General features: G+C 50.4%; 2 protein-coding genes, 9 non-coding genes and 1 pseudogene across 11 annotated transcripts; 7 read left to right on the top strand and 5 right to left on the bottom strand.

The window, feature by feature from the left end:
* The first annotated feature begins 3,431 nt into the window (after positions 1 to 3,431).
* TRNAR-UCG (transfer RNA arginine (anticodon UCG)) lies at positions 3,432 to 3,504 on the top strand. Its single transcript has one exon. It is a non-coding gene; the product is annotated as a tRNA-Arg (tRNA).
* Positions 3,505 to 10,282: 6,778 nt separating this feature from the next.
* Positions 10,283 to 10,355, top strand: TRNAR-UCG (transfer RNA arginine (anticodon UCG)). Its single transcript has one exon. It is a non-coding gene; the product is annotated as a tRNA-Arg (tRNA).
* Positions 10,356 to 17,142: 6,787 nt separating this feature from the next.
* Positions 17,143 to 17,215, top strand: TRNAR-UCG (transfer RNA arginine (anticodon UCG)). The gene has a single exon. It is a non-coding gene; the product is annotated as a tRNA-Arg (tRNA).
* Positions 17,216 to 24,004: 6,789 nt separating this feature from the next.
* TRNAR-UCG (transfer RNA arginine (anticodon UCG)) lies at positions 24,005 to 24,077 on the top strand. Its single transcript has one exon. It is a non-coding gene; the product is annotated as a tRNA-Arg (tRNA).
* Positions 24,078 to 30,848: 6,771 nt separating this feature from the next.
* On the top strand, positions 30,849 to 30,921 carry TRNAR-UCG (transfer RNA arginine (anticodon UCG)). The gene has a single exon. It is a non-coding gene; the product is annotated as a tRNA-Arg (tRNA).
* Positions 30,922 to 47,381: 16,460 nt separating this feature from the next.
* Positions 47,382 to 47,454, bottom strand: TRNAR-UCG (transfer RNA arginine (anticodon UCG)). The gene has a single exon. It is a non-coding gene; the product is annotated as a tRNA-Arg (tRNA).
* A 12,118-nt stretch (positions 47,455 to 59,572) lies between these two features.
* Positions 59,573 to 62,518, bottom strand: LOC149357575 (uncharacterized). The gene is made up of 4 exons (XM_089576622.1): positions 62,071 to 62,518; positions 61,019 to 62,009; positions 60,649 to 60,781; positions 59,573 to 60,502 (listed from the first exon to the last, which is right to left on the bottom strand). The coding sequence occupies exons 1-4, from the start codon at positions 62,516 to 62,518 to the stop codon at positions 59,573 to 59,575; spliced, it is 2,502 nt and encodes an 833-aa protein (XP_089432748.1).
* Positions 62,519 to 67,717: 5,199 nt separating this feature from the next.
* Positions 67,718 to 70,665, top strand: LOC149357576 (uncharacterized). The gene is made up of 3 exons (XM_089576623.1): positions 67,718 to 69,219; positions 69,457 to 69,589; positions 69,736 to 70,665. Exons 1-3 carry the CDS (start codon positions 67,718 to 67,720, stop codon positions 70,663 to 70,665), a joined length of 2,565 nt encoding a protein of 854 aa, XP_089432749.1.
* Positions 70,666 to 77,267: 6,602 nt separating this feature from the next.
* LOC149357577 (uncharacterized) lies at positions 77,268 to 79,094 on the bottom strand (annotated as a pseudogene).
* Positions 79,095 to 109,311: 30,217 nt separating this feature from the next.
* Positions 109,312 to 109,384, top strand: TRNAR-UCG (transfer RNA arginine (anticodon UCG)). Its single transcript has one exon. It is a non-coding gene; the product is annotated as a tRNA-Arg (tRNA).
* A 22,285-nt stretch (positions 109,385 to 131,669) lies between these two features.
* Positions 131,670 to 131,742, bottom strand: TRNAR-UCG (transfer RNA arginine (anticodon UCG)). Its single transcript has one exon. It is a non-coding gene; the product is annotated as a tRNA-Arg (tRNA).
* A 9,584-nt stretch (positions 131,743 to 141,326) lies between these two features.
* On the bottom strand, positions 141,327 to 141,399 carry TRNAR-UCG (transfer RNA arginine (anticodon UCG)). The gene has a single exon. It is a non-coding gene; the product is annotated as a tRNA-Arg (tRNA).
* Between the last annotated feature and the right edge of the window lie 2,250 nt (positions 141,400 to 143,649).

Raw genomic sequence — 143,649 nt, forward strand, 5'->3', positions numbered from 1 at the left:
TCATGATTGGTTAATGACTAACTAGCCATGACTAATTGGTTGATGACTAACTAGTCATGATCGGTTAATGACTAATTAGTCATGGCTATTTAAGTCATGACTAATTAGTTGATAACTAGTCATGATTGGTTAATGACTAATTAGACATGGCTAGTTAATTGATGACTGGTTTATGACTAGCTAGTTTGACTTATTAGTTGATGACTAACTACTCATGATTGGTTAATGACGAACTAGACATGTCTGGTTAATGACTAACTAGTCATGATTAGTTAATGACCAGCTAGCCATGATTGGTTAATGACTAACTAGACATCACTACTTAATTGATGACTGGTTAATGACTAGCTAATTTGACTTATTAGTTAATGACTAACTAGTCATGATTGGTTAATGACTAACTAGCAATGACTAATTGGTTGATGACTAACTAGTCATGATCGGTTAATGACTAATAAGTCATGGCTATTTAAGTCATGACTAACTAGTTGATGACTAACTAGTCATGACTGGTTAATGACTAACTAGACATGGCTAGTTAACTGATGACTGGTTAATGACTAGCTAGTTTGACTTATTAGTTGATGACTAACTAGTCATGATCGGTTAATGACGAACTTGACATGTCTGGTTAATGACTTGCTAGTCACGACTAACCAATCATGACTAACTACTGATGAGTGATTAATGACTAACGAATGACTAACCAGTCATGACTGGTTAGTCATCACTAGTTAGTCATTAAACAATCATGACTAACTAGTCATGAGTTAATGACTAGTTCAAATGCCAAATGTGTAGTTAATGACTTCAAATCCCAAAGGCCCTGGTTCGATGCTCAGCCTCGACACAGTTTTTTTAAGTAGTGACGCCGAAACACGGACACATCTGCCGACACGGCTGCAAACGACAGTATGAGGCATTAAAGGCTTTCGCCTTAAAATTAACTGAGAAGCGGACAACACAAAGCGGCTGTCGCGAGCGCACCTTAACAAGGGCGCAGCGGGGCAGCGAGCCGCACAGAGCGGCGACGAGGGTACGAGGGAGCAAGACTCGATCGCAGCGCCACTAGTTCGCGCGACCGCCAGTTGGGACAGCTCTCTGTGCACCGCTGTGAAACTGAGTTGGTTCTAGTAACGGGTCACACACACACATACGCCGCCGCGGTGGCTCAGTGGTTATGGTGCTCGGCTGCTGACCGGAAAGACGCGGGTTCGATCCCTGCCGCGGCGGTTGAATTTCTTCGGAGGAGAAATTCGAGATGCCCGTGCACTGTGCGATATCATTGCACGTTAAAGAACCCCAGGTGGTCGAAATTTCCGGAGCCCTTCACTACGGCGTCCCTCATAGCCTGAGTTGCTTAGGGACGGTAAACACACACACTCGAGCGCACACACGATCACGCACACACACACACGCAGGTGGAACCAATAGTTAAAACAACCTGGTTTTGCTGCTGCTGGCCGAGAGACCAGTTTGCGATAGCCGCCATAGAAGCAGCAGCCACAGTAGCGACGCGGAGCGTAAGTAAGAGAGAAATAGGTAGAAATTAATTTAATAAAAATAACCACGCCTTTCCATGAGGGCATAAATATTTAGTTTCTATTTTCACTTCTGGGGAGCACATTCCAGTGTGCCAGTAAGAGTCAAATCCCCAGCAGCTTGAAAGTGAAGTATTTCCTGGTAATATGGGAATATCACCATCAAATACTTCTGAACACAAGCTTCTGGTCATGAAATAAAAGCTGACAAAGTGAACATTTTGCTTTGTTAGTGTTTCGCAGATGAGCCACCGTCCTATGCAGCTGCACGGAGCTGTTTTTTAATATCAGCCTAACAATAGGTTTCAACTTCACCTACACGCACTCGGCGAAACCACACTGTATTGAGAAAAATGCCTCTTTTCCCCTCTTTCATTGAGAGCACGGTGTTAAGTGCTATTGTCCCAGCAAAAGTGACAGTCACTGAGACAAACCAGCGCTAAACAGCTCTGCACCCGGGTAGTCTATGAGCGCATTTTCGAATCCATGCATACTGCTTCCAACTAAAAACAGCTCCGAATGCGCATCATGCGTTGAATATACTTCAAAATTTTTACAAAAAAAAATTATTGTGGCAAAAGAAGCAATATTACGTTTATTTCAAAAATAGCATATTGTTGCCAGACTCTCGTGAAAAACACTGTGGCCAGTTTTCGAAAGTAAATTAGTAATTTATTTCAGAACAATATTCTTTAAGAACCAAATATTTCTTCACGGCAATAAAAATGATGACTTAAAATTGGCAACGCGTACGTTATAATTTTGAGTTTATGTAATACGCACATTGTGTCTAGATTTTCGAGCTTTAAAAGTGCATAGTGGCCAGACTTCTATGCTGAATGACTTTTTTTAACACCTTTTAGGAGTCCATTATTACTTAACGTCCTTTAAAATGATGACGCAAATTTGGCGACGCGTAGATTATGATTCTATGTGTGTGTGTGTGAAGCACATTGTGTGCAGATTTTCGAAGTTAGAAGAGTGGTGGCCAGAGTTATATGCTGACAAAGAAAAACAACTTTTTCTTTTTTGAAACAAGGTTTGCGTTATAGTATACGACGTGTTTTTATATGTGTGGTAAAAAGTTATGATTTCCTTGAAAGGTTCAATTTGCTTTACAGTCTCCAAAATCGACTGCAGTCGACATCGATGGCTGGGCAGGTCAAGCTTCGAATAAAACTAATGTTAGTATAATGTAAAACCATAGCGATAAAGGAACGTTGCATTATTTCTAAGGTTTGACGTATCTCGGAATATTTCTGTGTTTGGCACGTAGTGAGGTTTTCCTATTAGCAGAACTTTTCTGTTTCATGAGACGGTATTCAAGTAGAACTTTTTGCTGGGATAGATGGTCCATTCTGACGTAAGTTCGGCAGCGCGAATGAAGGTGCCCGAAGGCGTCCCTTCTTCGTTTCTACTTCGAGCTTCTTCATTCGCCCTGCTTTACTTATGCCTTAGAGATTGTGATTGCCATAGAGCGCATGTACAGTCCCGAATTGTCACGAGAAAACTGACTGTAAATGTCACCCATCCGCCGTGATCAATTATGGCACCCTTCACGGTAGGCTGTTTAATCTTGGAGTCGATGCTGTCCGTTTCAAGGGGAATTTTTAAGTAGCACGTATTAATTGTGCTCTGTTGTATTTCGTGTCGCTTTGTAGCCCCAGGCTGCAACGTCTTATTAACTGCGTGGTTAAACGTTTCAAAGTTTAAATGTTTACTGAAGGTCAGGAAAAGTTATTCCAGCGTTTATTTCCAACGTTTATAAAACAACAACAAACGAACATATAGAACAACACACTGACAAAAAAAAGGAACGTGGTAGTTAATCTTTGGTTACACTCTTCCCCTGTATTAATAAATAAAATAGATGAACCCGGACGTCTCTGTGGGCCTGTGGCGCAACGGATAACGCGTCTGACTTCGGATCAGAAGATTCCAGGTTCGAGTCCTGGCAGGCTCTTTTTTAATTTTTCCCTTCTTGGCCACCATATTGCGAACGGTTTAACATACAAGATATATCGTTCCTGCGACAACCAAAATGTAACCTAGATGGCCAGGTGGTCGAAGTTATTCCGGAACCCTCCACAACGGCGCCTCTTTTACGGCGTGGTTGGGGTGTCCAACGAGAAGTGAGACAATTCCTGCGCCATTTCCTTTCCTCAAAAACCAATCTTTCCACTGTGTGCAACGCGACAGCGGCCAACATACCATCTTATTTGTGTGGGCACGTGAACCATCATTGCTGCTTTGGAAGTATTGCTGTCTTAGAGTATTTCTGTCGGACACGAATCCTTGACGGTGAATACCCGGCCTTCCCCGTGGCTATACCATACTGCAGACTCATCCTGGAGAGAGAGAGAGATAACTTTTATTTTTCAGCTGAAGTCCGAGCCTTCCTCATCCTGGAGTCCAAGCAGGATTGGGAAAGGAAACACAAACCAAAACAGAAATGAAAGGCAAATAATGAAATTTATGCAGTCACACTTTTCAAAGAGGCAATAAAATCCGCTGCATCTTTACAGACAACGACACTCTGTGGCGTTCAAAACGCTACGGCTTCCAGTTACTTCACGGTCACGCGGTAGCCACTGTTGCATTGCAGGTCACACTGGACGCGACTGTGTTGCGCATCAAAGCGGCACGCGCGAGCAGGCAACGCGTCAGAACACTGAAGAGCATAGAGGTACTTGACGTACTTGAGTGACGTACTTGAGTGTAAACATTCACGCTTTTAAACCCAAAAACCCTACTGAGGGGCATGATGTGGGCAGCCTTCGTGGAGAATGCAGCAGCACTGAGAACGCCCGGGGCACCGTCAGAAATCGTCGGCTGAGCGTGCCTCCATACACACACACACACACACACACACACACACACACACACACACACACACACACACACACACACACACACACACACACACAAACACACACACACACAAACACACGCACACGCACACGCACTCGCGCGCGCACGCACACACACACACACACACACACACACACACACACACACACACACACACACACACACACACACACACACACACACACAGTTACTAGAACCAACTGTTTTACAGCTCCCCATACCGCCCAGCGGAGGAGAGTGTCCCAAGCGGCGGTCACGAGAACTAACGGCGGTGTAGTCGAGTCTTGCTCCCTGCCGGGCGCGTCGTCTGCTACAGGCAGCGCAGAAGCGAGAAGCGGCCGGCACATATGAGGTTTTGGCGAGCTGCGTTTGCGCTCTACATGGCTGCAGTGAAATAATACTTCAATTGCGCCAGCTTTTCCTTCGAAGCTGCGTGTTATCTTGGAGAACACGTTTGTGTGATGCGAAATTAGGCTTTTAATATTGTGAAAAAAGTCCAAAAATGCTGGCAACACGCTCGCGAGCATTGTTTCTTGCTTTGCTCAATGGCTTGTGTTTTCTAGCGCGTACCCCAGTGCATAGTTCCTATAATGTAAAGAGGTCAGACAAAGTTTCAGTGCGTGGGTGCACTCTACTTTAGGAGGGAACGTAGTGAATATTCGAATATCCACTGCGTTGTCGGTAATGCTGCGGACTCCAGTCTGTCACTTTGTGCAGCGCAGCTGTCAATATCGGAATGCACTTTTGCGCTCTCGGAATCCTCTAAGTTACCTCGTGGCACTGCTGTCCCGACACACTGGGCACCGCGATCCATTGGAGGCTTTCTATAGGGCGTAGTGCATTTTGGCTTTGAAATATGCGCCGGGAGTGAAGGAAACAGCCTCGAAAGAGCGCCTGGTGCCAGCATCCATTTCCCTGTCTCCAAAAGAACTTCCGTACCTTGCACTACATGGGGATAGTGCTTTAGAAGGTCTTCTTCGAAATGCAGATCACAAACTTTGCATTTCGAAGTCAGTTTGCGATCCTTTCTGTGAAGTGTACGCTCCCATCTTTTAAACTCGATGTGGTCTTTTGGCGGCCCGAAGCAATGACGGTCCGTTGAGTCATCGTTGCGATACCCGCTATTGCAGCCCGGTGAAAAGCAGGTCGGCTTGAACAGGTCCGATGTCACAAAATACCAACAAAAATTAACGAAGAAGCAGACGACACAAAACGGCTGTCGCGAGCGCGCTTTACAAAGGGCGCAGCAGGGCCAGCAACCAACGTCTCCGCTTCAGCGGACGCGGTTACTGCGAAGCGCGTCTTTTCTATCTCTGTTGATGTTACGTTAATATGTAAATAGTTTTATTACCATTGTACCTCTCCCCCTGTCCTTTCTACAATCCTCTTACCTCTTTCATTTCACTCCTACACACTGCCTGCTATCCTTTGTTTCTGCTGAACCAGCTGAAGTGCTTTCAGCAGCGATGGCAGATGCCGGAGCTAGCAACAATCTTTTTCCTTTCATTTACCATGTATTGCTTTCAACTCTCTTCTGTCTGCACGTGGCAGCGGTGGTGGCTCAGCTGTATATCGGTGGCCCGAAGAAATGGCTGTCTGTCGAGTCATCGTTGCGATACCCGCTATTGCACACCGGTGCAAAGCAGGTCAGCATGAAGAGGCCCGATGTTACAACATACAAAGAAAAAATTCAGGCGCCACTTTGACGATCTAAAGTGCGCGAGACGAAAGCCTTTCCACGCAACTTTGGCCGCACGGCTGTTGGCACACACGAGGCGGGAGAACCAACGTTATTTTGCGAGGAGGCAATGGGGTGACTTGGTTTGGCTACCCATGACTAATTGGGTCATGACCCATGCCTTACTAGTCATGATTGGTTACTAACTAGTAATGATTGCTTAATGACTAACTAGCCATGACTAGTTAATTTATGGCTGGTTAATGACTAGCTAGTCGTGACTAACCAGCAATGAGAAACCAGTCATGACTAGTCATGACTAACCAGTCATTAAGCAATAATAACTAGTCATGACTGCTTAATGACTAACTACTCATGACTAACCATTCATTGACCAATCATAACTAGTCATGACTACTTAATGACTAACTTATCATGACTGCTTAATGACTAACCAGTCATGACTAATCAGTAATTATTCATGGTTAGTAATGACTAACCAGTCATGACTAACCATGAGTGGTTAGTGGCTAGCTAGTCATGACTTACTAGTGATGACTGGTTATTGACTTACTAGTCATGACTGGTTATTGACTAACTTGTCATGATTAGTTAATGACTAACTAGTCATGATTGGTTAATGACCAGCTAGCCATGATTGGTTAATGACTAACTAGCCATCACTAGTTAATTGATGACTGGTTAATGACTAGCTAATTTGACTTATTAGTTAATGACTAACTAGTCATGATTGGTTAATGACTAACTAGTCATGATTGGTTAATGACTAACTAGTCATGACTAATTGGTTGATGACTAACTAGTCATGATCGGTTAATGATTAATTAGTCATGGCTTTTTAGGTCATGATTAATTAGTTGTAGACTAACTAGTCATGATTGGTTAATGACTAAATAGACATGGCTAGTTAATTGGTGACTGGTTAATGACTAGCTAGTTTGACTTATTAGTTGATGACTAACTAATCATGATTGGTTAATGACGAACTAGACATGTCTGGTTAATGACTAACTAGTCATGATTAGTTAATGACCAGCTAGCCATGATTGGTTAATGACTAACTAGCCATCACTACTTAATTGATGACTGGTTAATGACTAGCTAATTTGACTTATTAATGACTAATTAGTCATGATTGGTTAATGACTAACTAGCCATGACTAATTGGTTGATGACTAACTAGTCATGATCGGTTAATGACTAATAAGTCATGGCTATTTAAGTCATGACTAGTTAGTTGATGACTAACTAGTCATGACTGGTTAATGACTAACTAGACATGGCTAGTTAATTAATGACTGGTTAATGACTAGCTAGTTTGACTTATTAGTTGATGACTAACTAGTCATGATCGGTTAATGACGAACTTGACATGTCTGGTTAATGACTTGCTAGTCACGACTAACCAATCATGACTAACTACTGATGAGTGATTAATGACTAACGAATGACTAACCAGTCATGACTGGTTAGTCATCACTAGTTAGTCATTAAACAATCATGACTAACTAGTCATGAGTTAATGACTAGTTCAAATGCCAAATGAGTAGTTAATGACTTCAAATCCCAAAGGCCCTGGTTCGATGCTTAGCCTCGACACAGTTTTTTTAAGTAGTGACGCCGAAACACGGACACATCTGCCGACACGGCTGCAAACGACAGTATGAGGCATTAAAGGCTTTCGCCTTACAATTAAGTGAGAAGCGGACAACACAAAACGGCTGTCGCGAGCGCACCTTAACAAGGGCGCAGCGGGGCAGCGAGCCGCACAGAGCGGCGACGAGGGTACGAGGGAGCAAGACTCGATCGCAGCGCCACTAGTTCGCGCCACCGCCAGTTGGGACAGCTCTCTGTGCACCGCTGTGAAACTGAGTTGGTTCTAGTAACGTTGCACACACACACATACGCCGCCGCGGTGGCTCAGTGGTTATGGTGCTCGGCTGCTGACCGGAAAGACGCGGGTTCGATCCCTGCCGCGGCGGTTGAATTTCTTCGGAGGAGAAATTCGAGATGCCCGTGCACTGTGCGATATCATTGCACGTTAAAGAACCCCAGGTGGTCGAAATTTCCGGAGCCCTTGACTACGGCGTCCCTCATAGCCTGAGTTGCTTAGGGACGGTAAACACACACACTCGAGCGCACACACGATCACGCACACACACACACACGCAGGTGGAACCAATAGTTAAAACAACCTGGTTTTGCTGCTGCTGGCCGCAAGACCAGTTTGCGATAGCCGCCATAGAAGGAGGAGTCACAGTAGCGACGCGGAGCGTAAGTAAGAGAGAAATAGGCAGAAATTAATTTAATAAAAATAAACACGTCTTTCCATGAGGGCATAAATATTTAGTTTCTATTTTCACTTCAGGGGAGCACATTCCAGTGTGCCAGTAAGAGTCAAATCCCCAGCAGCTTGAAAGTGAAGTATTTCCTGGTAATATGGGAATATCACCATCAAATACTTCTGAACACAAGCTTCTGGTCATGAAATAAAAGCTGACAAAGTGAACATTTTGCTTTGTTAGTGTTTCGCAGAAGAGCCACCGTCCTATGCAGCTGCACGGAGCTGTTTTTTAATATCAGCCTAACAATAGGTTTCAACTTCATCTACACGCACTCGGCGAAACCACACTGTATTGAGAAAAATGCCTCTTTTCCCCTCTTTCATTGAGATCACGGTGTTAGGTGCTATTGTCCCAGCAAAAGTGACAGTCACTGAGACAAACCAGCGCTAAACAGCTCTGCACCCGGGTAGTCTATGAGCGCATTTTCGAATCCATGCATACTGCTTCCAACTAAAAACAGCTCCGAATGCGGATCATGCGTTGAATATACTTCAAAAATTTTACAAAAAAAATTATTGTGGCAAAAGAAGCAATATTACGTTTATTTGAAAAATAGCATATTGTTGCCAGACTCTCGTGAAAAACACTGTGGCCAGATTTCGAAAGTAAATTAGTAATTTATATCAAAACAATACTCTTTAAGAACCAAATATTACTTCACGGCAATAAAAATGATGACGCAAATTGGCAACGGGTACGTTATTATTTTGAGTTTATGTAATACGCACATTGTGTCTAGATTTTCGAGCTTTAAAAGTGCATAGTGGCCAGACTTCTATGCTAAATTACTTTTTTAACACCTTTTAGGAGTCCATTACTACTTAACGTCCTTTAAAATGATGACGCAGATTTGGCGACGCGTAGATTATGATTCTATGTGTGTGTGTGAGGCACATTGTGTGCAGATTTTCGAAGTTAGAAGAGTGGTGGCCAGAGTTATATGCTGACAAAGAAAAACAACTTTTTCTTTTTTGAAACAAGGTTTGCGTTATAGTATACGACGTGTTTTTATATGTGTGGTAAAAAGTTATGATTTCCTTGAAAGGTTCAATTTGCTTTACAGTCTCCAAAATCGACTGCAGTCGACATCGATGGCTGGGCAGGTAAAGCTTCGAATAAAACTAATGTTAGTATAATGTAAAACCATAGCGATAAAGGAACGTTGCATTATTTCTAAGGTTTGACGTATCTCGGAATATTTCTGTTTGGCACGTAGTGAGGTTTTCCTATTAGCAGAACTTTTCTGTTTCATGAGACGGTATTCAAGTAGAACTTTTTGCTGGGATAGATGGTCCATTCTGACGTAAGTTCGGCAGCGCGAATGAAGGTGCCCGAAGGCGTCCCTTCTTCGTTTCTACTTCGAGCTTCTTCATTCGCCCTGCTTTACTTATGCCTTAGAGATTGTGATTGCCATAGAGCGCATGTACAGTCCCGAATTGTCACGAGAAAACTCTAAATGTCACCCATCCGCCATGATCAATTATGGCACCCTTCACGGTAGGCTGTTTAATCTTGGAGTCGATGCTGTCCGTTTCAAGGGGAATTTTTAAGTAGCACGTATTAATTGTGCTCTGTTGTATTTCGTGTCGCTTTGTAGCCCCAGGCTGCAACGTCTTATTAACTGCGTGGTTAAACGTTTCAAAGTTTAAATGTTTACTGAAGGTCAGGAAAAGTTATTCCAGCGTTTATTTCCAACGTTTATAAAACAACAACAAACGAACATATAGAACAACACACTGACAAAAAAAAGGAACGTGGTAGTTAATCTTTGGTTACACTCTTCCCCTGTATTAATAAATAAAATAGATGAACCCGGACGTCTCTGTGGGCCTGTGGCGCAACGGATAACGCGTCTGACTTCGGATCAGAAGATTCCAGGTTCGAGTCCTGGCAGGCTCTTTTTTAATTTTTCCCTTCTTGGCCACCATATTGCGAACGGTTTAACATACAAGATATATCGTTCCTGCGACAACCAAAATGTAACCTAGATGGCCAGGTGGTCGAAGTTATTCCGGAACCCTCCACAACGGCACCTCTTTTACGGCGTGGTTGGGGTGTCCAACGAGAAGTGAGACAATTCCTGCGCCATTTCCTTTCCTCAAAAACCAATCTTTCCACTGTGTGCAACGCGACAGCGGCCAACATACCATCTTATTTGTGTGGGCACGTGAACCATCATTGCTGCTTTGGAAGTATTGCTGTCTTAGAGTATTTCTGTCGGACACGAATCCTTGACGGTGAATACCCGGCCTTCCCCGTGGCTATACCATACTGCAGACTCATCCTGGAGAGAGAGAGAGATAACTTTTATTTTTCAGCTGAAGTCCGAGCCTTCCTCATCCTGGAGTCCAAGCAGGATTGGGAAAGGAAACACAAACCAAAACAGAAATGAAAGGCAAATAATGAAATTTATGCAGTCACACTTTTCAAAGAGGCAATAAAATCCGCTGCATCTTTACAGACAACGACACTCTGTGGCGTTCAAAACGCTACGGCTTCCAGTTACTTCACGGTCACGCGGTAGCCACTGTTGCATTGCAGGTCACACTGGACGCGACTGTGTTGCGCATCAAAGCGGCACGCGCGAGCAGGCAACGCGTCAGAACACTGAAGAGCATAGAGGTACTTGACGTACTTGAGTGACGTACTTGAGTGTAAACATTCACGCTTTTAAACCCAAAAACCCTACTGAGGGGCATGATGTGGGCAGCCTTCGTGGAGAATGCAGCAGCACTGAGAACGCCCGGGGCACCGTCAGAAATCGTCGGCTGAGCGTGCCTCCATACACACACACACACACACACACACACACACACACACACACACACACACACACACACACACACACACACACACACACACACACACACACACACACACAAACACACACACACACAAACACACGCACACGCACACGCACTCGCGCGCGCACGCACACACACACACACACACACACACACACACACACACACACACACACACACACACACACACACACACACAGTTACTAGAACCAACTGTTTTACAGCTCCCCATACCGCCCAGCGGAGGAGAGTGTCCCAAGCGGCGGTCACGAGAACTAACGGCGGTGTAGTCGAGTCTTGCTCCCTGCCGGGCGCGTCGTCTGCTACAGGCAGCGCAGAAGCGAGAAGCGGCCGGCACATATGAGGTTTTGGCGAGCTGCGTTTGCGCTCTACATGGCTGCAGTGAAATAATACTTCAATTGCGCCAGCTTTTCCTTCGAAGCTGCGTGTTATCTTGGAGAACACGTTTGTGTGATGCGAAATTAGGCTTTTAATATTGTGAAAAAAGTCCAAAAATGCTGGCAACACGCTCGCGAGCATTGTTTCTTGCTTTGCTCAATGGCTTGTGTTTTCTAGCGCGTACCCCAGTGCATAGTTCCTATAATGTAAAGAGGTCAGACAAAGTTTCAGTGCGTGGGTGCACTCTACTTTAGGAGGGAACGTAGTGAATATTCGAATATCCACTGCGTTATCGGTAATGCTGCGGACTCCAGACTGTCACTTTGTGCAGCGCAGCTGTCAATATCGGAATGCACTTTTGCGCTCTCGGAATCCTCTAAGTTACCTCGTGGCACTGCTGTCCCGACACACTGGGCACCGCGATCCATTGGAGGCTTTCTATAGGGCGTAGTGCATTTTGGCTTTGAAATATGCGCCGGGAGTGAAGGAAACAGCCTCGAAAGAGCGCCTGGTGCCAGCATCCATTTCCCTGTCTCCAAAAGAACTTCCGTACCTTGCACTACATGGGGATAGTGCTTTAGAAGGTCTTCTTCGAAATGCAGATCACAAACTTTGCATTTCGAAGTCAGTTTGCGATCCTTTCTGTGAAGTGTACGCTCCCATCTTTTAAACTCGATGTGGTCTTTTGGCGGCCCGAAGCAATGACGGTCCGTTGAGTCATCGTTGCGATACCCGCTATTGCAGCCCGGTGAAAAGCAGGTCGGCTTGAACAGGTCCGATGTCACAAAATACCAACAAAAATTAACGAAGAAGCAGACGACACAAAACGGCTGTCGCGAGCGCGCTTTACAAAGGGCGCAGCAGGGCCAGCAACCAACGTCTCCGCTTCAGCGGACGCGGTTACTGCGAAGCGCGTCTTTTCTATCTCTGTTGATGTTACGTTAATATGTAAATAGTTTTATTACCATTGTACCTCTCCCCCTGTCCTTTCTACAATCCTCTTACCTCTTTCATTTCACTCCTACACACTGCCTGCTATCCTTTGTTTCTGCTGAACCAGCTGAAGTGCTTTCAGCAGCGATGGCAGATGCCGGAGCTAGCAACAATCTTTTTCCTTTCATTTACCATGTATTGCTTTCAACTCTCTTCTGTCTGCACGTGGCAGCGGTGGTGGCTCAGCTGTATATCGGTGGCCCGAAGAAATGGCTGTCCGTCGAGTCATCGTTGCGATACCCGCTATTGCACACCGGTGCAAAGCAGGTCAGCATGAAGAGGCCCGATGTTACAACATACAAAGAAAAAATTCAGGTGCCACTTTGACGATCTAAAGTGCGCGAGACGAAAGCCTTTCCACGCAACTTTGGCCGCACGGCTGTTGGCACACACGAGGCGGGAGAACCAACGTTATTTTGCGAGGAGGCAATGGGGTGACTTGGTTTGGCTACCCATGACTAATTGGGTCATGACCCATGCCTTACTAGTCATGATTGGTTACTAACTAGTAATGATTGCTTAATGACTAACTAGCCATGACTAGTTAATTTATGGCTGGTTAATGACTACCTAGTCGTGACTAACCAGCAATGAGAAACCAGTCATGACTAGTCATGACTAACCAGTCATTAAGCAATAATAACTAGTCATGACTGCTTAATGACTAACTACTCATGACTAACCATTCATTGACCAATCATAACTAGTCATGACTACTGAATGACTAACTTATCATGACTGCTTAATGACTAACCAGTCATGACTAATCAGTAATTATTCATGGTTAGTAATGACTAACCAGTCATGACTAACCATGAGTGGTTAGTGGCTAGCTAGTCATGACTTACTAGTCATGACTGGTTATTGACTTACTAGTCATGACTGGTTATTGACTAACTTGTCATGATTAGTTAATGACTAACTAGTCATGATTGGTTAATGACCAGCTAGCCATGATTGGTTAATGACTAACTAGCCATCACTAGTTAATTGATGACTGGTTAATGACTAGCTAATTTGACTTATTAGTTAATGACTAACTAGTCATGATTGGTTAATGACTAACTAGTCATGATTGGTTAATGACTAACTAGTCATGACTAATTGGTTGATGACTAACTAGTCATGATCGGTTAATGATTAATTAGTCATGGCTTTTTAGGTCATGATTAATTAGTTGTAGACTAACTAGTCATGATTGGTTAATGACTAAATAGACATGGCTAGTTAATTGGTGACTGGTTAATGACTAGCTAGTTTGACTTATTAGTTGATGACTAACTAATCATGATTGGTTAATGACGAACTAGACATGTCTGGTTAATGACTAACTAGTCATGATTAGTTAATGACCAGCTAGCCATGATTGGTTAATGACTAACTAGCCATCACTACTTAATTGATGACTGGTTAATGACTAGCTAATTTGACTTATTAATGACTAATTAGTCATGATTGGTTAATGACTAACTAGCCATGACTAATTGGTTGATGACTAACTAGTCATGATCGGTTAATGACTAATAAGTCATGGCTATTTAAGTCATGACTAGTTAGTTGATGACTAACTAGTCATGACTGGTTAATGACTAACTAGACATGGCTAGTTAATTAATGACTGGTTAATGACTAGCTAGTTTGACTTATTAGTTGATGACTAACTAGTCATGATCGGTTAATGACGAACTTGACATGTCTGGTTAATGACTTGCTAGTCACGACTAACCAATCATGACTAACTACTGATGAGTGATTAATGACTAACGAATGACTAACCAGTCATGACTGGTTAGTCATCACTAGTTAGTCATTAAACAATCATGACTAACTAGTCATGAGTTAATGACTAGTTCAAATGCCAAATGAGTAGTTAATGACTTCAAATCCCAAAGGCCCTGGTTCGATGCTTAGCCTCGACACAGTTTTTTTAAGTAGTGACGCCGAAACACGGACACATCTGCCGACACGGCTGCAAACGACAGTATGAGGCATTAAAGGCTTTCGCCTTACAATTAAGTGAGAAGCGGACAACACAAAACGGCTGTCGCGAGCGCACCTTAACAAGGGCGCAGCGGGGCAGCGAGCCGCACAGAGCGGCGACGAGGGTACGAGGGAGCAAGACTCGATCGCAGCGCCACTAGTTCGCGCGACCGCCAGTTGGGACAGCTCTCTGGGCACCGCTGTGAAACTGAGTTGGTTCTAGTAACGTTGCACACACACACATACGCCGCCGCGGTGGCTCAGTGGTTATGGTGCTCGGCTGCTGACCGGAAAGACGCGGGTTCGATCCCTGCCGCGGCGGTTGAATTTCTTCGGAGGAGAAATTCGAGATGCCCGTGCACTGTGCGATATCATTGCACGTTAAAGAACCCCAGGTGGTCGAAATTTCCGGAGCCCTTGACTACGGCGTCCCTCATAGCCTGAGTTGCTTAGGGACGGTAAACACACACACTCGAGCGCACACACGATCACGCACACACACACACACGCAGGTGGAACCAATAGTTAAAACAACCTGGTTTTGCTGCTGCTGGCCGCAAGACCAGTTTGCGATAGCCGCCATAGAAGGAGGAGTCACAGTAGCGACGCGGAGCGTAAGTAAGAGAGAAATAGGCAGAAATTAATTTAATAAAAATAAACACGTCTTTCCATGAGGGCATAAATATTTAGTTTCTATTTTCACTTCAGGGGAGCACATTCCAGTGTGCCAGTAAGAGTCAAATCCCCAGCAGCTTGAAAGTGAAGTATTTCCTGGTAATATGGGAATATCACCATCAAATACTTCTGAACACAAGCTTCTGGTCATGAAATAAAAGCTGACAAAGTGAACATTTTGCTTTGTTAGTGTTTCGCAGAAGAGCCACCGTCCTATGCAGCTGCACGGAGCTGTTTTTTAATATCAGCCTAACAATAGGTTTCAACTTCATCTACACGCACTCGGCGAAACCACACTGTATTGAGAAAAATGCCTCTTTTCCCCTCTTTCATTGAGAGCACGGTGTTAGGTGCTATTGTCCCAGCAAAAGTGACAGTCACTGAGACAAACCAGCGCTAAACAGCTCTGCACCCGGGTAGTCTATGAGCGCATTTTCGAATCCATGCATACTGCTTCCAACTAAAAACAGCTCCGAATGCGGATCATGCGTTGAATATACTTCAAAAATTTTACAAAAAAAATTATTGTGGCAAAAGAAGCAATATTACGTTTATTTGAAAAATAGCATATTGTTGCCAGACTCTCGTGAAAAACACTGTGGCCAGATTTCGAAAGTAAATTAGTAATTTATATCAAAACAATATTCTTTAAGAACCAAATATTACTTCACGGCAATAAAAATGATGACGCAAATTGGCAACGGGTACGTTATTATTTTGAGTTTATGTAATACGCACATTGTGTCTAGATTTTCGAGCTTTAAAAGTGCATAGTGGCCAGACTTCTATGCTAAATTACTTTTTTAACACCTTTTAGGAGTCCATTACTACTTAACGTCCTTTAAAATGATGACGCAGATTTGGCGACGCGTAGATTATGATTCTATGTGTGTGTGTGAGGCACATTGTGTGCAGATTTTCGAAGTTAGAAGAGTGGTGGCCAGAGTTATATGCTGACAAAGAAAAAAACTTTTTCTTTTTTGAAACAAGGTTTGCGTTATAGTATACGACGTGTTTTTATATGTGTGGTAAAAAGTTATGATTTCCTTGAAAGGTTCAATTTGCTTTACAGTCTCCAAAATCGACTGCAGTCGACATCGATGGCTGGGCAGGTAAAGCTTCGAATAAAACTAATGTTAGTATAATGTAAAACCATAGCGATAAAGGAACGTTGCATTATTTCTAAGGTTTGACGTATCTCGGAATATTTCTGTTTGGCACGTAGTGAGGTTTTCCTATTAGCAGAACTTTTCTGTTTCATGAGACGGTATTCAAGTAGAACTTTTTGCTGGGATAGATGGTCCATTCTGACGTAAGTTCGGCAGCGCGAATGAAGGTGCCCGAAGGCGTCCCTTCTTCGTTTCTACTTCGAGCTTCTTCATTCGCCCTGCTTTACTTATGCCTTAGAGATTGTGATTGCCATAGAGCGCATGTACAGTCCCGAATTGTCACGAGAAAACTCTAAATGTCACCCATCCGCCATGATCAATTATGGCACCCTTCACGGTAGGCTGTTTAATCTTGGAGTCGATGCTGTCCGTTTCAAGGGGAATTTTTAAGTAGCACGTATTAATTGTGCTCTGTTGTATTTCGTGTCGCTTTGTAGCCCCAGGCTGCAACGTCTTATTAACTGCGTGGTTAAACGTTTCAAAGTTTAAATGTTTACTGAAGGTCAGGAAAAGTTATTCCAGCGTTTATTTCCAACGTTTATAAAACAACAACAAACGAACATATAGAACAACACACTGACAAAAAAAAGGAACGTGGTAGTTAATCTTTGGTTACACTCTTCCCCTGTATTAATAAATAAAATAGATGAACCCGGACGTCTCTGTGGGCCTGTGGCGCAACGGATAACGCGTCTGACTTCGGATCAGAAGATTCCAGGTTCGAGTCCTGGCAGGCTCTTTTTTAATTTTTCCCTTCTTGGCCACCATATTGCGAACGGTTTAACATACAAGATATATCGTTCCTGCGACAACCAAAATGTAACCTAGATGGCCAGGTGGTCGAAGTTATTCCGGAACCCTCCACAACGGCACCTCTTTTACGGCGTGGTTGGGGTGTCCAACGAGAAGTGAGACAATTCCTGCGCCATTTCCTTTCCTCAAAAACCAATCTTTCCACTGTGTGCAACGCGACAGCGGCCAACATACCATCTTATTTGTGTGGGCACGTGAACCATCATTGCTGCTTTGGAAGTATTGCTGTCTTAGAGTATTTCTGTCGGACACGAATCCTTGACGGTGAATACCCGGCCTTCCCCGTGGCTATACCATACTGCAGACTCATCCTGGAGAGAGAGAGAGATAACTTTTATTTTTCAGCTGAAGTCCGAGCCTTCCTCATCCTGGAGTCCAAGCAGGATTGGGAAAGGAAACACAAACCAAAACAGAAATGAAAGGCAAATAATGAAATTTATGCAGTCACACTTTTCAAAGAGGCAATAAAATCCGCTGCATCTTTACAGACAACGACACTCTGTGGCGTTCAAAACGCTACGGCTTCCAGTTACTTCACGGTCACGCGGTAGCCACTGTTGCATTGCAGGTCACACTGGACGCGACTGTGTTGCGCATCAAAGCGGCACGCGCGAGCAGGCAACGCGTCAGAACACTGAAGAGCATAGAGGTACTTGACGTACTTGAGTGACGTACTTGAGTGTAAACATTCACGCTTTTAAACCCAAAAACCCTACTGAGGGGCATGATGTGGGCAGCCTTCGTGGAGAATGCAGCAGCACTGAGAACGCCCGGGGCACCGTCAGAAATCGTCGGCTGAGCGTGCCTCCATACACACACACACACACACACACACACACACACACACACACACACACACACACACACACACACACACACACACACACACACACACACACACACACAAACACACACACACACAAACACACGCACACGCACACGCACTCGCGCGCGCACGCACACACACACACACACACACACACACACACACACACACACACACACACACACACACACACACACACACAGTTACTAGAACCAACTGTTTTACAGCTCCCCATACCGCCCAGCGGAGGAGAGTGTCCCAAGCGGCGGTCACGAGAACTAACGGCGGTGTAGTCGAGTCTTGCTCCCTGCCGGGCGCGTCGTCTGCTACAGGCAGCGCAGAAGCGAGAAGCGGCCGGCACATATGAGGTTTTGGCGAGCTGCGTTTGCGCTCTACATGGCTGCAGTGAAATAATACTTCAATTGCGCCAGCTTTTCCTTCGAAGCTGCGTGTTATCTTGGAGAACACGTTTGTGTGATGCGAAATTAGGCTTTTAATATTGTGAAAAAAGTCCAAAAATGCTGGCAACACGCTCGCGAGCATTGTTTCTTGCTTTGCTCAATGGCTTGTGTTTTCTAGCGCGTACCCCAGTGCATAGTTCCTATAATGTAAAGAGGTCAGACAAAGTTTCAGTGCGTGGGTGCACTCTACTTTAGGAGGGAACGTAGTGAATATTCGAATATCCACTGCGTTATCGGTAATGCTGCGGACTCCAGACTGTCACTTTGTGCAGCGCAGCTGTCAATATCGGAATGCACTTTTGCGCTCTCGGAATCCTCTAAGTTACCTCGTGGCACTGCTGTCCCGACACACTGGGCACCGCGATCCATTGGAGGCTTTCTATAGGGCGTAGTGCATTTTGGCTTTGAAATATGCGCCGGGAGTGAAGGAAACAGCCTCGAAAGAGCGCCTGGTGCCAGCATCCATTTCCCTGTCTCCAAAAGAACTTCCGTACCTTGCACTACATGGGGATAGTGCTTTAGAAGGTCTTCTTCGAAATGCAGATCACAAACTTTGCATTTCGAAGTCAGTTTGCGATCCTTTCTGTGAAGTGTACGCTCCCATCTTTTAAACTCGATGTGGTCTTTTGGCGGCCCGAAGCAATGACGGTCCGTTGAGTCATCGTTGCGATACCCGCTATTGCAGCCCGGTGAAAAGCAGGTCGGCTTGAACAGGTCCGATGTCACAAAATACCAACAAAAATTAACGAAGAAGCAGACGACACAAAACGGCTGTCGCGAGCGCGCTTTACAAAGGGCGCAGCAGGGCCAGCAACCAACGTCTCCGCTTCAGCGGACGCGGTTACTGCGAAGCGCGTCTTTTCTATCTCTGTTGATGTTACGTTAATATGTAAATAGTTTTATTACCATTGTACCTCTCCCCCTGTCCTTTCTACAATCCTCTTACCTCTTTCATTTCACTCCTACACACTGCCTGCTATCCTTTGTTTCTGCTGAACCAGCTGAAGTGCTTTCAGCAGCGATGGCAGATGCCGGAGCTAGCAACAATCTTTTTCCTTTCATTTACCATGTATTGCTTTCAACTCTCTTCTGTCTGCACGTGGCAGCGGTGGTGGCTCAGCTGTATATCGGTGGCCCGAAGAAATGGCTGTCCGTCGAGTCATCGTTGCGATACCCGCTATTGCACACCGGTGCAAAGCAGGTCAGCATGAAGAGGCCCGATGTTACAACATACAAAGAAAAAATTCAGGTGCCACTTTGACGATCTAAAGTGCGCGAGACGAAAGCCTTTCCACGCAACTTTGGCCGCACGGCTGTTGGCACACACGAGGCGGGAGAACCAACGTTATTTTGCGAGGAGGCAATGGGGTGACTTGGTTTGGCTACCCATGACTAATTGGGTCATGACCCATGCCTTACTAGTCATGATTGGTTACTAACTAGTAATGATTGCTTAATGACTAACTAGCCATGACTAGTTAATTTATGGCTGGTTAATGACTACCTAGTCGTGACTAACCAGCAATGAGAAACCAGTCATGACTAGTCATGACTAACCAGTCATTAAGCAATAATAACTAGTCATGACTGCTTAATGACTAACTACTCATGACTAACCATTCATTGACCAATCATAACTAGTCATGACTACTGAATGACTAACTTATCATGACTGCTTAATGACTAACCAGTCATGACTAATCAGTAATTATTCATGGTTAGTAATGACTAACCAGTCATGACTAACCATGAGTGGTTAGTGGCTAGCTAGTCATGACTTACTAGTCATGACTGGTTATTGACTTACTAGTCATGACTGGTTATTGACTAACTTGTCATGATTAGTTAATGACTAACTAGTCATGATTGGTTAATGACCAGCTAGCCATGATTGGTTAATGACTAACTAGCCATCACTAGTTAATTGATGACTGGTTAATGACTAGCTAATTTGACTTATTAGTTAATGACTAACTAGTCATGATTGGTTAATGACTAACTAGTCATGATTGGTTAATGACTAACTAGTCATGACTAATTGGTTGATGACTAACTAGTCATGATCGGTTAATGATTAATTAGTCATGGCTTTTTAGGTCATGATTAATTAGTTGTAGACTAACTAGTCATGATTGGTTAATGACTAAATAGACATGGCTAGTTAATTGGTGACTGGTTAATGACTAGCTAGTTTGACTTATTAGTTGATGACTAACTAATCATGATTGGTTAATGACGAACTAGACATGTCTGGTTAATGACTAACTAGTCATGATTAGTTAATGACCAGCTAGCCATGATTGGTTAATGACTAACTAGCCATCACTACTTAATTGATGACTGGTTAATGACTAGCTAATTTGACTTATTAATGACTAATTAGTCATGATTGGTTAATGACTAACTAGCCATGACTAATTGGTTGATGACTAACTAGTCATGATCGGTTAATGACTAATAAGTCATGGCTATTTAAGTCATGACTAGTTAGTTGATGACTAACTAGTCATGACTGGTTAATGACTAACTAGACATGGCTAGTTAATTAATGACTGGTTAATGACTAGCTAGTTTGACTTATTAGTTGATGACTAACTAGTCATGATCGGTTAATGACGAACTTGACATGTCTGGTTAATGACTTGCTAGTCACGACTAACCAATCATGACTAACTACTGATGAGTGATTAATGACTAACGAATGACTAACCAGTCATGACTGGTTAGTCATCACTAGTTAGTCATTAAACAATCATGACTAACTAGTCATGAGTTAATGACTAGTTCAAATGCCAAATGAGTAGTTAATGACTTCAAATCCCAAAGGCCCTGGTTCGATGCTTAGCCTCGACACAGTTTTTTTAAGTAGTGACGCCGAAACACGGACACATCTGCCGACACGGCTGCAAACGACAGTATGAGGCATTAAAGGCTTTCGCCTTACAATTAAGTGAGAAGCGGACAACACAAAACGGCTGTCGCGAGCGCACCTTAACAAGGGCGCAGCGGGGCAGCGAGCCGCACAGAGCGGCGACGAGGGTACGAGGGAGCAAGACTCGATCGCAGCGCCACTAGTTCGCGCGACCGCCAGTTGGGACAGCTCTCTGGGCACCGCTGTGAAACTGAGTTGGTTCTAGTAACGTTGCACACACACACATACGCCGCCGCGGTGGCTCAGTGGTTATGGTGCTCGGCTGCTGACCGGAAAGACGCGGGTTCGATCCCTGCCGCGGCGGTTGAATTTCTTCGGAGGAGAAATTCGAGATGCCCGTGCACTGTGCGATATCATTGCACGTTAAAGAACCCCAGGTGGTCGAAATTTCCGGAGCCCTTGACTACGGCGTCCCTCATAGCCTGAGTTGCTTAGGGACGGTAAACACACACACTCGAGCGCACACACGATCACGCACACACACACACACGCAGGTGGAACCAATAGTTAAAACAACCTGGTTTTGCTGCTGCTGGCCGCAAGACCAGTTTGCGATAGCCGCCATAGAAGGAGGAGTCACAGTAGCGACGCGGAGCGTAAGTAAGAGAGAAATAGGCAGAAATTAATTTAATAAAAATAAACACGTCTTTCCATGAGGGCATAAATATTTAGTTTCTATTTTCACTTCAGGGGAGCACATTCCAGTGTGCCAGTAAGAGTCAAATCCCCAGCAGCTTGAAAGTGAAGTATTTCCTGGTAATATGGGAATATCACCATCAAATACTTCTGAACACAAGCTTCTGGTCATGAAATAAAAGCTGACAAAGTGAACATTTTGCTTTGTTAGTGTTTCGCAGAAGAGCCACCGTCCTATGCAGCTGCACGGAGCTGTTTTTTAATATCAGCCTAACAATAGGTTTCAACTTCATCTACACGCACTCGGCGAAACCACACTGTATTGAGAAAAATGCCTCTTTTCCCCTCTTTCATTGAGAGCACGGTGTTAGGTGCTATTGTCCCAGCAAAAGTGACAGTCACTGAGACAAACCAGCGCTAAACAGCTCTGCACCCGGGTAGTCTATGAGCGCATTTTCGAATCCATGCATACTGCTTCCAACTAAAAACAGCTCCGAATGCGGATCATGCGTTGAATATACTTCAAAAATTTTACAAAAAAAATTATTGTGGCAAAAGAAGCAATATTACGTTTATTTGAAAAATAGCATATTGTTGCCAGACTCTCGTGAAAAACACTGTGGCCAGATTTCGAAAGTAAATTAGTAATTTATATCAAAACAATATTCTTTAAGAACCAAATATTACTTCACGGCAATAAAAATGATGACGCAAATTGGCAACGGGTACGTTATTATTTTGAGTTTATGTAATACGCACATTGTGTCTAGATTTTCGAGCTTTAAAAGTGCATAGTGGCCAGACTTCTATGCTAAATTACTTTTTTAACACCTTTTAGGAGTCCATTACTACTTAACGTCCTTTAAAATGATGACGCAGATTTGGCGACGCGTAGATTATGATTCTATGTGTGTGTGTGAGGCACATTGTGTGCAGATTTTCGAAGTTAGAAGAGTGGTGGCCAGAGTTATATGCTGACAAAGAAAAAAACTTTTTCTTTTTTGAAACAAGGTTTGCGTTATAGTATACGACGTGTTTTTATATGTGTGGTAAAAAGTTATGATTTCCTTGAAAGGTTCAATTTGCTTTACAGTCTCCAAAATCGACTGCAGTCGACATCGATGGCTGGGCAGGTAAAGCTTCGAATAAAACTAATGTTAGTATAATGTAAAACCATAGCGATAAAGGAACGTTGCATTATTTCTAAGGTTTGACGTATCTCGGAATATTTCTGTTTGGCACGTAGTGAGGTTTTCCTATTAGCAGAACTTTTCTGTTTCATGAGACGGTATTCAAGTAGAACTTTTTGCTGGGATAGATGGTCCATTCTGACGTAAGTTCGGCAGCGCGAATGAAGGTGCCCGAAGGCGTCCCTTCTTCGTTTCTACTTCGAGCTTCTTCATTCGCCCTGCTTTACTTATGCCTTAGAGATTGTGATTGCCATAGAGCGCATGTACAGTCCCGAATTGTCACGAGAAAACTGACTGTAAATGTCACCCATCCGCCGTGATCAATTATGGCACCCTTCACGGTAGGCTGTTTAATCTTGGAGTCGATGCTGTCCGTTTCAAGGGGAATTTTTAAGTAGCACGTATTAATTGTGCTCTGTTGTATTTCGTGTCGCTTTGTAGCCCCAGGCTGCAACGTCTTATTAACTGCGTGGTTAAACGTTTCAAAGTTTAAATGTTTACTGAAGGTCAGGAAAAGTTATTCCAGCGTTTATTTCCAACGTTTATAAAACAACAACAAACGAACATATAGAACAACACACTGACAAAAAAAAGGAACGTGGTAGTTAATCTTTGGTTACACTCTTCCCCTGTATTAATAAATAAAATAGATGAACCCGGACGTCTCTGTGGGCCTGTGGCGCAACGGATAACGCGTCTGACTTCGGATCAGAAGATTCCAGGTTCGAGTCCTGGCAGGCTCTTTTTTAATTTTTCCCTTCTTGGCCACCATATTGCGAACGGTTTAACATACAAGATATATCGTTCCTGCGACAACCAAAATGTAACCTAGATGGCCAGGTGGTCGAAGTTATTCCGGAACCCTCCACAACGGCACCTCTTTTACGGCGTGGTTGGGGTGTCCAACGAGAAGTGAGACAATTCCTGCGCCATTTCCTTTCCTCAAAAACCAATCTTTCCACTGTGTGCAACGCGACAGCGGCCAACATACCATCTTATTTGTGTGGGCACGTGAACCATCATTGCTGCTTTGGAAGTATTGCTGTCTTAGAGTATTTCTGTCGGACACGAATCCTTGACGGTGAATACCCGGCCTTCCCCGTGGCTATACCATACTGCAGACTCATCCTGGAGAGAGAGAGAGATAACTTTTATTTTTCAGCTGAAGTCCGAGCCTTCCTCATCCTGGAGTCCAAGCAGGATTGGGAAAGGAAACACAAACCAAAACAGAAATGAAAGGCAAATAATGAAATTTATGCAGTCACACTTTTCAAAGAGGCAATAAAATCCGCTGCATCTTTACAGACAACGACACTCTGTGGCGTTCAAAACGCTACGGCTTCCAGTTACTTCACGGTCACGCGGTAGCCACTGTTGCATTGCAGGTCACACTGGACGCGACTGTGTTGCGCATCAAAGCGGCACGCGCGAGCAGGCAACGCGTCAGAACACTGAAGAGCATAGAGGTACTTGACGTACTTGAGTGACGTACTTGAGTGTAAACATTCACGCTTTTAAACCCAAAAACCCTACTGAGGGGCATGATGTGGGCAGCCTTCGTGGAGAATGCAGCAGCACTGAGAACGCCCGGGGCACCGTCAGAAATCGTCGGCTGAGCGTGCCTCCACACACACACACACACACACACACACACACACACACACACACACACACACACACACACACACACACACACACACACACACACACACACACACACACACACACACACACACACACACACACACACACACACACACAAACACACGCACACGCACACGCACTCGCGCGCGCACGCACACACACACACACACACACACACACACACACAGTTACTAGAACCAACTGTTTTACAGCTCCCCATACCGCCCAGCGGAGGAGAGTGTCCCAAGCGGCGGTCACGAGAACTAACGGCGGTGTAGTCGAGTCTTGCTCCCTGCCGGGCGCGTCGTCTGCTACAGGCAGCGCAGAAGCGAGAAGCGGCCGGCACATATGAGGTTTTGGCGAGCTGCGTTTGCGCTCTACATGGCTGCAGTGAAATAATACTTCAATTGCGCCAGCTTTTCCTTCGAAGCTGCGTGTTATCTTGGAGAACACGTTTGTGTGATGCGAAATTAGGCTTTTAATATTGTGAAAAAAGTCCAAAAATGCTGGCAACACGCTCGCGAGCATTGTTTCTTGCTTTGCTCAATGGCTTGTGTTTTCTAGCGCGTACCCCAGTGCATAGTTCCTATAATGTAAAGAGGTCAGACAAAGTTTCAGTGCGTGGGTGCACTCTACTTTAGGAGGGAACGTAGTGAATATTCGAATATCCACTGCGTTGTCGGTAATGCTGCGGACTCCAGACTGTCACTTTGTGCAGCGCAGCTGTCAATATCGGAATGCACTTTTGCGCTCTCGGAATCCTCTAAGTTACCTCGTGGCACTGCTGTCCCGACACACTGGGCACCGCGATCCATTGGAGGCTTTCTATAGGGCGTAGTGCATTTTGGCTTTGAAATATGCGCCGGGAGTGAAGGAAACAGCCTCGAAAGAGCGCCTGGTGCCAGCATCCATTTCCCTGTCTCCAAAAGCACTTCCGTACCTTGCACTACATGGGGATAGTGCTTTAGAAGGTCTTCTTCGAAATGCAGATCACAAACTTTGCATTTCGAAGTCAGTTTGCGATCCTTTCTGTGAAGTGTACGCTCCCATCTTTTAAACTCGATGTGGTCTTTTGGCGGCCCGAAGCAATGACGGTCCGTTGAGTCATCGTTGCGATACCCGCTATTGCAGCCCGGTGAAAAGCAGGTCGGCTTGAACAGGTCCGATGTCACAAAATACCAACAAAAATTAACGAAGAAGCAGACGACACAAAACGGCTGTCGCGAGCGCGCTTTACAAAGGGCGCAGCAGGGCCAGCAACCAACGTCTCCGCTTCAGCGGACGCGGTTACTGCGAAGCGCGTCTTTTCTATCTCTGTTGATGTTACGTTAATATGTAAATAGTTTTATTACCATTGTACCTCTCCCCCTGTCCTTTCTACAATCCTCTTACCTCTTTCATTTCACTCCTACACACTGCCTGCTATCCTTTGTTTCTGCTGAACCAGCTGAAGTGCTTTCAGCAGCGATGGCAGATGCCGGAGCTAGCAACAATCTTTTTCCTTTCATTTACCATGTATTGCTTTCAACTCTCTTCTGTCTGCACGTGGCAGCGGTGGTGGCTCAGCTGTATATCGGTGGCCCGAAGAAATGGCTGTCCGTCGAGTCATCGTTGCGATACCCGCTATTGCACACCGGTGCAAAGCAGGTCAGCATGAAGAGGCCCGATGTTACAACATACAAAGAAAAAATTCAGGCGCCACTTTGACGATCTAAAGTGCGCGAGACGAAAGCCTTTCCACGCAACTTTGGCCGCACGGCTGTTGGCACACACGAGGCGGGAGAACCAACGTTATTTTGCGAGGAGGCAATGGGGTGACTTGGTTTGGCTACCCATGACTAATTGGGTCATGACCCATGCCTTACTAGTCATGATTGGTTACTAACTAGTAATGATTGCTTAATGACTAACTAGCCATGACTAGTTAATTTATGGCTGGTTAATGACTAGCTAGTCGTGACTAACCAGCAATGAGAAACCAGTCATGACTAGTCATGACTAACCAGTCATTAAGCAATAATAACTAGTCATGACTGCTTAATGACTAACTACTCATGACTAACCATTCATTGACCAATCATAACTAGTCATGACTACTTAATGACTAACTTATCATGACTGCTTAATGACTAACCAGTCATGACTAATCAGTAATTATTCATGGTTAGTAATGACTAACCAGTCATGACTAACCATGAGTGGTTAGTGGCTAGCTAGTCATGACTTACTAGTCATGACTGGTTATTGACTTACTAGTCATGACTGGTTATTGACTAACTTGTCATGATTAGTTAATGACTAACTAGTCATGATTGGTTAATGACCAGCTAGCCATGATTGGTTAATGACTAACTAGCCATCACTAGTTAATTGATGACTGGTTAATGACTAGCTAATTTGACTTATTAGTTAATGACTAACTAGTCATGATTGGTTAATGACTAACTAGTCATGATTGGTTAATGACTAACTAGTCATGACTAATTGGTTGATGACTAACTAGTCATGATCGGTTAATGATTAATTAGTCATGGCTTTTTAGGTCATGATTAATTAGTTGTAGACTAACTAGTCATGATTGGTTAATGACTAAATAGACATGGCTAGTTAATTGGTGACTGGTTAATGACTAGCTAGTTTGACTTATTAGTTGATGACTAACTAATCATGATTGGTTAATGACGAACTAGACATGTCTGGTTAATGACTAACTAGTCATGATTAGTTAATGACCAGCTAGCCATGATTGGTTAATGACTAACTAGCCATCACTACTTAATTGATGACTGGTTAATGACTAGCTAATTTGACTTATTAATGACTAATTAGTCATGATTGGTTAATGACTAACTAGCCATGACTAATTGGTTGATGACTAACTAGTCATGATCGGTTAATGACTAATAAGTCATGGCTATTTAAGTCATGACTAGTTAGTTGATGACTAACTAGTCATGACTGGTTAATGACTAACTAGACATGGCTAGTTAATTAATGACTGGTTAATGACTAGCTAGTTTGACTTATTAGTTGATGACTAACTAGTCATGATCGGTTAATGACGAACTTGACATGTCTGGTTAATGACTTGCTAGTCACGACTAACCAATCATGACTAACTACTGATGAGTGATTAATGACTAACGAATGACTAACCAGTCATGACTGGTTAGTCATCACTAGTTAGTCATTAAACAATCATGACTAACTAGTCATGAGTTAATGACTAGTTCAAATGCCAAATGAGTAGTTAATGACTTCAAATCCCAAAGGCCCTGGTTCGATGCTTAGCCTCGACACAGTTTTTTTAAGTAGTGACGCCGAAACACGGACACATCTGCCGACACGGCTGCAAACGACAGTATGAGGCATTAAAGGCTTTCGCCTTACAATTAAGTGAGAAGCGGACAACACAAAACGGCTGTCGCGAGCGCACCTTAACAAGGGCGCAGCGGGGCAGCGAGCCGCACAGAGCGGCGACGAGGGTACGAGGGAGCAAGACTCGATCGCAGCGCCACTAGTTCGCGCGACCGCCAGTTGGGACAGCTCTCTGGGCATCGCTGTGAAACTGAGTTGGTTCTAGTAACGTTGCACACACACACATACGCCGCCGCGGTGGCTCAGTGGTTATGGTGCTCGGCTGCTGACCGGAAAGACGCGGGTTCGATCCCTGCCGCGGCGGTTGAATTTCTTCGGAGGAGAAATTCGAGATGCCCGTGCACTGTGCGATATCATTGCACGTTAAAGAACCCCAGGTGGTCGAAATTTCCGGAGCCCTTGACTACGGCGTCCCTCATAGCCTGAGTTGCTTAGGGACGGTAAACACACACACTCGAGCGCACACACGATCACGCACACACACACACACGCAGGTGGAACCAATAGTTAAAACAACCTGGTTTTGCTGCTGCTGGCCGCAAGACCAGTTTGCGATAGCCGCCATAGAAGGAGGAGTCACAGTAGCGACGCGGAGCGTAAGTAAGAGAGAAATAGGCAGAAATTAATTTAATAAAAATAAACACGTCTTTCCATGAGGGCATAAATATTTAGTTTCTATTTTCACTTCAGGGGAGCACATTCCAGTGTGCCAGTAAGAGTCAAATCCCCAGCAGCTTGAAAGTGAAGTATTTCCTGGTAATATGGGAATATCACCATCAAATACTTCTGAACACAAGCTTCTGGTCATGAAATAAAAGCTGACAAAGTGAACATTTTGCTTTGTTAGTGTTTCGCAGAAGAGCCACCGTCCTATGCAGCTGCACGGAGCTGTTTTTTAATATCAGCCTAACAATAGGTTTCAACTTCATCTACACGCACTCGGCGAAACCACACTGTATTGAGAAAAATGCCTTTTCCCCTCTTTCATTGACAGCACGGTGTTAGGTGCTATTGTCCCAGCAAAAGTGACAGTCACTGAGACAAACCAGCGCTAAACAGCTCTGCACCCGGGTAGTCTATGAGCGCATTTTCGAATCCATGCATACTGCTTCCAACTAAAAACAGCTCCGAATGCGGATCATGCGTTGAATATACTTCAAAAATTTTACAAAAAAAATTATTGTGGCAAAAGAAGCAATATTACGTTTATTTGAAAAATAGCATATTGTTGCCAGACTCTCGTGAAAAACACTGTGGCCAGATTTCGAAAGTAAATTAGTAATTTATATCAAAACAATATTCTTTAAGAACCAAATATTACTTCACGGCAATAAAAATGATGACGCAAATTGGCAACGGGTACGTTATTATTTTGAGTTTATGTAATACGCACATTGTGTCTAGATTTTCGAGCTTTAAAAGTGCATAGTGGCCAGACTTCTATGCTAAATTACTTTTTTAACACCTTTTAGGAGTCCATTACTACTTAACGTCCTTTAAAATGATGACGCAGATTTGGCGACGCGTAGATTATGATTCTATGTGTGTGTGTGAGGCACATTGTGTGCAGATTTTCGAAGTTAGAAGAGTGGTGGCCAGAGTTATATGCTGACAAAGAAAAACAACTTTTTCTTTTTTGAAACAAGGTTTGTGTTATAGTATACGACGTGTTTTTATATGTGTGGTAAAAAGTTATGATTTCCTTGAAAGGTTCAATTTGCTTTACAGTCTCCAAAATCGACTGCAGTCGACATCGATGGCTGGGCAGGTAAAGCTTCGAATAAAACTAATGTTAGTATAATGTAAAACCATAGCGATAAAGGAACGTTGCATTATTTCTAAGGTTTGACGTATCTCGGAATATTTCTGTTTGGCACGTAGTGAGGTTTTCCTATTAGCAGAACTTTTCTGTTTCATGAGACGGTATTCAAGTAGAACTTTTTGCTGGGATAGATGGTCCATTCTGACGTAAGTTCGGCAGCGCGAATGAAGGTGCCCGAAGGCGTCCCTTCTTCGTTTCTACTTCGAGCTTCTTCATTCGCCCTGCTTTACTTATGCCTTAGAGATTGTGATTGCCATAGAGCGCATGTACAGTCCCGAATTGTCACGAGAAAACTCTAAATGTCACCCATCCGCCATGATCAATTATGGCACCCTTCACGGTAGGCTGTTTAATCTTGGAGTCGATGCTGTCCGTTTCAAGGGGAATTTTTAAGTAGCACGTATTAATTGTGCTCTGTTGTATTTCGTGTCGCTTTGTAGCCCCAGGCTGCAACGTCTTATTAACTGCGTGGTTAAACGTTTCAAAGTTTAAATGTTTACTGAAGGTCAGGAAAAGTTATTCCAGCGTTTATTTCCAACGTTTATAAAACAACAACAAACGAACATATAGAACAACACACTGACAAAAAAAAAGGAACGTGGTAGTTAATCTTTGGTTACACTCTTCCCCTGTATTAATAAATAAAATAGATGAACCCGGAGGTCTTTGTGGGCCTGTGGCGCAACGGATAACGCGTCTGACTTCGGATCAGAAGATTCCAGGTTCGAGTCCTGGCAGGCTCTTTTTTAATTTTTCCCTTCTTGGCCACCATATTGCGAACGGTTTAAAATACAAGATATATCGTTCCTGCGACAACCAAAATGTAACCTAGGTGGCCAGGTGGTCGAAGTTATTCCGGAACCCTCCACAACGGCACTTCTTTTCTCCCTTACGGCGTGGTTGGGGTGTCCAACGATTGGATTGGATTGTAAAACGTTTATTGCCAACAGTCTGAAGGGCATATAGGCCCCCCGCCTAAACGACGGCCAGAAGGTCTTGGCTCCTGGCGGCGTCTTCGGCCAGTTGGACGACTTTTGTTTGAGTCTCCGGATCGGAGCTGAGTAGGAGAGCCTCCCATTGTTCAAGTGACTTTATTTTTTGTCCCTCCAGGGGGGCAAAAGGGCATTTCCAGAGAATATGGTTGAGATCCGCTTTGGCCTTACATTGCTTACACTCGTTTGAATATTGTCCCGGATAATAACGACTACACATAACCGGGTTCGGAAACGTATAAGTTTGGAGACGGCGCCAAGAGGTGGCCTGTCTCTTTGTCAATGATTTATCAGCAGCGGGGTACTTTGTTCGATTGAGCCTATAATGTTGTGTGATTTCTCTGTAACCTACAAGACGATCCCTGTCTGCGAAGCCCTCGGTATGGCCACTGGCTCGGAAAGCAAGACCTCGAGCCAGTTCGTGAGCTGCTTCATTTCCAGCCAGGGATGCGTGTGCAGGTGTCCAGACTATGCGAATTTTGCGGTCGTCCCTTGCAGTCCGCAGGATTCCGTTCGTCAGAGGGGAGACCCTCCCCTTGGCAAAGTTCATCACTGCTACCTTTGAGTCACTGACTATCATTGACGCATCCGTGCCCACTATTGCAAGTGCGATGGCGGCTTCTTCTGCAATTTCGGGACTGTCCGTCGTGATCGAAGCGCCGGCTCGGAGATATGTCTCGGCGCTAGCTACCGCTATCACCATTCTCCCCCTCCCGCAATTAGCTGCGTCCACGTAGGCCACGTCTTCTATCGGATAGTTTTTGAAACATTTGCCGAGGGCTTCAGCCCGTTTCTCTCTGTGATCCTTGTGGTGGACGGGATGCATGTTTTTCGGTAGTGGTGGGATCATCAGCCTATCGCGCACGCTCTTAAGCATGTCCACTTTCGGACCTCGCTGACTCTCGTAATTTATTCCTAGTTTCGCGAGGATTTGCCTGCCTGTAACGCTTCCCGACAGCCTTTCGTACTGCGAGACTGTCACGCCTTCCACAATTTCATCCAATGTGTTGTGAAGACCTAGTTCTAAAAGTTTTGCGGTGGGGGTCCGAATTGGTAAACCCAGCGCCTGCTTGACACTTCTGCGAATGATCCCTTCCAGCTTGGACTTCTCCGCTGCCTTGAGATTAAGGAAAGGAGCTACGTAAGCAATCTTACTTATTACAAAGGCTTGAACTAATCTGATTATATTCGTTTCTTTCATGCCATAGCGCCTATTTGCGATTCTGCGGATGAGCCGCATAGTCTGTTGCGCGCATATCTCCAACTTCTTTATTGCTTCTCCATTGAAACCGTTGTTTTGAATGTACAGCCCTAAGACTCTAATCCTGTCCACCGTCGGGATATCGAGTCCCTGAGCCTTAAGAGATATCCGCGGGGGATCCGACCGTGATTTCCTCTTTGGTTGGTAAAAAAGCATTTCCGATTTTTGCGGGGAGCACCTAAGCCCCCTATCATTTACATACTTTTCAACTTCTCCTATGGCCATTTGGAGAGTCTCCTCTATTTGACCGTCAGTTCCTTTGCCAATCCACATAGTAATGTCACCCGCATACATGCAATGACTGAGACCTTCAATCGCTGCTAGTTTGCTAGGAAGCCCGATCATGGCCACGTTGAAAAGAAGCGGGGACAGTACAGATCCCTGCGGGGTCCCCTTGCTACCTAGCTCTATGTAGTCTGATTTACTTTCCCCGAAGTTAATTTGGGCCACTCTGTCGGAAAGGAAATTTTTAACATAGTTGTAGGTTTTCGGGCCTACTCCCAGGAGGCTGAGATTATCCAGGATCGCCTTGTGCGTGACGTTATCGAAAGCCTTGGCCAGGTCAAGACTCAGAATGACCTTCGCGTCCCGCGTTTGTGAGTCCAGAATTTCATGTTTTAGTTGCAGCATCACGTCCTGCGTTGAGAGATGAGACCTGAATCCCACCATGGAGATAGGATAAAGATGGTGGTCTTCCATGTAGTTGTTGAGACGTGTCTGCACTACATGCTCCATCAATTTCCCTGCACAGGAGGTTAGGGATATAGGCCTTAGATTCTCGATCGACAAAGGTTTCCCCGGTTTAGGAATAAGTACCACCTTAGCCGACTTCCACTGCTTAGGAATCTCACCCGCCTCCCAACATTTCTGCATGTAGGCAGTGAGTGCTGTTATAGAGTTGTCGTCGAGATTTCTGAGCAATTTGTTGCTTACCCCATCCGGTCCGGGCGCTGAATTAGTATTTAATCTAGCAAGCTCTGCTCGCACTTCGGATTCAGTAATGGGTTCGTCCAAGCGATCGTTGGGTATCCCACAGTAACCATGCAGAGGTACCTTCTCGGTGTCCCCTATGTACTTAGATCGAATCTCATCGAGCAGCTCTTGCTCTGTACCCTCATGTTTATGCTGGATCTTTTGGAGGTTTTGCCTCTGGGCCGTTTTACATCCGTCAGGGTCTAGGAGGTATCTGAGTAAACTCCATGTGCGAGCCAGACTTATATTCCCGTCCATTTTGTCGCATAGCGATTCCCAGTTTTGCCTAGAAAGTTTGAGCGCATATTCCTCTATCTCTTTGTTGTGCCTTGCTATCCTTCTGCGAAGGTTACGATTCCACTTTTGACTTTTAAGTCGCTTTTCTCACTTTATTTTGGAAACGGTAATTACTGCTGGGCCCTATAAACGCCCAGGCCGACGTCACTCGCTTGTTGAGTGGGACGCCTTCCGAAAAATCCGGGAACAGAGCGCTAACACCACAGAAATTGATGACATTGAGGAGTGGATAAGGCAGCTCGAATTGGACGCTCGTAAAGCGACCCAGACTGTGGCGGAAGACTCAGGCCTAGAAACAATGGACACCCGCCTCCTCCATATGTGGCAAGCCAAAACCAGTAGGGTGTCCAACGAGAAGTGAGACAATTCCTGCGCCATTTCCTTTCCTCAAAAACCAATATTTCCACTGTGTGCAACGCGACAGCGGCCAACATACCATCTTGTTTGTGTGGGCACGTCAACCATCATTGCTGCTTTGGAAGCATTGCTGTCTTAGAGTATTTCTGTCGGACACGAATCCTTGACAGTGAATACCCGGCCTTCGCCGTGGCTATACCATACTGCAGACTCACCCTGGAGAGAGAGAGAGAGATGACTTTTATTTTTCAGCTCAAGTCCGAGCCTTCGTCATCCTGGAATCCAAGCAGGATTGGGAAAGGAAACAGAAACCAAAACAGAAACAAAAGGCAAATAATGAAATTTATGCAGTCACACTTTTCAAAGAGGCAATAAAATCCGCTGCATCTTTACAGACAACGACACTCTGTGGCGTTCAGAACGCTATGGCTTCCAGTTACGTCTCGGCCACGCGGTAGCCACTGTTGCATTGCAGGTCACACTGGACGCGACTGTGTAGCGCTTCAAAGCGGCACGCGCGAGCACGCAACGCGTCAGAACACTGAAGAGCATAGAGGTCCTTGACGTACTTGAGTGACGTACTTGAGTGTAAACATTCACGCTTTTAAATCCAAAAACCCTACTGAGGGGCATGATGTGGGCAGCCTACGTGGAGAATGCAGCAGCACTGAGAACGCCCGGGGCACCGTCAGAAATCGTCGGCTGAGCATGCCTCCACACACACACACACACACACACACACACACACACACACACACACACACACACACACACACACACACACACACACACACACACACACACACACACACACACGCACACGCACACGCACACGCACACGCACACACACACACACACACACACACACACACACAGTTACTAGAACCAACTCAGTTTCACAGCTCCCCATACCGCCCAGCGGAGGAGAGTGTCCCAAGCGGCGGTCACGAGAACTAACGGCGGTGTAGTCGAGTCTTGCTCCCTGCCGGGCGCGTCGTCTGCTACAGGCAGCGCAGAAGCGAGGAGCGGCCGGCACATATGAGGTTTTGGCGAGCTGCGTTTGCGCTCTACATGGCTGCAGTAAAATAATACTTCAATTGCGCCAGCTTTTCCTTCGAAGCTGCGTGTTATCTTGGAGAACACGTTTGTGTGATGCGAAATTAGGCTTTTAATATTGTGAAACAAGTCCAAAAATGCTGGCAACACGCTCGCGAGCATTGTTTCTTGCTTTGCTCAATGGCTTGTGTTTTCTAGCGCGTACCCCAGTGCATAGTTCCTATAATGTAAAGAGGTCAGACAAAGTTTCAGTGCGTGGGTGTACTCTACTTTAGGAGGGAACGTAGTGAATATTCGAATATCCACTGCGTTGTCGGTAATGCTGCGGAGTCCAGACTGTCACTTTGTGCAGCGCAGCTCGCCATTTCGGAATGCACTTTTGCGATCTCGCAATCTTCTAAGTTACCTCGTGGCACTGCTGTCGCGACACACTGGGCACCGCAATCCATTGGAGGCTTTCTCTTCGGCGTAGTGCATTTTGGCTTTGAAATAGGCGCCTGGAATAAAGGAAACAGCTTCGGAAGAGAGCCTGGTGCCAGCATCCATTTCCCTGTCTCCAAAAGCACTTCCGTACCTAGCACTACATGGGGATAGTGATTTAGAAGGTCTTCTTCTTCGAAATGGAGATCACAAACTTTGCATTTCGAAGTCTGTTTGCGATCCTTTCTGTTAAGTGCACGCTCCCATCTTTTAAACTCGATGTGGTCTTTTGGCGGCCCGAAGCAATGACGGTCCGTTGAGTCATCGTTGCGATACCCGCTATTGCACCCCGGTGAAAAGCAGGTCGGCATGAACAGCTCCGATGTCACAAAATACAAACAAAAATTAACTAAGAAGCAGACGACACAAAGCGGCTGTCGCAAGCGCGCTTTACAAAGGGCGCAGCAGGGCCAGCAACCAACGTCTCCGCTTCGGCGGACGCGGTTACTGCGACGCGCGTCTTTTCAAGGGCGCAGCAGGTCCAGCAACCAGCGTCTCCGCTTCGGCCAACGTTTCTAGATAAAGACAGTTGGAAAACATGCTCTGGGTATGCGGCCCCTTTCTGTCGCCGATTTCATCTCAAAGAGATACTAGCGCCATCTTTCTGCTGGTAGGAGTACCGCGTTTGTTCTTCCATGGCCTCCGTGGCTCCGTAACCAGCTCAAGCATCGGTACTTTAACACTGCGCTTGATCTCAGAGGCCACGATTTTTCTTCACCGCCGCGGCGCCCATTGGCTCCGCTTGGTCTGCAGTAAAATAATACTGGCTGCACATGGCTGCAGTAAAATAATACTTCAATTGCGCCAGCTTTTCCTTCGAAGCTGCGTGTTATCTTGGAGAACACGTTTGTGTGATGCGAAATTAGGCTTTTAATATTGTGAAACAAGTCCAAAAATGCTGGCAACACGCTCGCGAGCATTGTTTCTTGCTTTGCTCAATGGCTTGTGTTTTCTAGCGCGTACCCCAGTGCATAGTTCCTATAATGTAAAGAGGTCACACAAAGTTTCAGTGCGTGAGTGTACTCTACTTTAGGAGGGAACGTAGTGAATATTCGAATATCCACTGCGTTGTCGGTAATGCTGCGGAGTCCAGACTGTCACTTTGTGCAGCGCAGCTCGCCATTTCGGAATGCACTTTTGCGATCTCGCAATCTTCTAAGTTACCTCGTGGCACTGCTGTCGCGACACACTGGGCACCGCGATCCATTGGAGGCTTTCTCTTCGGCGTAGTGCATTTTGGCTTTGAAATAGGCGCCTGGAATAAAGGAAACAGCTTCGGAAGAGAGCCTGGTGCCAGCATCCATTTCCCTGTCTCCAAAAGCACTTCCGTACCTAGCACTACATGGGGATAGTGATTTAGAAGGTCTTCTTCGAAATGGAGATCACAAACTTTGCATTTCGAAGTCTGTTTGCGATCCTTTCTGTGAAGTGCACGCTCCCATCTTTTAAACTCGATGTGGTCTTTTGGCGGCCCGAAGCAATGACGGTCCGTTGAGTCATCGTTGCGATACCCGCTATTGCACCCCGGTGAAAAGCAGGTCGGCATGAACAGCTGCGATGTCACAAAATACAAACAAAAATTAACTAAGAAGCAGACGACACAAAGCGGCTGTCGCAAGCGCGCTTTACAAAGGGCGCAGCAGGGCCAGCAACCAACGTCTCCGCTTCGGCGGACGCGGTTACTGCGACGCGCGTCCTTTCAAGGGTGTAGCAGGCCCAGCAACCAGCGTCTCCGCTTCGGCGGACGCTGTTACTGCGACGCCCGTCTTTTCTATCTCTGTTGCTGTTACGTTAATATGTAAATAGTTTTATTACGATTGTACCTCTCCCCCTGTCCTTTCTACAATCCTCTCACCTCTTTCATTTCACTCCTACACACTGCCTGCTATCCGTTATTTCTGCTGAACCAGCTGAGGTGCTTTCAGCAGCGATGGCAGATGCCGGAGCTAGCAACAATCTTTTTCCTTTCATTTACCATGCATTGCTTTCAACTCTCTTCTGTCTGCACGTGGCAGCGGTGGTGGCTCAGCTGTATATCGGTGGCCCGAAGAAATGACTGTCCGTCGTGTCATCGTTGCGATACCCGCTATTGCACCCCGGTGCAAAACAGGTCAGCATGAAGAGGCCCGATGTTACAACATACAAACAAAAAATTCAGGCGCCGCTTTGAGGATCTAAAGTGCGCGAGACGAAAGCCTTTCCACGCAACGTTGGCCGCACGGCTGTTGGCACACACGAGGCGGCAGAACCAACGTTATTTTGCGAGGAGGCAATGGGGTGACTTCGTCTGGCTAGCCATGACTAATTGGGTCATGACCCATGACTTACTGGTCATGATTGGTTAATCACTAACTAGCCATGACTAGTTAATTGATGGCTGGTTAATGACTAGCTAGTCATGACTAATTAGTTGATGACTAACTAGTCATGATTCGTTAATGATGAACTAGTCATGTCTGGTTAATGACTAGCTGGTCGTGACTAACCAGCAATGACAAACCAGTCATGACTAGTCATGACTAAGCAGTCATTAAGTAATAATAACTAGTCATGTCTGCTTAATGACTGACTACTCATGACTAACCATTCATTGACCAATCATAACTACTCATGACTACTTAATGACTAATTTATCATGACTGCTTAATGACTAACCAGTCATGACTAATCAGTAATTAGTAATGGTTAGTAATGACTAACCAGTCATGACTAACCATGAGTGGTTAGTGGCTAGCTAGTCATGACTTACTGGTCATGATTGGTTAATGACTTACTAGTCATGATTGGTTATTGACTTACTAGTCATGATTGATTATTGACTAACTTGTCATGATTGATTATTGACTAACTTGTCATGATTAGTTAATGACTAACTAGTCATGATTGGTTAATTACTAACTAGCCATGATTGGTTAATGACCAACTAGCCATGACTAGTTAACTGATGACTGGTCAATGACTAGCTAGTCATGACTAATTAGTTGATGACTAGCTAGTCATGATTGGTTAATGACTAATAGGTCAGGACTATTTAGGTCATGACTACTTAGTTGATGACTAACTAGTCACGATTGGATAATGACTAACTAGTCATGACAAGTTAATTGATGACTGGTTAATGACTAGCTAATTTGACTTATTAGTTAATGACTAACTAGTTATGATTGGTTAATGACTAACTAGCCATGACTAGTTAATTGATGACTGGTCAATGAACTAGGTAGTCATCACTAATTGGTTGATGACTAACTAGTCATGATCGGTTAATGACTAATTAGTCATGGCTATTTAAGTCATGACTAATTAGTTGATCACTAACCAGTCATGATTGCTTAATGACTAACTAGTCATGACTAGTAAATTGATCACTAGTTAATGACTAGCTAGTTTGACTTATTAGTTGATGACTAACTAGTCATCATTGGTTAATGATGAACTAGACATGTCTGGTTAATGACTAGCTAGTCACGACTAACCAATCATGGCTAACTACTGATGAGTGATTAATTACTAACGAATGACTAACCAGTCATGACTGGTTAATCATCACTAGTTAGTCATTAAACAATCATGACTAACTAGTCATGAGTTAATGACTGGTTCAAATGCCAAATGAGTAGTTAATGACTTCAAATGCCAAAGGCCCTGGTTCGATGCTCAGCCTCGACATAGTTTTTTAAGTTGTGACGCCGAAACACGGACACATCTGCCGACACGGCTGCAAACGACAGTATGAGGCATTAAAGGCTTTCGCCTTAAAATTAACTGAGAAGCGGACAACACAAAGCGGCTGTCGAGAGCGCACCTTAACAAGGGCGCAGCGGGACAGCGAGCCGCACAGAGCGGCGACGAGGGTACGAGGGAGCAAGACTCGATCGCAGCGCCACTAGTTCGCGCGACCGCCACTTGGGACAGCTCTCTGGGCACCGCTGTGAAACTGACTTGGTTCTAGTAACGTTGCACACACACACATACGCCGCCGCGGTGGCTCAGTGGTTATGGTGCTCTGCTGCTGACCCGAAAGACGCGGGTTCGATCCCGGCCGCGGCGGTTGAATTTCTTTGGAGGAGAAATTCTAGATGCCCGTGCGCTGAGCGATAGCATTGCACGTTAAAGAACCCCAGGTGGTCGAAATTTCCGGAGCCCTTCACTACGGCGTCCCTCATAGCCTGAGTTGCTTAGGGACGGTAAACACACACACACACGAGCGCACACACGATCACGCACACACACACACGCAGGTGGAACCAATGGTTAAAACAACCTGGTTTTGCTGCTGCTGGCCGCAAGACCAGTTTCGATAGCCGCCATAGAAGGAGGAGTCACAGTAGCGACGCGGAGCGTAAGTAATGATGCTCCGCGTCGCTACTGTGACTCCTCCTTCTATGGCGGCTATCGCAAATGGTCTTCCGGCCAGCAGCAGCAAAACCAATTTGTTTTAACCATTGGTTCCACCTGCATGTGTGTGTGTGTGCGTAATCGTGTGTGCGCTCATGTGTGTGTGTTTACCGTCCCTAAGCAACTCAGGCTATGAGGGACGCCGTAGTGAAGGGCTGCGGAAATTTCTACCACCTGGTGTTCTTTAACGTGCAATGATATCGCTCAGCGCACGGGCATCTAGAATTTCTCCTCCAAAGAAATTCAGCCGCCGCGGCCGGGATCGAACCCGCGTCTTTCGGGTCAGCAGCCGAGCACCATAACCACTGAGCCACTGCGGCGGCGTATGTGTGTGTGTGCAACGTTACTAGAACCAAGTCAGTTTCACAGCGGTGCCCAGAGAGCTGTCCCAAGTGGCGGTCGCGCGAACTAGTGGCGCTGCGATCGAGTCTTGCTCCCTCGTACCCTCGTCGCCGCTCTGTGCAGCTCGCTGCCCTGCTGCGCCCTTGTTAAGGTGCGCTCGCGACAGCCGCTTTGTGTTGTCCGCTTCTCAGTTAATTTTAAGGCGAAAGCCTTTAATGCCTCATACTGTCGTTTGCAGCCGTGTCGGCAGATGTGTCCGTGTTTCGGCGTCACTACTTAAAAAGCTGTGTCGAGGCTGAGCATCGAACCAGGGCCTTTGGCATTTGAAGTCATTAACTACTCATTTGGCATTTGAACCAGTCATTAACTCATGACTAGTTAGTCATGATCGTTTAATGACTAACTAGTGATGATTAACCAGTCATGACTGGTTAGTCATTCGTTAGTCATTAATCACTCATCAGTAGTTAGCCATGATTGGTTAGTCGTGACTAGCTAGTCATTAACCAGACATGTCTAGTTCATCATTAACCAAAGATGACTAGTTAGTCATCAACTAATAAGTCAAACTAGCTAGTCATTAACTAGTGATCAATTAACTAGTCATGACTAGTTAGTCATAAAGCAATCATGACTGGTTAGTCAACAACTTATTAGTCATGACTTAAATAGCCATGACTAATTATTCATTAACCGATCATGTCTAGTTAGTCATCAACCAATTAGTGATGACTACCTAGTTCATTGACCAGTCATCAATTAACTAGCCATGGCTAGTTAGTCATTAACCAATCATAACTAGTTAGTCATTAACGAATAAGTCAAATTAGCTAGTCACTAACCAGTCATCAATTAACTAGTCATGACTAGCTAGTCATTAACCAATCATGACTAGTTAGTCATCAACTAATTAGTCATGACCTAAATAGTCCTGACCTATTAGTCATTAACCAATCATGACTAGTTAGTCATCAACTAATTAGTCATGACTAGCTAGTCATTGACCAGTCATCAATTAACTAGTCATGGCTAGTTAGTCATTAACCAATCATGACTAGTTAGTCATTAACTAATCATGAGAAGTTAGTCAATAATCAATCATGACTAGTAAGTCAATAACCAATCATGACTAGCTAGCCACTAACCACTCATGGTTAGTCATGACTGGTTAGTTATTACTAACCATGACTAATTACTGATTAGTCATGACTGGTTAGTCATTAAGCAGTCATGATAAATTAGTCATTAAGTAGTCATGACTAGTTATGATTGGTCAATGAATGGTTAGTCATGAGTAGTCAGTCATTAAGCAGACATGACTAGTTATTATTGCTTAATGACTGCTTAGTCATGACTAGTCATGACTGGTTTGTCATTGCTGGTTAGTCACGACTAGCTAGTCATTAACCAGACATGTCTAGTTCATAATGAGCGAATCATGACTAGTAAGTCATCAACTTATAAGTCTTTACTAGCTAGTAATTAACCAGCCATCAATTAACTAGTCATGACTAGTTAGTCATTAACCAATCATGACTAGTTAGTAACCAATCATCACTAGTAAGGCATGGGTCATGACCCAATTAGTCATGGCTAGCCAAACCAAGTCACCCCATAGCCTCCTCGCAAAATAACGTTGGTTTTGCCGCCTCGTGTGTGCCAACAGCCGTGCGGCCAAAGTTGCGTGGAAAGGCTTTCGTCTCGCGCAGTTTAGATCCTCAAAGCGGGGCCTGAATGTTTTGTTTGTATGTTGTAACATCGGGCCTCTTCATGCTGACCTGTTTTGCACCGGGGTGCAATAGCGGGTATCGCAACGATGACTCGACGGACAGTCATTTCTTCAGGCCACCGATATACAGCTGAGCCACCACCGCTGCCACGTGCAGACAGAAGAGAATTGAAAGCAATACATGGTAAATGAAAGGAAAAAGATTGTTGCTAGCTCTGGCATCTGCCATCGCTGCTGAAAGCACATCAGCTGGTTCAGCAGAAATAAAGGATAGCAGGCAGTGTGTAGGAGTGAAATGAAAGAGGTGAGAGGATTGTAGAAAGGACAGGGGGAGAGGTACAATGGTAATAAAACTATTTACATATTAACGTAACAGCAACAGAGATAGAAAAGACGCGCGTCGCAGTAACAGCGTCCGCTGAAACGGAGACGTTGGTTGCTGGCCCTGCTACGCCCTTGAAAGGACGCGCGTCTCAGTAACCGCGTCCGCCGAAGCCAACGTTTCTAGTAAAGACAGTTGGCAAACTGCGCCGGCGAGCCAGGGAGCAGAGCGGCCCCACGCGATCACCGTCTAGGCGGTGGCGCTGCGGTCGCTTTAGGATGAGCGCGTCGTCTGCTACTCCCAGCCCAACGTTTTTATATAATATTATCAACATAAACTACGAGGAGGCAAGCGGTACGTCATGTTTCTCTAAACCGCGGAAAGAAGGGCTTCCAGTTTTTTCCGATATTTACAGCCAGAAGCTCTACCTCGAGCATCCTGCCCTGACGTACCCCAACGTAGAGCGCACGCGGACTTCGCAATTCGTAGAAAGCCCTTTGGTAACTTCACTTCCAATAGAGGAGTGCGCCAGGGCTCCGTTCTCGCCCCAACATTATTCAATGTGGCTTTTATTCCTCTTGTTAGAGCCCTAGAAACCATCCCTTCTATCAGTGTGCTTGCGTACGCCGATGACATAACCTTGTGGTGCTGTCACCCAGATGCGTCTATCCATCAGTCGGCCCTCCAACATGCGCTAGATGTCTTGATATCTCGCCTCCCACCTCTGGGTCTAACCCTCTCGCCTACTAAGTCATTTTTAATTCGCATTGGAAACAAAGCCGGCTTACGGAAAGCAGTCCCTTTAAACTTTACAGTAGATAGGTCTCCGATTCCTCACGTACAAACTGTTCGTATTCTTGGCCTCCTCCTTCATACCTCTGGGACTGGCACCCCTTGGCTGACAGCCACACGTAAATCAGCTCACGCTACTATAGGTCTGATTCGTCGCATAGCTATGCGATCTGGTGGCGCACGTGCTCATACGGCCCGCCAGCTTGTGCGCTCTATCCTTCAGCCACGGATAATATATCAGGCACAATTTCAACGTCTCACCCGCAGACAGTGGGACTCCCTTGAAGCTATCAATCGTGAGGCTATGCGCGCAATAACATTTTTGCCTCGTTTGACACCCATACCCGTGCTTCAGGAGTTCGCCCAAATTAATACTCTCAGTGAACTCATCGACCAGCGGGGGGCAGACAGAGCTCGCAAACAGTCTCTACGACTTCATCGTTTAAAGACGCTCCCTCCGTGGTCGTATTGTCAGCTCACAGACAATCGCCCCACTGTTTCCCCGTCGGTATCAGCCGCGCATCTGCCTGAAGGGTGCATATTGTACACCAATGCGTCACATACTGCAGAGCGGGGAGTTACCGCTGTATATAGTCCCTCCCATCCGCATCTCAACTCTCGTGCGACGTACACCGCAGATACATGTACCCCCCTGGCAATGGAACTTCAAGCCATTTACAATGCCATTGCTTCCCTTCCGCTCGTTCCCACATTCAATGCAGTTCATATTTATACAGACTCCCTCGCCGTCCTTAAACAGCTTAAGGCTGTTCGACGCACATTCCAGATTACACAATTAATTCACCTACTCTGCGCAAAATACCCATGTCCTGTACGCATTCACTGGATTCGCGGTCATGCTCACGATCCACATAACATTCAAGCAGATGCTATGACTCACATTGACACATCAGACGACCTGCCACCTTCCCCTCTTCCCCCAGATCCGTTCCTGTCCCATGTCTCCGATTCACAAGCTCTGCGCCAGCGAACACGCGCTCTAATTCCTCCGTGTTCGCACCCTCTCCCCCGTAGTCTAACTCGGCAGGAGGAGGTATCAGTGCGCCGGGTTCGGGCAGGGGCGGCCCTGACCCCATCTGTCCGTTATCGGTGGGGTGATAAATATCTGCCAGCAACTGACAGGTGCCCTCACTGCGGCGCTGCACCGGACATTTGTGATGTGCGGCACCTGTTGTGGACTTGCCCAGCGACGGCCCCTATTAGAAAACGGCTCCTCAGGGAGGTCGGCCTGTGGTGGAACCGCGACGGGGACTATGTGAAGTGGCCTATGGACAATCACTTCACCAGCAGCCTATGCGAGTACCTCGCCGAAACTGGTCTACACTCCTTCTTTTAACTTTCTGTAACCTACATTCCACTCCCCCTTTTCTCAACTTATGCCTCAAGGCAGACTTCACGAATAAAAAAAAAATTCGTAGATGAGCGCGGCTAGAAGCAGCCGCCCCCTGCGCAGACGATGCGAGGCGCGAGCTAACAGTAATCTTTCGCGCAGCAAACTGTGACCAAGCGGAGCCAATGGGCGCCGCGGCGGTGAAGAGAAATCTTGGCCTCTGAGATCAAGCGCAGTGTTAAAGTACCGATGCTTGAGCTGGATACGGAGGCACGGAGGCCATGGAAGAACAAACGCGGTACTCCTACCAGCCAAAAGATGGCGCTCGTATCTCTTTGAGATGAAATCGGCGACAGAAAGGGGCCGCATACCCGGAGCATGTTTTGCAACTGTCTTTATCTAGAAACGTTGGCCGAAGGGGAGACGCTGGTTGCTGGACCTGCTGCGGCCCTTTGTAAAGCGTGCTTGTGACAGCCGCTTTGTGTCGTCTGCTTCTTAGTTAATTTTTGTTTGTATTTTGTGACATCGGACCTGTTCATGCCGACCTGCTTTTCACCGGGGTGCAATAGCGGGTATCGCAACGATGACTCAACGGACCGTCATTGCTTCGGGCCGCCAAAAGACCACATCGAGTTTAAAAGATGGGAGCGTGCACTTCACAGAAAGGATCGCAAACTGACTTCGAAATGCAAAGTTTGTGATCTCCATTTCGAAGAAGAAGACCTTCTAAAGCACTATCCCCATGTAGTGCAAGGTACGGAAGCGCTTTTCGAGACAGGGAAATGGATGCTGGCACCAGGCTCTCTTCCGAAGCTGTTTCCTTTATTCCAGGCGCATATTTCAAAGCCAAAATGCACTACGCCGAAGAGTAAGCCTCCAATTGATCGCGGTGCCCAGTGTGTCGCGACAGCAGTGCCACGAGGTGACTTAGAGGATTCCGAGATCGCAAAAGTGCATTCCGAAATGGCCAGCTGCGCTGCACAAAGTGACAGTCTGGAGTCCGCAGCATTACCGACAACGCAGTGGATATTAGAATATTCACTACGTTCCCTCCTGAAGTAGAGTGCACCCACGCACTGAAACTTTGTCTGACCTCTTTACATTATAGGAACTATGCACTGGGGTACGCGCTAGAAAACACAAGCCATTGAGCAAAGCAAGAAACAATGCTCGCGAGCGTGTTGCCAGCATTTTTGGACTTTTTTCACAATATTAAAAGCCTAATTTCGCATCACACAAACGTGTTCTCCAAGATAACACGCAGCTTCGAAGGAAAAGCTGCCGCAATTGAAGTATTATTTTACTGCAGCCATGTAGAGCGCAAACGCAGCTCGCCAAAACCTGATATGTGCCGGCCGCTCCTCGCTTCTGTGCTGCCTGTAGCAGACGACGCGCCCGGCAGGGAGCAAGACTCGACTACACCGTCGTTAGTTCACGTGACCGCCGCTTGGGACACTCTCCTCTGCTGGGCGGTATGGGGAGCTGTGAAACTGAGTTGGTTCTAGTAACTGTGTGTGTGTGTGTGTGTGTGTGTGTGTGTGTGTGTGTGTGTGTGTGTGTGTGTGTGTGTGTGTGTGTGTGTGTGTGTGTGTGTGTGTGTGTACCCCAGTGCATAGTTCCTATAATGTAAAGAGGTCAGACAAAGTTTCAGTGCGTGGGTGCACTCTACTTTAGGAGGGAACGTAGTGAATATTCGAATATCCACTGCGTTGTCGGTAATGCTGCGGACTCCAGACTGTCACTTTGTGCAGCGCAGCTGGCCATTTCGGAATGCACTTTTGGGGAGCTGTGAAACTGAGTTGGTTCTAGTAACTGTGTGTGTGCGTGTGCGTGCGTGCGTGTGTGTGTGTGTGTGTGTGTGTGTGTGTGTGTGTGTGTGTGTGTGTGTGTGTGTGTGTGTGTGTGTGTGTGTGTGTGTGTGTGTGTGTGTGTGTGTGTGTGTGTGTGTGTGTGTGTGTGTGGAGGCACGCTCAGCTGACGATTTCTGACGGTGCCCGGGGCGTTCGCAGTGCTGCTGCATTCTCCACGAAGGCTGCCCACATCATTCCCCTCAGTAGGGTTTTTGGGTTTAAAAGCGTGAATGTTTACACTCAAGTACGTCACTCAAGTACGTCAAGTACCTCTATGCTCTTCAGTGTTCTGACGCGTTGCCTGCTCGCGCGTGCCGCTTTGAAGCGCAACACAGTCGCGTCCAGTGTGACCTGCAATGCAACAGTGGCTACCGCGTGGCCGAGACGTAACTGGAAGCCGTAGCGTTTTGAACGCCACAGAGTGTCGTTGTCTGTAATGATGCAGCGGATTTTATTGCCTCTTTGAAAAGTGTGACTGCATAAATTTCATTATTTGCCTTTTGTTTCTGTTTTGGTTTGTGTTTCCTTTTCCAATCCTGCTTGGATTCCAGGATGAGGAAGGCTCGGACTTGAGCTGAAAAATAAAAGTCATCTCTCTCTCTCTCTCTCCAGGATGAGTCTGCAGTATGGAATAGCCACGGCGAAGGCCGGGTATTCACTGTCAAGGATTCGTGTCCGACAGAAATACTCTAAGACAGCAATACTTCCAAAGCAGCAATGATGGTTCACGTGCCCACACAAATAAGATGGTATGTTGGCCGCTGTCGCGTTGCACACAGTGGAAAGATTGGTTTTTGAGGAAAGGAAATGGCGCAGGAATTGTCTCACTTCTCGTTGGACACCCCAACCACGCCGTAAGGGAAAAAAGAGGTGCCGTTGTGGAGGGTTCCGGAATAACTTCGACCACCTGGCCATCTAGGTTACATTTTGGTTGTCGCAGGAACGATATATCTTGTATGTTAAACCGTTCGCAATATGGTGGCCAAGAAGGGAAAAATTAAAAAAGAGCCTGCCAGGACTCGAACCTGGAATCTTCTGATCCGAAGTCAGACGCGTTATCCGTTGCGCCACAGGCCCACGAAGACCTCCGGGTTCATCTATTTTATTTATTAATACAGGAGAAGAGTGTAACCAAAGATTAACTACCACGTTCCTTTTTTTTTGTCAGTGTGTTGTCCTATATGTTCGTTTGTTGTTGTTTTATAAACGTTGGAAATAAACACTGGAATAACTTTTCCTGACCTTCAGTAAACATTTAAACTTTGAAACGTTTAACCACGCAGTTAATAAGACGTTGCAGCCTGGGGCTACAAAGCGACACGAAATACAACAGAGCACAATTAATACGTGCTACTTAAAAATTCCCCTTGAAACGGACAGCATCGACTCCTAGATTAAACAGCCTACCGTGAAGGGTGCCATAATTGATCACGGCGGATGGGTGACATTTAGAGTTTTCTCGGGACAATTCGGGACTGTACATGCGCTCTATGGCAATCACAATCCCTAAGGCATAAGTAAAGCAGGGCGAATGAAGAAGCTCGAAGTAGAAACGAACAAGGGACGCCTTCGGGCACCTTCATTCGCGCTGCCGAACTTACGTCAGAATGGACCATCTATCCCAGCAAAAAGTTCTACTTGAATACCGTCTCATGAAACAGAAAAGTTCTGCTAATAGGAAAACCTCACTACGTGCCAAACACAGAAATATTCCGAGATACGTCAAACCTTAGAAATAATGCAACGTTCCTTTATCGCTATGGTTTTACATTATACTAACATTAGTTTTATTCGAAGCTTTACCTGCCCAGCCATCGATGTCGACTGCAGTCGATTTTGGAGACTGTAAAGCAAATTGAACCTTTCAAGGAAATCATAACTTTTTACCACACATATAAAAACACGTCGTATACTATAACGCAAACCTTGTTTCAAAAAAGAAAAAGTTGTTTTTCTTTGTCAGCATATAACTCTGGCCACCACTCTTCTAACTTCGAAAATCTGCACACAATGTGCCTCACACACACACACATAGAATCATAATCTACGCGTCGCCAAATTTGCGTCATCATTTTAAAGGACGTTAAGTAATAATGGACTCCTAAAAGGTGTTAAAAAAAGTCATTTAGCATAGAAGTCTGGCCACTTTGCACTTTTAAAGCTCGAAAATCTAGACACAATGTGCGTATTACAAAAACTCAAAATTATAACGTACGCGTTGCCAATTTTAAGTCATCATTTTTATTGCCGTGAAGTAATATTTGGTTCTTAAAGAATATTGTTTTGAAATAAATTACTAATTTACTTTCGAAATCTGGCCACAGTGTTTTTCACGAGAGTCTGGCAACAATATGCTACTTTTCAAATAAACGTAATATTGCTTCTTTTGCCACAATAATTTTTTTTGTAAAATTTTTGAAGTATATTCAACGCATGATGCGCATTCGGAGCTGTTTTTAGTTGGAAGCAGTATGCATGGATTCGAAAATGCGCTCATAGACTACCCGGGTGCAGAGCTGTTTAGCGCTGGTTTGTCTCAGTGACTGTCGCTTTTGCTGGGACAATAGCAGTTAACACCGTGCTCTCAATGAAAGAGGGGAAAAGAGGCATTTTTCTCAATACAGTGTGGTTTCGCCGAGTGCGTGTAGATGAAGTTGAAACCTATTGTTAGACTGATATTAAAAAACAGCTCCGTGCAGCTGCATAGGACGGTGGCTCTTCTGCAAAACACTAACAAAGCAAAATGTTCACTTTGTCAGCTTTTATTTCATGACCAGAATCTTGTGTTCAGAAGTATTTGATGGTGATATTCCCATATTACCAGGAAATACTTCACTTTCAAGCTGCTGGGGATTTGACTCTTACTGGCACACTGGAATGTGCTCCCCTGAAGTGAAAATAGAAACTACATATTTATGCCCTGATGGAAAGACGTGTTTATTTTTATTAAATTAATTTCTACCTATTTCTCTCTATACCCCTGTCAAGCGGGCAAGTTAAGTGCACTTACGGGGAGTGCGCTTTGGCATCCCGAGTGACACTTTGCGCTACGCGGTGCTAAACGGGAAAGCAAAGTGCACTCATAGTAAAAAAATAATTGCTAGAGAAAATGAGCGGAATTTCTGAACAGGCCGATGGAAAGGAAAAAGGACTAATAATATTTGATTGCTTAACGTGATAGTGCAAATAAAGCGAGGCTCAACAGAGTTTAACGATGAAAAAAAATTTAAATAGCAGAAAAGCCAAGACCAGCCAAGCCTATCCAGAATTTCGACAACAAACAAAATGGCGGCGGGCAGCGATGTTGCATCTGATCACGTTTACTTGTTTTGTTGCTTCGGTTGTAGCTATAACCAACGAACTTTTTTCTGAAAACAGTTTATAACACGTAAAATAAAGATGTAAGTACTTTTTATGCATTATAAATTTTGTACCATTGGAACCGCTGGCGTCGAGGCTACGCACTCGGCCAGCAAAGTATGGTCAGTGAACGCACTCCTGGCGCAGTGCACTTTCCGCGAGTGACACTCCACTTGCGTCGTTTAGATGCGGCAAAGTGTACTTACAGCAAAGTACACTTTCCGTAAGTGCACTTAACTTGCCCGCTTGACATGGGTATTACTCATCTCCCGCCTACTTAAAGCGCCGGACTCAAAAATGGGCCGCGCTCTGAGGTCTTTCGACGCCAACATTGCAAAACCCCCTCCTAGAGCGCCTCTACCACCTGCTCCGCACTGTGCAACACCACACGCCGTCCGCCTCGAAATACCTGGCATTCGGAATAAGCGCAACACACCCCTCTGTGCCATGCAGCAACACACTGCGGCGCTCATTCACGACGAGCTCCAAGCCAGCACACACATATACACGGATGGCTCTGTGGCCCCTGGCGGCACCTCTGTCACTGCTGCATGTGTCGTCCCTGCTCTCAATCTCACCAGACAATGCCGCATTCCTTTTCGCGCCTCCTCTACCACGGCCGAGCTCGCTGCTCTCAACTTGGCTGCAGATGTCGTTCTAGAACGACCCTGGCTCAATCCAGTCGCCATACTTTGCGACTCGAAAGCTGCTCTCATGCAGCTAAACCAACACCACACCCGTCATCTCCCCGTGGTACAAATTCTCGACCGCAAGCTTCGCGCTCTCAAAGATCGCGGCACAAACGTCTCGCTCCACTGGATCCCCGCCCATGTCGGGATAACTGGGAACGAGCGGGCTGACACCCTGGCCAAACGGGCTCACAGCCAGGATGTTCCCATCTCTTCAGATGTCACCAAATTTGACACTGCCCACCTCGCCATCTACGAGGCCGTCCTTTCTCAACACCCCGACGAGCGTGTTGCTTCACGCGGGCCACCTCGCCCTCTTCATTGCGCTGACTTCTCAGTCCGCGACCGAGCTACGCTCCTTAAGATGCGCATTGGCTGTGTGTGGACGGCAGAACGACTCCACCGCCTTCGTGGCATTGGCGACCCCTTCTGTAAGGAATGTGGTGGTCTTGAAACCCTCTCACATCTCATCTGCGACTGCCCAGGCTTTAATGGCCCCAGACAGTCTCTACGTGCTGGCTTGCCGTTGTCAGAAGGGAAGGGGACTTGGCACCCGAAAGTGCCTTGTCCCAGGGTCGCACATAACCCATCAGCCCCTCATCATTCATACGACACCCGCGGCAACCCCCCCCCCCCCCCCCCCTGGGCCAAGGGGGGACAGGGGGGAGATTTTTTGTACCGGGCGAAGGCCCTTCCCGGGCACGGGCGGCCGCTGTGTGGCACCTCCTGAAAAAGTGGACACCATACCCAGAAGCGGCCGTGGTCACCGCTGCGGCTGCAAGCCAGCAGGGTGATCGGACCTCTGTCAAACACAAAAGTGTCGCATAGGACAACCATTCCCTGTGTGGTGCTCATAGTGACACAGAAAGTGTTTTACCATGAACCGTACAAATCACAGGTGGCCGGCACCAAGTGTCTAGAAATCTCTGCTCGCCGTGCACACGCCTTAGCCGTTGAAAATGGAACCAGACCTCCTTCCGCACTTTTGCAAGCACTTCATGGAGGCCCGGGACCCTGCTGTTGTAGGCGGCCGAACAGCGTGCCAGCCAGACTTGGTACGAGCACTCGACAAGCAGGAGCACAAACTGGTTAATGGCACGACCTGGTAACGGGTTCAAGTATCGCACAGTCTGGTACGGTACACCTGGAAGCTGGAACAGGTCAGCTACACGACGGAGGAGAGCTTCTGGAAGAAGACACTGTGAGAAGATGTGCACAGCGTCCTCTCTACCACCACAGAACGGACAGGTAGGTCGCAAGCTGGCCCGGGTGAACGCCTTGGCTTTGATGGGGAGGAATCCCCTGGCCAGACGGTACATGAAGGAGGCCCTGCTTGCTTCCAAGAAGTCCGCTGTGATTAGCTTCCAGCTTGGACGCTCGTTCAAGAGCTCGTGCTGGCGATAACGGGGTGGAAGCCTGGGGGTGAGGATCTCGACCAACCGTTTCAATGGAACCGCAACAACGTTGATGTCTGCCTTGACACTGCGGAGCTGCTCAAGGCAGTTGGCTGCCTGAGAGTAGAAGGGGGATGGAGAACCTGACCGTGGCACGCAGTGAGATAGCGTGCTCTGCGAGAACAAGCGGAGACTAGTGCTTAGGAAGTATGAAGCAAGACTACGGGTTAGGGACATGTCCAAGCTCAGAGCTACTTGGGTCCACCTGACGTGCAAGGCTGAAGCTACGATGCCCAGGTCGGGAATGCCAAGGCCTCCCTTGTCCTTGGGCAGCTTCACTACAGGCCTCGCGACACAGTCTGGAGCTCCGTTCCAAAGGAAGCGAAAGAGAATTCGTTCCAGGCGGAGCTTCGTACGAGCCGACAGAGGTGTTATGCCGGCGACATATGTCAGTACTGAAAACAGGAGGGACCTCGTGACCGTAGCGCGAGCCGTGAGCGGGCATGATAGTGTCCCATATGCCCGAGCCCTGTCTGCGACCTCGCTCTTCCTTCAGCATCCCTTGTCGACATCCTATTTCCAGATGGCCCGCGTGAAAAAACACGACGCGCCTTGAATCTCGTTCTTCGTTTTCTTGAAGACACCACTCTAAGAGAGCGTCTATAGCTCTCTAAACGTCATTATAGCACACCACAATTCCCTATTTCACGCAAAATTAACCTACAGCCCTCAATTTCGAGCGCTCGCTCTCCCATTGGCTCACACACGCACCCCTCAGCCAATCAGCGATCTCGTGTCCCTTGAATGCTGGATTTCGAAATATTTTCCTCTTTCCGCCTTATGGGCGAGATTTTATCTTTCCTTTACCTCAAATTCCTTTCACCCTGGCCCTTTTCATCTCTATCTTTTCCATTTCATGCATATTAAGCCCACAGCCCTCGATTTTGAGCGCTTGTTCTCCCATTAGCTCCTTCGCGCGCCTCTATCAGCCAATCAGCGTCTGCGTCTCCCACCGGTCCGCGCGTGTCCCGTGAATGCTGGATTTGGGCATATTTTCTTCTTCCGCCTTTTTGGCCGTAATTTTATCCCTTGCTTGCCTTCATTGCCACTCACCCGGACCCTTTTCATCACTATTCTTTCATTCCACCTTCCCCAAACACGGCGCAACGGCGGTGATTCCCTCACAGAGGAGACAGTTGAACGCGCCGTGTCCCCACATTTCAAATCATTTTCATCAAGAACCACAAGAAGACGCGGCCAGTTCGGCCGCTCGCTCGCCTCGTCGACCACGCACCCCGCTTTCACCGCGGCGCCTACAGGCCCTGGCCGTACTCGTCCCGGGCAGCGTCTGATTCGCTCTCCCTACTTGAGACCCGCGTTCCCCTGGTCTCGCGTCTTGTTCTGCCCTTGGCCTTGCATCACCTGCCTTTCACCCGGACCCTTTACATCACTATCCTGTATATCCCTTCTCCCCAACGAGGCGCAACGGCGGTGATTCCCTCACTTAGAGGAGACAGTTCAACGCGCCTCGACCCCTCTTCCTACATCATCATCAAGAACCTCGCCTCGCCTTACTCTCTTAACGAGCGGACGCAATTTTCTCCTGCTCTCGCAGCCATCGTCCCACTCTTCTAGTATTATCTTGCAGCATCTTTTGTTATCGCTGCTGTATTACCACTCCTACCTTAATGTCGCGTAAACGTCGCGCCTTTCACCCCACCATGGGGTCCTTTTTTCTTTCTTAATTTCTTTTCCCCCTTTTATTTTTTTTGTTGTTGTCCGTAACGGACCATGGAGAAGCTGCCTCCAACTCCTAGCGCCCGGCTTCCCGGCCGCCACCACCGCCGCGCCGGCAGCGTCGGCTGCTCGCGCATGCTTCAACAACTTTACGTCGAGGCACAGAAGATTATCGAGTCTCAAGATGACGCTCGTCGCCTACTCTCTGCTGCTCACCGGTCCCCCAAGGCTTACAGCAAGACTAAAACAAGTCCCACCACACGCAAGCCACTCAATGCCGAGTCGCAGCCAACTACCCAAGTAGCACCCGTCACTCCGACTGCTGCACTTCAAAACGTGTCCACCGAAAGTGGAGAAGACACAATAGTCTACTATTTTATGAGCCCCGAGGGCACTGAAATGGCACCTGCCTTCATCCAAACCACAGAGCCCATCGAGAATCCCTCTCAGGCCTCTCCATCACCGCTTCAACTCGTGGCAACCGATGCACAGGCACAGCTTTTCAGTGCACCCGAGAACCCCGTTACTCCACCTCCGAACTGCCAAAATGAAGAAATAGAGGCCCTACAACTCACACCTCAAGGCAAGAGGATTTTCCTCCTCTACAGCCAAGCACTGCGCACCTTCAGAGCAGCCAAACGCCTCCTCCACAAGAAGGGAAGCTCACTGCAGCAACACAGACTTCCCCTCCCAGCCTTCGCCCTGGCATCAGCTGTTCTGAAGCCAAAGCAAAGAACACTTTCACCACTTCCACCCCCACAATAGTGGATGCCTTCACTGAAGAACATTACCTACAAGCCAAGCGTGGCCCCCCTCAGCAGGATCCCCCTTCGCCCCCTCGCCCCTCAGACGGCGAGAACGAAGCTCTCCCTTCCAAAGAGCAAGGTCGCAAACTAGACAAACGGAAGAAGCGCCGTCTCGCCTTCGGTCCTCTTGAGCAAACCAAGCCCAAACAGGCACCCCCTTCGCGAGCTCCAGACATCGCCCCCCCCTCCACTGGTCGCTTTTCAGCGCCAAGGCCTCAGGAATGCAGCAAGGCCAAGCCTACTACTGTTCTCTATTTCCCTCTGGGAAACAAAGGGACATTTAGGAACACTTCGCGCGACGCACTTGCCGCGCAACTATCCCACCTTCCTGGTGTCACAGCAGTGCGTGTCAACATCAACCGCAATGTTTGCGCCGTCGACGCCCATTCGACAGCCGATATAGCTCCTCTCCTCGCCGTGGAAGAGATTTGCGGCGTCAGGGTGCGCGCCAAACACCTTGGCCCCAAAACCTGCACTGGCGTCATTTTTGGTGTCGACCGCGGCCTCTCCGAAGAAGATATCGCAGCTGGCCTCGACAGCAAGGTCCCCATCATCAGCTGCACACGCAGTGGTGCCAACATCATTGTCCGCTTCGCTGGCATCGAACCCCCACAAGCTTCGCCGACGAGTCCGCGCCCGTCTCCCTCGCCCGCTACAATGCCACAGCTGCGGCATCTTCGGGCACACCACGGCAACTTGCCGAAACAAGGCTCGCTGCCTTCGCTGCGGCGGTGACCACGCCACCGATAACTGCGACGCCCCGAAACCACGCTGCGCTAATTGCCGCGGCACGCACGCAACCATCGAACCCCGCTGCCCACGCTGGCAACACGAGCGACAAGTTGCCATCGTTCTCGCCACGAGCGAAAAACATCTCACACGACAAGAGGCCGATAGAATTGTCCGTGAACGGCAAGGCAAAGAACCCACCTCGCTCTCACCGCCAGCAACTGCTGCACCTAGCAGCCAAGTACAGCCCAGCGCTCTCAGCTCTGCGCAGCGCACAGATTCAGCTGCTGCACGCAACTCGGCGCCCTGCGCTCCTCCCACCGTCGCAACCACGGGTCGCTCCTTCCGCGACGCCCTCTTAGGACCTCGTGCTGTCCCATCAACCTCATCGTCACCTTCCGACCAGCGTGACACGATCATCGCCGCACTCACTGCGGCCGTTCAGGCAATCATCGAGGAGCTCCCGCCGTCATCAACTGCGCGCAAGTTGTGTGCAGCGGCCTTGGCCGCACAACAGGCCTTGAGCCAGCATGGCTAACCAGCGACCAATCCCCCGGCCGCGCATAAGGCAATGGAACTGCCGTTCCTTGCGCCGCCGTCACGCTGAATTGGTTCAGCTCCTTCCGCTTTTTGAGTGCGACATACTTGCATTACAAGAGACTTACGCACGCGCGGAGGAGCTAAAGATACCTGGCTACATAGGCTACAGTAGCCCCACTCCCTGCATTCTTGATTCATGCACGAACTCTCCATGTGCCGACTCTGCTCACCCGCATCGTCCCCCTCGTGTTGGCATCTATGTGCGCGCTTCGCTCCCACATACTCTCATCGATCTCACGGACATTTCCACCGATCGTGTCGAGTGCGCAGCTGTCACTGTTCGCATGTCCGGCCATGACACCTCTGTTGCATCTGTTTATGTCCGCCCTCCCACCTACAACTGGGACGCCCGTTTTGTCACAACTCTCTCTGCCCGTCTGGCTAAAGACCAAGTGATATGTGGTGATTTTAACACTTACCACACCACCTGGGGCTCCCACATAACCACCAAAAAAGGCCGCGAACTTATGGACGCCATCCATGCTGCAGGACTTTTTCTTCTGAATGACGGAAGACCCACTCGCATCGGCCCGCACAGCAATCCTACGGCCATCGACCTCACCCTCGCCTCAACCGGCTGCTCGTACTCCTGGCACATCGCTCCGGATACGGAGGGCTCTGACCATCTCCTAATTGACATCATCCCTTCCTCTCCATCCTCACCACTCAAGAAAACCTACAGTGTTGTGCGGTGGTCTCTTTTCCGCGCACTCTGCGCCAGTGATTGTCATGATGAAGACTTCTTCTCGCATATAAACAAATGTGCCCTCTCAGCAACTACACTGTGCACTGTGCAGTTTCCATCACCAGTGCCTGACATAAAACTCCTTAATCTTCGTGCTGCTCGCCGCCGAGCCCAACGAAGGGCACGCCGCACAGACAGACCAGATCACTGGACGCTCTATAACCGCTTGGATGCCGCCTGTCGCCGCCATTCCAAGCGCCTTCGCCGCCGCAGCTGGTCCAGACTCTGTGCATCACTCGACCGCCCCGGCTCGCCTGCACGTGGTTGGCGCATTCTGTCTGCGATCCTCAATCCGAGAATCCCACGTCACCCAGTCCTGGCCATCGCTATCACACGGCGCATGAGCAACGCTGACCTTGCCAACATCCTCGCAGATCACTTCACAACAGTGGTGAGTGGAGCAATTTCATCCCTAACTACTGCTCTCCAGATCACTATTGTGCCAGCGCAAATAGCAGACGATGTCCTTACTCTCTGCATGGAAGACTTTAAAATGCATGAGCTGGATAAATGCATCGCCACCAGGAAACGCAGAAGCGCGCCAGGTCCCGACGGCATTACATATCAAATGATCAGGAACCTTGACAACAAAGAACGCAACCGACTACTCGCTGCTTACAACCGTATTTTTCAAAACGGTGAGCTACCTGACGATTGGCGCACTGCCACCGTTATCCCAATTCTCAAGAAGGGGAAGCCTGTCAACAGCATTAAATCTTATCGTCCAGTCTCCCTTACCTCAGTTCCTGGGAAGCTCCTGGAGGCGCTCGCCCTGGAGAGACTTGAGTGGATTGCCAACGCCTCCAACGCACTGGCTCAAGAGCAAAGTGGCTTCCGAAACTCCCGCTCGACAGCCGACTGTATCATCGAGCTTGTAGCTTCCCTTGAACAAGCCAAGCGCGACAAACAACGCGCCTACCTCCTTCTCCTCGATGTGAAAAGTGCCTTTGACACACTCTCACACACTGCAATATTGGACTCCGTTCGCTCTCTCGGCGTGACGGGAAGGCTGTTCCAATACATACACTCCTTTCTCACTGGACGCTCCTTTCGCGTCAAAGCTGGCAGCTCCATGAGTACACCTCGCCCACTAGTTTCTGGGGTGCCACAAGGCAGCGTTTTGAGCCCCTTTCTTTTTAATCTAGTATTGGCCAAACTACCAGCTTACCTCCATGTCACAAACGGCTTTCCAGTCCGCTGTTGCATTTACGCGGACGACATTGCGCTTTACTGCTCTGGACCTACCCTACAGGGACGAATAGTTCGTGCTCAACTCCAGGCTGCACTAAATGTAGTCCACACTTTCCTCCGTTCTGTTGGCCTCTCTCTTTCGCCTACCAAAACAGAGGCTCTCGTCTTCCACCCACGCGCTGCTGCAAGAAGCATCATTCCCCCTCTCCAACTCGGTTTCACCCCCATCCCATGGAAGCCCTCTGCCCGATACCTTGGCCTCATCATCGACTGCCAACTCTCGTGGCGCCCCGCAGTCACCCATCTCAGGAAGCAGGCAAAACAAGTCGCATCAGCCGCCAACAAGCTCATCGCGAAGGGCGACGGCTGCTCTCCTACACTTGCTCTGCAGTTTTACAACGGCATCGCAGTTGCTCGTTTCCTGTATGCTCTGCCATTTCTTGACATTCGTCCCAACCTTTGGCGCAGCATAGACACGGACCACCGAAACGCCATCCGCTGTTTCTTTCGTCTCCCGCACTCTTCCCACGTTGCTGCCACTTACGCAGAAACATCATCCTGGCCTGTATCTCTGCGCGCCGAACGAGTCGCTCTAAATGCCATACGCCGCATTAGAGGCACAACAAGCACTGACTTACTCATCTCCCGCCTACTTAAAGCGCCGGACTCAAAAATGGGCCGCGCTCTGAGGTCTTTCGACGCCAACATTGCAAAACCCCCTCCTAGAGCGCCTCTACCACCTGCTCCGCACTGTGCAACACCACACGCCGTCCGCCTCGAAATACCTGGCATTAGAAATAAGCGCAACACACCCCTCTGTGCCATGCAGCAACACACCGCGGCGCTCATTCACGACGAGCTCCAAGCCAGCACACACATATACACGGATGGCTCTGTGGCCCCTGGCGGCACCTCTGTCACTGCTGCATGTGTCGTCCCTGCTCTCAATCTCACCAGACAATGCCGCATTCCTTTCGGCGCCTCCTCTACCACGGCGGAGCTCGCCGCTCTCAACTTGGCTGCAGATGTCGTTCTAGAACGACCCTGGCTCAATCCAGTCGCCATACTTTGCGACTCGAAAGCTGCTCTCATGCAGCTAAACCAACACCACACCCGTCATCTCCCCGTGGTACAAATTCTCGACCGCAAGCTTCGCGCTCTCAAAGATCGCGGCACAAACGTCTCGCTCCACTGGATCCCCGCCCATGTCGGGATAACTGGGAACGAGCGGACTGACACCCTGGCCAAACGGGCTCACAACCAGGATGTTCCCATCTCTTCAGATGTCACAAAGTTTGACACCGCCCACCTCGCCATCTACGAAACCGTCCTTTCTCGACACCCCGACGAGCGTGTTGCTTCACACAAACCACCTCGCCCTCTTCATTGCGCCGACTTCTCAGTCCGCGACCGAGCCACGCTCCTTAAAATGCGCATTGGCTGTGTGTGGACGGCAGAGCGACTCCACCGCCTTCGCGGCATTGGCGACCCCTCCTGTAAGGAATGTGGTGGAGTTGAAACCCTCTCACATCTCATCTGCGACTGCCCAGGCTTTAATGATGATGATGATGATGATTACTTTGGGGTATTCTTGGGAGGGGGTACTGGTCCCGACGTATGTTGGCCAGTTGGTGGCATCACTCTTGGGGACCAGGGGAAGGGGGATGTAGGGAGGGGAGAGGGGAGGGGGTATGGTCGTCGCCGAGACGGGAGCGGTCCGAGTCCGTGCAGGGGGAGGGGTCTTGGAGCAGCGCCGCCGCCGCAACAACAGCTCGCGGGGGGAAGCCTCGGTGCACTAGGATAGTGTGCAAGCACCGGGCTGGGGGAGGCAGATTCCTAGACCTTCATGTGGCTGGGAGGAGCCGAAGGTCCAGAAGGGTCCAGGTCCAAGGCTGCAAGTCCAGAAGGCCGCAGGCCTTGGGCTGCAGGTCCAGGTTCCTCGGGCTACAGAAGGATGTCCAGGCCGGTCTCCTTGAGGTAGGCCAGCAGGAGCCGGCAGGCGGACAGGTGGTTCCGGGCCGGGAACAGCAGCTGGTCCTCCGTGTCTGCTGGCAGGCCGAGGGCACGGTAGCCTGCAAATAGACGGCTACGAGGCAGAGCAAAAGTAGGGCATGCACCCAACAGGTGACCCATGGTGCCTGTATCCCCGCACGATGGACAGGCAGGGGAGGAGGCCATACCAACTACGAACTTGCGTGTCGGCGTCCATGAGCATCCGATCCGAAGTCGGAGCAGGAGAGCACGTTCTCTGCGCGGGATCTTGTCTGGGAGCCGGTGGAAGGGCCTGCACGCAGAGATACGCCTGTCAGGATGCTTTGCCCTTACCGCTCGCCTTAGTAGATGCCGGGCAAAATCATGCGGGGCCACTTTAGTGGTCACGGGCGACCCATCGTTGTGGGCAGCCTTGGCGAGGGAGTCGGCGTCCTCGTTGCCCTGGACGCCGGTGTGGCCAGGGACCCAGTGAAGGGACACCTGGTAGCCTGCATCCTCCAGTGCGTGCAGGTGGGCACGCAGGACACTCGCCGATGTCTGCGAGATGTGGGGCCTGCTCAGGAGCTGGAGGGCAGGCCGAGAGTCACACAGGACAGCGACAGGGCCAGGTGGGGTGGTAGACCCGATGAATTCTGCTGCCAGGTGGAGACCTGCCAGCTCAGCTGCCGTGGAGCTGCCCGGGAAGGAAAGTCTGCAGGACCGGCTCTGCTGCAGTTGGGGCACTGCCAGAGCCGCTGCTGCTTGCCCTGTGGCTGGTAGGACCGAGCCATCGGTGAAGAGGAGGGTGGTCCCTTTGCACTCTTCCAGGAAGGCAGCAGTGGTCTGGCGGAGTGCTGCAGCAGGGGAGTGGCGTTTGGTCACGCCGTCAAGGTCCAGGGTGACCTGCAGAGGAGGTCGGGTTGGAAGAGGAGGAGGACTGGGAGGCCCTGGGGAGGCCCAAGTGTCTCCACGTAGAGTGCGTGGAGCTTCCCCATCCTAGACTCGGCATTGGCCTGCAGGCGAGCACAGAGGGCACCACCATCACGAACGTGGGCGAGCCGGTCCGTGTGGGTCAGGCCCATCTGCAGGAGCAGGAGGTCCAGCGGGAAGATGCCCGCCTCTGCCAGCGTGGCCGGGACCTGCGATCGCGGTGGAACCCCCAGGAAGCGGCGGATCCATTTCCTGCGAGAGAGTTCCATGCGATTAAGGCGGGTGCTCCGGAGCGTAACTAGGGGGAGGGCGTAAAGGATGGCTGATGTCGCCGCTGCCTCGAAGAGTCGGATGGCCCAGGTGGGGGTGCAGCCGTTGCCTCGGGCGACGATGGAAAGTACTGCTCGGCCGACTCGCTCCATGTGGGACAGGAGGGCCTTGTCAGCAGGAATCCAGGAGAGCCGGTGGTCGATGGTGAGACCAAGGTACTTCACCTGCGATTTCCAAGGTAGCTTAGTGCCGTCAATCTTGAGGGTAGCAATCTGAGCCGTGGCTCGTGCTCCCCTCGGATGTATAAACAAAGCCTCAGATTTCGTGGCTGAGAGAGACAGCCCCTTGGTCGCCAGGAACTGCTGCACCCCGTTGAGGGCACGCTGGAGGGCCTGTCTGGCAGAGGTAATCTGCCTCCTCGGAGCTCGGACCCAGAGGGCGACATCGTCCGCGTATACAGAGCAGAGAACTCTGTGGCGGCGGTCCTGCTGGATGGAGCGAGGGAGGCCTACCATGACCAGGTTGAAGAGGAAAGGGCTGAGGACAGACCCCTGAGGGACCCCGGTGGTGATGGGGCGAGGACTGCTCAGAGTGCGGCCAACCCGAACCTGCATAGAACGGTTGGACAGGAAGGAGGTTATAAACCGCCGGAGGTTACCTGTCACCCCCAGCTCGTCCAAGGCCGTCTCGATGGTGCTGTGGGGCAGACCGTCGAAGGCCGACTGGACGTCCAGGAGGACAAGGATGGCAACGTCTCCGTGGAACTTCGCTTCCTCGAGGGATGACACCACGTCCGCGATGGAGTCTGCGGTACAGTGGTGCCTGCGAAAACCTGTCAAGTTCTCGGGAAGAAAGTTAGTAGCCTCAGCAATCCAGGTGAGTCGTTGGAGGGCCACCGACTCCATGGTCTTACAGGCAGCTGAGGTCAGCGAGAGGGGTCGGTAGGACGACAGCTCCTTGGAGGGCTTGCGGGGTTTGAGGATAGGGACCACGATGGCCGTGGTCCAGCTCTCCGGGAGGATGCCGCTCGACCAGATGTCGTTAAACACGGTCAGCAGGCGGGCCTTTTCCGGGGCATCCAAGTTCCGCAGCATCTGCAATGTGAGCCCGTCTGCCCCAGGAGCGCTCTTCTTTTTGGACCGATGGAGGGCCCTGAGCAGCTCGTGTGGGGTGACCGGGTCAGTGCAGAGGGAGGCTACGCCAACAGCACCTGCAAGGACAGGAGGAAGTTGGGTTCGACACTGGGACGGAGGTCCCAGTGGTGGTTGGACTCGGGTGGGCAGCCTTGGTGAGGTGGTCGGCCAGCTGCTCCGCCAGTGCCTGGTACGACACCCCCCGGGCAATGGCGGCACCGAGGACTGGGTGTCGGTTTGCTGCGACCTGGAGGAGGGACCGCAGGAGTCGCCAGGCCGTCGCCGACTGCCGTGCCGAGCGGATGGACTGGCAGACGCCAGCCCAGCCCTCCCTAGCCCGGCGGTTCGCCTGGCGACGGCAGACAGCATCAATCCGCCGGTAGGCCGTCCAGTCCTCTGGGAGCCACGTGCTCTCCGCCTTCCGCTCGGCTCGTCTCCTGGCAGCTCGGAGTCCCAGGAGGCGAAGGTCTGGGACAGGGGCCTGCACTGAGGTAGAGCAGGACACAGTAGCACTTTGTGCACACTTGCCCAGCAGGGTCAGGAAGTCCTCTGCATGGGGGATGTCCTTTGCGAGTTCCCTGAACATGGGCCACTTGGTGATTTTGTACACTTTTTCCTTCCTGCGCCTTCAAGAGGAAGGGTTCAGAAGGATGGGGAAGTGGTCCGAGCCCATGGAATCCGGAGCTCTATCCCAGGTGTAGTGGCAGGCGTCCGACAGCAAGGCTAGGTCGATGATGGACGAACGGCCTGGTCGGATGAAGGTAGGGGCCCTGGGCTGCAGGACCCTGAGACTGGCTGCAGTGATGGCATCCAGAAGCTTCCTGCCTCTGGCGGACGTGGTACGGCTGCCCCAATCCCTGTGGTGAGAATTAAAATCTCCACAGATTAGAACATCCCTACCAAGTCGTGCATGAAGGGCCGTGAGGCAGGAAGGGTCCCAAGGCACACTGGGTGGGAGGTAGACTGAGGCCACTGTGGTGTCCGTGCTGCCCATGCGGACGCGCACAGCACAGATCTCCAGGTGACCCAAGTCAGGGTCATCGGCTGCCAGGACAGTATGGGGGATCCCATTTCTGACATAGATGGCCGTGCGGGGTCTCTCCTGGGGGTGGGCGTCGTCCCGGCAGGGGGCGTCACTGCAGTCCTGGAGGGAGCAGCAGGAGCGGCCCGAGTACCCAGTGTACCCTGGGAGACGGGAGGATTCTGCAGGGATCCGGGTCTCCTGGAGAGCCATGATGTCGTAGTCCAGGGAGCCCTGCAGAACAAGGTCTTTTATATCGGCCCGCCGGGCACGCAGGGAATTCACGTTCCACTGCATGACCCGAGGCCGTGAGGGGGCCGAGTTACGGCGATCCATGGTGTTGGGTGGAGGGGCCCTCGGCAGCGAGGACAGCCAGGCACATCTGACGTGCGCCCGAGTCACGGGGGAGCTGTGGCAAGAGGGCCTGGACAGCAAGCCGCAGGGCTGCCGTCACCGTCTGTTGGGCATCCTGCGCTGGAGAGCGGGCTGGGACCCCGGCAGCAGGGCGGGAAGGTCCGGGGCCCCGAGTCTGCAGGGCCTTGGCATAGCTGAGCCCCCGGGTGACCCTGGAGGATCCGGGTCCCGGTTCCCTGGGAGGCTGCTGCTGGTGGCGGATCTGGACCCTGGCCGCCCGGCGGGCCCCAGGCTCTGCATGCCTGCGGAGAGCAGTCGCCACCTTACTCTGTTCCCTCCAGATGGGACAGGAGGGGTCCTCCGCGCAGTGGCGTCCACCGCAGTGGATGCAGCGGGGGACGTCTGCTCTGCAGGCCCGGTGGTGGTGGTGGCCCCCGCAGAAAGTGCAACGCTGCGGTTTCGAGCAGGAGGCAGCCACATGGTTGTAGCCACCACACCGAGAGCACAGCAAGGGCCGGGCCTTGAAAGGGTGGACCGGGAACAGTATCCCGGCAATCTGGACCTGGTCCGGGGGCTCAGCTGCAAAACGGGCGGTGACAGCACGGCCACGGCGACGGATGGCCAGGATCTCCACCGAGGACTCGATGGTGTCGGCGATGTCCTGTTCAGACACCTCCGGGTCGATACCGAAGACGGCCCCGATGAAGCCATCCGGGCGGGAGGCCTCGAAAGCCCGGACTGGGGTAGACAGCAGGGAGCTGAGACCCAGGAGGGCTGCCCTGGCCTCTGGGGTGGAGACGTCCGCGGCGATGATGTTGCGCCTGCGGTTAACTCGTACCTCCAAAACGCCAGGCCGGGAGTACAGGAAGGCGCTGTAGTCCTCCTTGACAACGTCCCTGAGAGAGAAGGACCTCTGGCGGGGCCGGAAGAGGACAGTGGCCACACGGGGCCGTGGACGGGCTCCTGGACGCCTGGCCTTGCGGTTCACCAGGATCCACCCGTCTGGCCCACGTTGGTCCTGACTGGCTGGAGCAGAGGGGGGAGGGTTAAGTAGCGAGGGCTCGCCACTTACCTCTGGAGGGCCATGGCCTGGGGGGGAGAGAGACTCCTCAGGGGCATGGACCGGTGGGGTTGGGGTGCTGGACCGGGAGGAGGCAACCTGTTGTTGTTGACTGGCTGCGTTGAGCAGCTTCTCTAGTGCCGAGGATCTCTGGTCTGTGGGCCCTCCTGGGGAAGAGACCTCAACAAAGGGGGTGATCAGAGGGGAGGGATCGGCAACGGGCAGCTGAGTGGGCACAGTTGCTTGGGGGCTCCCTGCGGGCAGGTGCTCCGGGGACGGCTCCTGGTGAGGCCTGGGGCGTCGGGGTTTCCTGGGCTGCCGCCTGGGGCCGGGGGGCAGGTCAGGGTGGTCCCTCAGGAACTGGGCCCTCTGGCGGGTGACTGCTGGCGAGGGGGAAGCACTGCGCGCTAGCGAGGAGGAAGCGCTTCGCGCAAGGGGGGGGGGGGAAGCGCTGCGCGTAGGCGAGGGGTGCCTGGAGCTGCAAGGGCTGTGCTGCAGGCTGGCAGTAGCCTGGACAGTGGTTTCCAAGGGGGGTGTGGAGGCCTGGTGACGGCCCGGAAGATCCGGCGTCTGGAGGACCCGTTGGCCCCGGTTGGCCTCTGCCAGAAGGGCTGCCACCCGCAGGCGGAGGTGGCGGAGGAAGTACTTGGGATCAACGGTTAGACTGGCAGACCGCTGGTGGTGGAGGGTGCGCCTTGGGCTGCGTGGGGAGTGGCTTGTGCCAGGGACAGGCTCGTCACTCGCAGTGTGGTCCCCCATAATGTTATGGGGGTCCCCTGCGAGTATGGAGTACGGCAAAAAACAACAGGAGGAGAAAAGAAAGCAAATGCAGAAGGGGGGCAAAGAAGGGAAATATAAAAAATAGGGCGAGTAGAAAATCACCAGAAAAACACGGTTAAAAAAAAACGAAAAAAAAAACAAGTGAAACGGATAGAAGAGTAGGAAAGGAAGGAGGTAGAAGAACTAGGGGTAGGGGAACACAAGTAAAAAAAAAACGAGTAAGACACGGGTAAAGAAACGCGAGCAAAACACGAGTAATTACAAGTGATAACGCGGAGAAGAGTAGGAAAAGAGGGAGGGTGAAGAAATAGGGTTAGGGGAACACAAGTCAAACGCACGAGTAAAAACACGGGTTAAACACGAGTAAAACACGGGTGAAAACAAGTGAACACGCGGGGGAACACAAGTCAAAAGCACAAGTGAAAACACGGGTAAAACACGAGTAATACACGAGTGAAAACAAGTGAACACGCGGGGGAAGACAAGTCAAACACACTAGTAAAAAACACGGGTTAAACACGAGAAGAACACGGGTGAAAACAAGTGAACACGCGGGGGAACACAAGTCAAACGCGCGAGTAAAAACACGGGTTAAACACGAGTAATACACGAGTGAAAACAAGTGAGGACGTGGAGAAGAGTAGGGAAAAGGAGAGGTAGTAGAAATAGAGGTAGGGGAACACTAGTGAAAAAAAAAACACAAGTACAACACGTGTAACACACGAGTAAGAAAACTCGAGAAAAACACGTGAAAAACTCGAGTAAAAACAAGTGAATACGCGAACAGGAAGAGTGGAATTAAAGAGGAAAGACAGGTGTAGAAGTAAATGAAATAAGAAGGTTGGAGTGATCTGGTGAGTTCCTCGCGAGACAGGAGAAAAAAAAGGCTTAGGAGATGGGGGTGAAAGGAATAGGGCTAGCGGTGGGACAAAGGAATACTCAGAGAAAAGGAAGAACGATAAAGCGAAATGCGAGCGCTAAAAAAAACAACACTAGTAAGCAGCGAAGGGTAGAAAGATTTAAAAAAGCAAAATAGAGGATAGTGAGGGAGGGCTAGTTTTAAAACGAGTGAGTTCGGAATAAAGACGAAATCAGGAGAGACAAAGGACTTGGGTAGGCGGAAAAAGGCCTAAAGAAAAGTGGCAAAAACTTGCTCTTCCGGCCGTCGACACGGCTCCTGAAGAGGCACGACGAAGACCACACCAGGTAGTTGGTATGGTGGAAGGGCCGAGGAACACTTGGTTAGCAGTGGTAATCCAAAACACAGGGCTCCAGGGCACGGGCACACACGATCACGGAGGGCACAGTATGGCAGGGGGCTGCAAGGGCCGGCGGCAAACGCCGCGGCCTCGAGGCGCGCACGAACTCGACGGAGCGAGCGCCGGGCGCGACCGGCAGCGTTGGCTGCTAGGGCGACACTGGCACAACCGGGCGAAAACGAGGCTCCGAGGTTCAGGGAGGCGAGCGACGCAGGTCCGCTGCCTACGAATGCTCCGAGGAGACTGGCTTTAATGGCCCCAGACAGTCTCTACGTGCTGGCTTTCGCGACCTCGCTCTTCCTTCAGCATCCTTTGACAACATCCTATTTCCAGATGGCCCGCGTGAAAAAAACACGACGCGCCTTGAAGCTCGTTCTTCGTTTTCTCGAAGACACCACACTAAGAGAGCGACTATAGCTCTCTAAACATCATTATAGCACAATACAATTCCCTATTTCACGCAAAATTAACCTACAGCCCTCAATTCCGAGCGCTCGCTCTCCCATTGGCTCACACACGCACCCCTCAGCCAATCAGCGATCTCGCGTCCCTTGAATGCTGGATTTCGGCATATTTTCCTCTTTCCGCCTTATGGGCGAGATTTTATCTTTCCTTTGCCTCCAATTCCTTTCACCCTGGCCCTTTTCATCGCTATCTTTTCCATTTTTCATCGCTATCTTTTCTTTTCCTGCAGAATCCTCCAGTCTCCCAGGGTACACTGGGTACTCGGGCCGCTCCTGCTGCTCCCTCCAGGACTGCAGTGACGCCCCCTGCCGGGACGACTCCCACCCCCAGGAGAGACCCCGCACGGCCATCTATGTCAGAAATGGGATCCCCCATACTGTCCTGGCAGCCGATGACCCTGACTTGGGTCACCTGGAGATCTGTGCTGTGCGCGTCCGCATGGGCAGCACGGACACCACAGTGGCCTCAGTCTACCTCCCACCCAGTGTGCCTTGGGACCCTTCCTGCCTCACGGCCCTTCATGCACGACTTGGTAGGGATGTTCTAATCTGTGGAGATTTTAATTCTCACCACAGGGATTGGGGCAGCCGTACCACGTCCGCCAGAGGCAGGAAGCTTCTGGATGCCATCACTGCAGCCAGTCTCAGGGTCCTGCAGCCCAGGGCCCCTACCTTCATCCGACCAGGCCGTTCGTCCATCATCGACCTAGCCTTGCTGTCGGACGCCTGCCACTACACCTGGGATAGAGCTCCGGATTCCATGGGCTCGGACCACTTCCCCATCCTTCTGAACCCTTCCTCTTGAAGGCGCAGGAAGGAAAAAGTGTACAAAATCACCAAGTGGCCCATGTTCAGGGAACTCGCAAAGGACATCCCCCATGCAGAGGACTTCCTGACCCTGCTGGGCAAGTGTGCACAAAGTGCTACTGTGTCCTGCTCTACCTCAGTGCAGGCCCCTGTCCCAGACCTTCGCCTCCTGGGACTCCGAGCTGCCAGGAGACGAGCCGAGCGGAAGGCGGAGAGCACGTGGCTCCCAGAGGACTGGACGGCCTACCGGCGGATTGATGCTGTCTGCCGTCGCCAGGCGAACCGCCGGGCTAGGGAGGGCTGGGCTGGCGTCTGCCAGTCCATCCGCTCGGCACGGCAGTCGGCGACGGCCTGGCGACTCCTGCGGTCCCTCCTCCAGGTCGCAGCAAACCGACACCCAGTCCTCGGTGCCGCCATTGCCCGGGGGGTGTCGTACCAGGCACTGGCGGAGCAGCTGGCCGACCACCTCACCAAGGCTGCCCACCCGAGTCCAGGCCCACCACTGGGACCTCCGTCCCAGTGTCGAACCCAACTTCCTCCTGTCCTTGCAGGTGCTGTTGGCGTAGCCTCCCTCTGCACTGACCCGATCACCCCACACGAGCTGCTCAGGGCCCTCCATCGGTCCAAAAAGAAGAGCGCTCCTGGGGCAGACGGGCTCACATTGCAGATGCTGCGGAACTTGGATGCCCCGGAAAAGGCCCGCCTGCTGACCGTGTTTAACGACATCTGGTCGAGCGGCATCCTCCCGGAGAGCTGGACCACGGCCATCGTGGTCCCTATCCTCAAACCCCGCAAGCCCTCCAAGGAGCTGTCGTCCTACCGACCCGTCTCGCTGACCTCAGCTGCCTGTAAGACCATGGAGTCGGTGGCCCTCCAACGACTCACCTGGATTGCTGAGGCTACTAACTTTCTTCCCGAGAACTTGACAGGTTTTCGCAGGCACCACTGTACCGCAGACTCCATCGCGGACGTGGTGTCATCCCTCGAGGAAGCGAAGTTCCACGGAGACGTTGCCATCCTTGTCCTCCTGGACGTCCAGTCGGCCTTCGACGGTCTGCCCCACAGCACCATCGAGACGGCCTTGGACGAGCTGGGGGTGACAGGTAACCTCCGGCGGTTTATAACCTCCTTCCTGTCCAACCGTTCTATGCAGGTTCGGGTTGGCCGCACTCTGAGCAGTCCTCGCCCCATCACCACCGGGGTCCCTCAGGGGTCTGTCCTCAGCCCTTTCCTCTTCAACCTGGTCATGGCAGGCCTCCCTCGCTCCATCCAGCAGGACCGCCGCCACAGAGTTCTCTGCTCTGTATACGCGGACGATGTCGCCCTCTGGGTCCGAGCTCCGAGGAGGCAGATTACCTCTGCCAGACAGGCCCTCCAGCGTGCCCTCAACGGGGTGCAGCAGTTCCTGGCGACCAAGGGGCTGTCTCTCTCAGCCACGAAATCTGAGGCTTTGTTTATACATCCGAGGGGAGCACGAGCCACGGCTCAGATTGCTACCCTCAAGATTGACGGCACTAAGCTACCTTGGAAATCGCAGGTGAAGTACCTTGGTCTCACCATCGACCACCGGCTCTCCTGGATTCCTGCTGACAAGGCCCTCCTGTCCCACATGGAGCGAGTCGGCCGAGCAGTACTTTCCATCGTCGCCCGAGGCAACGGCTGCACCCCCACCTGGGCCATCCGACTCTTCGAGGCAGCGGCGACATCAGCCATCCTTTACGCGCTCCCCCTAGTTACGCTCCGGAGCACCCGTCTTAATCGCATGGAACTCTCTCGCAGGAAATGGATCCGCCGCTTCCTGGGGGTTCCACCGCGATCGCAGGTCCCGGCCACGCTGGCAGAGGCGGGCATCTTCCCGCTGGACCTCCTGCTCCTGCAGATGGGCCTGACCCACACGGACCTGCTCGCCCACGTTCGTGATGGTGGTGCCCTCCGTGCTCGCCTGCAGGCCAATGCCGAGTCTAGGATGGGGAAGCTCCACGCACTCTACGTGGAGACACTTGGGCCTCCCCAGGGCCTCCCAGTCCTCCCCCTCTTCCAACCCGACCTCCTCTGCAGGTCACCCTGGACCTTGACGGCGTGACCAAACGCCACTCCCCTGCTGCAGCACTCCGCCAGACCACTGCTGCCTTCCTGGAAGAGTGCAAAGGGACCACCCTCCTCTTCACCGATGGCTCGGTCCTACCAGCCACAGGGCAAGCAGCAGCGGCTCTGGCAGTGCCCCAACTGCAGCAGAGCCGGTCCTGCAGACTTTCCTTCCCGGGCAGCTCCACGGCAGCTGAGCTGGCAGGTCTCCACCTGGCAGCAGAATTCATCGGGTCTACCACCCCACCTGGCCCTGTCGCTGTCCTGTGTGACTCTCGGCCTGCCCTCCAGCTCCTGAGCAGGCCCCACATCTCGCAGACATCGGCGAGTGTCCTGCGTGCCCACCTGCACGCACTGGAGGATGCAGGCTACCAGGTGTCCCTTCACTGGGTCCCTGGCCACACCGGCGTCCAGGGCAACGAGGACGCCGACTCCCTCGCCAAGGCTGCCCACAACGATGGGTCGCCCGTGACCACTAAAGTGGCCCCGCATGATTTTGCCCGGCATCTACTAAGGCGAGCGGTAAGGGCAAAGCATCCTGACAGGCGTATCTCTGCGTGCAGGCCCTTCCACCGGCTCCCAGACAAGATCCCGCGCAGAGAACGTGCTCTCCTGCTCCGACTTCGGATCGGATGCTCATGGACGCCGACACGCAAGTTCGTAGTTGGTATGGCCTCCTCCCCTGCCTGTCCATCGTGCGGGGATACAGGCACCATGGGTCACCTGATGGGTGCATGCCCTACTTTTGCTCTGCCTCGTAGCCGTCTATTTGCAGGCTACCGTGCCCTCGGCCTGCCAGCAGACACGGAGGACCAGCTGCTGTTCCCGGCCCGGAACCACCTGTCCGCCTGCCGGCTCCTGCTGGCCTACCTCAAGGAGACCGGCCTGGACATCCTTCTGTAACCCGAGGAACCTGGACCTGCAGCCCAAGGCCTGCGGCCTTCTGGACTTGCAGCCTTGGACCTGGACCCTTCTGGACCTTCGGCTCCTCCCAGCCACATGAAGGTCTAGGAATCTGCCTCCCCCAGCCCGGTGCTTGCACACTATCCTAGTGCACCGAGGCTTCCCCCCGCGAGCTGTTGTTGCGGCGGCGGCGCTACTCCAAGACCCCTCCCCCTGCACGGACTCGGACCGCTCCCGTCTCGGCGACGACCATACCCCCTCCCCTCTCCCCTCCCTACATCCCCCTTCCCCTGGTCCCCAAGAGTGATGCCACCAACTGGCCAACATACGTCGGGACCAGTACCCCCTCCCAAGAATACCCCAAAGTAATCATCATCATCATCATCATTAAAGCCTGGGCAGTCGCAGATGAGATGTGAGAGGGTTTCAACTCCACCACATTCCTTACAGGAGGGGTCGCCAATGCCGCGAAGGCGGTGGAGTCGCTCTGCCGTCCACACACAGCCAATGCGCATTTTAAGGAGCGTGGCTCGGTCGCGGACTGAGAAGTCGGCGCAATGAAGAGGGCGAGGTGGTTTGTGTGAAGCAACACGCTCGTCGGGGTGTCGAGAAAGGACGGTTTCGTAGATGGCGAGGTGGGCGGTGTCAAACTTTGTGACATCTGAAGAGATGGGAACATCCTGGTTGTGAGCCCGTTTGGCCAGGGTGTCAGTCCGCTCGTTCCCAGTTATCCCGACATGGGCGGGGATCCAGTGGAGCGAGACGTTTGTGCCGCGATCTTTGAGAGCGCGAAGTTTGCGGTCGAGAATTTGTACCACGGGGAGATGACGGGTGTGGTGTTGGTTTAACTGCATGAGAGCAGCTTTCGAGTCGCAAAGTATGGCGACTGGATTGAGCCAGGGTCGTTCTAGAACGACATCTGCAGCCAAGTTGAGACCAGCAAGCTCGGCCGTGGTAGAGGAGGCGCGGAAAGGAATGCGGCATTGTCTGGTGAGATTGAGAGCAGGGACGACACATGCAGCAGTGACAGAGGTGCCGCCAGGGGCCACAGAGCCATCCGTGTATATGTGTGTGCTGGTTTGGAGCTCGTCGTGAATGAGCGCCGCAGTGTGTTGCTGCATGGCACAGAGGGGTGTGTTGTTCTTATTTCGAATGCCAGGTATTTCGAGGCGGACGGCGTGTGGTGTTGCACAGTGCGGAGCAGGTGGTAGAGGCGCTCTGGGAGGGGGTTTTGCAATGTTGGCGTCGAAAGACCTCAGAGTGCGGCCCATTTTTGAGTGGGGCGCTTTAAGTAGGCGGGAGATGAGTAAGTCAGTGCTTGTTGTGCCTCTAATGCGGCGTATGGCATTTAGAGCGACTCGTTCGGCGCGCAGAGATACAGGCCAGGATGATGTTTCTGCGTAAGTGGCAGCAACGTGGGAAGAGTGCGGGAGACGAAAGAAACAGCGGATGGCGTTTCGGTGGTCCGTGTCTATGCTGCGCCAAAGGTTGGGACGGATGTCAAGAAATGGCAGAGCATACAGGAAACGAGCAACTGCGATGCCGTTGTAAAACTGCAGAGCAAGTGTAGGAGAGCAGCCGTCGCCCTTTGCGATGAGCTTGTTGGCGGCTGATGCGACTTGTTTTGCCTGCTTCCTGAGATGGGTGACTGCGGGGCGCCACGAGAGTTGGCAGTCGATGATGAGGCCAAGGTATCGGGCAGAGGGCTTCCATGGGATGGGGGTGCCGTCGAGTTGGAGAGGGGGAATGATGCTTCGTGCAGCAGCGCGTGGGTGGAAGACGAGAGCCTCTGTTTTGGTTGGCGAAAGAGAGAGGCCAACAGAACGGAGGAAAGTGTGGACTACATTTAGTGCAGCCTGGAGTTGAGCACGAACTATTCGTCCCTGTAGGGTAGGTCCAGAGCAGTAAAGCGCAATGTCGTCCGCGTAAATGCAACAGCGGACTGGAAAGCCGTTTGTGGCATGGAGGTAAGCTGGTAGTTTGGCCAATACTAGATTAAAAAGAAAGGGGCTCAAAACGCTGCCTTGTGGCACCCCAGCAACTAGTGGGCGAGGTGTACTCATGGAGCTGCCAGCTTTGACGCGAAAGGAGCGGCCAGTGAGAAAGGAGTGTATGTACTGGAACAGCCTTCCCGTCACGCCGAGAGAGCGAACGGAGTCCAATATTGCTGTGTGTGAGAGTGTGTCAAAGGCACTTTTCACATCGAGGAGAAGGAGGTAGGCGCGTTGTTTGTCGTGCTTGGCTTGTTCAAGGGAAGCTACAAGCTCGATGATACAGTCGGCTGTCGAGCGGGAGTTCCGGAAGCCACTTTGCTCTTGAGCCAGTGCGTTGGAAGCGTTTGCGATCCACTCAAGTCTTTGCAGGGCGAGCGCCTCCAGGAGCTTCCCAGGAACTGAGGTAAGGGAGACTGGACGATAAGATTTAATGCTGTTGATAGGCTTCCCCTTCTTGAGAATTGGGATAACGGTGGCAGTGCGCCAATCGTCAGGTAGGTCACCGTTTTGGAAAATACGGTTGTAAGCAGCGAGTAATCGGTTGCGTTCTTTGCTGTCAAGGTTCCTGATCATTTGATATGTAATGCCGTCGGGACCTGGCGCGCTTCTGCGTTTCCTGGCGGCGATGCATTTATCCAGTTCATGCATTTTAAAGTCTTCCATGCAGAGAGTAAGGATATCATCTGCTATGTGCGCTGGCACGATAGTGATCTGGAGAGCAGTAGTTGGGGATGAATTTGCTCCACTCACCACTGTTGTGAAGTGATCTGCGAGGGTGTTGGCAAGGTCTGCGTTGCTCATGCGCCGTGTGATAGCGATGGCCAGGACTGGGTGACGTGGGATTCTCGGATTGAGGATCGCAGACAGAATGCGCCAACCACGTGCAGGCGAGCCGGGGCGGTCGAGTGATGCACAGAGCCTGGACCAGCTGCGGCGGCGAAGGCGCTTGGAATGGCGGCGGCAGGCGGCATCCAAGCGGTTATAGAGCGTCCAGTGATCTGGTCTGTCTGTGCGGCGTGCCCTTCGTTGGGCTCGGCGGCGGGCAGCACGAAGATTAAGGAGTTTTATGTCAGGCACTGGTGATGGAAACTGCACAGTGCACAGTGTAGTTGCTGAGAGGGCACATTTGTTTATATGCGAGAAGAAGTCTTCATCACGACAATCACTGGCGCAGAGTGCGCGGAAATGAGACTACCGCACAACACTGTAGGTTTTCTTGAGTGGTGAGGATGGAGAGGAAGGGATGATGTCAATTAGGAGATGGTCAGAGCCCTCCGTATCCGGAGCGATGTGCCAGGAGTACGAGCAGCCGGTTGAGGCGAGGGTGAGGTCGATGGCCGTAGGATTGCTGTGCGGGCCGATGCGAGTGGGTCTTCCGTCATTCAGAAGAAAAAGTCCTGCAGCATGGATGGCGTCCATAAGTTCGCGGCCTTTTTTGGTGGTTATGTGGGAGCCCCAGGTGGTGTGGTAAGTGTTAAAATCACCACATATCACTTGGCCTTTAGCCAGACGGGCAGAGAGAGTTGTAACAAAACGGGCGTCCCAGTTGTAGGTGGGAGGGCGGACATAAACAGATGCAACAGAGGTGTCGTGGCCGGACATGCGAACGGTGACAGCTGCGCACTCGACACGATCGGTAGAAATGTCCGTGAGATCGATGAGGGTATGTGGGAGCGAAGCGCGCACATAGATGCCAACACGAGGGGGACGATGCGGGTGAGCAGAGTCGGCACATGGGGAGTTCGTGCATGAATCGAGAATGCAGGGAGTGGGGCTACTGTAGCCTATGTAGCCAGGTATCTTTAGTTCCTCCGCGCGTGCGTAAGTTTCTTGTAATGCAAGAATGTCGCACTCAACACGCGGAAGGAGCTGAACCAATTCAGCGTGACGGCGGCGCAAGGAACGGCAGTTCCATTGCCTTATGCGCGGCCGGGGGATTGTTCGCTGGTTAGCCATGCTGGCTCAAGGCCTGTTGTGCGGCCAAGGCCGCTGCACACAACTTGCGCGCAGTTGATGACGGCGGGAGCTCCTCGATGATCGCCTGAACGGCCGCAGTGAGTGCGGCGATGATAGTGTCACGCTGGTCGGAAGGTGACGATGAGGTTGATGGAGCAGCGCGAGGTCCTAAGACGGCGTCGCGGAAGGAGCGGCCCGTGGTTGCGACGGTGGGAGGAGCGCTAGGCGCCAAGTTGCGTGCAGCGGCTGAATCTGTGCGCTGCGCGGAGCTGAGAGCGCTGGGCTGGGCTTGGCTGCTAGGTGCAGCGGTTGCTGGCGGTGAGAGCGAGGTGGATTCCTTGCCCTGCCGTTCTCGGACAATTCTATCGGCCTCTTGTCGTGTGAGATGTTTTTCGCTCGTGGCGAGAACGATGGCAACTTGTCGCTCGTGTTGCCAGCGTGGGCAGCGGGGCTCGATGGTTGCGTGCGTGCCGCGGCAATTAGCGCAGCGTGGTTTCGGGGCGTCGCAGTTATCGGTGGCGTGGTCACCGCCGCAGCGAAGGCAGCGAGCCTTGTTTCGGCAAGTTGCCGTGGTGTGCCCGAAGGTGCCGCAGCTGTGGCATTGAAGCGGGCGAGGGAGACGGGCGCGGACTCGTCGGCGGAGCTTGAATAGAGCCACCTCTTGTGGGGGTTTGATGCCAGCGAAGCGGACAATGATGTTGGCACCACTGCGTGTGCAGCTGATGACGGGGACCTTGCTGTCGAGGCCAGCTGCAATATCTTCCTCGGAGAGGCCGCGGTCAACACCAAAAATGACGCCAGAGCAGGTTTTGGGGCCAAGGTGTTTGGCGCGCACTCTGACGCCGCAAATCTCTTCCACGGCGAGGAGAGGAGCTATATCGGCTGTCGAAAGGGCGTCGACGGCGCAAACATTGCGGTTGATGTTGACACGCACTGCTGTGACACCAGGAAGGTGGGATAGTTGCGCGGCAAGTGCGTCGCGCGAAGTGTTCTTAAATGTCCCTTTGTTTCCCAGAGGGAAATAGAGAACAGTAGCGGGCTTCGCATTGCTGCACTCCTGAGGCCTTGGCGCTGAAAAGCGACCAGTGGAGGGGGGGGCGATGTCTGGAGCTCCCGAAGGGGGTGCCTGTCTGGGCTTGGTTTGCTTAAAAGGACGGAAGGCGAGACGGCGCTTCTTCCTTTTGTCTGCTTTGCGACCTTGCTCTTTGAAAGGGAGAGCTTCGTTCTCGCCGTCTGAGGGGCGAGGGGGCGAGGGGGGATCCTGCTGAGGGGGGCCACGCTTGGCTTGTAGGTAATCTTCTTCAGAGAAGGCATCCACTATTGTGGGAGTGGAGGTGGTGAAAGTGTTCTTTTCTTTGGCTTCAGAACAGCTGATGCCAGGGCGAGGACTGGGAGGGGAAGTCTGTGTTGCTGCGGCGAGCTTCCCTTCTTGTGGAGGAGGCGTTTGGCTGCTCTGAAGGTGCGCAGTGCTTGGCTGTAGAGGAGGAAAATCCTCTTGGCCTTGAGGTGTGAGTTGTAGGGCCTCTATTTTTTCATTTTGGCAGTTCGGAGGTGGAGTAACGGGGTTCTCGGATGCACTGGAAAGTTGTGCCTGTGCATCGGTTGCCGCGAGTTGAAGCGGTGATGGAGAGGCCTGAGAGGGATTCTCGATGGGCTCTGTGGTTTGGATGAAGGCAGGTGCCGTTTCAGTGCCCTCGGGGCTCATAAAATAGTAGACTATTGTGTCTTCTCCACTTGCGGTGGACACGTTAGGAAGTGGAGCTGTCGGAGTGACAGGTGCTACTTGAGTAGTTGGCTGCGACTCGGCATTGAGTGGCTTGCGTGTGATGGGACTTGGCTCAGTCTTGCTGTCAGCCTTGGGGGAGCGGTAAGCAGCAGAGAGTAGGCGACGAGCGTCGTCTTGAGACTCGATAATCTTCTGTGCCTCGATGTAAAGTTGTTGAAGCATGCGCGAGCAGCCGACGCTGCCGGCGCGGCGGTGGTGGCGGCCGGGAAGCCGGGCGCTAGGAGTTGGAGGCAGCTTCTCCATGGTCCGTTGCGGACAACAAAAAAAAAAGGGTAAAAGAAATTAAGAAAGAAAAAAGGACCCCATGGTGGGGTGGAAGGCGCGAGGTTTACGCGACGTTAAGGTAGGAGTGGTAATACAGCAGCGATAACGAAAGATGCTGCAAGATAATATTAGAAGAGTGGGCTGATGGCTGCGAGAGCAGGAGGAAATTGCGTCCGCTCGTTAAGAGAGTAAGACCCGTCGCGCGCCTTCTTCTTCTTGTGATTCTTGGTGAAAATGATTTGAAATGTGGGGACACGGCGCGTTCAACTGTCTCCTCTGTGAGGGAATCACCGCCGTTGCGCCGTGTTTGGGGAAGGTGGAATGAAAGTATAGTGATGAAAAGGGTCCGGGTGAATGACAATGAAGGCAAACAAGGGATAAAATTACGGCCAGAAAGGCGGAAAAAGAAAATAGTAGTAGTAGTAAGTGATTATTTATTATGCATTTGATACGGAAGATAAAAGAATATTTGCTGCCCCGGCATCTGCTATCGCGACAGGAAGCACCTGAGCTGGGGCAGCGAAATAAAGGATAGCAGGCAGAGCGTAGAAGTGAAAGAAAAGTGTGGAGGGGCAGTAGAAAGGACAGGGGGAGGGGTACACTTTCAATCAGTCTATTTACATATCTACAAGGAATAAAATATACATATGTACAACACGCGCGCGCGTGGAGCTCTGAGCGACCACTGCTCCGTCACACGCGCACGATAACAAGATTAAATATACATATATACAGGTCGCACGCGCGTGTTGATCTGGGCGATCGATGGTCCGTCACGCGCGCACGACACATAGCACAAAACAGCTGGAGTGGGGGCGTCCAGCTGTTGACCGTCCAAGGTAGCGCGCGTGGAATGTTCACGTCACTGCACATAACTACCTGGCGGAGAACAGACGGGACGTCAAGCCCGCCTGTTCGAGGAAAACACAGAGGCTCACCAATGTTCGCTCGCGAGTGCGCGCATTGCCTTGCGGCCACAATAACATTGCGAGGGAGTCTGGTAGTATGCCCAGCGCCCGGTAGGCCGCAAGCATGTCGCGACGGGCGTCTATGAGCGCGGTGCAGCGAAGTAGCAAGTGTTCGAGTGTTTCGTCACAACCACACCCGACACACGCTGCACTCGTCGCGAACCCATGGCGCGCACGTCGTTTCCCGTGCCACACGCATCAAATTCGCAGTCGAAGGATCATTGCGCGCTGCGCCCGCGTGAGCGAGCGACAGCCGGTGACGTGATGAATGCGCGCACCTTCTGCGATGCGGGGATCGGGGTGCTGCCGTCGGAGATGAGTCTGAATGACCGCACGCACGTCCTCCAGCGCAAGAGGTAGGTTGCTGGAAGGGAGCTGGTGTGCGGCGGTCGCGAGATCGTCAGCGTCCTCGTTGCCGGCGATTCCACAGTGGCCGGGCACCCACTGAACGCGCACAACACATCCAAGCTGTGCCAGTTGCGCAAGGCACGCTTGGATTGCGCGCACTAACGGGGTACCACGGCCGATGTTCTGCAGCCGGCTGAGGGCGGCGCGGGAGTCGCACAAAACAGCACACTTGGGCGGCGGAGGGACGATGGTGAGCACGAGTTCCAACCCGAGCTGGAGTCCCACCAGTTCCGCCGTGGTGGAAGAACCCAAATAGTTTGTGTGCTGTTGGCTGTGCAGTCGCAGGGCGGGGATGGTGGCGGCCGCTGCGAGCGAGCAGCTGTCACGAACCACTGAGCCGTCTGTAAACACGAGGAGATGGTCCTGTAATTCCTCGTGCAGGACGGCCCTGGTTAGCTGCTGCACAGCACAGAGGGGTGTGCTCCGCTTTCCCGCGATGCCGACGATTTCTCGCTGTATCTCCGTGGCAGCCGGCCAGGGCACACAGGTGTCGTAAGGGGGCGAGCCGCTGGTGAGGGTCTCGTACTCGAGCAACGCCGCACCCATGCGTGAACGAGGGCGCGTGCGAAATCGTTGCAGCAGCGAGCCGCCGTCTGGTGCGCGGTGGAGCCGGTCGATGTGATTGAGAGCCCTGCGCGCGGCCTGGAGCTGAAGTGGCCACGCTCCTGCCTCGGCTAGCGTTGCGGCGCACTGTGAAGTGCGCGGTACACCGAGGCACACGCGCAGGGACTTCCTATGTTGGAGCTCCAGTTTCGTCCAACATGGCTTGCGCACCGAGACGAGCGGCAGTGCATACAGTATCGCCCCCAAGGCTGCGGCGTTGTACAGACGCAGCGCGGCTTGTTGCGAGATGCCCTGGCCTCGAGCGGTGAGCTTGTGGACGGCGGCGGTGATCCTCTTCATCTGCAAACAGGCCTTGGTCGCCGCGGGGCGGAAGGAAAGACGCTGGTCGATGTCCAAGCCTAGGTACCGCACCGTTTTTCGCCAAGGAATGGGGGTCCCGTCCAGTGACAGTGGCGATGGGCGCGCGCGCGAGCGCGAAACGCAGGCCATGGCTACCGATTTGCCCGCACTCAGCGACAGACCGAGACCGCGTAAGCAGGCGTCGATTGCGGTCAGGGCCCCCTGAAGGCACCCCCGCACGCGGAGCGCCTCGCCCGGTGGTCCCAGGCACCACGCGCGGACCGGTGGGAGACGCAGTCGCTGATTGGCTGATAGAGGCGCGCGAGGGAGCCAATGGGAGAGCGAGCGCTCGAAATCGAGGGCTGTGGGCTTAATATGCATGAAATGGAAACGATAGCGATGAAAAGGGCCATGGTGAAAGGAATTTGAGGCAAAGGAAAGATAAAATCTCGCCCATAAGGCGAAAAGAGGAAAATATGCCGAAATCCAGCATTCAAGGGACGCGAGATCGCTGATTGGCTGAGGAGTGCGTGTGTGAGCCAATGGGAGAGCGAGCGCTCGAAATTGAGGGCTGTAGGTTAGTTTTGCGTGAAATAGGGAATTGTATTGTGCTATAATGATGTTTAGAGAGCTATAAACGCTCTCTTAGAGTGGTGTCTTCAAGAAAACGAAGAACGAGATTCAAGGCGCGTCGCGTTTTTTCACGCGGGCCATCTGGAAATAGGATGTTGACAAGGTATGCTGAAGGAAGAGCGAGGTCGCGAAAGCCAGCACGTAGAGACTGTCTGGGGCCATTATAGCCTGGGCAGTCGCAGATGAGATGTGAGAGGGTTTCCAGACCACCACATTCCTTACAGCGGGGGTCGCCAATGCCACGAAGGCGGTGAAGTCGTTCTGCCGTCCACACACAGCCAATGCGCATCTTTAGGAGCGTTGCTCGGTCGCGGACTGAAAAGTCGGCGCAATGAAGAGGGCGAAATGGCCCGCGTGAGGCAACACGCTCGTCGGGGTGTCGAGAAAGGACGGCCTCGTAGATGGCGAGATGGGCGGTGTCATATTTAGTGACATCTGAAGAGATGGGAACATCCTGGCTGTGAGCCCGTTTGGCCAGGGTGTCAGCCCGCTCGTTCCCAGTTATCCCGACATGGGCGGGGATCCAGTGGAGCGAGACGTTTGTGCCGCGATCTTTGAGAGCGCGAAGTTTGCGGTCGAGAATTTGTACCACGGGGAGATGACGGGTGTGGTGTTGGTTTAGCTGCATGAGAGCAGCTTTCGAGTCGCAAAGTATGGCGACTGGATTGAGCCAGGGTCGTTCTAGAACGACATCTGCAGCCAAGTTGAGAGCAGCAAGCTCGGCCGTGGTAGAGGAGGCGCGGAAAGGAATGCGGCATTGTCTGGTGAGATTGAGAGCAGGGACGACACATGCAGCAGTGACAGAGGTGCCGCCAGGGGCCACAGAGCCATCCGTGTATATGTGTGTGCTGGTTTGGAGCTCGTCGTGAATGAGCGCCGCAGTGTGTTGCTGCATGGCACAGAGGGGTGTGTTGTGCTTATTCCGAATGCCAGGTATTTCGAGGCGGACGGCGTGTGGTGTTGCACAGTGCGGAGCAGGTGGTAGAGGCGCTCTGGGAGGGGGTTTTGCAATGTTGGCGTCGAAAGACCTCAGAGTGCGGCCCATTTTTGAGTCCGGCGCTTTAAGTAGGCGGGAGATGAGTAAGTCAGTGCTTGTTGTGCCTCTAATGCGGCGTATGGCATTTAGAGCGACTCGTTCGGCGCGCAGAGATACAGGCCAGGATGATGTTTCTGCGTAAGTGGCAGCAACGTGGGAAGAGTGCGGGAGACGAAAGAAACAGCGGATGGCGTTTCGGTGGTCCGTGTCTATGCTGCGCCAAAGGTTGGGACGGATGTCAAGAAATGGCAGAGCATAGAGGAAACGAGCAACTGCGATGCCGTTGTAAAACTGCAGAGCAAGTGTAGGAGAGCAGCCGTCGCCCTTCGCGATGAGCTTGTTGGCGGCTGATGCGACTTGTTTTGCCTGCTTCCTGAGATGGGTGACTGCGGGGCGCCACGAGAGTTGGCAGTCGATGATGAGGCCAAGGTATCGGGCAGAGGGCTTCCATGGGATGGGGGTGCCGTCGAGTTGGAGAGGGGGAATGATGCTTCGTGCAGCAGCGCGTGGGTGGAAGACGAGAGCCTCTGTTTTGGTTGGCGAAAGAGAGAGGCCAACAGAACGGAGGAAAGTGTGGACTACATTTAGTGCAGCCTGGAGTTGAGCACGAACTATTCGTCCCTGTAGGGTAGGTCCAGAGCAGTAAAGCGCAATGTCGTCCGCGTAAATGCAACAGCGGACTGGAAAGCCGTTTGTGACATGGAGGTAAGCTGGTAGTTTGGCCAATGCTAGATTAAAAGGAAAGGGGCTCAAAACGCTGCCTTGTGGCACCCCAGCAACTAGTGGGCGAGGTGTACTCATGGAGCTGCCAGCTTTGACGCGAAAGGAGCGGCCAGTGAGAAAGGAGTGTATGTACTGGAACAGCCTTCCCGTCACGCCGAGAGAGCGAACGGAGTCCAATATTGCTGTGTGTGAGAGTGTGTCAAAGGCACTTTTCACATCGAGGAGAAGGAGGTAGGCGCGTTGTTTGTCGTGCTTGGCTTGTTCAAGGGAAGCTACAAGCTCTATGATACAGTCGGCTGTCGAGCGGGAGTTCCGGAAGCCACTTTGCTCTTGAGCCAGTGCGTTGGAAGCGTTTGCGATCCACTCAAGTCTTTGCAGGGCGAGCGCCTCCAGGAGCTTCCCAGGAACTGAGGTAAGGGAGACTGGACGATAAGATTTAATGCTGTTGATAGGCTTCCCCTTCTTGAGAATTGGGATAACGGTGGCAGTGCGCCAATCGTCAGGTAGCTCACCGTTTTGGAAAATACGGTTGTAAGCAGCGAGTAATCGGTTGCGTTCTTTGCTGTCAAGGTTCCTGATCATTTGATATGTAATGCCGTCGGGACCTGGCGCGCTTCTGCGTTTCCTGGCGGCGATGCATTTATCCAGTTCATGCATTTTAAAGTCTTCCATGCAGAGAGTAAGGACATCATCTGCTATGTGCGCTGGCACGATAGTGATCTGGAGAGCAGTAGTTGGGGATGAATTTGCTCCACTCACCACTGTTGTGAAGTGATCTGCGAGGGTGTTGGCAAGGTCGGCGTTGCTCATGCGCCGTGTGATAGCGATGGCCAGGACTGGGTGACGTGGGATTCTCGGATTGAGGATCGCAGACAGAATGCGCCAACCACGTGCAGGCGAGCCGGGGCGGTCGAGTGATGCACAGAGCCTGGACCAGCTGCGGCGGCGAAGGCGCTTGGAATGGCGGCGGCAGGCGGCATCCAAGCGGTTATAGAGCGTCCAGTGATCTGGTCTGTCTGTGCGGCGTGCCCTTCGTTGGGCTCGGCGGCGGGCAGCACGAAGATTAAGGAGTTTTATGTCAGGCACTGGTGATGGAAACTGCACAGTGCACAGTGTAGTTGCTGAGAGGGCACATTTGTTTATATGCGAGAAGAAGTCTTCATCACGACAATCACTGGCGCAGAGTGCGCGGAAATGAGACCACCGCACAACACTGTAGGTTTTCTTGAGTGGTGAGGATGGAGAGGAAGGGATGATGTCAATTAGGAGATGGTCAGAGCCCTCCGTATCCGGAGCGATGTGCCAGGAGTACGAGCAGCCGGTTGAGGCGAGGGTGAGGTCGATGGCCGTAGGATTGCTGTGCGGGCCGATGCGAGTGGGTCTTCCGTCATTCAGAACAGAGTCTCCTCGGAGCATTCGTAGGCAGCGGACCTGCGTCGCTCGCCTCTCTGAACCTCGGAGCCTCGTTTTCGCCCGGTCGTGCCAGTGTCGCCCTAGCAGCCAACGCGGCCGGTCGCGCGCGGCGCGCGCTCCTTCGAGTTCGTGCGCGCCTCGAGGCCGCGGCGTTTGCCGCCGGCCCTTGCAGCCCTTTGCCATACTGTGCCCTCCGTGATCATGTGTGCCCGTGCCCTGGAGCCCTGTGTTTTGGATTACCACTGCTAACCAAGTGTTCCTCGGCCCTTCCACCATACCAACTACCTGGTGTGGTCTTCGTCGTGCCTCTTCAGGAGCCTGTGTCGACGGCCGAAAGAGCAAGTTTTTGCCACTTTTCTTAGGCCTTTTTCCGCCTACCCAAGTGCTTTGCCTCTCCTGATTTCGTCTTTATTCCGAACTCACTCATTTTAAAACTAAGTCTCCCTCACTATCCTCTATTTTGCTTTTAAATCTTTCTACCCTTCGCTGCTTACTAGTTTGTTGTTTTTTTAGCGCTCGCATTTCGCTTTATCGTTCTTCCTTTTCCCTGACTATTCCTTTGTCCCACCGCTAGCCCTATTCCTTTCACGCCCATCTCCTCAGCCTTTTTTTTTTTTTTCTCCCCCCCGTCTCGTGAGGAACTCACCAGATCACTCGAACCTTCTTATTTCATTTACTTCTACACCTGTCTTTCCTCTTTAATTCCACTCTTCCTGTTCGCGTGTTCACTTGTTTTTACTCGAGTTTTTTCACGTGTTTTTGTCGAGTCTTCTTACTCGTGTGCTGCACGTGTTATACTTGTTTTTTTTTTTTTTTTTCACTTGTGTTCCCCTACCCCTTTTTCTACTACCTCTCCTTTTCCCTACTCTTCTCCGCGTCCTCACTTGTTTTCACTCGTGTATTACTCGCGTTTAACCCGTGTTTTTACTCGTGCGTTTGACTTGTGTTCCCCCGCGTGTTGACTTGTTTTCACCCGTGTTTTACTCGTGTTTAACCCGTGTTTTTACTCGTGCGTTTTACTTGTGTTCCCCCGCGTGTTCACTTGTTTTCACCCGTGTTTTACTCGTATTTAACCCGTGTTTTTACTAGTGCGTTTGACTTGTCTTCCCCCGCGTGTTCACTTGTTTTCACTCGTGCATTACTCGTGTTTTACCCGTTTTTTTACTCGTGCTTTTGACTTGTGTTCCCCCGCGTGTTCACTTGTTTTCACCCGTGTTTAACCCGTGTTTTTACTCGTGCGTTTGACTTGTGTCCCCCTAACCCTATTCCTTCAACCTCCCTCTTTTCCTATTCTTCTCCGCGTGATCACTTGTAATTACTCGTGTTTTGCTCGCGTTTTTTTTTTACCCGTATCTTACTCGTTTTTTTTTTTTTTTTACTTGTTCCCCTACCCCTAATTCTACCTCCTTCCTTTCCTACTCTTCTATCCGTTTCACTTGTTTTTTTTCGTTTTTATTTAACCGTTTTTCTGGTGATTTTCTTCTCGCCCTATTTTTTATATTTCCCTTCTTGCCCCCCTTCTGCATTTGCTTTCTTTTCTCCTCCTGTTGTTTTTTGCCGTACTCCATACTCGCAGGGGACCCCCATAACATTATGGGGGACCACACTGCGAGTGACGAGTCTGTCCCTGGCACAAGTCACTCCCCACGCAGCCCAAGGCGCACCCTCCACCACCAGCGGTCTGCCAGTCTAACTGTTGAACCCAAGTACTTCCTCCGCCACCTCCGCCTGCGGGTGGCAGCCCTTCTGGCAGAGGCCAACCGGGGTCAACGGGTCCTCCAGACGCCGGATCTCCCGGGCCGTCACCAGGCCTCCCCACGCCCCTTGGAAACCACTGTCCAGGCTACTGCCAGCCTGCAGCACAGCCCTTGCAGCTCCAGCCATCCCTTGCCAGCGCGCAGTGCTTCCCCCTCGCCTGCGCGCAGCGCTTCCTCCTCGCCAGCGCGCAGTGCTTCCCATCCTCCTGCACGCAGCGCTTCCCCCTCGCCAGCGCGCAGTGCTACCCCCTCGCCAGCAGTCACCCGACAGAGGGCCCAGTTCCTGAGGGACCACCCGGACCTACCCCCCGGCCCCAGGCGACAGCCCAGGAAACCCCGACGCCCCAGGCCTCGCCTGGAGCCGTCCCCGGAGCACCTGCCCGCAGGGAGCCCCCAAGCAACTGTGTCCACTCAGCTGCCCGTTGCCGATCCCTCTCCTCTAATCACCCCCTCCGTTGAGGTCTCTTCCCCAGGAGGGCCCACAGACCAGAGATCCTCGGCACTAGAGAAGCTGCTCAACGCAGCCAGTCAACAACTACAGGTTGCCTCCTCCCGGTCCAGCACCCCAACCCCACCGGTCCATGCCCCTGAGGAGTCTCTCTCCCCCCCTGGCCATGGCTCGCCAGAGGTAAGTGGCGAGCCCTCGCTACTTAACCCTCCCCCCTCTGCTGCAGCCAGTCAGGACCAACGTGGGCCAGACGGATGGATCCTGGTGAACCGCAAGGCCAGGCGTTCAGGAGCCCGTCCACGGCCCCGTGTGGCCACTGTCCTCTTCCGGCCCCGCCAGAGGTCCTTCTCTCTCAGGGACGTTGTCAAGGAGGACTACAGCGCCTTCCTGTACTCCCGGCCTGGCGTCTTGGAGGTACGAGTTAACCGCAGGCGCAACATCATCGCTGCGGACGTCTCCACCCCAGAGGCCAGGACGGCCCTCCTGGGTCTCAGCTCCCTGCTGTCGACCCCAGTCCGGGCTTTCGAGGCCTCCCGCCCGGATGGCTTCATCGGGGCCGTCTTCGGTATTGACCCGGAGGTGACTGAACAGGACATCGCCGACACCATCGAGTCCTCGGTGGAGATCCTGGCCATCCGTCGCCGTGGCCGTGCTGTCACCGCCCGTTTCGCAGCTGAGCCCCCGGACCAGGTCCAGATTGCCGGGATACTGTTCCCGGTGCACCCTTTCAAGGCCCGGCCCTTGCTGTGCTCTCGGTGTGGGGGCTACAACCACGTGGCCGCCTCCTGCTCGAAACCGCAGCGGTGCACTTTCTGCGGGGGCCACCACCACCACCGGGCCTGCAGAGCAGACGTCCCCCGCTGCATCCACTGCGGTGGACGCCACTGCGCGGAGGACCCCTCCTGTCCCATCTGGAGGGAACAGAGTAAGGTGGCGACTGCTCTCCGCAGGCATGCAGAGCCTGGGGCCCGCCGAGCGGCCAGGGTCCAGATCCGCCGCCAGCAGCAGCCTCCCAGGGAACCGGGACCCGGATCCTCCAGGGTCACCCAGGGGCTCAGCTACGCCAGGGCCCTGCAGACTCGGGGCCCCGGACCTTCCCGCACTGCTGCCGGGGTCCCAGCCCGCTCTCCAGCGCAGGATGCCCAACAGACGGTGACGGCAGCCCTGCGGCTTGCTGTCCAGGCCCTCTTGCCACAGCTCCCCCGTGACTCGGGCGCACGTCAGATGTGCCTGGCTGTCCTCGCTGCCGAGGGCCCCTCCACCCAACACCATGGATCGCCGTAACTCGGCCCCCTCACGGCCTCGGGTCATGCAGTGGAACGTGAATTCCCTGCGTGCCCGGCGGGCCGACATAAAAGACCTTGTTCTGCAGGGCTCCCTGGACTACGACATCATGGCTCTCCAGGAGACCCGGATCCCTGCAGAATCCTCCCGTCTCCCAGGGTACACTGGGTACTCGGGCCGCTCCTGCTGCTCCCTCCAGGACTGCAGTGACGCCCCCTGCCGGGACGACGCCCACCCCCAGGAGAGACCCCGCACGGCCATCTATGTCAGGAATGGGATCCCCCATACTGTCCTGGCAGCCGATGACCCTGACCTGGGTCACCTGGAGATCTGTGCTGTGCGCGTCCGCATGGGCAGCACGGACACCACAGTGGCCTCAGTCTACCTCCCACCCAGTGTGCCTTGGGACCCTTCCTGCCTCACGGCCCTTCATGCACGACTTGGTAGGGATGTTCTAATCTGTGGAGATTTTAATTCTCACCACAGGGATTGGGGCAGCCGTACCACGTCCGCCAGAGGCAGGAAGCTTCTGGATGCCATCACTGCAGCCAGTCTCAGGGTCCTGCAGCCCAGGGCCCCTACCTTCATCCGACCAGGCCGTTCGTCCATCATCGACCTAGCCTTGCTGTCGGACGCCTGCCACTACACCTGGGATAGAGCTCCGGATTCCCTGGGCTCGGACCACTTCCCCATCCTTCTGAACCCTTCCTCTCGAAGGCGCAGGAAGGAAAAAGTGTACAAAATCACCAAGTGGCCCATGTTCAGGGAACTCGCAAAGGACATCCCCCATGCAGAGGACTTCCTGACCCTGCTGGGCAAGTGTGCACAAACTGCTACTGTGTCCTGCTCTACCTCAGTGCAGGCCCCTGTCCCAGACCTTCGCCTCCTGGGACTCCGAGCTGCCAGGAGACGAGCCGAGCGGAAGGCGGAGAGCACGTCGCTCCCAGAGGACTGGACGGCCTACCGGCGGATTGATGCTGTCTGCCGTCGCCAGGCGAACCGCCGGGCTAGGGAGGGCTGGGCTGGCGTCTGCCAGTCCATCCGCTCGGCACGGCAGTCGGCGACGGCCTGGCGACTCCTGCGGTCCCTCCTCCAGGTCGCAGCAAACCGACACCCAGTCCTCGGTGCCGCCATTGCCCGGGGGGTGTCGTACCAGGCACTGGCGGAGCAGCTGGCCGACCACCTCACCAAGGCTGCCCACCCGAGTCCAGGCCCCCCACTGGGACCTCCGTCCCAGTGTCGAACTCAACTTCCTCCTGTCCTTGCAGGTGCTGTTGGCGTAGCCTCCCTCTGCACTGACCCGATCACCCCACACGAGCTGCTCAGGGCCCTCCATCGGTCCAAAAATAAGAGCGCTCCTGGGGCAGACGGGCTCACTTTGCAGATGCTGCGGAACTTGGATGCCCCGGAAAAGGCCCGCCTGCTGACCGTGTTTAACGACATCTGGTCGAGCGGCATCCTCCCGGAGAGCTGGACCACGGCCATCGTGGTCCCTATCCTCAAACCCCGCAAGCCCTCCAAGGAGCTGTCGTCCTACCGACCCGTCTCGCTGACCTCAGCTGCCTGTAAGACCATGGAGTCGGTGGCACTCCAACGACTCACCTGGATTGCTGAGGCTACTAACTTTCTTCCCGAGAACTTGACAGGTTTTCGCAGGCACCACTGTACCGCAGACTCCATCGCGGACGTGGTGTCATCCCTCGAGGAAGCGAAGTTCCACGGAGACGTTGCCATCCTTGTCCTCCTGGACGTCCAGTCGGCCTTCGACGGTCTGCCCCACAGCACCATCGAGATGGCCTTGGACGAGCTGGGGGTGACAGGTAACCTCCGGCGGTTTATAACCTCCTTCCTGTCCAATCGTTCTATGCAGGTTCGGGTTGGCCGCACTCTGAGCAGTCCTCGCCCCATCACCACCGGGGTCCCTCAGGGGTCTGTCCTCAGCCCTTTCCTCTTCAACCTGGTCATGGCAGGCCTCCCTCGCTCCATCCAGCAGGACCGCCGCCACAGAGTTCTGTGCTCTGTATACGCGGACGATGTCGCCCTCTGGGTCCGAGCTCCGAGGAGGCAGATTACCTCTGCCAGACAGGCACTCCAGCGTGCCCTCAACGGGGTGCAGCAGTTCCTGGCGACCAAGGGGCTGTCTCTCTCAGCCACGAAATCTGAGGCTTTGTTTATACATCCGAGGGGAGCACGAGCCACGGCTCAGATTGCTACCCTCAAGATTGACGGCACTAAGCTCCCTTGGAAATCGCAGGTGAAGTACCTTGGTCTCACCATCGACCACCGGCTCTCCTGGATTCCTGCTGACAAGGCCCTCCTGTCCCACATGGAGCGAGTCGGCCGAGCAGTACTTTCCATCGTCGCCCGAGGCAACGGCTGCACCCCCACCTGGGCCATCCGACTCTTCGAGGCAGCGGCGACATCAGCCATCCTTTACGCCCTCCCCCTAGTTACGCTCCGGAGCACCCGCCTTAATCGCATGGAGCTCTCTCGCAGGAAATGGATCCGCCGCTTCCTGGGGGTTCCACCGCGATCGCAGGTCCCGGCCACGCTAGCAGAGGCGGGCATCTTCCCGCTGGACCTCCTGCTCCTGCAGATGGGCCTGACCCACACGGACCGGCTCGCCCACGTTCGTGATGGCGGTGCCCTCCGTGCTCGCCTGCAGGCCAATGCCGACTCTAGGATGGGGAAGCTCCACGCACTCTACATGGAGACACTTGGCCCTCCCCAGGGCCTCCCAGTCCTCCCCCCTCTTCCAACCCGACCTCCTCTGCAGGTCACCCTGGACCTTGACGGCGTGACCAAGCGCCACTCCCTTGCTGCAGCACTCCGCCAGACCACTGCTGCCTTCCTGGAAGAGTGCAAAGGGACCACCCTCCTCTTCACCGATGGCTCGGTCCTGCCAGCCACAGGGCAGGCAGCGGCGGCTCTGGCGGTGCCCCAACTGCAGCAGACCCGGTCCTGCAGACTTTCCTTCCCGGGCAGCTCCACGGCAGCTGAGCTGGCAGGTCTCCACCTGGCAGCAGAATTCATCGGGTCCACCACCCCACCAGGCCCTGTCGCTGTCCTGTGCGACTCCCGACCTGCCCTCCAGCTCCTGAGCAGGCCACACATCTCGCAGACATCGGCGAGTGTCCTGCGTGCCCACCTGCACGCACTGGAGGATGCAGGCTACCAGGTGTCCCTTCACTGGGTCCCTGGCCACACCGGCGTCCAGGGCAACGAGGACGCCGACTCCCTCGCCAAGGCTGCCCACAACGATGGGTCGCCAGTGACCACCAAAGTGGCCCCGCATGATTTTGCCCGGCAACTACTCAGGCGAGCGGTAAGGGCAAAGCACCCTGACAGGCGTATCTCTGCGTGCAGGCCCTTCCACCGGCTCCCAGACAAGATCCCGCGCAGAGAACGTGCTCTCCTGCTCCGACTCCGCATCGGATGCTCATGGACGCCGACACGCAAGTTCGTCGTTGGTATGGCCTCCTCCCCTGCCTGTCCATCGTGCGGGGATACAGGCACCCTGGGTCACCTGTTGGGTGTATGCCCTACTTTTGCCCTGCCTCGTAGCCGTCTCTTTGCAGGCTACCGTGCCCTCGGCCTGCCAGCAGACACGGAGGACCAGCTGCTGTTCCCGGCCCGGAACCCTCTGCCCGCCTGCCGGCTCCTGCTGGCCTACCTCAAGGAGACCGGCCTGGACATCCTTCTGTAGCCCGAGGAACCTGGACCTGCAGCCCAAGGCCTGCGGCCTCCTGGACCTGCAGCCTTGGACCTGGACTCTTCTAGACCTTCGGCTCCTCCCAGCCACATGAAGGTCTAGGAATCTGCCTCCCCCAGCCCGGTGCTTGCACTCTATCCTAGTGCACCGAGGCTTCCCCCGGCGCTGTTGTTGCGGCGGCGGCGCTACTCCAAGACCCTTCCCCCTGCAAGGACACGGACCGCTCCCGTCGAGGCGACGACCATACCCCCTCCCCTCTCCCCTCCCTACATCCCCCTACCCCTTCCCCTGGTCCCCAAGAGTGATGCCACCAACTGGCCAACATACGTCGGGACCAGTATCCCCTCCCAAGAATACCCCAAAGCAATCATCATCATCATCATCATTCAGAAGAAAAAGTCCTGCAGCATGGATGGCGTCCATAAGTTCGCGGCCTTTTTTGGTGGTTATGTGGGAGCCCCAGGTGGTGTGGTAAGTGTTAAAATCACCACATATCACTTGGCCTTTAGCCAGACGGGCAGAGAGAGTTGTAACAAAACGGGCGTCCCAGTTGTAGGTGGGAGGGCGGACATAAACAGATGCAACAGAGGTGTCGTGGCCGGACATGCGAACGGTGACAGCTGCGCACTCGACACGATCGGTAGAAATGTCCGTGAGATCGATGAGGGTATGTGGGAGCGAAGCGCGCACATAGATGCCAACACGAGGGGGACGATGCGGGTGAGCAGAGTCGGCACATGGGGAGTTCGTGCATGAATCGAGAATGCAGGGAGTGGGGCTACTGTAGCCTATGTAGCCAGGTATCTTTAGCTCCTCCGCGCGTGCGTAAGTTTCTTGTAATGCAAGAATGTCGCACTCAACACGCGGAAGGAGCTGAACCAATTCAGCGTGACGGCGGCGCAAGGAACGGCAGTTCCATTGCCTTATGCGCGGCCGGGGGATTGTTCGCTGGTTAGCCATGCTGGCTCAAGGCCTGTTGTGCGGCCAAGGCCGCTGCACACAACTTGCGCGCAGTTGATGACGGCGGGAGCTCCTCGATGATCGCCTGAACGGCCGCAGTGAGTGCGGCGATGATAGTGTCACGCTGGTCGGAAGGTGACGATGAGGTTGATGGAGCAGCGCGAGGTCCTAAGACGGCGTCGCGGAAGGAGCGGCCCGTGGTTGCGACGGTGGGAGGAGCGCTAGGCGCCAAGTTGCGTGCAGCGGCTGAATCTGTGCGCTGCGCGGAGCTGAGAGCGCTGGGCTGGGCTTGGCTGCTAGGTGCAGCGGTTGCTGGCGGTGAGAGCGAGGTGGATTCCTTGCCCTGCCGTTCTCGGACAATTCTATCGGCCTCTTGTCGTGTGAGATGTTTTTCGCTCGTGGCGAGAACGATGGCAACTTGTCGCTCGTGTTGCCAGCGTGGGCAGCGGGGCTCGATGGTTGCGTGCGTGCCGCGGCAATTAGCGCAGCGTGGTTTCGGGGCGTCGCAGTTATCGGTGGCGTGGTCACCGCCGCAGCGAAGGCAGCGAGCCTTGTTTCGGCAAGTTGCCGTGGTGTGCCCGAAGGTGCCGCAGCTGTGGCATTGAAGCGGGCGAGGGAGACGGGCGCGGACTCGTCGGCGGAGCTTGAATAGAGCCACCTCTTGTGGGGGTTCGATGCCAGCGAAGCGGACAATGATGTTGGCACCACTGCGTGTGCAGCTGATGACGGGGACCTTGCTGTCGAGGCCAGCTGCAATATCTTCCTCGGAGAGGCCGCGGTCAACACCAAAAATGACGCCAGAGCAGGTTTTGGGGCCAAGGTGTTTGGCGCGCACTCTGACGCCGCAAATCTCTTCCACGGCGAGGAGAGGAGCTATATCGGCTGTCGAAAGGGCGTCGACGGCGCAAACATTGCGGTTGATGTTGACACGCACTGCTGTGACACCAGTAAGGTGGGATAGTTGCGCGGCAAGTGCGTCGCGCGAAATGTTCTTAAATGTCCCTTTGTTTCCCAGAGGGAAATAGAGAACAGTAGCGGGCTTCGCATTGCTGCACTCCTGAGGCCTTGGCGCTGAAAAGCGACCAGTGGAGGGGGGGGGCGATGTCTGGAGCTCCCGAAGGGGGTGCCTGTCTGGGCTTGGTTTGCTCAAAAGGACGGAAGGCGAGACGGCGCTTCTTCCTTTTGTCTGCTTTGCGACCTTGCTCTTTGAAAGGGAGAGCTTCGTTCTCGCCGTCTGAGGGGCGAGGGGGCGAGGGGGGATCCTGCTGAGGGGGGCCACGCTTGGCTTGTAGGTAATCTTCTTCAGAGAAGGCATCCACTATTGTGGGAGTGGAGGTGGTGAAAGTGTTCTTTTCTTTGGCTTCAGAACAGCTGATGCCAGGGCGAGGACTGGGAGGGGAAGTCTGTGTTGCTGCGGCGAGCTTCCCTTCTTGTGGAGGAGGCGTTTGGCTGCTCTGAAGGTGCGCAGTGCTTGGCTGTAGAGGAGGAAAATCCTCTTGGCCTTGAGGTGTGAGTTGTAGGGCCTCTATTTTTTCATTTTGGCAGTTCGGAGGTGGAGTAACGGGGTTCTCGGATGCACTGAAAAGTTGTGCCTGTGCATCGGTTGCCGCGAGTTGAACCGGTGATGGAGAGGCCTGAGAGGGATTCTCGATGGGCTCTGTGGTTTGGATGAAGGCAGGTGCCGTTTCAGTGCCCTCGGGGCTCATAAAATAGTAGACTATTGTGTCTTCTCCACTTGCGGTGGACACGTTAGGAAGTGGAGCTGTCGGAGTGACAGGTGCTACTTGACTAGTTGGCTGCGACTCGGCATTGAGTGGCTTGCGTGTGATGGGACTTGGCTCAGTCTTGCTGTCAGCCTTGGGGGAGCGGTAAGCAGCAGAGAGTAGGCGACGAGCGTCGTCTTGAGACTCGATAATCTTCTGTGCCTCGATGTAAAGTTGTTGAAGCATGCGCGAGCAGCCGACGCTGCCGGCGCGGCGGTGGTGGCGGCCGGGAAGCCGGGCGCTAGGAGTTGGAGGCAGCTTCTCCATGGTCCGTTGCGGACAACAAAAAAAAAAAAGGGTAAAAGAAATTAAGAAAGAAAAAAGGACCCCATGGTGGGGTGGAAGGCGCGAGGTTTACGCGACGTTAAGGTAGGAGTGGTAATACAGCAGCGATAACGAAAGATGCTGCAAGATAATATTAGAAGAGTGGGCTGATGGCTGCGAGAGCAGGAGGAAATTGCGTCCGCTCGTTAAGAGAGTAAGACAAAGAATGCGCGTCGCGCGCCTTCTTCTTCTTCTTGTGATTCTTGGTGAAAATGATTTGAAATGTGGGGACGCGCCGAGAGAGAAATGCCAGGAGAGGGGGCGGGGCCTCCGGGGAGGCGCGGCCTCTCATTGGAGGAGAGATCGAACGAATCCGATGCGAGCGGGGACGCGCGCAAGAGCCGTGGAAGCGGCGCGCCGAGGCGATGGCCTGGCGAGCGAGAGCGGGCAGAGATGCGCGCTGTGAAAATAGTATTTAGAGTCGTGCTCGTAAGCACGTCTGGTCAAAGAAAGCAAGGACCAGCTTAAATGCACGCCGAAGTTTGTCGCGTGGACCTTTGGGAAAGAGAATGTCATTCAGACATGTACATGGAAAACCGAGATCGCGAAAGCCATCGCGGAGAGTCTGTCGCGGGGCATCGAGAGACTGGCAGTCACAGAGGATATGTACAAGGGTCTCAATGGAACCGCAATTCTGGCAAAAAGGGGTGCCAGTGTCGCGGAGGCGGAAAATGCGCTCAGCTGTCCAAACACAACCTATGCGCATTCTAAGGAGAGTCGCGCGCTCACGAATGCCGAAGTCACTGAAGTGAATCAGCTGGGGGGGGGGGGGGGGGGGGCTTCCTGAGGCGACGCGACTGTCGGGATGCTTTTTGAGAATACACTCGTGTATTGCCAAGCGTGCGACGTCGAATGCGATGACGTCGGACGAGAAAGGAACGTCTGCGTCGTGTGCAGACTTCGCTAGCTGGTCAGCCCGCTCGTTGCCGCTAATGCCAACATGTGAAGGGAGCCAGTGTAGGGAAATAGAGACGCCGCGGTCTTGAGCAGCGCGTAGCTTGCGGTCTAATGCCCGGACGATAGGTAGGTGGTGCACACGTTGCCTTAGGAGCATGAGAGCTGCTTTCGAATCGCATAAAATAGCGACGCGTCGGAGGCTTGGGGTTTCCAGGATAGAATCCGCAGCCAAGTTGAGTGCAGCGAGTTCAGCTGTTGTGGAAGATGCGCGAAACGGAATTCGGCACTGCTTCGTTAGGCGGAGACTGGGAATGACACTAGCTGCGGTGACAGAGGAGCCGTTTTCGAGAACCGATCCATCTGTATAAACATGCGTGCTCTCACGAAGCTCTTCTTCAATTAGAGCAGCGGCTTCTTGTCGAAGAGCGCAGTGGGGCGTGTTCCGCTTAGCTCTAATGCCCGGAATGTCGATGCGGACATTTAGAGGCACAAAGTGGTGGGGGGGGCATGGTAGAGCCGCCCGGGGAGGAGGATCCGCGATGTGGGTGTCGAAGAATCGAAGTGTGCGTCCCATTTTTGAATGCGGCGCTGCGAGGATGCGGGAGATGAGCAAATCCGTGCTGGATGTGTTTCTCATGCGCGCAATCGCATGCAAAGCAACGCGCTGGGCGCGGAGGGAGACAGGGTAGGTACCAGATTCTGCATATGTGGCAGCCACGTGTGAGAAGTGCGGTAGGCGCAAGAAGCTGCGGATCGCATTGCGCTGGTCAGCATCGATGGAGTGCCAGAGACGAGGTCTTAAATTCAAGTAAGGGAGGGCATATAGAAACCGGGCAACTGCAATGCCGTTGTAGAAGCGGAGTGCGAGGGTGGGCGAGCAACCGTCGCCTTTAGCTAATAGTTTGTTAGCTGCAGCAGCCACTTGCTTCGCTTGCTTCCTTAGGCGAGTCACAGCTGGAAGCCAAGAGAGTTTTGTGTCGATTGTTAAGCCCAGGTAGCGAGCAGTAGTCTTCCAAGGTATGTTGATGCCGTCGAGTGTTAGCGGAGGAATTAGCCTCCGCGCATAAGGTCGAGGGTGGAAGACGAGAGCTTCAGTTTTGGTGGGCGATAGAGTTAGGCCGACAGATGAGAGGAAATCTCGAACGGCATAAAGAGCAAGTTGAAGGTGGGCACGAACGGCTCGCCCCTGTACTGTGGGGCCGCGGCAGTAAAGGGCAATGTCATCAGCGTATATGCAGACGCGGACGCGGAAACGGAGGTGAGGGAGAGATGGAATGCATCGCGGAAGCTTAGCCAACACAAGATTGAAAAGAAATGGACTGAGAACGCTGCCTTGTGGGACACCAGAAGTGAGGGAGCGAGGAGTGCTGAGGGCGTCACCTGCCTTGACTTGGAAGGAGCGGTCAGTCAGGAAGGATTGGATGTAGCGGAAGAGCCTTCCCGTCACGCCAAGAGAGCGTACAGCGTCAAGTATGGAGGCATGCGAGAGGGAGTCGAAAGCGCTTTTGACATCCAAAAGTAAGAGATACGCGCCCTCCTTATTGTGTCGAGCTTGTTCGAGGAATGCAACTACTTCAGAGATGCAATCAGCAGTAGAGCGAGAGGCACGAAAGCCGCTCTGTTCCGGTGCGAGAGCTTGGGTCGCTTCGGCAATCCACTCGAGGCGGTTGAGTACGAGGGATTCCATAAGTTTGCCAGGCACAGAGGTTAGAGAGACAGGGCGGTAGGAATGAATGTTGCTAGGTGGTTTGCCCTTTTTGAGCACAGGAACAACTGTAGCAGTGCGCCAGGCGTTGGGCAAATTTCCGTTGGCGAGAACGAAGTTGAAGTCTGCAAGGAGACGACCGCGTTCTTTAGTATCTAAATTCCTTATCATCTGATAAGTTATTCCGTCTGGGCCTGGGGCGCTCCTACGTTTCCGAGAGGAAAGGGACGTCTCTAGCTCATGAATGGTGAAGTCTTGCATGCACAAGGCTAGAACATCATCGGCTATACGAGCTGAGATGGTGGTGAAGCGAACAGAAACGACAGGAGGAGTCGTATGTCGCACAGTTGGAGCGAAGTTGTCTGCCAGGAGATTGGCTAACGCGAAATTGAAATTCGAAATGCCAAGGGAAACAGCAATAGCCAGTACTGGGAGATGTGGAATTTTAGGGTTGAGCATGGCCGAAAGTATACGCCAGCCACGAGCAGGAGAGCCAGGCTGGTCAAGAGAGCGGCAGAGTCTGGCCCAGCTTTGGCGTCGTAGGCGCTTGGAGTGGCGGCGACACACTGCGTCCAAGCGATTGTAGAGAGTCCAGTGTTCAGGCTTGCCCGTGCGTCTAGCTCTGCGTTGCGCTCTGCGACGGGCAGCGCGCAAGTTGAAGTTGACAAGTTTAATGTCAGGCACCGGAGCACCGCACTGCACTGAGCACTTCACAGTGGACAGGTTGGCACAATGGGAGATGTGGGCACAGAAGTTGTTGTTGTGGCTGGAATCCGATGCACAGAGCAGTCGAAATTTGCTCCAGTTCACAACAGCGTAGGTTTTTCTGGGCGGTGGGGCAGCGACAAGGGGGGTGATCTCGATGGGGAGGTGATCAGAGCCCTCGGTGTCAGGAGAGGTGCACCAGTTGTAACTACACTGCGGTGAAACAAGGGTCAGGTCGATGGCAGAGGGGCGTTTGCCCGGTGCGATGTGTGTAGGGCTACCGTCGTTCAGAACTAGTAGTCCGGCGGTGTAAATCACATCACAGAGGCGGCGGCCGTTTACTGAGGTGGAGCGGCATCCCCAAGCTGTGTTGTGCGTGTTAAAATCACCACAAATAACTTGTTCGGGAGTGAGGCGTGCAGAGAGGTGGGCGACGAAGCTGACGTCCCAATGAGCGTTGGTTGGTCGCACATACACACTCGCAACAGAAGTGTCACAGCCACTCATGCGAACTGTTATGGCGACGCACTCGACACTGCTAACTAGTAGGTCACTCACAGGAATGAGGGAGAGAGGCACGCACATAAATTGCAGCGCGTGGTGCACCAGGTGGATGAGTGGGGTCAGTGCAGGGAGAATCCGCGCACTCTGTGGCACTGGCGTAAGACACATAGCCAGGTAGGCTCACTTCTCCCTCTGCCGCGTAGGTTTCCTGCAATGCGAGCACATCAAAGGAGCGGAGAGGGAGGGAGGAGGCAAGTTCTGTTTGTCGGCGGCGGAGGGAACGACAGTTCCATTGTAGTATCCGCGGCCGGGGCGCAGGTGAGTTGCTAGCCATGATGACAGAGGGCTTGTTGTGCGGCGAGGGCCGCAGCGCACAGTTTGCGTGCAGGTGATGTGGGCGGCAGCTCATCGATTATCGCCTGAACTGCCGCAGTGAGGGCGGCGATGACAGTGTCACGCTGGTCGAGTGGTGACGATGGGGGTGATGGAGCAGTGGGGGGTCCTATAACAGCGTCGCGAAAGGAGCGGCCCGTGGATCGGGCGACAGGAGGAGCGCCGGGCGCCGAGTTGCGTGCAGCGGTGGTTATACTGCGCGGCGCAGTGATGGGAGCGCAAGGCTGGGCGCCGGAGTTCGGTGCAGTGGTTTCGGGCGGAGGCGACAAGGTAGGCTGTTTTCCTTGTTGTTCTCGGACGATTCGCTCGGCCTCTTGTCTTGTCAGGTGTTTCTCCGAGGTGGAGAGAACAGTGGCAACTTGACGTTCATGTTGCCAGCGTGGGCAGCGGGGCTCGATGGAGGAATGAGTGCCGCGGCAGTTGATGCAGCGGGGTTTCGGAGCATCGCAGCTGTCGTTGGCATGATTGTCGCCACAGCGGAGACAGCGGGACTTGTTTCGACAAGTTGCTGTGGTGTGCCCGAAGAGACCGCAGTTGCGGCATTGTAGGGGCCGAGGTAGGCGAGCGCGGACGCGGCGACGATGTTTGAAGAGGGCTACCTCTTGTGGGGGTTCCGTGCCAGCAAAACGAATGATGACGTTGGCACCATTACGTGTACAGTTGAGAATGGGGATCTTGCTGTCAAGGCCAGCGGCAACATCTTCCTCAGACAGGCCGCGATCAACACCGAAAATGACACCGGTGCAGGTCTTGGGACCGAGATGTTTAGCGCGAACTCTGACGCCACAGATCTCTTCGACTGCGAGGAGCGGAGCGATGTCGGCTGAAGGGTGAGCATCCACAGCACAAACATTGCGGCGCATGTTGACACGCACTGTCACAACACCAGGAAGGTTGGAGAGTTGAGCGGCGAGTGCATCGCGTGTTGAGTTTAGAAAAGTTCCTTTGTTGCCCAAAGGGTAATACAGAACAGTAGAAGGCTTGCTGCGGCTGCTCTGTTGTGACGCGGGTGCGGAGAAGCGCCCAGAGGAGTAGGGCAGTATGCCGGGTTCTTCACGAGCAGGCCCTTGTTTGGGCAAGGTGTGCTCAAAGGGACGAAATGCGAGGCGGCGTTTCTTCCTCTTGTCTGGTTGCCGAGGCTGCTCTCGAGAGGGGGGACCGTCTGGGGCGGTGTCCCTGTCCGAGGGGTGAGAGACGGGGGAAGGGTCGTGTTGTGGGGGAGCACCCTTGCTGCGTTGGGCGTAGTCTTCCTCAGTGAAGGCATCCTCTACTGTTGGAGTAGATGTGATGAATGAGTTTGGTTTGCCTTCAGGAAGCCTGATGCCAGGAGCAGTGCTGGGAGAAGTTTGTGTGGCTGCGGTGAGCTTCTCTTCTCGTGGGGGGGGAAGTTGCTGGCTCTTTTGTGAAGGAGCATTTGGAGGAAGAGGGGGGAAATCTTCTTGCCCATCGGGAGTGAGCTGGGGTGCGATGGCTTCATCAGCTGTGTTGTTTTCACGTGGGGAAGTGGAGGTATCGGAAGCAACAAGTGAATGTGGTTGCCCGTCGATTGCCGCGGCTTGAGGCAGTGGAGAGGAGGCCTGACAGAGGACCTCTAAGGGCTCCGTGGTGCGTATGTAGGCAGGAGCCTCTTCGGATCCGTCGGGGCTCGTGAAATAATAGACAATGGTGTCTTCAGTGCTGTGAGCGGACTCGTTCGGGAGGGCCGAAGTCGGGGTGGCGGGCGTTGTCACGACTGGTAGTACAGTCTCGTCGCTAAGCAGCTTTGGTGCGGTTGGACTGTTTTGGTTGTTGCTGTCGGCCGTGGGCGAACGTTGGGTAGCCAGAAGAAGACGGCGTGCGTCGTCCTGAGAGCTGATTATCTTTTGCGCTTCGTAGTAGAGGCGTTGTAGCATGCGGGAACAGTCTACGCTGCCAGCGCGTCGGTGCTGGCGACCGGGAAGCCGGGCGCTAGGGGGGGGGAGGAGGATTCTCCATGGTCCGATGCGGCGGACAATAAAATAAAGAAAAAGAGACTAAGAAAAAAGAAAAGACCCCATGGCGGGGTAAAAGGCGCGACGTTAACGCGACGTGAGTGCTGGCGTGGCACTAGGGGGAACTAGAGATGACAGCTGGGGTGCAGAAAGCAGGAGCTCCAGAAAAAGCGTCCGAACGGTTCGATAGAAACGAAACGAAAATCGACGACCACTGCGTGCGAGCACGTTCGATAGAAACGCGCGTGCGAGCACGTTCGATAGAAACGAAACGAATGCGTGCGACCACGTTCGATAGAAACGAAACGAATACCCTCCTCTGTGAGGGAATCACCGCCGTTGCGCCGTGTTTGGGGAAGGTGGAATGAAAGAATAGTGATGAAAAGGGTCCGGGTGAGTGGCAATGAAGGCAAGCAAGGGATAAAATTACGGCCAAAAAGGCGGAAGAAGAAAAGTAGTAGTAGTAGTAAGTGATTATTTATTATGCATTTGATACGGAAGATAAAAGAATATTTGCTGCCCCGGCATCTGCTATCGCGACAGGAAGCACCTGAGCTGGGGCAGCGAAATAAAGGATAGCAGGCAGAGTGTAGAAGTGAAAGAAAAGTGGTGAGGGGACAGTAGAAAGGACAGGGGGAGGGGTACACTTTCAATCATTCTATTTACATATCTACAAGGAATAAAATATACATATGTACAACACGCACGCGCGTGGAGCTCTGAGTGACCACTGCTCCGTCACACGCGCACGATAACTAGATTAAATATACATATATACAGGTCGCACGCGCGTGTTGATCTGGGCGATCGATGGTCCATCACGCGCGCACGACACATTGCACAAAACAGCTGGAGTGGGGGCGTCCAGCTGTTCACCGTCCAAGGTAGCGCGCGTGGAATGTTCACGTCACTGCACACAACTACCTGGCGGAGAACAGACGGGACGTCAAGAAATCCAGCATTCACGGGACACGCGCGGACCGGTGGGAGACGCAGACGCTGATTGGCTGATAGAGGCGCGCGAAGGAGCCAATGGGAGAGCAAGCGCTCAAAATCGAGGGCTGTGGGCTTAATATGCATGAAATGGAAAAGATAGCGATGAAAAGGGCCAGGGTGAAAGGAATTTGAGGTAAAGGAAAGATAAAATCTCGCCCATAAGGCGGAAAGAGGAAAATATGCCGAAATCCAGCATTCAAGGGACACGAGATCGCTGATTGGCTGAGGGGTGCGTGTGTGAGCCAATGGGAGAGCGAGCGCTCGAAATTGAGGGCTGTAGGTTAATTTTGCGTGAAATAGGGAATTGTGGTGTGCTATAATGACGTTTAGAGAGCTATAGACGCTCTCTTAGAGTGGTGTCTTCAAGAAAACGAAGAACGAGATTCAAGGCGCGTCGTGTTTTTTCACGCGGGCCATCTGGAAATAGGATGTTGACAAGGGATGCTGAAGGAAGAGCGAGGTCGCGAAAGCCAGCACGTAGAGGCTGTCTGGGGCCATTAAAGCCTGGGCAGTCGCAGATGAGATGTGAGAGGGTTTCAAGACCACCACATTCCTTACAGAAGGGGTCGCCAATGCCACGAAGGCGGTGGAGTCGTTCTGCCGTCCACACACAGCCAATGCGCATCTTAAGGAGCGTAGCTCGGTCGCGGACTGAGAAGTCAGCGCAATGAAGAGGACGAGGTGGCCCGCGTGAAGCAACACGCTCGTCGGGGTGTTGAGAAAGGACGGCCTCGTAGATGGCGAGGTGGGCAGTGTCAAATTTGGTGACATCTGAAGAGATGGGAACATCCTGGCTGTGAGCCCGTTTGGCCAGGGTGTCAGCCCGCTCGTTCCCAGTTATCCCGACATGGGCGGGGATCCAGTGGAGAGAGACGTTTGTGCCGCGATCTTTGAGAGCGCGAAGCTTGCGGTCGAGAATTTGTACCACGGGGAGATGACGGGTGTGGTGTTGGTTTAGCTGCATGAGAGCAGCTTTCGAGTCGCAAAGTATGGCGACTGGATTGAGCCAGGGTCGTTCTAGAACGACATCTGCAGCCAAGTTGAGAGCAGCGAGCTCGGCCGTGGTAGAGGAGGCGCGGAAAGGAATGCGGCATTGTCTGGTGAGATTGAGAGCAGGGACGACACATGCAGCAGTGGCAGAGGTGCCGCCAGGGGCCACAGAGCCATCCGTGTATATGTGTGTGCTGGTTTGGAGCTCGTCGTGAATGAGCGCCGCAGTGTGTTGCTGCATGGCACAGAGGGGTGTGTTGTGCTTATTCCGAATGCCAGGTATTTCGAGGCGGACGGCGTGTGGTGTTGCACAGTGCGGAGCAGGTGGTAGAGGCGCTCTGGGAGGGGGTTTTGCAATGTTGGCGTCGAAAGACCTCAGAGCGCGGCCCATTTTTGAGTCCGGCGCTTTAAGTAGGCGGGAGATGAGTAATACCCATGTCAAGCGGGCAAGTTAAGTGCACTTACGGAAAGTGTACTTTGCTGTAAGTACACTTTGCCGCATCTAAACGACGCAAGTAGAGTGTCACTCGCGGAAAGTGCACTGCGCCAGGAGTGCGTTCACTGACCATACTTTGCTGGCCGAGTGCGTAGCCTCGACGCCAGCGGTTCCAATGGTACAAAATTTATAATGCATAAAAAGTACTTACATCTTTATTTTACGTGTTATAAACTGTTTTCAGAAAAAAGTTCGTTGGTTATAGCTACAACCGAAGCAACAAAACAAGTAAACGTGATCAGATGCAACATCGCTGCCCGCCGCCATCTTGTTTGTTGTCGAAATTCTGGATAGCCTTGGCTGGTCTTGGCTTTTCTGCTATTTAAATTTTTTTTCATCGTTAAACTCTGTTGAGCCTCGCTTTATTTGCACTATCACGTTAAGCAATCAAATATTATTAGTCCTTTTTCCTTTCCATCGGCCTGTTCAGAAATTCCGCTCATTTTCTGTAGCAATTATTTTTTTACTATGAGTGCACTTTGCTTTCCCGTTTAGCACCGCGTAGCCCAAAGTGTCACTCGGGATGCCAAAGCGCACTCCCCGTAAGTGCACTTAACTTGCCCGCTTGACAGGGGTATAGAGAGAAATAGGTAGAAATTAATTTAATAAAAATAAACACGTCTTTCCATCAGGGCATAAATATGTAGTTTCTATTTTCACTTCAGGGGAGCACATTCCAGTGTGCCAGTAAGAGTCAAATCCCCAGCAGCTTGAAAGTGAAGTATTTCCTGGTAATATGGGAATATCACCATCAAATACTTCTGAACACAAGATTCTGGTCATGAAATAAAAGCTGACAAAGTGAACAGTTTGCTTTGTTAGTGTTTCGCAGAAGAGCCACCGTCCTATGCAGCTGCACGGAGCTGTTTTTTAATATCAGTCTAACAATAGGTTTCAACTTCATCTACACGCACTCGGCGAAACCACACTGTATTGAGAAAAATGCTCTTTTCCCCTCTTTCATTGAGAGCACGGTGTTAAGTGCTATTGTCCCAGCAAAAGTGACAGTCACTGAGACAAACCAGCGCTAAACAGCTCTGCACCCGGGTAGTCTATGAGCGCATTTTCGAATCCATGCATACTGCTTCCAACTAAAAACAGCTCCGAATGCGCATCATGCGTTGAATATACTTCAAAAATTTTACAAAAAAAAATTATTGTGGCAAAAGAAGCAATATTACGTTTATTTGAAAAATAGCATATTGTTGCCAGACTCTCGTGAAAAACACTGTGGCCAGATTTCGAAAGTAAATTAGTAATTTATTTCAAAACAATATTCTTTAAGAACCAAATATTACTTCACGGCAATAAAAATGATGACTTAAAATTGGCAACGCGTACGTTATAATTTTGAGTTTTTGTAATACGCACATTGTGTCTAGATTTTCGAGCTTTAAAAGTGCAAAGTGGCCAGACTTCTATGCTAAATGACTTTTTTTAACACCTTTTAGGAGTCCATTATTACTTAACGTCATTTAAAATGATGACGCAAATTTGGCGACGCGTAGATTATGATTCTATGTGTGTGTGTGTGAGGCACATTGTGTGCAGTGTAGTGAATTACAAGTAACGCGCCTGAACTATTATGAATGCGCCTCAGGTTGCCTCGATGGCAGACGAAGAAGATGACGACGAAGTGTGCCGGCGCGCGCGGCTCCAGCTCTCTGGCTGTGTAGACTGACTGTGATTTTGCTGCCGTCCGCTCAGCTGTTTGGCGAACTGTATAGCTGAGGTCACTAGTACGCGAACCCCCTTTCATTTGGTGGAGGTTGCGGTCGTCTGACGCCCTGGACCTTCGCAGCCGTCTTCTCCCGCCGCTCACAATGCCTAAGGACTCCGTGCCCAGTCCTGCACCACCCACCCCGACCGTTCTGTGCGCTGGAGCGCTGCGGCAGCGTGATCCCGCTTTCTTCAGTGGCACCGGCGACGATGACGTCGAGGATTGGCTGGCATCGTACGAACGGGTGAGCACCCATAACAAGTGGGACGATGCACTCAAACTTAACAACGTCATCTTCTACCTTTCGGACGTTGCGAACCTATGGTTCAGAAACCACGAATCCGACATCCCCACGTGGTCAGCTTTCAAGTCCAATTTTTCTGATGTATTTGGCAGGCCTGCGGTGCGCAAGCTGCGCGCGGAACAACGCCTGCGGAGTCGGGCGCAGCTGCCTGGTGAAAATTTCACCAGCTACATAGAGGACGTTGTGAACCTGTGCACACGAGTTGATGCCTCTATGTCTGAGCGCGCCAAGATTGAGAACATTTTGAAAGGAATCGACGACGATGCGTTCCATATGCTTCTGGCACGCAATCCCACCACAGTCGCCGAAGTCATTACTCATTGCCAGAACTTTGACGAACTTCGGAAGCGACGCATCCTCACCCGTTCTCCGCTCTCGCAGCAGGAATCGCTTGCTTCCCTCACATCTGACACCGACCCGGCGCAACTGTCACCGCAGATAAAGCAGTTTGTTCGGGAGGAAGTCGCGCGTCAGCTCTCGTTGATGCCCTCCAGTCACGACGCTGCGACTCCTCTGGTGGCGCCATTGCAGGAGGTCATCCGCCATGAAGTTGCCGAGGCTATTCCTACTGCACATCCAGTCCCTTCGGTTGCTCCCTTAACCTACGCCGAGGCTCAGTATCCCCAACCATCTCCTATACCCGCCCGGATGACCTACGCAGAAGCAGCGGCGCGCTCCGTGCCCCTGACTGTTCCACCTCGTCAGCCCGTCCTGTCGCCGTCGCATGGTGGCATCGCCGACCATCTCAACCCCTGTGCATCCATCCCAGATGTTTTATTCGGCTTCTCCATCCTCGCCACTAGACGCGTACGCCCCCGACCGTCGTGCTTACGAGACCCGACGTTCTCCATCACCGCGCCGTCGCTCACTGTCACCAATGCGCCGTCGCCCTCCCTCCGCTGAAGAGGGAAACTAAGATCCGCAGTTCCGGAGGCAAGAACTGCGCGCTGTTCGAAAAGCTCAAGGCCTCCGTTTTCCCCACGCAACGTTCTTCAGGTCATCGTCGACGGACTGCCGGTACATGCGCTTATCGACACGGGTGCCTCAGTATCAGTGATTCACGAAAAACTCTGCCGCCGCTTGCGCAAAGTCACGACGCCATTTACGGGTCTCTCGCTCCGCACCACTAGTGAACAGTGCATTGCCCCTCTCGCCTCGTGCACAGCGCGAGTCATCATTGAAGATATATTGTATTCAGTCGAATTGTTGGTGCTGTCCTCATGCTCACATGACATAATTCTCGGGTGGGACTTTCTGTCACACAACAACGCCGTCATCGATTGCGCCCGCGCTGAAGTTGAATTTTCCCCTTTGTTTGACGAGCTTACTACTGAAACCTCTGCCCCCTTGCCACTCAAGGTCACTATCGCTGAAGATGTTGAAGTAGCGCCGGGAGCATCTGCCCTTGTTTCCCTGTCGTGCCGTGCCGCGTCGGATGACACCGTTTTATTTACGCCGTCTGCTTCCTTTGTACGCCGGAAGAACCTGCCGCTACCTTCTGCTGTCCTCGATGTTCGGCGGGGTGTCACGAAGATGCTGCTCTACAATCCATCCTCGTGTGCCCTTACCCTGCTACCTGGTGAGTCCCCTGGCTGCATTCAACCTGTCTGCCTTCTCTCTGCCCTTAATGTCCACGAGGCAGCCAGCGGTCCCTCTCTAAACGCCATGCATTCCGAGCTCGCTACTGAACCTGAGCCTGACGAACTTTTCCGCGCCGCCATCGACGATACTCTTCCGTCCACCTACCGTCAGCAGCTTTCAGCCCTTCTCCACACTTTCCGCTTCGCTTTCGATGCAGCCCATCAGCCTTTAGGCCGTACATCAACCGTGGCTCATCGCATTGAGACCGGCTCCCACCCGCCTTTTCGGCAGCGCCCCTATCGCGTGTCTGCGGCTGAGCGTCAAGTGATAAGTGAGCACGTTGAAGACATGCTGCACCGTGGCGTCATCCGTCCCTCTCACAGCCCTTGGTCTTCTCCGGTGGTGCTGGTCAAGAAGAAAGACGGTTCTATCAGATTTTGTGTCGATTACCGGCGACTGAACAAAATTACCCACAAAGACAATTATCCGCTTCCCCGCATCGATGACGCTCTTGACTGTCTCCAAGGCGCCGAATACTTCTCCTCTCTTGACTTGCGTTCGGGCTACTGGCAGGTCCCGATGGCTGCCGCTGACCGTGAGAAGACCGCATTCGTTACCCCCGACGGCCTTTACGAGTTCACCGTTATGCCATTCGGCCTGTGCAACGCGCCAGCTACATTCGAAAGAATGATGGATAACGTCTTACGAAAGCTGAAGTGGCATACGTGCCTCTGTTACCTGGACGATATCGTTGTCTTTTCGGTAGATTTTTCCACTCACCTCACGCGCCTGCAGCAGGTTCTGACTTGCCTCACCGACGCCGGCCTACAGCTTAATCTGAAGAAGTGCCACTTCGGCGCCCGGCAGCTAACCATCTTGGGTCACATTGTATCTGAGGAAGGCGTTCTCCCCGACCCGGCCAAACTTCGCGCTGTTGCGGAGTTTCCCAAGCCGACAACAATGAAGCAGCTTCGGAGCTTTATCGGTCTGTGCTCCTATTTTCGGCGCTTCGTCCGCAATTTTGCGTCGATCATTGCGCCACTCACGAAACTGCTTGGAACAGACAACCACCTGTCCGCTTGGTCCCCCGAATGCGAAGACGCGTTTACCACACTGCGCCGTCTTCTTACCTCGCCGCCCATACTTCGCCACTACGATCCGAGAGCCCCTACCGAGGTGCATACTGACGCAAGTGGCGTCGGCCTCGGAGCTGTCCTGACCCAGCGGAAAGATGGTTATGAGGAATACGTCGTGGCGTATGCGAGTCCGGTGCTCAGCAAGGCTGAATGCAACTATTCCGTTACGGAGAAGGAATGTTTAGCGATCGTCTGGGCACTCATGAAATTTCGACCCTATCTGTACGGCCGCCAGTTTGATGTCGTCACGAACCATCACGCGCTTTGCTGGTTGTCGTCTCTTAAAGACCCGGCCGGCCGCCTCGCCAGGTGGGCTCTCCGCCTTCAGGAGTTCGACATCCGCGTTGTATATCGCTCTGGCCGTAGGCACATGGACGCCGACGCTCTATCTCGATCTCCTCTGCCCACCGCCGCTGCATGCTCATCCGTGCCTGAACCCGTCCTCTCGCCTCTTACCGCCTCTGATATGCTTGCGGAACAGCGCAAAGACCCGTGGCTTGCGTCGATCATCGACGTCGTGACCAACGCTCACACTGCTGTGCCTTCGCGCACTCTACGCCGCCAGGCACCACATTTTGCGTTCCGTGATGGCCTGCTCTACCGCCGTAACTACACGCAAGATGGTCGACGGTGGCTCCTCGCGATACCTCGCCATTTACGTTCTGAGATCTGTGCCTCGTTTCACGCTGACCCACAATGTGCCCACGCCGGTGTGTTGAAGACGTTTCAAAGAATATCTCAGCGTTATTATTGGCGGGGCATGTACGGGTACATTCGCCAATACGTCCGCTCCTGCATCGCCTGTCAGCGACGCAAGTCTCCCGCGCCACGTACGAGCGGCCCCTTGCAGCCATTGCCGTGCCCGGCTCGCCCATTCGATCGTGTTGGCGTCGACCTCTACGGCCCGCTGCCCTACACGTTATCTGGGAACCGCTGGATAATTGTTGGCGTCGACCACCTAACCCGATATGCAGAGACCGCCGCACTACCCGCTGCCACTGCTCGTGACGTTGCCCACTTCCTGCTGCACAATTTTGTTCTCCGCCATGGTGCGCCGCGCGAGTTGCTCAGTGATCGAGGCCGTGTCTTTCTTTCGGAAGTGGTGGAAGCCCTCCTCAGAGAGTGTCGCATCATTCATCGGACCACCACTGCCTACCACCCTCAAACTAACGGGCTGACTGAGCGCTTTAATCGCACTCTCGGCGATATGCTCACCATGTACGTCTCGTCAGATCAGTCTAACTGGGACTCTGTGCTGCCTTTTGTGACGTACGCATACAATACCGCCACCCAGTCAACCACCGGATTTTCCCCTTTCTACCTGTTGTATGGCCGTTAGCCGTCCTCCACAATGGACGCGGTTTTGCCGTACACTCCGGACGCCTCCGAATGCACGCCCCTTTCCGAACTCGCCAAGCACGCCGAGGAATGTCGCCAACTGGCCCGTTCTTTCACCTCGGACTCCCAAGGTCGCCGAAAGCATGAACACGATGCCCATCAAACCGCGCACGCTTTCTCTCCAGGTTCATTAGTTTGGCTTTGGGTCCCCTCCACTACACCAGGACAGTCTTCGAAATTTCGCAGAGAACATCATGGCCCTTACCGCGTCGTCGAATCAACATCCCCTGTTAATTATATTGTAGAGCCGCTTACACCCTCTTCGGACTTGCGTCGTCGCGGCCGTGAGCTTGTCCATGTCAGTCGCCTCAAGACTTATTACGACCCGCTCCTCTTGCCAGCACCATAGGTCGCCAGGATGGCTCCTCTTCCATCCCGGGGCCATTGTAGTGAATTACAAGTAACGCGCCTGAACTATTATGAATGCGCCTCAGGTTGCCTCGATGGCAGACGAAGAAGTTGACGACGAAGTGTGCCGGCGCGCGCGGCTCCAGCTCTCTGGCTGTGTAGACTGACTGTGATTTTGCTGCCGTCCGCTCAGCTGTTTGGCGAACTGTATAGCTGAGGTCACTAGTACGCGAACCCCCTTTCAGCAGATTTTCGAAGTTAGAAGAGTGGTGGCCAGAGTTATATGCTGACAAAGAAAAACAACTTTTTCTTTTTTGAAACAAGGTTTGCGTTATAGTATACGACGTGTTTTTATATGTGTGGTAAAAAGTTATGATTTCCTTGAAAGGTTCAATTTGCTTTACAGTCTCCAAAATCGACTGCAGTCGACATCGATGGCTGGGCAGGTAAAGCTTCGAATAAAACTAATGTTAGTATAATGTAAAACCATAGCGATAAAGGAACGTTGCATTATTTCTAAGGTTTGACGTATCTCGGAATATTTCTGTGTTTGGCACGTAGTGAGGTTTTCCTATTAGCAGAACTTTTCTGTTTCATGAGACGGTATTCAAGTAGAACTTTTTGCTGGGATAGATGGTCCATTCTGACGTAAGTTCGGCAGCGCGAATGAAGGTGCCCGAAGGCGTCCCTTCTTCGTTTCTACTTCGAGCTTCTTCATTCGCCCTGCTTTACTTATGCCTTAGGGATTGTGATTGCCATAGAGCGCATGTACAGTCCCGAATTGTCCCGAGAAAACTCTAAATGTCACCCATCCGCCGTGATCAATTATGGCACCCTTCACGGTAGGCTGTTTAATCTAGGAGTCGATGCTGTCCGTTTCAAGGGGAATTTTTAAGTAGCACGTATTAATTGTGCTCTGTTGTATTTCGTGTCACTTTGTAGCCCCAGGCTGCAACGTCTTATTAACTGCGTGGTTAAACGTTTCAAAGTTTAAATGTTTACTGAAGGTCAGGAAAAGTTATTCCAGTGTTTATTTCCAACGTTTATAAAACAACAACAAACGAACATATAGGACAACACACTGACAAAAAAAAGGAACGTGGTAGTTAATCTTTGGTTACACTCTTCTCCTGTATTAATAAATAAAATAGATGAACCCGGAGGTCTTCGTGGGCCTGTGGCGCAACGGATAACGCGTCTGACTTCGGATCAGAAGATTCCAGGTTCGAGTCCTGGCAGGCTCTTTTTTAATTTTTCCCTCCTTGGCCACCATATTGCGAACGGTTTAACATACAAGATATATCGTTCCTGCGACAACCAAAATGTAACCTAGATGGCCAGGTGGTCGAAGTTATTCCGGAACCCTACACAACGGCACCTCTTTTTTCCCTTACGGCGTGGTTGGGGTGTCCAACGAGAAGTGAGACAATTCCTGCGCCATTTCCTTTCCTCAAAAACCAATCTTTCCACTGTGTGCAACGCGACAGCGGCCAACATACCATCTTATTTGTGTGGGCACGTGAACCATCATTGCTGCTTTGGAAGTATTGCTGTCTTAGAGTATTTCTGTCGGACACGAATCCTTGACAGTGAATACCCGGCCTTCGCCGTGGCTATACCATACTGCAGACTCATCCTGGAGAGAGAGAGAGAGATGACTTTTATTTTTCAGCTCAAGTCCGAGCCTTCCTCATCCTGGAATCCAAGCAGGATTGGGAAAGGAAACAAAAACCAAAACAGAAACAAAAGGCAAATAATGAAATTTATGCAGTCACACTTTTCAAAGAGGCAATAAAATCCGCTGCATCATTACAGACAACGACACTCTGTGGCGTTCAAAACGCTACGGCTTCCAGTTACGTCTCGGCCACGCGGTAGCCACTGTTGCATTGCAGGTCACATTGGACGCGACTGTGTTGCGCTTCAAAGCGGCACGCGCGAGCAGGCAACGCGTCAGAACACTGAAGAGCATAGAGGTACTTGACGTACTTGAGTGACGTACTTGAGTGGAAACATTCACGCTTTTAAACCCAAAAACCCTACTGAGGGGAATGATGTGGGCAGCCTTCGTGGAGAATGCAGCAGCACTGCGAACGCCCCGGGCACCGTCAGAAATCGTCGGCTGAGCGTGCCTCCACACACACACACACACACACACACACACACACACACACACACACACACACACACACACACACACACACACACACACACACACACACACACACACACACACACACACACACACACACACACACACACACACACACACACACACACACACACACACACACACACACACACACACACACACACACACACACACACGCGCGCGCGCACGCACGCACACGCACACACACACACACAGTTACTAGAACCAACTCAGTTTCACAGCTCCCCAAAAGTGCATTCCGAAATGGCCAGCTGCGCTGCACAAAGTGACAGTCTGGAGTCCGCAGCATTACCGACAACGCAGTGGATATTCGAATATTCACTACGTTCCCTCCTAAAGTACAGTGCACCCACGCACTGAAACTTTGTCTGACCTCTTTACATTATAGGAACTATGCACTGGGGTACACACACACACACACACACACACACACACACACACACACACACACACACACACACACACACACACACACACACACACACACACACACACACACACACACACACACACACACACACACACACACACACACACACACACACACACACACACACACACACACACACACACACACACACACACACACACACACACACACACACACACACACAGTTACTAGAACCAACTCAGTTTCACAGCTCCCCATACCGCCCAGCGGAGGAGAGTGTCCCAAGCGGCGGTCACGAGAACTAACGGCGGTGTAGTCGAGTCTTGCTCCCTGCCGGGCGCGTCGTCTGCTACAGGCAGCACAGAAGCGAGGAGCGGCCGGCACATATCAGGTTTTGGCGAGCTGCGTTTGCGCTCTACATGGCTGCAGTAAAATAATACTACAATTGCGGCAGCTTTTCCTTCGAAGCTGCGTGTTATCTTGGAGAATACGTTTGTGTGATGCGAAATTAGGCTTTTAATATTGTGAAAAAAGTCCAAAAATGCTGGCAACACGCTCGCGAGCATTGTTTCTTGCTTTGCTCAATGGCTTGTGTTTTCTAGCGCGTACCCCAGTGCATAGTTCCTATAATGTAAAGAGGTCAGACAAAGTTTCAGTGCGTGGGTGCACTCTACTTCAGGAGGGAACGTAGTGAATATTCGAATATCCACTGCGTTGTCGGTAATGCTGCGGACTCCAGACTGTCACTTTGTGCAGCGCAGCTGGCCATTTCGGAATGCACTTTTGCGATCTCGGAATCCTCTAAGTCACCTCGTGGCACTGCTGTCGCGACACACTGGGCACCGCGATCAATTGGAGGCTTTCTCTTCGGCGTAGTGCATTTTGGCTTTGAAATATGCGCCTGGAATAAAGGAAACAGCTTCGGAAGAGAGCCTGGTGCCAGCATCCATTTCCCTGTCTCGAAAAGCGCTTCCGTACCTTGCACTACATGGGGATAGTGCTTTAGAAGGTCTTCTTCTTCGAAATGGAGATCACAAACTTTGCATTTCGAAGTCAGTTTGCGATCCTTCCTGTGAAGTGCACGCTCCCATCTTTTAAACTCGATGTGGTCTTTTGGCGGCCCGAAGCAATGACGGTCCGTTGAGTTATCGTTGCGATACCCGCTATTGCACCCCGGTGAAAAGCAGGACGGCATGAACAGGTCCGATGTCACAAAATACAAACAAAAATTAACTAAGAAGCAGACGACACAAAGCGGCTGTCACATGCACGCTTTACAAAGGGCCGCAGCAGGTCCAGCAACCAGCGTCTCCGCTTCGGCCAACGTTTCTAGATAAAGACAGTTGCAAAACATGCTCCGGGTATGCGGCCCCTTTCTGTCGCCGATTTCATCTCAAAGAGATACGAGCGCCATCTTTTGGCTGGTAGGAGTACCGCGTTTGTTCTTCCATGGCCTCCGTGCCTCCGTATCCAGCTCAAGCATCGGTACTTTAACACTGCGCTTGATCTCAGAGGCCAAGATTTCTCTTCACCGCCGCGGCGCCCATTGGCTCCGCTTGGTCACAGTTTGCTGCGCGAAAGATTACTGTTAGCTCGCGCCTCGCATCGTCTGCGCAGGGGACGGCTGCTTCTAGCCGCGCTCATCTACGAATTTTTTTTTTTTATTCGTGAAGTCTGCCTTGAGGCATAAGTTGAGAAAAGGGGGAGTGGAATGTAGGTTACAGAAAGTTAAAAGAAGGAGTGTAGACCAGTTTCGGCGGGGTACTCGCATAGGCTGCTGGTGAAGTGATTGTCCATAGGCCACTTCACATAGTCCCCGTCGCGGTTCCACCACAGGCCGACCTCCCTGAGGAGCCGTTTTCTAATAGGGGCCGTTGCTGGGCAAGTCCACAACAGGTGCCGCACATCACAAATGTCCGGTGCAGCGCCGCAGTGAGGGCACCTGTCAGTTGCTGGCAGATATTTATCACCCCACCGATAACGGACAGATGGGGTCAGGGCCGCCCCTGCCCGAACCCGGCGCACTGATACCTCCTCCTGCCGAGTTAGACTACGGGGGAGAGGGTGCGAACACGGAGGAATTAGAGCGCGTGTTCGCTGGCGCAGAGCTTGTGAATCGGAGACATGGGACAGGAACGGATCTGGGGGAAGAGGGAAAGGTGGCGGGTCGTCTGATGTGTCAATGTGAGTCATAGCATCTGCTTGAATGTTATGTGGATCGTGAGCATGACCGCGAATCCAGTGAATGCGTACAGGACATGGGTATTTTGCGCAGAGTAGGTGAATTGATTGTGTAATCTGGAATGTGCGTCGAACAGCCTTAAGGTGTTTAAGGACGGCGAGGGAGTCTGTATAAATATGAACTGCATTGAATGTGGGAACGAGCGGAAGGGAAGCAATGGCATTGTAAATGGCTTGAAGTTCCATTGCCAGGGGGGTACATGTATCTGCGGTGTACGTCGCACGAGAGTTGAGATGCGGATGGGAGGGACTATATACAGCGGTAACTCCCCGCTCTGCAGTATGTGACGCATTGGTGTACAATATGCACCCTTCAGGCAGATGCGCGGCTGATACCGACGGGGAAACAGTGGGGCGATTGTCTGTGAGCTGACAATACGACCACGGAGGGAGCGTCTTTAAACGATGAAGTCGTAGAGACTGTTTGCGAGCTCAGTCTGCCACCCGCTGGTCGATGAGTTCACTGAGAGTATTAATTTGGGCGAACTCCTGAAGCACGGGTATGGGTGTCAAACGAGGCAAAAATGTTATTGCGCGCATAGCCTCACGATTGATAGCTTCAAGGGAGTCCCACTGTCTGCGGGTGAGACGTTGAAATTGTGCCTGATATATTATCCGTGGCTGAAGGATAGAGCGCACAAGCTGGCGGGCCGTATGAGCACGTGCGCCACCAGATCGCATAGCTATGCGACGAATCAGACCTATAGTAGCGTGAGCTGATTTACGTGTGGCTGTCAGCCAAGGGGTGCCAGTCCCAGAGGTATGAAGGAGGAGGCCAAGAATACGAACAGTTTGTACGTGAGGAATCGGAGACCTATCTACTGTAAAGTTTAAAGGGACTGCTTTCCGTAAGCCGGCTTTGTTTCCAATGCGAATGAAACATGACTTAGTAGGCGAGAGGGTTAGACCCAGAGGTGGGAGGCGAGATATCAAGACATCTAGCGCATGCTGGAGGGCCGACTGATGGATAGACGCATCTGGGTGACAGCACCACAAGGTTATGTCATCGGCGTACGCAAGCACACTGATAGAAGGGATGGTTTCTAGGGCTCTAACAAGAGGAATAAAAGCCACATTGAATAATGTTGGGGCGAGAACGGAGCCCTGGCGCACTCCTCTATTGGAAGTGAAGTTACCAAAGGGCTTTCTACGAATTGCGAAGTCCGCGTGCGCTCTACGTTGGGGTACGTCAGGGCAGGATGCTCGAGGTAGAGCTTCTGGCTGTAAATATCGGAAAAAACTGGAAGCCCTTCTTTCCGCGGTTTAGAGAAACATGACGTACCGCTTGCCTCCTCGTAGTTTATGTTGATAATATTATATAAAAACGTTGGGCTGGGAGTAGCAGACGACGCGCTCATCCTAAAGCGACCGCAGCGCCACCGCCTAGACGGTGATCGCGTGGGGCCGCTCTGCTCCCTGGCTCGCCGGCGCAGTTTGCCAATTGTCTTTACTAGAAACGTTGGCTTCGGCAGACGCGCTTACTGCGACGCGCGTCCTTTCAAGGGCGTAGCAGGGCCAGCAACCAACGTCTCCGTTTCAGCGGACGCTGTTACTGCGACGCGCGTCTTTTCTATCTTTGTTGCTGTTACGTTAATATGTAAATAGTTTTATTACCATTGTACCTCTCCCCCTGTCCTTTCTACAATCCTCTCACCTCTTTCATTTCACTCCTACATACTGCCTGCTATCCTTTATTTCTGCTGAACCAGCTGAGGTGCTTTCAGCAGCGATGGCAGATGCCAGAGCTAGCAACAATCTTTTTCCTTTCATTTACCATGTATTGCTTTCAATTCTCTTCTGTCTGCACGTGGCAGCGGTGGTGGCTCAGCTGTATATCGGTGGCCTGAAGAAATGACTGTCCGTCGAGTCATCGTTGCGATACCCGCTATTGCACCCCGGTGCAAAACAGGTCAGCATGAAGAGGCCCGATGTTACAACATACAAACAAAACATTCAGGCCCCGCTTTGAGGATCTAAACTGCGCGAGACGAAAGCCTTTCCACGCAACTTTGGCCGCACGGCTGTTGGCACACACGAGGCGGCAAAACCAACGTTATTTTGCGAGGAGGCTATGGGGTGACTTGGTTTGGCTAGCCATGACTAATTGGGTCATGACCCATGCCTTACTAGTGATGATTGGTTAATAACTAGTCATGATTGGTTAATGACTAACTAGCCATGACTAGTTAATTGATGGCTGGTTAATTACTAGCTAGTAAAGACTTATAAGTTGATGACTTACTAGTCATGATTCGCTAATTATGAACTAGACATGTCTGGTTAATGACTAGCTAGTCGTGACTAACCAGCAATGACAAACCAGTCATGACTAGTCATGACTAAGCAGTCATTAAGCAATAATAACTAGTCATGTCTGCTTAATGACTGACTACTCATGACTAACCATTCATTGACCAATCATAACTAGTCATGACTACTTAATGACTAATTTATCATGACTGCTTAATGACTAACCAGTCAGGACTAATCAGTAATTAGTCATGGTTAGTAATAACTAACCAGTCATGACTAACCATGAGTGGTTAGTGGCTAGCTAGTCATGATTGGTTATTGACTTACTAGTCATGATTGATTATTGACTAACTTCTCATGATTAGTTAATGACTAACTAGTCATGATTGGTTAATGACTAACTAGCCATGACTAGTTAATTGATGACTGGTCAATGACTAGCTAGTCATGACTAATTAGTTGATGACTAACTAGTCATGATTGGTTAATGACTAATAGGTCAGGACTATTTAGGTCATGACTAATTAGTTGATGACTAACTAGTCATGATTGGTTAATGACTAGCTAGTCATGACTAGTTAATTGATGACTTGTTAGTGACTAGCTAATTTGACTTATTACTTAATGACTAACTAGTTATGATTGGTTAATGACTAACTAGCCATGGCTAGTTACTTGATGACTGGTCAATGAACTAGGTAGTCATGACTAATTAGTTGATGACTAACTAGTCATGATTGGTTAATGACTAATAGGTCAGGACTATTTAGGTCATGACTAATTAGTTGATGACTAACTAGTCATGATTGGTTAATGACTAGCTAGTCATGACTAGTTAATTGATGACTGGTTAGTGACTAGCTAATTTGACTTATTAGTTAATGACTAACTAGTTATGATTGGTTAATGACTAACTAGCCATGGCTAGTTAATTGATGACTGGTCAATGAACTAGGTAGTCATCACTAATTGGTTGATGACTAACTAGACATGATCGGTTAATGAATAATTAGTCATGGCTATTTAAGTCATGACTAATAAGTTGTTGACTAACCAGTCATGATTGCTTAATGACTAACTAGTCATGACTAGTTAATTGATCACTAGTTAATGACTAGCTAGTTTGACTTATTAGTTGATGACTAACTAGTCATCTTTGGTTAATGATGAACTAGACATGTCTGGTTAATGACTAGCTAGTCACGACTAACCAATCATGGCTAACTACTGATGAGTGATTAATGACTAACGAATGACTAACCAGTCATGACTGGTTAATCATCACTAGTTAGTCATTAAACGATCATGACTAACTAGTCATGAGTTAATGACTGGTTCAAATGCCAAATGAGTAGTTAATGACTTCAAATGCCAAAGGCCCTGGTTCGATGCTCAGCCTCGACACAGCTTTTTAAGTAGTGACGCCGAAACACGGACACATCTGCCGACACGGCTGCAAACGACAGTATGAGGCATTAAAGGCTTTCGCCTTAAAATTAACTGAGAAGCGGACAACACAAAGCGGCTGTCGCGAGTGCACCTTAAAAAGGGCGCAGCAGGGACGCCTTCGGGCACCTTCATTCGCGCTGCCGAACTTACGTCAGAATGGACCATCTATCCCAGCAAAAAGTTCTACTTGAATACCGTCTCATGAAACAGAAAAGTTCTGCTAATAGGAAAACCTCACTACGTGCCAAACAGAAATATTCCGAGATTCGTCAAACCTTAGAAATAATGCAACGTTCCTTTATCGCTATGGTTTTACATTATACTAACATTAGTTTTATTCGAAGCTTTACCTGCCCAGCCATCGATGTCGACTGCAGTCGATTTTGGAGACTGTAAAGCAAATTGAACCTTTCAAGGAAATCATAACTTTTTACCACACATATAAAAACACGTCGTATACTATAACGCAAACCTTGTTTCAAAAAAGAAAAAGTTGTTTTTCTTTGTCAGCATATAACTCTGGCCACCACTCTTCTAACTTCGAAACTCTGCACACAATGTGCCTCACACACACACATAGAATCATAATCTACGCGTCGCCAAATCTGCGTCATCATTTTAAAGGACGTTAAGTAGTAATGGACTCCTAAAAGGTGTTAAAAAAGTAATTTAGCATAGAAGTCTGGCCACTATGCACTTTTAAAGCTCGAAAATCTAGACACAATGTGCGTATTACATAAACTCAAAATTATAACGTACCCGTTGCCAATTTGCGTCATCATTTTTATTGCCGTGAAGTAATATTTGGTTCTTAAAGAATATTGTTTTGATATAAATTACTAATTTACTTTCGAAATCTGGCCACAGTGTTTTTCACGAGAGTCTGGCAACAATATGCTATTTTTCAAATAAACGTAATATTGCTTCTTTTGCCACAATAATTTTTTTTGTAAAATTTTTGAAGTATATTCAACGCATGATCCGCATTCGGAGCTGTTTTTAGTTGGAAGCAGTATGCATGGATTCGAAAATGCGCTCATAGACTACCCGGGTGCAGAGCTGTTTAGCGCTGGTTTGTCTCAGTGACTGTCACTTTTGCTGGGACAATAGCACCTAACACCGTGCTCTCAATGAAAGAGGGGAAAAGAGGCATTTTTCTCAATACAGTGTGGTTTCGCCGAGTGCGTGTAGATGAAGTTGAAACCTATTGTTAGGCTGATATTAAAAACAGCTCCGTGCAGCTGCATAGGACGGTGGCTCTTCTGCGAAACACTAACAAAGCAAAATGTTCACTTTGTCAGCTTTTATTTCATGACCAGAAGCTTGTGTTCAGAAGCATTTGATGGTGATATTCCCATATTACCAGGAAATACTTCACTTTCAAGCTGCTGGGGATTTGACTCTTACTGGCACACTGGAATGTGCTCCCCTGAAGTGAAAATAGAAACTAAATATTTATGCCCTCATGGAAAGACGTGCTTATTTTTATTAAATTAATTTCTACCTATTTCTCTCTATACCCCTGTCAAGCGGGCAAGTTAAGTGCACTTACGGGGAGTGCGCTTTGGCATCCCGAGTGACACTTTGGGCTACGCGGTGCTAAACGGAAAAGCAAAGTGCACTCATAGTAAAAAAATAATTGCTACAGAAAATGAGCGGAATTTCTGAACAGGCCGATGGAAAAGAAAAAAGACTAATAATATTTGATTGCTTAACGTGATAGTGCAAATAAAGCGAGGCTCAACAGTTTTTAACGATGAAAAAAAAAATTAAATAGCAGAAAAGCCAAGACCAGCCAAGGCTATCCAGAATTTCGACAACAAACAAGATGGCGGCGGGCAGCGATGTTGCATCTGATCACGTTTACTTGTTTTGTTGCTTCGGTTGTAGCTATAACCAACGAACTTTTTTCTGAAAACAGTTTATAACACGTAAAATAATGTTGTAAGTACTTTTTATGCATTATAAATTTTGTACCATTGGAACCGCTGGCGTCGAGGCTACGCACTCGGCCAGCAAAGTATGTTCCGTGAACGCACTCCTGGCGGAATGCACTTTCCGCGAGTGACACTCCACTTACGTCGTTTAGATGCGGCAAAGTGTACTTACAGAAAAGTACACTTTCCGTAAGTGCACTTAACTTGCCCGCTTGACAGGGGTATTACTTACGCTCCGCGTCGCTACTGTGACTCCTCCTTCTATGGCGGCCATCGCAACTGGTCTTGCGGCCAGCAGCAGCAAAACCAGGTTGTTTTAACCATTGGTTCCACCTGCGTGTGTGTGTGTGCGTGATCGTGTGTGCGCTCGTGTGTGTGTGTGTTTACCGTCCCTAAGCAACTCAGGCTATGAGCGACGCCGTAGTGAAGGGCTCCGGAAATTTCGACCACCTGGGGTTCTTTAACGTGCAATGATATCGCTCAGCGCGCGGGCATCTAGAATTTCTCCTCCAAAGAAATTCAACCGCCGCGGCCGGGATCGAACCCGCGTCTTTCGGGTCAGCAGCCGAGCACCATAATACTGAGCCACCGCGGCGGCGTATGTGTGTGTGTGCAACGTTACTAGAACCAAGTCAGTTTCACAGCAATGCCCAGAGAGCTGTCCCAAGTGGCGGTCGCGCGAACTAGTGGCGCTGCGATCGAGTCTTGCTCCCTCGTACCCTCGTCGCCGCTCTGTGCGGCTGGCTGCCCTGCTGCGCCCTTTTTAAGGTGCACTCGCGACAGCCGCTTTGTGTTGTCCGCTTCTCAGTTAATTTTAAGGCGAAAGCCTTTAATGCCTCATACTGTCGTTTGCAGCCGTGTCGGCAGATGTGTCCGTGTTTCGGCGTCACTACTTAAAAAGCTGTGTCGAGGCTGAGCATCGAACCAGGGCCTTTGGCATTTGAAGTCATTAATTACTCATTTGGCATTTGAACCAGTCATTAACTCATGACTAGTTAGTCATGATTGTTTAATGACTAACTAGTGATGATTAACCAGTCATGACTGGTTAGTCATTCGTTAGTCATTAATCACTCATCAGTAGTTAGCCATGATTGGTTAGTCGTGACTAGCTAGTCATCAACCAGACATGTCTAGTTCATCATTAAGCAAAGATGACTAGTTAGTCATCAACTAATAAGTCAAACTAGCTAGTCATTAACTAGTGATCAATTAACTAGTCATAACTAGTTAGTCATTAAGCAATCATGACTAGTTAGTCATCAACCAATTAGTGATGACTACCTAGTTCATTGACCAGTCATCAATTAACTAGTCACGGCTAGTTAGTCATTAACCAATCATAACTAGTTAGTCATTAACTAATAAGTCAAATTAGCTAGTCATTAACCAGTCATCAATTAACTAGTCATGACTAGTTAGTCATTAACAAATCATGACTAGTTAGTCATCAACTAATTATTCATGACCTAAATAGTCCTGACCTATTAGTCATTAACCAATCATGACTAGTTAGTCATCAACTAATTAGTCATGACTAGCTAGTCATTGACCAGTCATCAATTAACCAATCATGGCTAGTTAGTCATTAACCAATCATGGCTAGTTAGTCATTAACTAATCATGAGAAGTTAGTCAATAATCAATCATGACTAGTAAACGAAGACAAGTCCCCTTGTCGAAACGTTGGCTCTAGCAAACTGAGGTTTTCCCCTCCCTTGTTCATTTTGTGATCACCAATCATGACTAGTAAGTCATGACTAGCTAGCCACTAACCACTCATGGTTAGTCATGACTGGTTAGTCATTACTAACCATGACTAATTACTGATTAGTCATGACCGGTTAGTCATTAAGCAGTCATTAAGTAGTCATGACTAGTTATGATTGGTCAATGAATGGTTAGTCATGAGTAGTCAGTCATTAAGCAGACATGACTAGTTATTATTGTTTAATGACTGCTTAGTCATGACTAGTCATGACTGGTTTGTCATTGCTGGTTAGTCACGACTAGCTAGTCATTAACCAGACATGACTAGTTCATAATTAGCGAATCATGACTAGTTAGTCATCAACTTATTAGTCTTGACTAGCTAGTAATTAACCAGCCATCAATTAACTAGTCATGGCTAGTTAGTCATTAACCAATCATGACTAGTTAGTAACCGATCATGACTAGTAAGGCATGGGTCATGACCCAATTAGTCATGGCTAGCCAAACCAAGTCACCCCATAGCATCCTCGCAAAATAACGTCGGTTCTGCCGCCTCGTGTGTGCCAACAGCCGTGCGGCCAAAGTTGCGTGGAAAGGCTTTCGTCTCGCGCAGTTTAGATCCTCAAAGCGGGGCCTGAATTTTTTGTTTGTATGTTGTAACATCGGGCCTCTTCATGCTGACCTGTTTTGCACCGGGGTGCAATAGCGGGTATCGCAACGATGACTCGACGGACAGTCATTTCTTCAGGCCACCGATATACAGCTGAGCCACCACCGCTGCCACGTGCAGACAGAAGAGAATTGAAAGCAATACATGGTAAATGAAAGGAAAAAGATTGTTGCTAGCTCCGGCATCTGCCATCGCTGCTGAAAGCACCTCAGCTGGTTCAGCAGAAATAAAGGATAGCAGGCAGTGTGTAGGAGTGAAATGAAAGAGGTGAGAGGATTGCAGAAAGGACAGGGGGAGAGGTACAATGGTAATAAAACTATTTACATATTAACGTAACAGCAACAGAGATAGAAAAGACGCGCGTCGAAGTAACAGCGCCCGCTGAAGCGGAGACGTTGGTTGCTGGCCCTGCTACGCCCTTGAAAGAACGCGCGTCGCAGTAACCGCTTCCGCCGAAGCCAACGTTTCTAGTAAAGACAGTTGGCAAACTGCGCCGGCGAGCCAGGGAGCAGAGCGGCCCCACGCGATCACCGTCTAGGCGGTGGCGCTGCGGTCGCTTTAGGATGAGCGCGTCGTCTGCTACTCCCAGCCCAACGTTTTTATATAATATTATCAACATAAACTACGAGGAGGCAAGCGGTACGTCATGTTTCTCTAAACCGCGGAAAGAAGGGCTTCCAGTTTTTTCCGATATTTACAGCCAGAAGCTCTACCTCGAGCATCCTGCCCTGACGTACCCCAGACGTAGAGCGCACGCGGACTTCGCAATTCGTAGAAAGCCCTTTGGTAACTTCACTTCCAATAGAGGAGTGCGCCAGGGCTCCGTTCTCGCCCCAACATTATTCAATGTGGCTTTTATTCCTCTTGTTAGAGCCCTAGAAACCGTCCCTTCTATCCGTGTGCTTGCGTACGCCGATGACATAACCTTGTGGTGCTGTCACCCAGATGCGTCTATCCATCAGTCGGCCCTCCAACATGCGCTAGATGTCTTGATATCTCGCCTCCCACCTCTGGGTCTAACCATCTCGCCTACTAAGTCATGTTTCATTCGCATTGGAAACAAAGCCGGCTTACGGAAAGCAGTCCCTTTAAACTTTACAGTAGATAGGTCTCCGATTCCTCACGTACAAACTGTTCGTATTCTTGGCCTCCTCCTTCATACCTCTGGGACTGGCACCCCTTGGCTGACAGCCACACGTAAATCAGCTCACGCTACTATAGGTCTGATTCGGCGCATAGCTATGCGATCTGGTGGCGCACGTGCTCATACGGCCCGCCAGCTTGTGCGCTCTATCCTTCAGCCACGGATAATATATCAGGCACAATTTCAACGTCTCACCCGCAGACAGTGAGACTCCCTTGAAGCTATCAATCGTGAGGCTATGCGCGCAATAACATTTTTGCCTCGTTTGACACCCATACCCGTGCTTCAGGAGTTCGCCCAAATTAATACTCTCAGTGAACTCATCGACCAGCGGGTGGCAAACAGAGCTCGCAAACAGTCTCTACAACTTCATCGTTTAAAGACGCTCCCTCCGTGGTCGTATTGTCAGCTCACAGACAATCGCTCCACTGTTTCCCCGTCGGTATCAGCCGCGCATCTGCCTGAAGGGTGCATATTGTACACCGATGCGTCACATACTGCAGAGCGGGGAGTTACCGCTGTATATAGTCCCTCCCATCCGCATCTCAACTCTCGTGCGACGTACACCGCAGATACATGTACCCCCCTGGCAATGGAACTTCAAGCCATTTACAATGCCATTGCTTCCCTTCCGCTCGTTCTCACATTCAATGCAGTTCATATTTATACAGACTCCCTCGCCGTCCTTAAACAGCTTAAGGCTGTTCGACGCACATTCCAGATTACACAATCAATTCACCTACTCTGCGCAAAATACCCATGTCCTGTACGCATACACTGGATTCGCGTTCATGCTCACGATCCACATAACATTCAAGCAGATGCTATGACTCACATTGACACATCAGACGACCCGCCACCTTCCCCTCTTCCCCCAGATCCGTTCCTGTCCCATGTCTCCGATTCACAAGCTCTGCGCCAGTGAACACGCGCTCTAATTCCTCCGTGTTCGCACCCTCTCCCCCGTAGTCTAACTCGGCAGGAGGAGGTATCAGTGCGCCGGGTTCGGGCAGGGGCGGCCCTAACCCCATCTGTCCGTTATCGGTGGGGTGATTAATATCTGCCAGCAACTGACAGCTGCCCTCACTGCGGCGCTGCACCGGACATTTGTGATGTGCGGCACCTGTTGTGGACTTGCCCAGCGACGGCCCCTATTAGAAAACAGCTCCTCAGGGAGGTCGGCCTGTGGTGGAACCGCGACGGGGACTATGTGAAGTGGACTATGGACAATCACTTCACCAGCAGCCTATGGGAGTACCTCGCCGAAACTGGTCTACACTCCTTCTTTTAACTTTTTGTAACCTACATTCCACTCCTCCTTTTCTCAACTTATGCCTCAAGGCAGACTTCACGAATTAAAAAAAAAATTCGTAGATGAGCGCGGCTAGAAGCAGCCGCCCCCTGCGCAGACGATGCGAGGCGCGAGCTAACAGTAATCATTCGCGCAGCAAACTGTGACCAAGCGGAGCCAATGGGCGCCGCGGCGGTGAAGAGAAATCGTGGCCTCTGAGATCAAGCCCAGTGTTAAAGTACCGATGCTTCAGCTGGATACGGAGGCACGGAGGCCATGGAAGAACAAACGCGGTACTCCTACCAGCCGAAAGATGGCGCTCGTATCTCTTTGAGATGAAATCGGCGACAGAAAGGGGCCGCATACCCGGAGCATGTTTTCCAACTGTCTTTATCTAGAAACGTTGGCCGAAGCGGAGACGCTGGTTGCTGGACCTGCTGCGGCCCTTTGTAAAGCGCGCTTGCGACAGCCGCTTTGTGTCGTCTGCTTCTTAGTTAATTTTTGTTTGTATTTTGTGACATCGGACCTGTTCATGCCGACCTGCTTTTCACCGGGGTGCAATAGCGGGTATCGCAACGATGACTCAACGGACCGTCATTGCTTCGGGCCGCCAAAAGACCACATCGAGTTTAAAAGATGGATCGTGCACTTCACAGAAAGGATCGCAAACTGACTTCGAAATGCAAAGTTTGTGATCTCCATTTCGAAGAAGAAGACCTTCTAAAGCACTATCCCCATGTAGTGCAAGGTACGGAAGTGCTTTTCGAGACAGGGAAATGGATGCTGGCACCAGGCTCTCTTCCGAAGCTGTTTCCTTTATTCCAGGCGCATATTTCAAAGCCAAAATGCACTACGCCCAATAGAAAGCCTCCAATGGATCGCGGTGCCCAGTGTGTCGGGACAGCAGTGCCACGAGGTGACTTAGAGGATTCCGAGATCGCAAAAGTGCATTCCGAAATGGACAGCTGCGCTGCACAAAGTGACAGTCTGGAGTCCGCAGCATTACCGACAACGCAGTGGTTATTCGAATATTCACTACGTTCCCTCCTAAAGTAGAGTGCACCCACGCACTGAAACTTTGTCTGACCTCTTTACATTATAGGAACTATGCACTGGGGTACGCGCTAGAAAACACAAGCCATTGAGCAAAGCAAGAAACAATGCTCGCGAGCGTGTTGCCAGCATTTTTGGACTTTTTTCACAATATTAAAAGCCTAATTTCGCATCACAGAAACGTGTTCTCCCAGATAACACGCAGCTTCGAAGGAAAAGCTGCCGCAATTGAAGTATTATTTTACTGCAGCCATGTAGAGCGCAAACGCAGCTCGCCAAAACCTGATATGTGCCGGCCGCTCCTCGCTTCTGTGCTGCCTGTAGCAGACGACGCTCCCGGCAGGGAGCAAGACTCGACTACACCGCCGTTAGTTCTCGTGACCGCCGCTTGGGACACTCTCCTCCGCTGGGCGGTATGGGGAGCTGTGAAACTGAGTTGGTTCTAGTAACTGTGTGTGTGTGTGTGCGAGTGCGTGTGCGTGTGCGTGTGCGTGTGTGTGTGTGTGTGTGTGTGTGTGTGTCAGACGCGTTATCCGTTGCGCCACAGGCCCACAAAGACCTCCGGGTTCATCTATTTTATTTATTAATACAGGGGAAGAGTGTAACCAAAGATTAACTACCACGTTCCTTTTTTTTGTCAGTGTGTTGTTCTATATGTTCGTTTGTTGTTGTTTTATAAACGTTGGAAATAAACGCTGGAATAACTTTTCCTGACCTTCAGTAAACATTTAAACTTTGAAACGTTTAACCACGCAGTTAATACGACGTTGCAGCCTGGGGCTACAAAGCGACACGAAATACAACAGAGCACAATTAATACGTGCTACTTAAAAATTCCCCTTGAAACGTACAGCATCGACTCCAAGATTAAACAGCCTACCGTGAAGGGTGCCATAATTGATCACGGCGGATGGGGGACATTTAGAGTTTTCTCGTGACAATTCGGGACTGTACATGAGCTCTATGGCAATCACAATCTCTAAGGCATAAGTAAAGCAGGGCGAATGAAAAAGCCCGAAGTAGAAACGAAGAAGGGACGCCTTCGGGCACCTTCATTCGCGCTGCCGAACTTACGTCAGAATGGACCATCTATCCCAGCAAAAAGTTCTACTTGAATACCGTCTCATGAAACAGAAAAGTTCTGCTAATAGGAAAACCTCACTACGTGCCAAACACAGAAATATTCCGAGATACGTCAAACCTTAGAAATAATGCAACGTTCCTTTATCGCTATGGTTTTACATTATACTAACATTAGTTTTATTCGAAGCTTTACCTGCCCAGCCATCGATGTCGACTGCAGTCGATTTTGGAGACTGTAAAGCAAATTGAACCTTTCAAGGAAGTCATAACTTTTTACCACACATATAAAAACACGTCGTATACTATAACGCAAACCTTGTTTCAAAAAAGAAAAAGTTGTTTTTCTTTGTCAGCATATAACTCTGGCCACCACTCTTCTAACTTCGAAAATCTGCACACAATGTGCCTCACACACACACATAGAATCATAATCTACACGTCGCCAAATTTGCGTCATCATTTTAAATGACGTTAAGTAATAATGGACTCCTAAAAGGTGTTAAAAAAAGTCATTTAGCATAGAAGTCTGGCCACTATGCACTTTTAAAGCTCGAAAATCTAGACACAATGTGCGTATTACATAAACTCAAAATTATAACGTGCGCGTTGCCAATTTTAAGTCATCATATTTATTGACGTGAAGTAATATTTGGTTCTTAAAAAATATTGTTTTGAAATAAATTACTAATCTACTTTCGAAATCTGGCCACAGTGTTTTTCACGAGAGTCTGGCAACAATATGCTATTTTTCAAATAAACGTAATATTGCTTCTTTTGCCACAATAATTTTTTTTGTAAAATTTTTGAAGTATATTCAACGCATGATGCGCATTCGGAGCTGTTTTTAGTTGGAAGCAGTATGCATGGATTAGAAAATGCGCTCATAGACTACCCGGGCGCGGAGCTGTTTAGCGCTGGTTTGTCTCAGTGACTGTCACTTTTGCTGGGACAATAGCACTTAACACCGTGCTCTCAATGAAAGAGGGGAAAAGAGGCATTTTTCTCAATACAGTGTGGTATCGCCGAGTGCGTGTAGATGAAGTAAAAACCTATTGTTAGGCTGATATTAAAAAACAGCTCCGTGCAGCTGCATAGGACGGTGGCTATTCTGCGAAACACTAACAAAGCAAAATGTTCACTTTGTCAGCTTTTATTTCATGACCAGAAGCTTGTGTTCAGAAGTATTTGATGGTGATATTCCCATATTACCAGGAAATACTTCACTTTCAAGCTGCTGGGGATTTGACTCTTACTGGCACACTGGAATGTGCTCCCCTGAAGTGAAAATAGAAACTAAATATTTATGCCCTCATGGAAAGACGTGTTTATTTTTATTAAATTAATTTCTGCCTATTTCTCTCTTACGCTCCGCGTCGCTACTGTGACTCCTCCTTCTATGGCGGCTATCGCAAACTGGTCTTGCGGCCAGCAGCAGCAAAACCAGGTTGTTTTAACTATTGGTTCCACCTGCGTGTGTGTGTGTGCGTGATCGTGTGTGCGCTCGAGTGTGTGTGTTTACCGTCCCTAAGCAACTCAGGCTATGAGGGACGCCGTAGTCAAGGGCTCCGGAAATTTCGACCACCTGGGGTTCTTTAACGTGCAATGATATCGCACAGTGCACGGGCATCTCGAATTTCTCCTCCGAAGAAATTCAACCGCCGCGGCAGGGATCGAACCCGCGTCTTTCCGGTCAGCAGCCGAGCACCATAACCACTGAGCCACCGCGGCGCCGTATGTGTGTGTGTGCAACGTTACTAGAACCAACTCAGTTTCACAGCGGTGCCCAGAGAGCTGTCCCAACTGGCGGTGGCGCGAACTAGTGGCGCTGCGATCGAGTCTTGCTCCCTCGTACCCTCGTCGCCGCTCTGTGCGGCTCGCTGCCCCGCTGCGCCCTTGTTAAGGTGCGCTCGCGACAGCCGTTTTGTGTTGTCCGCTTCTCACTTAATTGTAAGGCGAAAGCCTTTAATGCCTCATACTGTCGTTTGCAGCCGTGTCGGCAGATGTGTCCGTGTTTCGGCGTCACTACTTAAAAAAACTGTGTCGAGGCTAAGCATCGAACCAGGGCCTTTGGGATTTGAAGTCATTAACTACTCATTTGGCATTTGAACTAGTCATTAACTCATGACTAGTTAGTCATGATTGTTTAATGACTAACTAGTGATGACTAACCAGTCATGACTGGTTAGTCATTCGTTAGTCATTAATCACTCATCAGTAGTTAGTCATGATTGGTTAGTCGTGACTAGCAAGTCATTAACCAGACATGTCAAGTTCGTCATTAACCGATCATGACTAGTTAGTCATCAACTAATAAGTCAAACTAGCTAGTCATTAACCAGTCATTAATTAACTAGCCATGTCTAGTTAGTCATTAACCAGTCATGACTAGTTAGTCATCAACTAACTAGTCATGACTTAAATAGCCATGACTTATTAGTCATTAACCGATCATGACTAGTTAGTCATCAACCAATTAGTCATGGCTAGTTAGTCATTAACCAATCACGACTAATTAGTCATTAATAAGTCAAATTAGCTAGTCATTAACCAGTCATCAATTAAGTAGTGATGGCTAGTTAGTCATTAACCAATCATGGCTAGCTGGTCATTAACTAATCATGACTAGTTAGTCATTAACCAGACATGTCTAGTTCGTCATTAACCAATCATGATTAGTTAGTCATCAACTAATAAGTCAAACTAGCTAGTCATTAACCAGTCACCAATTAACTAGCCATGTCTATTTAGTCATTAACCAATCATGACTAGTTAGTCTACAACTAATTAATCATGACCTAAAAAGCCATGACTAATTAATCATTAACCGATCATGACTAGTTAGTCATCAACCAATTAGTCATGACTAGTTAGTCATTAACCAATCACGACTAGTTAGTCATTAACCAATCATGACTAGTTAGTCATTAACTAATAAGTCAAATTAGCTAGTCATTAACCAGTCATCAATTAACTAGTGATGGCTAGTTAGTCATTAACCAATCATGGCTAGCCGGTCATTAACCAATCATGACTAGTTAGTCATTAACTAATCATGACAAGTTAGTCAATAACCAGTCATGACTAGTAAGTCAATAACCAGTCATGACTAGTAAGTCATGACTAGCTAGCCACTAACCACTCATGGTTAGTCATGACTGGTTAGTCATTACTAACCATGACTAATTACTGATTAGTCATGACTGGTTAGTCATTAAGCAGTCATGATAAGTTAGTCATTAAGTAGTCATGACTAGTTATGATTGGTCAATGAATGGTTAGTCATGAGTAGTTAGTCATTAAGCAGTCATGACTAGTTATTATTGCTTAATGACTGGTTAGTCATGACTAGTCATGACTGGTTTCTCATTGCTGGTTAGTCACGACTAGCTAGTCATTAACCAGCCATAAATTAACTAGTCATGGCTAGTTAGTCATTAAGCAATCATTACTAGTTAGTAACCAATCATGACTAGTAAGGCATGGGTCATGACCCAATTAGTCATGGCTAGCCAAACCAAGTCACCCCATTGCCTCCTCGCAAAATAACGTTGGTTCTCCCGCCTCGTGTGTGCCAACAGCCGTGCGGCCAAAGTTGCGTGGAAAGGCTTTCGTCTCGCGCACTTTAGATCGTCAAAGTGGCGCCTGAATTTTTTCTTTGTATGTTGTAACATCGGGCCTCTTCATGCTGACCTGCTTTGCACCGGTGTGCAATAGCGGGTATCGCAACGATGACTCGACGGACAGCCATTTCTTCGGGCCACCTATATACAGCTGAGCCACCACCGCTGCCACGTGCAGACAGAAGAGAGTTGAAAGCAATACATGGTAAATGAAAGGAAAAAGATTGTTGCTAGCTCCGGCATCTGCCATCGCTGCTGAAAGCACTTCAGCTGGTTCAGCAGAAACAAAGGATAGCAGGCAGTGTGTAGGAGTGAAATGAAAGAGGTAAGAGGATTGTAGAAAGGACAGGGGGAGAGGTACAATGGTAATAAAACTATTTACATATTAACGTAGCATCAACAGAGATAGAAAAGACGCGCTTCGCAGTAACCGCGTCCACTGAAGCGGAGACGTTGGTTGCTGGCCCTGCTGCGCCCTTTGTAAAGCGCGCTCGCGACAGCCGTTTTGTGTCGTCTGCTTCTTCGTTAATTTTTGTTGGTATTTTCTGACATCGGACCTGTTCAAGCCGACCTGCTTTTCACCGGGCTGCAATAGCGGGTATCGCAACGATGACTCAACGGACCGTCATTGCTTCGGGCCGCCAAAAGACCACATCGAGTTTAAAAGATGGGAGCGTACACTTCACAGAAAGGATCGCAAACTGACTTCGAAATGCAAAGTTTGTGATCTGCATTTCGAAGAAGACCTTCTAAAGCACTATCCCCATGTAGTGCAAGGTACGGAAGTGCTTTTGGAGACAGGGAAATGGATGCTGGCACCAGGCGCTCTTTCGAGGCTGTTTCCTTCACTCCCGGCGCATATTTCAAAGCCAAAATGCACTACGCCCAATAGAAAGCCTCCAATGGATCGCGGTGCCCAGTGTGTCGGGACAGCAGTGCCACGAGGTAACTTAGAGGATTCCGAGAGCGCAAAACTGCATTCCGATATTGACAGCTGCGCTGCACAAAGTGACAGTCTGGAGTCCGCAGCATTACCGACAACGCAGTGGATATTCGAATATTCACTACGTTCCCTCCTAAAGTAGAGTGCACCCACGCACTGAAACTTTGTCTGACCTCTTTACATTATAGGAACTATGCACTGGGGTACGCGCTAGAAAACACAAGCCATTGAGCAAAGCAAGAAACAATGCTCGCGAGCGTGTTGCCAGCATTTTTGGACTTTTTTCACAATATTAAAAGCCTAATTTCGCATCACACAAACGTGTTCTCCAAGATAACACGCAGCTTCGAAGGAAAAGCTGGCGCAATTGAAGTATTATTTTACTGCAGCCATGTAGAGCGCAAACGCAGCTCGCCAAAACCTCATATGTTCCGGCCGCTCCTCGCTTCTGCGCTGCCTGTAGCAGACGACGCGCCCGGCAGGGAGCAAGACTCGACTACACCGCCGTTAGTTCTCGTGACCGGCGCTTGGGACACTCTCCTCCGCTGGGCGGTATGGGGAGCTGTAAAACAGTTGGTTCTAGTAACTGTGTGTGTGTGTGTGTGTGTGTGCGAGTGCGTGTGCGTGTGCGTGTGCGTGTGCGTGTGTGTGTGTGTGTGTGTGTGTGTGTGTGTGTATGGAGGCACGCTCAGCCGACGATTTCTGACGGTGCCCCGGGCGTTCTCAGTGCTGCTGCATTCTCCACAAAGGCTGCCCACATCATGCCCGTCAGTAGGGTTTTTGGGTTTAAAAGCGTGAATGTTTACACTCAAGTACGTCACTCAAGTACGTCAAGTACCTCTATGCTCTTCAGTGTTCTGACGCGTTGCCTGCTCGCGCGTGCCGCTTTGATGCGCAACACAGTCGCGTCCAGTGTGACCTGCAATGCAACAGTGGCTACCGCGTGACCGTGAAGTAACTGGAAGCCGTAGCGTTTTGAACGCCACAGAGTGTCGTTGTCTGTAAAGATGCAGCGGATTTTATTGCCTCTTTGAAAAGTGTGACTGCATAAATTTCATTATTTGCCTTTCGTTTCTGTTTTGGTTTGTGTTTCCTTTCCCAATCCTGTTTGGACTCCAGGATGAGGAAGGCTCGGACTTCAGCTGAAAAATAAAAGTTATCTCTCTCTCTCTCCAGGATGAGTCTGCAGTATGGTATAGCCACGGCGAAGGCCGGGTATTCACCGTCAAGGATTCGTGTCCGACAGAAATACTCTAAGACAGCAATACTTCCAAAGCAGCAATGATGGTTCACGTGCCCACACAAATAAGATGGTATGTTGGCCGCTGTCGCGTTGCACACAGTGGAAAGATTGGTTTTTGAGGAAAGGAAATGGCGCAGGAATTGTCTCACTTCTCGTTGGACACCCCAACCACGCCGTAAGGGAAAAAAGAGGTGCCGTTGTGGAGGGTTCCGGAATAACTTCGACCACCTGGCCATCTAGGTTACATTTTGGTTGTCGCAGGAACGATATATCTTGTATGTTAAACCGTTCGCAACATGGTGGCCAAGAAGGGAAAAATTAAAAAAGAGCCTGCCAGGACTCGAACCTGGAATCTTCTGATCCGAAGTCAGACGCGTTATCCGTTGCGCCACAGGCCCACAGAGACGTCCGGGTTCATCTATTTTATTTATTAATACAGGGGAAGAGTGTAACCAAAGATTAACTACCACGCTCCTTTTTTTTGTCAGTGTGTTGTTCTATATGTTCGTTTGTTGTTGTTTTATAAACGTTGGAAATAAACGCTGGAATAACTTTTCCTGACCTTCAGTAAACATTTAAACTTTGAAACGTTTAACCACGCAGTTAATAAGACGTTGCAGCCTGGGGCTACAAAGCGACACGAAATACAACAGAGCACAATTAATACGTGCTACTTAAAAATTCCCCTTGAAACGGACAGCATCGACTCCAAGATTAAACAGCCTACCGTGAAGTGTGCCATAATTGATCACGGCGGATGGGTGACATTTAGAGTTTTCTCGTGACAATTCGGGACTGTACATGCGCTCTATGGCAATCACAATCTCTAAGGCATAAGTAAAGCAGGGCGAATGAAGAAGCTCGAAGTAGAAACGAAGAAGGGACGCCTTCGGGCACCTTCATTCGCGCTGCCGAACTTACGTCAGAATGGACCATCTATCCCAGCAAAAAGTTCTACTTGAATACCGTCTCATGAAACAGAAAAGTTTTGCTAATAGGAAAACCTCACTACGTGCCAAACAGAAATATTCCGAGATACGTCAAACCTTAGAAATAATGCAACGTTCATTTATCGCTATGGTTTTACATTATACTAACATTAGTTTTATTCGAAGCTTGACCTGCCCAGCCATCGATGTCGACTGCAGTCGATTTTGGAGACTGTAAAGCAAATTGAACCTTTCAAGGAAATCATAACTTTTTACCACACATATAAAAACACGTCGTATACTATAACGCAAACCTTGTTTCAAAAAAGAAAAAGTTGTTTTTCTTTGTCAGCATATAACTCTGGCCACCACTCTTCTAACTTCGAAAATCTGCGCACAATGTGCTTCACACACACACACATAGAATCATAATCTACGCGTCGCCAAATTTGCGTCATCATTTTAAAGGACGTTAAGTAATAATGGACTCCTAAAAGGTGTTAAAAAAAGTCATTCAGCATAAAAGTCTGGCCACTATGCACTTTTAAAGCTCGAAAATCTAGACACAATGTGCGTATTACATAAACTCAAAATTATAACGTACGCGTTGCCAATTTTAAGTCATCATTTTTATTGCCGTGAAGTAATATTTGGTTCTTAAAGAATATTGTTCTGAAATAAATTACTAATTTACTTTCGAAATCTGGCCACAGTGTTTTTCACGAGAGTCTGGCAACAATATGCTATTTTTGAAATAAACGTAATATTGCTTCTTTTGCCACAATAATTTTTTTTTGTAAAAATTTTGAAGTATATTCAACGCATGATGCGCATTCGGAGCTGTTTTTAGTTGGAAGCAGTATGCATGGATTCGAAAATGCGCTCATAGACTACCCGGGTGCAGAGCTGTTTAGCGCTGGTTTGTCTCAGTGACTGTCACTTTTGCTGGGACAATAGCACTTAACACCGTGCTCTCAATGAAAGAGGGGAAAAGAGGCATTTTTCTCAATACACTGTGGTTTCGCCGAGTGCGTGTAGGTGAAGTTGAAACCTATTGTTAGGCTGATATTAAAAAACAGCTCCGTGCAGCTGCATAGGACGGTGGCTCATCTGCGAAACACTAACAAAGCAAAATGTTCACTTTGTCAGCTTTTATTTCATGACCAGAAGCTTGTGTTCAGAAGTATTTGATGGTGATATTCCCATATTACCAGGAAATACTTCACTTTCAAGCTGCTGGGGATTTGACTCTTACTGGCACACTGGAATGTGCTCCCCTGAAGTGAAAATAGAAACTAAATATTTATGCCCTCATGGAAAGGCGTGGTTATTTTTATTAAATTAATTTCTACCGATTTCTCTCTATACCCCTGTCAAGCGGGCAAGTTAAGTGCACTTACGGGGTGTGCGCTTTGGCATCCCGAGTGACACTTTGGGCTACGCGGTGCTAAACGGAAAAGCAAAGTGCACTCATAGTAAAAAAATAATTGCTACAGAAAATGAGCGGAATTTCTGAACAGGCCGATGGAAAAGAAAAAAGACTAATAATATTTGATTGCTTAACGTGATAGTGCAAATAAAGTGAGGCTCAACAGTTTTTAACGATGAAAAAAAAATTTAAATAGCAGAAAAGCCAAGACCAGCCAAAGCTATCCAGAATTTCGACAACAAACAAGATGGCGGCGGGCAGCGATGTTGCATCTGATCACGTTTACTTGTTTTGTTGCTTCGGTTGTAGCTATAACCAACCAACTTTTTTCTGAAAACAGTTTATAACACGTAAAAATAAAGTTGTAAGTACTTTTTATGCCTTATAAATTTTGTACCATTGGAACCGCTGGCGTCGAGGCTACGCACTCGGCCAGCAAAGTATGGTCCGTGAACGCACTCCTGGCGGAGTGCACTTTCCGCGAGTGACACTCCACTTGCGTCGTTTAGATGCGGCAAAGTGTACTTACAGCAAAGTACACTTTCCGTAAGTGCACTTAACTTGCCCGCTTGACAGGGGTATTACTTACGCTCCGCGTCGCTACTGTGACTCCTCCTTCTATGGCGGCTATCGCAACTGGTCTTGCCGCCAGCAGCAGCAAAACCAATTTGTTTTAACCATTGGTTCCACCTGCGTGTGTGTGTGTGCGTGATCGTGTGTGCGCTCGTGTGTGTGTGTTTACCGTCCCTAAGCAACTCAGGCTATGAGGGACGCCGTAGTGAAGGGCACCGGAAATTTCGACCACCTGGGGTTCTTTAACGTGCAATGATATCGCTCAGCGCACGGGCATCTAGAATTTCTCCTCCAAAGAAATTCAACCGCCGCGGCCGGGATCGAACCCGCGTCTTTCGGGTCAGCAGCCGAGCACCATAATACTGAGCCACCGCGGCGGCGTATGTGTGTGTGTGCAACGTAACTAGAACCAAGTCAGTTTCACAGCAATGCCCAGAGAGCTGTCCCAAGTGGCGGTCGCGCGAACTAGTGGCGCTGCGATCGAGTCTTGCTCCCTCGTACCCTCGTCGCCGCTCTGTGCGGCTCGCTGCCCTGCTGCGCCCTTTTTAAGGTGCACTCGCGACAGCCGCTTTGTGTTGTCCGCTTCTCAGTTAATTTTAAGGCGAAAGCCTTTAATGCCTCATACTGTCGTTTGCAGCCGTGTCGGCAGATGTGTCCGTGTTTCGGCGTCACTACTTAAAAAGCTGTGTCGAGACTGAGCATCGAACCAGGGCCTTTGGCATTTGAAGTCATTAACTACTCATTTGGCATTTGAACCAGTCATTAACTCATGACTAGTTAGTCATGATTGTTTAATGACTAACTAGTGATGATTAGCCAGTCATGACTGGTTAGTCATTCGTTAGTCATTAATCACTCATCAGTAGTTAGCCATGATTGGTTAGTCGTGACTAGCTAGTCATTAACCAGACATGTCTAGTTCATCATTAACCAAAGATGACTAGTTAGTCATCAACTAATAAGTCAAACTAGCTAGTCATTAACTAGTGATCAATTAACTAGTCATGACTAGTTAGTCATTAAGCAATCATGACTGGTTAGTCATCAACTAATTAGTCATGACTTAAATAGCCATGACTAATTAGTCATTAACCGATCATGACTAGTTAGTCATCAACCAATTAGTGATGACTACCTAGTTCATTGACCAGTCATCAATTAACTAGTCATGGCTAGTTAGTCATTAACCAATCATAACTAGTTAGTCATTAACTAATAAGTCAAATTAGCTAGCCACTAACCAGTCATCAATTAACTAGTCATGACTAGCTAGTCATTAACCAATCATGACTCGTTAGTCATCAACTAATTAGTCATGACCTAAATAGTCCTGACCTATTAGTCATTAACCAATCATGACTAGTTAGTCATCAACTAATTAGTCATGACTAGCTAGTCATTGACCAGTCATCAATTAACTAGTTATGGCTAGTTAGTCATTAACCAATCATGACTAGTTGGTCATTAACTAATCATGAGAAGTTAGTCAATAATCAATCATGACTAGTAAGTCAATAACCAATCATGACTAGTAAGTCATGACTAGCTAGCCACTAACCACTCATGGTTAGTCATGAGTGGTTAGTCATTACTAACCATGACTAATTACTGATTAGTCATGACTGGTTAGTCATTAAGCAGTCATGATAAATTAGTCATTAAGTAGTCATGACTAGTTATGATTGGTCAATGAATGGTTAGTCATGAGTAGTCAGTCATTAAGCAGACATGACTAGTTATTATTACTTAATGACTGCTTAGTCATGACTAGTCATGACTGGTTTGTCATTGCTGGTTAGTCACGACTAGCTAGTCATTAACCAGACATGTCTAGTTCATAATTAGCGAATCATGACTAGTTAGTCATCAACTTATTAATCTTGACTAGCTAGTAATTAACCAGCCATCAATTAACTAGTCATGGCTAGTTAGTCATTAACCAATCATGACTAGTTAGTAACCAATCATGACTAGTAAGGCATGGGTCATGACCCAATTAGTCATGGCTAGCCAAACCAAGTCACCCCATAGCCTCCTCGCAAAATAACGTTGGTTCTGCCGCCTCGTGTGTGCCAACAGCCGTGCGGCCAAAGTTGCGTGGAAAGGCTTTCGTCTCGCGCACTTTAGATCCTCAAAGTGGGGCCTGAATTTTTTGTTTGTATGTTGTAACATCGGGCCTCTTCATGCTGACCTGTTTTGCACCGGTGTGCAATAGCGGGTATCGCAACGATGACTCGACGGACAGTCATTTCTTCGGCCCACCGATATACAGCTGAGCCACCACCGCTGCCACGTGCAGACAGAAGAGAATTGAAAGCAATACATGGTAAATGAAAGGAAAAAGATTGTTGCTAGCTCCGGCATCTGCCATCGCTGCTGAAAGCACCTCAGCTGGTTCAGCAGAAATAAAGGATAGCAGGCAGTGTGTAGGAGTGAAATGAAAGAGGTGAGAGGATTGTAGAATGGACAGGGGGAGAGGTACAATGGTAATAAAACTATTTACATATTAACGTAACAGCAACAGAGATAGAAAAGACGCGCGTCGCAGTAACAGCGTCCGCTGAAGCGGAGACGTTGGTTGCTGGCCCTGCTACGCCCTTGAAAGGACGCGCGTCGCAGTAAGCGCGTCTGCCGAAGCCAACGTTTCTAGTAAAGACAATTGGCAAACTGCGCCGGCGAGCCAGGGAGCAGAGCGGCCCCACGCGATCACCGTCTAGGCGGTGGCGCTGCGGTCGCTTTAGGATGAGCGCGTCGTCTGCTACTCCCAGCCCAACGTTTTTATATAATATTATCAACATAAACTACGAGGAGGCAAGCGGTACGTCATGTTTCTCTAAACCGCGGAAAGAAGGGCTTCCAGTTTTTTCCGATATTTACAGCCAGAAGCTCTACCTCGAGCATCCTGCCCTGACGTACCCCAGACGTAGAGCGCACGCGGACTTCGCAATTCGTAGAAAGCCCTTTGGTAACTTCACTTCCAATAGAGGAGTGCGCCAGGGCTCCGTTCTCGCCCCAACATTATTCAATGTGGCTTTTATTCCTCTTGTTAGAGCCCTAGAAACCATCCCTTCTATCCGTGTGCTTGCGTACGCCGATGAGATAACCTTGTGGTGCTGTCACCCAGATGCGTCTATCCATCAGTCGGCCCTCCAACATGCGCTAGATTTCTTGATATCTCGCCTCCCACCTCTGGGTCTAACCCTCTCGCCTACTAAGTCATGTTTCATTCGCATTGGAAACAAAGCCGGCTTACGGAAAACAGTCCCTTTAAACTTTACAGTAGATAGGTCTCCGATTCCTCAGGTAGAAACTGTTCGTATTCTTGGCCTCCTCCTTCATACCTCTGGGACTGGCACCCCTTGGCTGACAGCCATACGTAAATCAGCTCACGCTACTATAGGTCTGATTCGGCGCATAGCTATGCGATCTGGTGGCGCACGTGCTCATACGGCCCGCCAGCTTGTGCGCTCTATCCTTCAGCCACGGATAATATATCAGGCACAATTTCAACGTCTCACCCGCAGACAGTGGGACTCCCTTGAAGCTAGCAATCGTGAGGCTATGCGCGCAATAACATTTTTGCCTCGTTTGACACCCATACCCGTGCTTCAGGAGTTCGCCCAAATTAATACTCTCAGTGAACTCATCGACCAGCGGGTGGCAGACAGAGCTCGCAAACAGTCTCTACAACTTCATCGTTTAAAGACGCTCCCTCCGTGGTCGTATTGTCAGCTCACAGACAATCGCCCCACTGTTTCCCCGTCGGTATCAGCCGCGCATCTGCCTGAAGGGTGCATATTGTACACCGATGCGTCACATACTGCAGAGCGGGGAGTTACCGCTGTATATAGTCCCTCCCATCCGCATCTCAACTCTCGTGCGACGTACACCGCAGATACATGTACCCCCCTGGCAATGGAACTTCAAGCCATTTACAATGCCATTGCTTCCCTTCCGCTCGTTCCCACATTCAATGCAGTTCATATTTATACAGACTCCCTCGCCGTCCTTAAACAGCTTAAGGCTGTTCGACGCACATTCCAGATTACACAATCAATTCACCTACTCTGCGCAAAATACCCATGTCCTGTACGCATACACTGGATTCGCGTTCATGCTCACGATCCACATAACATTCAAGCAGATGCTATGACTCACATTGACACATCAGACGACCCGCCACCTTCCCCTCTTCCCCCAGATCCGTTCCTGTCCCATGTCTCCGATTCACAAGCTCTGCGCCAGTGAACACGCGCTCTAATTCCTCCGTGTTCGCACCCTCTCCCCCGTAGTCTAACTCGGCAGGAGGAGGTATCAGTGCGCCGGGTTCGGGCAGGGGCGGCCCTGACCCCATCTGTCCGTTATCGGTGGGGTGATTAATATCTGCCAGCAACTGACAGCTGCCCTCACTGCGGCGCTGCACCGGACATTTGTGATGTGCGGCACCTGTTGTGGACTTGCCCAGCGACGGCCCCTATTAGAAAACAGCTCCTCAGGGAGGTCGGCCTGTGGTGGAACCGCGACGGGGACTATGTGAAGTGGACTATGGACAATCACTTCACCCGCAGCCTATGGGAGTACCTCGCCGAAACTGGTCTACACTCCTTCTTTTAACTTTTTGTAACCTACATTCCACTCCTCCTTTTCTCAACTTATGCCTCAAGGCAGACTTCACGAATTAAAAAAAAAATTCGTAGATGAGCGCGGCTAGAAGCAGCCGCCCCCTGCGCAGACGATGCGAGGCGGGAGCTAACAATAATCATTCGCGCAGCAAACTGTGACCAAGCGGAGCCAATGGGCGCCGCGGCGGTGAAGAGAAATCTTGGCCTCTGAGATCAAGCGCAGTGTTAAAGTACCGATGCTTGAGCTGGAAACGGAGGCACGGAGGCCATGGAAGAGCAAACGCGGTACTCCTACCAGCCGAAAGATGGCGCTCGTATCTCTTTGAGATGAAATCGGCGACAGAAAGGGGCCGCATACCCGGAGCATGTTTTCCAACTGTCTTTGTCTAGAAACGTTGGCCGAAGCGGAGACGCTGGTTGCTGGACCTGCTGCGGCCCTTTGTAAAGCGCGCTTGCGACAGCCGCTTTGTGTCGTCTGCTTCTTAGTTAATTTTTGTTTGTATTTTGTGACATCGGACCTGTTCATGCCGACCTGCTTTTCACCGGGGTGCAATAGCGGGTATCGCAACGATGACTCAACGGACCGTCATTGCTTCGGGCCGCCAAAAGACCACATCGAGTTTAAAAGATGGGAGCGTGCACTTAACAGAAAGGATCGCAAACTGACTTCGAAATGCAAAGTTTGTGATCTGCATTTCGAAGAAGAAGACCTTCTAAAGCACTATCCCCATAAAGTGCAAGGTACGGAAGTGCTTTTCGAGACAGGGAAATGGATGCTGGCACCAGGCTCTCTTCCGAAGCTGTTTCCTTTATTCCAGGCGCATATTTCAAAGCCAAAATGCACTACGCCGAAGAGAAAGCCTCCAATGGATCGCGGTGCCCAGTGTGTCGCGACAGCAGTGCCACGAGGTAACTTAGAAGATTGCGAGATCGCAAAAGTGCATTCCGAAATGGCCAGCTGCGCTGCACAAAGTGACAGTCTGGAGTCCGCAGCATTACCGACAACGCAGTGGTTATTCGAATATTCACTACGTTCCCTCCTAAAGTAGAGTGCACCCACGCACTGAAACTTTGTCTGACCTCTTTACATTATAGGAACTATGCACTGGGGTACGCGGTAGAAAACACAAGCCATTGAGCAAAGCAAGAAACAATGCTCGCGAGCGTGTTGCCAGCATTTTTGGACTTTTTTCACAATATTAAAAGCCTAATTTCGAATCACAGAAACGTGTTCTCCCAGATAACACGCAGCTTCGAAGGAAAAGCTGCCGCAATTGAAGTATTATTTTACTGCAGCCATGTAGAGCGCAAACGCAGCTCGCCAAAACCTGATATATGCCGGCCGCTCCTCGCTTCTGTGCTGCCTGTAGCAGACGACGCTCCCGGCAGGGAGCAAGACTCGACTACACCGCCGTTAGTTCTCGTGACCGCCGCTTGGGACACTCTCCTCCGCTGGGCGGTATGGGGAGCTGTGAAACTGAGTTGGTTCTAGTAACTGTGTGTGTGTGTGTGCGTGTGTGTGTGTGTGTGGAGGCACGCTCAGCCGACGATTTCTGACGGTGCCCGGGGCGTTCTCAGTGCTGCTGCATTCTCCACGAAGGCTGCCCACATCATGCCCCTCAGTAGGGTTTTTGGGTTTAAAAGCGTGAATGTTTACACTCAAGTACGTCACGCAAGTACGTCAAGTACCTCTATGCTCTTCAGTGTTCTGACGCGTTGCCTGGTCGCGCGTGCCGCTTTGAAGCGCAACACAGTCGCGTCCAGTGTGACCTGCAATGCAACAGTGGCTATCACATGGCCGAGACGTAACTGGAAGCCGTAGCGTTTTGAACGCCACAGAGTGTCGTTGTCTGTAAAGATGCAGCGGATTTTATTGCCTCTTTGAAAAGTGTGACTGCACAAATTTCATTATTTGCCTTTTGTTTCTGTTTGGGTTTGTGTTTCCTTTCAAAATCCTGCTTGGATTCCAGGATGAGGAAGGCTCGGACTTGAGCTGAAAAATAAAAGTCATCTCTCTCTCTCTCTCTCTCTCTCCAGGATTAGTCTGCAGTATGGTATAGCCACGGCGAAGGCCGGGTATTCACTGTCAAGGATTCGTGTCCGACAGAAATACTCTAAGACAGCAATACTTCCAAAGCAGCAATGATGGTTCACGTGCCCACACAAATAAGATGGTATGTTGGCCGCTGTCGCGTTGCACACAGTGGAAAGATTGGTTTTTGAGGAAAGGAAATGGCGCAGGAATTGTCTCATTTCTCGTTGGACACCCCAACCACGCCGTAAGGGAAAAAAGAGGTGCCGTTGTGGAGGGTTCCGGAATAACTTCGACCACCTGGCCATCTAGGTCACATTTTGGTTGTCGCAGGAACGATATATCTTGTATGTTAAACCGTTCGCAATATGGTGGCCAAGAAGGGAAAAATTAAAAAAGAGCCTGCCAGGACTCGAACCTGGAATCTTCTGATCCGAAGTCAGACGCGTTATCCGTTGCGCCACAGGCCCACAAAGACGTGCAGGTTCATCTATTTTATTTATTAATGCAGGGGAAGAGTGTAACCAAAGATTAACTACCACGTTCCTTTTTTTTGTCAGTGTGTTGTTCTATATGTTCGTTTGTTGTTGTTTTATAAACGTTGGAAATAAACGCTGGAATAACTTTTCCTGACCTTCAGTAAACATTTAAACTTTAAAACGTTTAACCACGCAGTTAATACGACGTTGCAGCCTGGGGCTACAAAGCGACACGAAATACAACAGAGCACAATTAATACGTGCTACTTAAAAATTCCCCTTGAAACGGACAGCATCGACTCCAAGATTAAACAGCCTACCGTGAAGGGTGCCATAATTGATCACGGCGGATGGGTGACATTTAGAGTTTTCTCGTGACAATTCGGGACTCTACATGCGCTCTATGGCAATCACAATCTCTAAGGCATAAGTAAAGCCATGCGAATGAAGAAGATCGAAGTAGAAACGAAGAAGGGACGCCTTCGGGCACCTTCATTCGCGCTGCCGAACTTACGTCAGAATGGACCATCTATCCCAGCAAAAAGTTCTACTTGAATACCGTCTCATGAAACAGAAAAGTTCTGCTAATAGGAAAACCTCACTACGTGCCAAACAGAAATATTCCGAGATACGTCAAACCTTAGAAATAATGCAACGTTCATTTATCGCTATGGTTTTACATTATACTAACATTAGTTTTATTCGAAGCTTGACCTGCCCAGCCATCGATGTCGACTGCAGTCGATTTTGGAGACTGTAAAGCAAATTGAACCTTTCAAGGAAATCATAACTTTTTACCACACATATAAAAACACGTCGTATACTATAACGCAAACCTTGTTTCAAAAAAGAAAAAGTTGTTTTTCTTTGTCAGCATATAACTCTGGCCACCACTCTTCTAACTTCGAAAATCTGCACACAATGTGCCTCACACACACACACACATAATCATAATCTACGCGTCGCCAAATTTGCGTCATCATTTTAAAGGACGTTAAGTAATAATGGACTCCTAAAAGGTGTTAAAAAAAGTCATTCAGCATAGAAGTCTGGCCACTATGCACTTTTAAAGCTCGAAAATCTGACACAATGTGCGTATTACATAAAGTGAAAATTATAACGTACGCGTTGCCAATTTTAAGTCATCATTTTTATTGCCGTGAAGTAATATTTGGTTCTTAAAGAATATTGTTCTGAAATAAATTACTAATTTACTTTCGAAATCTGGCCATAGTGTTTTTCACGAGAGTCTGGCAACAATATGCTATTTTTCAAATAAACGTAATATTGCTTCTTTTGCCACAATAATTTTTTTTCTAAAATTTTTGAAGTATATTCAACGCATGATGCGCATTCGGAGCTGTTTTTAGTTGGAAGCAGTATGCATGGATTCGAAAATGCGCTCATAGACTACCCGGGTGCAGAGCTGTTTAGCGCTGGTTTGTCTCAGTGACTGTCACTTTTGCTGGGACAATAGCACTTAACACCGTGCTCTCAATGAAGGAGAGGAAAAGAGGCATTTTTCTCAATACAGTGTGGTTTCGCCGAGTGCGTGTAGACGAAGTTGAAACCTATTGTTGGACTGATATTAAATAACAGCTCCGTGCAGCTGCATAGGACGGTGGCTCTTCTGCGAAACACTAACAAAGCAAAATGTTCACTTTGTCAGCTTTTATTTCATGACCAGAAGCTTGTGTTCAGAAGTATTTGATGGTGATATTCCCATATTACCAGGAAATACTTCACTTTCAAGCTGCTGGGGATTTGACTCTTACTGGCACACTGGAATGTGCTCCCCTGAAGTGAAAATAGAAACTAAATATTTATGCCCTCATGGAAAGACGTGTTTATTTTTATTAAATTAATTTCTACCTATTTCTCTCTATACCCCTGTCAAGCGGGCAAGTTAAGTGCACTTACGGGGAGTGCGCTTTGGCATCCCGAGTGACACTTTGGGCTACGCGGTGCTAAACGGAAAAGCAAAGTGCACTCATAGTAAAAAAATAATTGCTACAGAAAATGAGCGGAATTTCTGAACAGGCCGATGGAAAAGAAAAAAGACTAATAATATTTGATTGCTTAACGTGATAGTGCAAAAAAAGCGAGGCTCAACAATTTTTAACGATGAAAAAAAAATTAAATAGCAGAAAAGCCAAGACCAGCCAAGGCTATCCAGAATTTCGACAACAAACAAGATGGCGGCGGGCAGCGATGTTGCATCTGATCACGTTTACTTGTTTT

The sequence above is a fragment of the Amblyomma mixtum genome, chromosome 3 (genome assembly GCF_055824585.1).
Source record: "Amblyomma mixtum isolate Tamu chromosome 3, ASM5582458v1, whole genome shotgun sequence".
NCBI classification, from domain to species: domain Eukaryota; kingdom Metazoa; phylum Arthropoda; class Arachnida; order Ixodida; family Ixodidae; genus Amblyomma; species Amblyomma mixtum.

Bases quoted from the DNA above. Each gene is read 5' to 3' on its own strand.
- LOC149357575 (XM_089576622.1), bottom strand. From the start codon at position 62,518: ATGTTCAGGGAACTCGCAAAGGACATCCCCCATGCAGAGGACTTCCTG. The intron at 60,782-61,018 runs GTACCTTGGTCT...ACTCTCTCGCAG, and splicing joins CCTTGGAAATCGCAGGTGAA to GAAATGGATCCGCCGCTTCC. The intron at 60,503-60,648 runs GTTCGTGATGGT...CCTCCTCTGCAG, and splicing joins ACACGGACCGGCTCGCCCAC to GTCACCCTGGACCTTGACGG.
- LOC149357576 (XM_089576623.1), top strand. From the start codon at position 67,718: ATGTTCAGGGAACTCGCAAAGGACATCCCCCATGCAGAGGACTTCCTG. The intron at 69,220-69,456 runs GTACCTTGGTCT...ACTCTCTCGCAG, and splicing joins CCTTGGAAATCGCAGGTGAA to GAAATGGATCCGCCGCTTCC. The intron at 69,590-69,735 runs GTTCGTGATGGT...CCTCCTCTGCAG, and splicing joins ACACGGACCTGCTCGCCCAC to GTCACCCTGGACCTTGACGG.